Source organism: Epinephelus lanceolatus, chromosome 12, assembly GCF_041903045.1.
Source record: "Epinephelus lanceolatus isolate andai-2023 chromosome 12, ASM4190304v1, whole genome shotgun sequence".
NCBI lineage: Eukaryota > Metazoa > Chordata > Actinopteri > Perciformes > Serranidae > Epinephelus > Epinephelus lanceolatus.
The window spans coordinates 31,407,501-31,529,396 of NC_135745.1; the positions used below are offsets into that span (position 1 = coordinate 31,407,501).

Genomic DNA, 121,896 nt, shown 5'->3' on the forward strand with positions numbered 1-121,896 from the left:
GACATTGCCGTTTAGTTTTTTACATACAGTTTTTGGCACTTTGAGCACCACAAGTCAAGTGCCATCTAGTTCCATTATATTAGAGAGAAGGCAGACATCTCTACAGCAGATATCTCCAGCCCTCTGCAACTCACACCAAAACAATCTAGACTGATAAATATCGCTACAGGTGAGAGAAAAATATGGATTTTTGATTTTGAGGTGAACTGTCTCTTTAAGTCTTTCTTGTCTTGAAGTCACAATAAAATCAAACATACTTGATATTATTGTACGTTTTAGTGTTGACTCGTGCAAAAAGTGAGGTTCAATTACGTGAACACTGCTGACAGCCAGTAAGTGCGCTCTCTCCAGCACCAAACAGGAAGCAGCAAACTGGGCAGTCAAGAGTGTGAACTTGCTCAGTGGAGCTGGTGGCGTGTATTCACATCTGTACCACGACAAGGTGGAGAAGGAATGAAAGCAGACAGCAATTGCTGCAGCTCTGTCTTTGAAAAGACTTTTAAAAGACTAAAGTATGATGACTTAAAAGACTAAAGTCTGACACCCTCTCACATCTAAAGACAACGTGTCATAAACACTGTTGTTAGATGTGAGAGGGTGTCAGACTTTAGTCTTTTATAAGTCTTTTCAAAGTCTTCTAGTGTGTGGTGTTACTTGAACACCGTAGTCAATTACTCATTATTACAGCAGATGTAATTCCTTACATTAAGCTGAACTGTTTGCATCCTGTGATATCCTGCCCAGCTCTGCCTTTAAAGAACTTCAGAGTTTTGCCATGTTGTGTATTCTGTATTTCACACATCGAGAAATAGAAATTGCCACATTGTAATTTAAGAAGCAGCCAGCATACAGCTAGTTCAAGGTTAGACATCTGAATGTAGGCCTGCCAGTGCTGATGTTAACGTTTTACCTAAGATGCAACATGTAAAAACAAGACAAACCAGAGGACACATTCGTACTCCTCCGATGTGAGTTGCCTCTTCACATCTCCAGCTCCTGCATCAAGCTCAGGTATCCAAGACTCATCTGTCCACTGACCATATCTAATTCTGCTCTAGACCAATCATCCAGTTGTAATATCTGAGTTTATGCTGATAAAGTTTAATACTTTGGTTCATGAGCAGCAGGAATTACACTGTTATGTATATACTTTTTAACCACTGGGATCAGTTTTGCCTCACTGCCTTACACCCAGAAACAGAGAAATGGCGCGGTGTTACGACACAATCGGATTCCTGTCAATTAGAGGTGTGTTATCTACAGACGAATCCACTGCAGCGTCGTGACCGAGGCGGATTAAGGGTTGCTCTTATCTGATGACAGCAAGACCATTGTGCTTTAAATGAGTGGTGCACAGTGAGCAGGCTTCCTTGTGGTTGTCGCATGCCTCTCTGTTCAACATGTAGAGAAGTTTCAAAGTAAAACTTTTTACTTTCTCACCTGCAGATCTATTTTAATAAATTAGATGTTATGTTTTTATTTGTTCTTGAACAGATAAAAGAATAAGTCCCGCGAGAGCCTGAAGCATAATTTGCTGCAGTATTTGTTATCCAAGCCGTTTTGTTTATGTTTCAGATATTTCTTACATTATTGATGGTCCGCCATCTGACAGAAACATCAGAGGAGCAGGTGGTGTTTTTCCACTGCTGTGTACTTAATGAACAACCTTTCCACTGTACAAATGAGTAAACAGAGTGCTGAGAACAAACGAATTCAGTAAACCACGAGTATGATCTAGAAAAGGGCTCTCAGTAGCATGCAGATTTCTGCCAGATCAGCCACCTGGGCTGATCGCAGCCACTCTTCTTGCCATTCCAGCAAAGCAGCCAGCGCATTTCAGAATTGTCCGAGAAGCTAATATAAATACACACCTTGTCTATTTTTGACAGAGACACAGCAAGTGCACAGAGCAGATCGATTTCTCCTGCTGACAGGCACTGTATGTGAAATATAGATACAATGGCGCACAGATCATCTGAGGATAGAGTTTGTGTGTGATTTATGAAACATTCTTATCTTGTCAATCATTGCATAGGAATGATTGGATGTTGATAAATGTGGCAGCTGGTAAAAACAACGTCATTTACATATCCTGTCCCAATATATCCTTGGTGTAGAGGCGTTGCCCCTGAAGTTTATGGCATGGAAAGACATAATACAGCTAAAAAGAGAAACTCCTCTATGCTAAAAATGGAAATGCTGACGTCCCAGGTCCAATTTAATCAACTGGTTCTATTTGGCAGCTTATAAAGTGACGTAAAAACTCAGTATGTAAGGAAATCACTGGTGCGGTCAACAGCATCGCTATGCACAATTGTACTCCAGGTTGGTATATTTAATTTATACATACCTGATTTTTACCGACCTATGGCCTACATATAAAATATAAAAGTTTATAAGTGACCCATTTATTGACCCATACATTTTAAGGTGATTAATATCTGGCTGCAAATACTTCAATGTCGGTCAAAAAACGGTCCAAACAACAATCCTCCAACTCAGCCATATTTACTCTGCTGCACCGCTATTCCATGCTCACTCAAACTTGCGTACACAAGCTGAGACCTGACGTGCAGTGGACAGAAAAAATAGGGTTTGCTGGAACGTGACAAAGCTGCACCCAGTAGAATTGTCCCTCCTGGCCTACATTCAAGATGGCAGCCAAGGTAACAAAACTGGGGACGAATTAATCTCGTAACGTGCCTAACTTTAGTCAGTCATAGTGTATCAAGTGTGGGATCAGTCTACAGATGCTCAAGTTGAAAATAAGACCAAACTTTTCCATGAATTTCAGTTTTTGAGCCACAGTGAAGGTGAAATTTGGCCTGGAACAGACGGTAAGGTTTGTTGATTTTAGCTGAGTCGAGTTCTGGAAAACTTGCGGCTCTAAAGGCCCAGACACACCAAACCGACCTCAGAGACCTAACAGCTACAAAGCCCCTTGCTGCGTCGCCTCATGCCACCATGTCTCAGCCAAAAAAATTCCGTCTTGATGTTAATTAGCCAGTTAGCACATAAGCAACACAATCAAATGTTGAAAAAACAAAGCATATCTGACGTGCGCCAGCGAACAGTAACGCAAACCACCATGAAATGTTTCCGCTAAAGAGCTCTTGGCTAAAGAAAAATAATCTCACCTTATATAACAAGTTTGTTTTGGTCTCACTCCCTCTCTTGATTTTAGCTTTTTGTTTACTTTCCTCACTTCCGTTTCTCTTCTTATGCACTGAGCTGAACTGCCAATCAGAGTGATTTCATTCACTGACAGACTCCATCGCTGATTCAACATGCTGAAACAGCCCAAAAAAGCAAACTAGTGCAGCAAAGGTGCAGGACACACCGCACCGACGAGGGCGGCAGATGCTCACCAAAGACTCAACTTTGACAGACGGCCAACCGGTTGGTTAAGAGGAGTGAGGAGTCAGCAGTCAGTGACGCTTCAAACCTATCAGTTAAACAGCTTTTAAAACAGTTATGAATCACTGCAACCATGCCAGCCTACAGTCATACATGTGCGCACAAAATATTAGGCTTATTGGTCCAGTAGTTTGCTGGATTAGCTGGGGACAGACAGATACACACATAACCAAACACATGATCCACTCCAGGCTTACACCTGACAGAGATAATTAAGAAAAGTGTTACTGTAACCAGATAGTTTTGATAGTTTTATGAATATTATCAGTGTCTGAGTGTGTTTTTCTACCACAACTGCTGAAACAGGCAGGCAGACAGGCAGTGGTTTTCTGTAACCACTCCTTCTACTTCAAGGTCATAAAATAATTTCCACCTCCACTGACAGTTCTGGTATTTGTTTCGTGGCATCCACCTTGAACGATGGCAAAGATATCCTTGTGGGTGTGCAACGGCTGCATACGCAAGATGTCTTCACAGTGGGTGCAGAGCGTGAAGATTATGGCTGCAAATGTATGTAAGAATTTGATACCAGCGTGGGTCTTACACGGCAGCCAAGTGACAGTCTCCTTTCTCGAAGCCCCGCTTTTGGGAGGACTTTCATTTGCACTGACATTTAGGACAGAATAGGATGACATTTGAGTTGTGAGTGTATGTGGGACGTGGGTCGGACATAAATGTATCAGATGGCTTGGATGGAATATAACAGGAGCTAACTGGTACAAATCATGACTGTTTAAGAGAGCTGAATGTGAGGAAGGTATTTACGTGATAAATGGAGCTACTGAGTCTATTTTTCATTATCATCAAAGTGAAGTTTTAATTTCAGTCGTGGGAGTGATTCATGCTCACTTACCTTTCTTTGTCACCTTATGCTTACGTACTTGAAGATATGCAAATCAATTCCATAATAGGACCAACTTCTTGGTGATGAAACAGGAAATTTAATTTAAACGTGCATACATTATGGTTGTCTTTTTTTTTTTTTTTGTTCTGGCCTACACGCTCCCTATCAGCAGCTGTGTCATGAAACTAATCACAGCCTTGTTCATTACTGTTGCGTTTGGCAACTTCTCTGCATATCAGCCTGCTCAAAAGGCAGACAGTCAAGTGCCAAGTGGAATTACATCTCTGAGCATGGTCACAAAAATACCACACGCTTCTCATATTACCTGAGCTATTTCCCATCAAGTAACTCTATACCGAGGATGTGACGCCCTGAATCTCCAAAATAAAAACCTGCTATATGTTAAAGATGCATACATGTGATATTCAAGGGTTGCTCAAAAATTGAAGTAATTTTATCCTAAAAATCCAGATTCAGATTTTTCAAGTTTATCAAGAGTTATAATAATAAGGTAATATCTTCTGTTTAAACTACAGTGTAATGCCCTGCTCAAACTAGAAGCGATAAAGCGATCAAAATCATTCGCAAGGGCCCCTCACCCCACAGACCCCAGTACAACTGCCCTGCCTGCACTGTCTATATTAACGCCCCTAGGGCTCAGAGTTTAGAGTAGCTACAAGGAACTGCTGACTTGACACACACTTCCCTCAGCACCTGTCAGGAGGAGTACAAGAGAGAGATAGATAACTGAATGAATGAATTACATTTATAAATAAGGGGCGACACTGATAACTAATTACTATACTTAAAAAGGCTAATGCTAGCTGTAAAGCTAATATTTAGTAATATCTTAATCATGCGATCACAATTCTGAAATAATCATTGCTGATTGGATGACATTATATTACTGTATATTATATATTTAAACAATATCACACATAAGAGGGAGTGCTGTTGTACTGACTGCCGGCCAAACATGATCACGAGTGTGATATTGCTGTTGTAAAACAGTCCTACAAGCACCCTCCATTAGTTAACAATAAAAATGTGTCAACAGATTATGATTTGTTTGCTTATTTAATTATCTGTTTGGCTCGGCCAACACAAATAGTTCTTGCCAGCAGGATGATGCTTTTTAATATCATTTAGTTTTCATTTAATGTTAATTGGTGTTTGATGTAATTCATGTTTTAGAACACCTGTAAAGCAGACAAATACATGTACAGTTAAAAGTCCCAATGCTGTTTCTGCAAACCAAGATACATTACATTTTTACGTTATTATGCAACACTGTTGTTAACATGGTTAGGTTTAGGCACAAAAAAACACTTGGTTATGGTTAGAAAAGATCATGTTTTGATGCCACTATCCCAGCAGAAAATGCAGCAATGTTTTGATAAAAAACAACTGCTCTTTGCGACACAATCCTCACTGGAGACACAGCAATGATTCACAGAATTACAATCTGTTTCATTGTTTCTTGGTCTCGAACAGTGGTCTGCAGCTTCTTGACTCTATCCCCTCCACCTCCCAATAACAAAGTCAGCTTATACATCACGTCACTTTAAAATTGCTGATATGATACATACTATGACATGTGCAAATGTAATGTATTCGTAGTCTGCAGAAACATACAATGCAAACATTTTCTTCTGGTGACTGAGCTGGCATTAGACCTGCTCATACCTATATATCCTCCAACATCCTAAATAGAACCTTTTTCAGAATGTTAAAATCATAATTCAGTCTAACGAGGAGCCCTCATATTTACCCAAGTATATAAGCAGTTGGAAACAAAGTGAAAAACATATCTAGACTTGCATACTGCCTGGCCACTGTTTTTATTATGCTGTAAATCAAATGTCAACCTTTCACTTTAAAATTGCTGCTTGTTCACATTATGTTCCTGTCACTCTCCTCAGGAATCCCTCCGATGAGGTCAGATAAATGTGGCGTTAATTGAGACTTGTGTTTATTGGTGCTTGATTGGGAAAAGTCTCTGTTTATGTGGCTCAGACAGAAACACTTTATAATGAACTGATTGCCCTGTAGCTCAGCCTGCGGTCTCAGATAGAGCTGCTTATTCTCCACTCTCTTTACCTGAGCCGGCCATGACATGTCAGGTAATAAGTTTGTTTTCAGTGTGCAGCCCCAAACAAAATGGATTTAAAAGAAAGAACTTTTTGTCCTCTCTTGTTCACCTTCTCTCTCCCTCTCTCCGTCTTTTCTTTCTCATCTCCTCGCTGCTTCTATTTGACTCAGAGAAAGATCACTCGTGACACATTCATTAGCGATGATATTAGGGAAGAGAGGACTAGCAGTTAGCTGTGATGCTAACTATGTTGGCAATGCAACATCGTTATCTCCTCCTCGCGTGCGTGTGAGCGTGTGGGTGTTACAGGGAGTCTTATCAGTGGAAACAGACCTGGACGTGAGCAGGGTGGTGAGCAGGAGGAGGATGTGGAGGGGAGGGCTGGAGGTAGAAAAGCAACAGTGAAATTGAAGGATAAGAAAAGAAATGGGAGACTGGAAGCAGGCAGAGACGTGGAGATGGACGATAGACACATGGAGGATATCAGAAAGGGATAATGCGTTGTGAACGAGGAGAACGTGAGATAAAAGACAAAAAAGGAGGAGAGTGGGAGGGAAAATGGGGAGAAAATGGGACGTGATGCGAGTAAAAAGTGGGAGCAGAGGAAGGGACTGAGAGGAGGAGGACAGCAGAAGTTGGGTGAGGGAGAAGATGCCGAAAAGGTGATAAGGAGGACTGGACAGGTGAGGGGAGGCAGGCTTCAGAAATTAGGTTTCTGATGGTCTGATCTTCTCTGCAGTTGCCTCGAGGGTGGGCAAATGCCATTAATCTCTTGCTTGTGGCTCAGAGTATTGCCATGCTGGTTTAGATCTGGCCTGAAGGCTGCAATATACATAATGTATCAACATATATTCACATGGACGATAACAGTTTCTGAACTTTGGTATAAAAAGATGATGGATTCTTAAAACTGCATGAGGCAGTCTGAAGTAAAATCACTACTTTTAAATACCAAAAATTCCAAGTTTAACAAATGTCCTTTGACAGACTTTCACAATGGAACCAGAAATGTAGCCTCTGATGTAAAATTCACCTCTCAGGAAGACCTCGTTAACTCCCCCAGTGCAGTTTGTGTCCACAGCACTGGTACCTCATTTCCCACAAATAGGACTTTGGAAATGTTACACTTCTGTACAGCTAAACATGTGTGCAACATGTTTTTGTCTCTGCTAGACAGAAAATATTTGTGAGTTGTGTGTGTGTGGGTGTGTGTGTTGAAAACACATGCACATCTATCTTGTTCAGATGCTGCGCCTGAAAAACTGTGAGTGTGATTCATATCACCCTCTCGACTCCCAACACTCTCACCTGCTCCCTATAAAATGCATCCTCCATCACTTTAAGAACAGCATAATGTTTTGAGAACAAATTGGTGCCTTGACAAATGGATTCAGGTGTGTGTCCAGGAAATTATCTGAGTTCCACCCAACAATTTATTACAGCAACACATCTGGGCCTGACTTAAAGGAGCAAATAATTATTTTCTATGTAAAGATATAGTGGAGTAATGGCGTCCTGAGCAGAACATACAGTATAGTCACACTACCTCTGTGTGTGTTGTAATCTGAGCTTCTCTGTCTATTGTTGTGGTAGACTGTCCGGCCACATGTGTATGTGATACCTGTGTGTATGTCCCACTGGCTAGCTAATCACTGCCACTTTGCACAGTGCTCTATGACAATTACTGCTAGCATGGACAGGTTAACATCGTTAGCCCAGTCAACACACCTGCTGCTGTTAGCACTGTTTGGGCTGTTAGCACTATCAAATTCTAAGTGCTGCTTATAGCCACATCCATGTTGAAAACCATGTGCAGACAACCTCTGAATTATAATTACACTTTGAAGATACTTCTTTTTAAGATACAAGAAACTGAGCATAGCGTTAGTTCATGTAGGACATGATGTCAAGCTCAGCTCACATCCCAGCTACATCAGCTGATCTCAAGCAGCCCAATTAACTGATGGAGCAGCTGATTGATGGAAGGGAGTCAGCTGATTGCTTTCTATGCAACAAATTGACGGATCTCATTCAGGGCACCCTATTTAAACTGCTCTGGCCTGCCTACTGTTGCTGCTTCCTATGCAAGCCGCTTGGGCCTCCACCCAAGCTCCTCCTTTTCATGCTGTGTCTGACTTATCCATGTCATTTCTGTTTGTCACTAATGCTGCTCTCCCTGCTTAAGGCTTTCCATGTAGGCACATGGAAGGGCAGAGAGGCCCCAGAACAGAGCCATACTGCCAAATATAATACGACAAATGGAATTAAAGTTTTCTTTGACTACAATAGTCCTGACTGAACTACCAATAATACATCACAAATCAATGAACAAATGACTGCCAACGCAGTGGCGTGTTCTGCTATCATGTTAACTCAGTTCGATATTTGCCAAACATTCTATGTGATAAGACAGTCTCCACTCAGAGTTTACATGCTTACTTGTTCTGCAGTTTTTGACCATATCATCATTGTTTTCATTTTCATATTAAGGATTTGCTCCGTTGTCATTGAATTAATTATTTCTTCTTTTTATTTTGCATTTCTGTGCTAAGCACAAATAAATACATACAAAGCGCAGATGCTGCATTTCATAAATCAGAAATGCTATAGAAATAAAGTTCATCATGGTGTGTTGCTGTTTCCTAGCGCGGTGGTTTCTAACTGGTCCAGCCATGGGGTCCAGATTTCTCCCTGGTCATTAGTTCAAGGTCCACACAGTTAAATATATTCACTATCATACTTGCGTTTGGCTATGTCATTGAGCTAGTTTGCTGGCTCTAAGTAGCTATCCGTTAGTCACTGACTCTGTAGCAGGAAACGGCACTTCAAAATATAAGCTCTGTACCAGAAATTCCCTGTTCTTCAAAAAAAGTGTGTTTTTTACAAACTTGACACATTTGCGAGTCACTTGCGATCCATTCAGAATGGACCTGCGACCCACCCACCACTTGGGAACCACTGGCCTAGAGGTCTAAGACGTTTACCATGTTGATTCCGGCTTGGGTCCCTTGTTGTGTGTTGTCGCTATTGCTTTCTCCCTATTCCCAGGGGGTCTTTGCTGCTGCTCTCCCTACCTTAGGCTTTTCATGTAGGCACGTGGAAGGGCAGGGAGCTTTGCTCTATGTGCCTTAATGCTTTCCACGTGGGCGCGTGGAAGGGCAGAGACTTAGAGACTGTGTCTCAGTCAACCTCACTGTCATCTGTGAAAATAAAAGCAAAAGTGGATTTAAAAACTTTTATTACATGAAATAAAAGAATAAATTATGGCACAAGAAGTTGCTCTCAACCATGAAAAATAATAAGGTACCAATAAATCTCAAAAATGAAGAGTGAGCTATTTAATTTTTCATTCCAGTCACATGCTGGCTCATAACCTCTGTGCTACCTGCAGTCCCTCCCTGCTCAACCAAACAGCATTAGTTTGCCCTATATGGGGCTGAAGGTACATGTCGTGTAGTTCTATAGTCGAGATTTTGAAGAAAAGCAAAAACCTATTTCCTGTTGTATCTTTGCAGAAGCACATTTCAGCCTTCACACATAGGTTTCACACAGATCTTCAGTGCAGGCAGGACTGTGTGGATTCACTGCTATGCGACAGCTGTAAGGTGCCTCTCTTCTTTACCTCCACAACAACTGCTGTGCAGTAACAAGTAGTAAAAACTCTCTGGACTGGATGTAAATCTTCAGCATGGCACAGAAGCACAGTGTGTTTTCGCAGTGATACCATCAGAGAGAAAGGGCATTATCAGCATTTCATCCTACAAACGCTCTGCAGCTATGCAACGCCCTGGAGCCACCACAAACACACATTGCCTCGCTCAGAAGTCTGACAGAAATCACAACAAAAGTTTGGACATGAAAAGACAGGTGAGGAGAGGGGGAGATGAAAAGGAGTGTCAAGAGAATTTATAAAGTGAGTGGGACACAGCTAAGAGGGAGGGGATATTTTGGAGGAGATTGATAGAGGAGTAGAAAAAGAGATTAAGAATAATCATATCTGGAAGGTAAAGGCAGATAGAGTGTGTGCCGCACTGAGATAGCTGGAGATAGAAAAATGATAGAGACGGAGGGAGAGATTGTGTTTGTGTGTGAAAATGAAAACAACCCTGCAAGGTGGAGAGAGATGGAGTGAGTGTGGGAATTAAGAGATATGGAGATATGACAGGAGAGGCCTTGCGAAAATCAATACAGCTATGACTGGAGAGAGATAAAGTGGATTGAATGAGAAGTGGGGCAGGGGATGAGGGCGACAATACAGCTGAACGAAGGGTAAAGGAGGCAGGGGGGAAGGGACGAAAGAGGGAACGAGGGGGTGACAAGGAGAAAAAGAGAGACGGGGAGAGAGGGTGTGATGAATATAAGAGAGCGCAAGATGATGTGAGAGGAGCTGTTGTTTGTCCTCAGGCTGCTCTCTTCGAGGAAGGACAAGGATGTGGGGGTGGTTAGCAACATTTACTGACACAAACTGTGAGCGTGTGTGTGTGTGTGTGTGTGTGTGTGTGTTCATTTTTCACAGCAACCAGCCACCAATAACATTATATAAGAATGATCAAAACAGAAGAAACCATGGCAACTGTAATCCAACAGCCACTATCTTCACACACACGTAGAGGGAACACACAATATTAGGTGTGACAGTGCAATTACAGATGCTAAATATCTTCCAAATATCTTTATTATCCACGCCTGATGTTTTTTTTTTTTTCCAACCATAAGGAGAGAAGAGCTCGCAGCCTAACAGGGAAGAGATGTTTTTGTTATCGTACCACTGCAGACCACAGGGCTCTTAGTCAGAAAAATTCCCGACAGGAGCCCAGACAGTGACGAGCATAGCTTCTGGGAGATGAGCGTATTTCAGGCCTGAAACGGAGGCATGATGGACAGAAGATCAGGGCATATGGGTCACCAGCCCAAATGACTCCCTCACTTCCAAAAAACTCAGGCACGAGCCTCCAACGGCTGTCTGGATGCCCAGCTTAGGAGAGGATGAGGGGGATAAATGAGGTAGCTCCAGAGAATGCCGCATCAACTAGCTGCAGCTTAAAAGCTCATTTACATCTGTTTCACCCTCACACAGGCTAAACTGGGCCTCAGATGGCCTAAATACCAGTTAGCCCACCTGTCTTTACTCTTCGACCCGCAGACCACTGAGCGTGATCACTGATTGTCTTTGTCTGACCTGAGCAGAGCCTGCAGTGAGGAAGATTCACAGCAGCATGTCTGACGCTACGGATGGAGCTGCACACTGAAACTATGATTTTACACATTTCTACAGATGCAGCACCTTGAAATCTTTGTGTGGTGTTATTTACCTTTTCTTTCAAGTTCAGTCCGTGTCTGTAGTTTCCAGCAGTTGAGTGTCTCTGTTGAAAAAGTGTTTTGTTAGCATCCCTTCTGATTCAGCGTATTTCTAAAGACAACACTTGTGTGTTTGCAATCACTGAAGGACATTAGCACAAATCACTTTAGCTTAAGAGTGTAGACCTGGTATTAGCATGAGTTTGGGTGATCTGATCACAAGTCAACAGCTGAGACACATCACCGTTCACACCTGTGTCTATCATGCGTCTCCAGCGGATCACTTGTGTTCAGATTACGTTACTGTCCTGTGCACAGTTACATCCACAGTTTTGCTAGCCGCAATGTAGAATGCTTGCTCATCATGCACTGCAAAATATTTTCTACATTTACAGTAAATTACTGGTGACTACTTGCGTTACTTTTATCCTAAGTTACTGTTTATTTTTACAGTAAATTGTTGTGAAATGACAGCTGTATACTGTGATCTGCATATTACTGTGATTTAGCAGGTTACTTCTGTAAAATTACTATGTATTTTATTTTATTTATTTAACCTTTATTTAACCAAAAAAACCTCTTGACAATAAAAATCTCTTTTTCAAGAGTGTCCAGTGTACAGCTCTAAAACATGCAATATAAAACACAATATAAGAATACAAAGAAAAGACAAAGTATGTTAATATATATACCAGAAATGAACCATAAGAACACAAAAAAACATCAACTACACATGATTACAAAGATCAGCTAAGCCTCACCATGACACTGACATGTAGAAGATTGTGTACAAAAATCCTGCAACAGTGCTTTTGAAACGGCCGAGAGGAACCGAAGAGTGCAACTTTAACTCTTTCTGCAGAAGATTCCACATGCTGCATACATAAATGCTAGCTTGCCAAACTCTGTAAGTGCCCTTGCTCTTGTACAGACAAGAGAAACATGTTGAACGGACAGCATAGCCATTTTCAATTTTTTGCTTAATGTACACACATTAGTACATTAACTATAACCTCCCATTACATTACTGATATAACAGTAAATTACTGAATTTAACTGTAACTTCACAGTTCATGTACATTTGATGACTGTGATTTAGCAATATGCTCCCATAGAATTACTGTATTTCTGTATTTTCTGATGTTTACTATCATAGTTTTGTGTGTTAAAATGCTAACCACTAAACTCAAACTGCAGGGGGAAGTAAATGGTGTAGTGGAGGTTATGTATACAGGATATACCCATCTATTTTTCTGACCATTAACAGTATACCTAAAGCTGAAAAACTGGAATACATAGAGCTTTTTTCAAACCAGACACCACACTCAGGTGTTACTAATAACATTAACGATTGCTCTGTTCTACTAAAGTGTCCCAATAGGCCATGACAGTGAGCCAGCATGCACGATGCCAGGAGCCTGAAGCAGCTAATTGGAATTCAGCCATTATTAATTTTATTATATTCACCTGTGCTTTTTCAACTGTGACATGTCAAAATGTCCTCTGAGATAATAATATGAGACGTTTGTTACCAAAACGAAAAAACATTTGCATTTTCCTGGTGTTTAAAGCCCCTCACACCCACAGTACACACACAAGTGTTCTCACTGATTTGATATTCTTCAGGACTGTGTGGCTGACTACAGACTGACATCTGTCTCATTCTCCTGTTAGTTTTGTTGAACTCGTTAGGATTGAACCACTCACACCTTTATCATTCTTGTTGGTGACATCACGGCCTAATCAATCGTAGTTTACAACACCTGTGTGGGTGTGCGGGGCCTTTCAGGCTGCATTACTGTGAAATGATAAAATGTTCCTTAGCTTAAGTAAAATCAACACTGTTTCCCTGCCGTGTCTTCCTAACAGTTATTAGGGGAGAGATGAATGAATGAACATACTGCGTTAGATTACTGTCTGGGTCCATGAGGTCGTTTGCCTCCAACTCAGTGAGAGATTTAGAGGCTCTTTTAGTTTCAGACTAAAAGGAAAGGCTTGGCTGCGTCTTGATTTTCATATTGACTCTAATGGTCAGGAGTCCTGCGGGGACCTGTGGGCCGTCTCAATGAAAATAAGGAAATATCAGCTTGAAAATGGAGTCAGCCACAAGGTCTGGTGAGGCCCTTTATGCGATAATTAAAACTTTACTATCAAATCTGAAAATCACTAGAGGCCACTGCAGAGAGAGGAGCAGCAGAGTGCTGTCTGATGTGTGTTTAGATTTCATCAGCAGGACACATGTGGAGCCAAAGGAGAATTAATCTAGTGTTTTTTCTCAGTTTTCATGTCCCATTTTTTCAGCTTGAGGTACAAAATACCTCATCGACTCCGAAAATGTTGGGGTGCGTGCAGTGTGTGTCAGCGGGTCGATGGTGGAGTTGTGGCTGATTGCTTACCTCTTAACATCACCTGCTGGTTTAATATTGTCAAAAATGTGGTGGGCATAAACAGAAGGCAGAAGGCATCCTCCCTGTGAAGCAACAGTTCCCATTCAGAGCCAATAATAGGGCATCTGTCACAGTTGCTCATGCCATATTCCATCACATAGTTGCTCCATATGGGTTATAGGCAAATTGTAGGTATTCAACCAAGCATTTCATTACAGTATGTTGTCTTTCGGTGCTTTTATTGCAGCAGAAGTGATGATGAGGATGTGCTACAGCACTCCGTACAGACTAGAGTGAATTCACAGACATATTATCCAATACTTGTTTACTCTGTGCAGGGTCACAGCGGGCTGGAGCCAAGCCCAGCTCACATTGGGCGAGAGAAGAGTACACCCTGGACAGGTTGCTTTCTGTCACAACACATAAAGACAGATGGACATTCAATCTTAAACCCACAGCTACAAGCAAACACTGTGAGATGTAGCCAATCTAGCAGCATGGCTATATGTCTGTCGGTTGGTCGAAACTGAAATATGTAAACAGCCATATAGGTTGTCTGTGCAAGCAGCTTTTTACAACCTATATGTATGTTTATTGTTAGGTGGCAGCACAGGGTGGAGTGGTTAGCATTGTTGCCTCACAGCAAGAGGGAGCTAGTTCGAACCCCGGGTGGGGGGGCCCTTTCATGTGGAGTTTACATGTTCTCCCTGTGTCAGCGTGGGTTTTCTCTGGGTACTCCGACTTCCTCCCACAGTCCCACCGTCTGTCTCTGTCAGCCCTGTGATAGTCTGGAGACCTGTCCAGGGTGTATCCTGCCTCTCGCCCAAGGTCAGATAGGCTCCAGCCCCCCCCGTGACACCCAAACAGGATAAGATAAAATTGAATGAATGTTAGGTGGTGACTTCTAGTGGCCATAGTTATTATGACAGGAGCAAAAAAGGGAGTCGGGTATCATAGGAAAGAGTGACTAAGTCCATGTAGGGATGTTGAGGAGGGGGACAGTCAAACAACCCAGGACTTTTACACAGGAGACTGGTGATTGTGTCCTGTGTGTAACCAAAAGTCGACATAACAGACGTACTTATTATAACACAAACCATGATGTTTTATCTAAACCTAACCATGTAGTTTTGGTGCATAACTGGGACCTTTTCACAACCACGCACTGCAAACAAACTGACAGTCTAATAGTCATTCATTTCCGTAACCGCTTATTCTGTTAGGGGTCACGGAGTGGCTGGAGCCTATCCCAACTGACATTGGGTGAGAGGCAGGGTACACCCTGGACAGGTCACCAGACTATCACAGGGCTGACACATAGAGACAGACAACCATTCACACTCACATTCACACCTACAGACAATTTAGAGTCACCAATTAACCTGCATGTCTTTGGACTATTGGAGGAAGCTGGAGTACCTGGAGGAAACCCACGCTGACACGGGGAGAACATGCAAACTCCGCACAGAAGGTGGAGTTATTGGATGTGTTGAAAATATCTCAATAAATATTTGATAGATTGCCATGAAATTTGGTACAGATATTCATGCCCCCCCTCAGGACAAATTGTTTAATCTTAAGTGATCCTCTAATTTTTAATCTACCATTATCATCAGGTCAAAATTTTCATTTGTCCAGCAGTTTAGGACCAAATAATTGTAAAACTAACAATATTCCCATTAGCTGTACTTTGTGTTTAATAATAATTAGCAAATATTAGCATGCTCACATGCTTAACAAAGATGGTAACGCGGTTAAACATTGGTTAAACATGCTTATCATCAGCATGTTTGCATTGTCATTAGTCAGTTTCCATCCAAATTTAGAGCAACTTTAAACTGAATGTTCACAAAACTGGTAAAAGAAAATGTGAATTCATGCTCTTTTCCTTCCACTATTGTTAAACGAATAACAGGAGTTGGTTCACGGAGGTAAGCAGCAGGTGGCCCTTTTCCTCCAGTCAGATATCATTATACCACTGCAGAAGAATAGGGCACAATCAAGGAAAGCTACGGATGTAAAATAACGAAAAAGCACACTGGACGATGGACAGAGAGTGTTGAAGAACTAATATCACAGCTCTGTGCTCTTGGAAGAGCTCTGGTTACAGCTCTGTGTGTGTACATAAGTGTGTTAAAATCCATCATGAGATGACAAAGAGAACTTGCAGTGCCCTATACAGTGATTACATACATTACGTCATGACTGCAAATCATCGCTTAATCTGTTTACACTGCATGTAGTTGCATTTGCCTTGTATCGATACACCAACTTTTCCACCTACCTTAAGCATAAAAGGTGTTTTATGACATTTCAAGGTTTCTGCTCAGGATTTTTAGAGAGTATAGTCTCACAGAGCTGCTGCCATGGCTGTAGACTCTTGTTATTAAGAACTTTAATTCAAAATTATGAGTTTATAATGGGTTCACAGAGGGAGATTAACAATAAAAGTGATAGAACTTAAAGTATTCGTGTAATTTTTGCTTCTTTTTTTTGGAACCTGATACAAAGAAAGTGTATTTTAACTCATCCTGTGTCGTCTCAATCTGTCACACACTTGTGTTTCCTACTCTTTTCATAACAGGTTTGATTGCTGTGTGGGCACTCAGGTGTGCACTGCACCTTTTGTGTCTGGTGCTGAATTGAATTTATGAATATCATCATAACTGGAGAGACAATGGAGCAATTGTTGAACAGTCGCCCTCTCTCCTCAGTCCTAAGAGCTACTCTCATATTGCATGATACCGTTTTTACTCGATGAAAAAGCTGCTGGCACACAGAGCTAAACAGCGTTTTCCCCCCACACTTTAAACTTAATTTTTCTATTTATAGAAAGACAAACATAAGGCACAATCGTTTATGCATATATTCATCTTCATTGCTTCCCTTTTTCTGTTCATCATTATGTCCCGAGTAGACGGGAGCAGAGCCTGGAGATGAGTCCTTGTACACACTGGCTAGAGATGAAATGAAAGAATGATGAGTCAATTAATGGGGAGCAACACGAGTAATGTCTTCTGACATGTGGAATGAAGTGTGAGGATCACATATTGTCACTGCAGACGACAAACACAAATATGCAATCATTGTGGCTGTGCATCCCCGCAGTGTGTTACACGCTCTGCAGTGTCCGTGTGTATGTGTGTGTGTTTGTGCCTTGCATCTGATGATCTTTGAAAATGGTTTGTGACATGTGGAAGGCCAGAGGACACCACACTGAATCATACTGGTTGCTCCTCATATTAGATTCTCTTGTTTTCCTTCTGTCACGTGACACAAGACACATCTCATACCTGAGGCTGCTCTCACCTTCCTGTTATTGTGGAGTTTCATTTTCTCACAGCATCGATCTGATCTGGGCCGCGGAGAAAGGGGGAGAGGGAGAGTGAGGTAGAGTTGTTGATTTTCTTTGAATCTGAGTGTCGAAGCATTATCTGCTTTTTAGAGGGTGTTGTTGTTCAGAGGCAGCCGGCTGGAGAGCCCTGCCTGCTGTACCTAATCGGAACTGAGAGCGTGACGCCCTGATTAAAAACCCAATGAAAGAACTCTCTCTCACACACACAATCCATGCCTGCTTTGAAAACAACTCTCTCCAAACCTTTTCACACAATTCGACCAAAGCACATTACTTTGGAGGATCACGGAAAAAAGATATACCACAAAGAGATCTTAATCAATGATGAGTTCTGCTGGGTGAAAATAATGACTTTAATGTAGCAGGAAACATGTCTGGGGATATGTACTGTGAAAAATCAAGAGTACGGTATAATCTTCCACTGTGAAGGGTAACACAGACACACATTAGCACATGATGTGGCTGCGGCTTGAATCCTGGAGTGGCTGTGAAAATCTCTAACAGGTCAATTAGGCACAAGAAAATCCGTGTGAAATACTGTGTGTGGTTTGTTACGACTTTTTCCTTAACTGTCCAGGAGAACATGGGTATTAACAAAAATTGTACCAAAATAACAAGAAAAGGCGACTGAAACATTTTTAAGTGTAACTCTGAAGGTTATTTATTCACAGAATAATAATTAATAGATAAACCAACTAAGATTTTAGAAAAAATTAAGCAAATAACATGTCAGGGTCTTCAAGGACAATGTGATAAAAAACAACCCAAACTAATGACCAAATAATAATTCACTTTATTCACAGAACTAAACAAATACAGTACTAAGCACCCTGACCAGCCACAACACAGGAGATAAAGTGGAGCAAAAATAAAAGGCAGAAAATCCCTAAAAGGGTTCCTAAAATAAAGAGACAAAGGCTTGGTCAGATAGATTAAACTAGAGGTGGCCAAACTTTTTTGATTATGGAACTGACTCATTGTTAGTGTTATCACTTTCACCTGTGCTTTTCCTACTATGACAATCAAATATATCAAAATGTCTCCTGTGACAAAGGACTACTAGCAAAAACATGGTTGGTAATGGGACAATAAGTTCACACAGCAAATTGAACTGCCATACTTGTACCACCAACACTCGTCTTCAATGTGTCTGGCTGGGCCTCAACTAACATAAGTCTCAGATATTGTAGAATTCTGTTCGGTGCATAAAAATATGTGACACCACCTTTTTCTCTGATACAGCTCTCAACCCCTGTAGTCACCTTTGTCAGTGGCTACGGTTACATGATAGCTTCTCATTCGGAATGAAATAAATCTGAATGAAATCATTCGGAATTAAAGTCTTTCCAGGTAGTTTACATAAGAAATATTCATTCTGAATGAGGGTTTACATGGGAGATCAGTTCAATCGCCTTTATTCAGGTCTGCGCAAGGTTTGGGGCAGGGAAGGTTTCTGATTGGATAGGGGGCGGGGCAGATGTTACGTGTTTATGTTTACCGGAAGAAAACACTGTATAGTCCTCGCTCCGGATAACAAGATGCTTGACAACGCCGTTCTTAGTGCGTTTTTCGGGCTTGTTTTGCTTATATTCTTGAAGCAGCAGTACGACAACAACCTTGTTCTGCTAAGGCTTCATCTGTTGAGGAGGAGAAGGGAGGTAGAAGGTCGAAGAAGGGAGGTAGAAGACCGTGCTTTGGCGAATGGAAACCGGTGAGTGCAATAAGTCCGACTGCTCTATCTCAGCCTGTTGCTATGCAGCCCGTTGCTATGCACGCTATATACGTCATCGCACCAGAAGGGCAAGGAAACGAGCATGCGCAGAAAGACCGGAATCAATTTAAAGAGGAATGAGTGTATACATGCACACAAAATTCTTTCATTCGGAATGACAAACGGAATAAACCACCCCCTTTAATCGGATTTAATTTTCAATCGGAATGACCGTTTACATGACCACTTTTAATCGGAATGGCCTTTCATTACGATTAAAAGTGGAATGAAACTGTGCATGTAAACGTACTGAGTGAGACGAAACAGCACACAAATATCTCCTGTGTTAATTACAGTTGACTTTGGCAAAAAAGTGTTAAACCTCATTATTCATAAAAAGCTGAATGCTAAAACATGTTTTCGGGGGCTTTAAAATTAGAATTTAATTACTTTTTTTAAGGGAACTTTTATTATTAGTTAATGATACACCTGTAAAATAAAATGTTACCAAAACATTTTGCCTCCTTTTAAAAAAACTATAGTCAGTGTTCCCAAAACAAAGCCTGGAGGCTGAATGTAGATGTATTGGGCAGTTTCCAGGTGTAAAGATGAAGCAGATGTCATATCCAAGCCCTGTAAGCCTTCCCTGGATGAATAAAGGTTTAACAAATGCCAACACACACACACACACACACACACACACACACACACGGATGGCTGTGGATATAACTACATCTAGTACCCTGTTAGTGAAGGACAAGGTGGTTATTAATCTTTCACCTTCATCACTCTGCTACCTCTCTCAGCCTCGGTACATCCCTCTCTCCCCACTCTAACCTTTCATTCTCTGCCCTCCTCCTAGTTTTGCAGCTCTCAACCCTGTGGTCATGAGCATTGAGTAGTTATGTATATGCATAAAAATAGACAGGGGAGGAGAGGGAGAATTTTAATTAATTTCCATGTATATCCACCTGCTCTATAGTCCTAGCAGGCAGGATGTAACCTGGAGTCAAGCCCAAGCCTCCATGACGGGAGAATTGCAATTATTTCTTCAATGCCCTTATCACACCTCATAACCACATTCATCCGCCCAAGTTCTCTCTTTTAAAGCCTTCATCCAGAAATTCAGATACTCTTTTCCATCAGCGCTTCAGCTTAAACCTTCACAAGTAAATACGTTCATGCCTGAGTGTTACCCAATGTGCCAAAATTCTCCATTTACTACAGCTCAGCTCTGGTGGCTGGAGCGGTTGGGGATTGAAAGACCAGACGTGTTTTAGCCGATTAAGTTAACTACAAATTGAAAATGTTTTAAACTGCAGGCTACACTGCTTCTCTACATTGGTGTCCATTATTGAAAGTATGTGACACAATAAACACAGACTCTGCTTTATTTCAGTACGTATCTGTTTATAGAAGTTTTCTCTTGTATGTGAGAATGAGGTAAATTAAGTTTCTTTATAGCTGTCAGGTGTGGTTCAGGTAGAGTGAGTTGTCTGTTAATGGATGGTTGATGGTTCAGTTGTAGTTTTATTGGGTCGCTCCTGAGCTCCTCCTGTCCTGTCCTGCTAAGTGTCCTGAAGTATGGCAAAATTTGCTTTGGAGAAAAGCTATCTTTCCAATTGTCTCTAGAAATTGTGTCCACATTTTTGAGTTCTGCACCTTACGATTTGGAGTTCTCGTCCTATGACAAACATGTTCTCACTCCCATCCTGTTAAGCACAGTGGCTTGGTCAGTGGCCTTACACTTCAAACTATGACGCTCTAGATACCCCTCTAACATCACTTTTGGACGTGTCAGTTTCCGTGTTAATTTCTTCTCACTAAATGCTACAGTGTCCTTAAAGTGAAGTTCTGTCCTCACAGAGAACATGTATTTCACCACCAAAACTACTTCAGATTAAGGAGACAAAACTACTTGGTTAGGTTCAGAAACCAACGTACCGTCGTGGTGAAGAGGGAGCTGAGCAAGAAGGCGAAGCTTTCGATTTAATGGTCCATCTACGTCCCAATCCTCACCTGGTCATGGTCATGAACTCTGGATAGTGACCGAAAGAATGAGACTGCGGATACAAGCAGTTGAAATGAGTCTCCTCCATAGGGTGGCTGGGCTCAGTCTTAGAGATAGGGTAAGAAGCTTAAACATCGAGAGGGAGCTCGGAGTAGAGCCACTGCTCCTTCGCGTTGAAAGGGGTCAGTTGAGATGATTTAGACATCTGATCAGGAGGCCTGCTGGGTGCCTCCCATTAGAGGTGTTCTGGGCACATCCCACTGGTAGGAGGCCCCGGGGCAGACCCAGAACACACTGGAGGGATTATATATCTCATCTGGCCTGGGAACACCTCGGGGTCCCCCAAGAGGAGCTCGAAAGTGTTGCCGGGGAGAGGGATGTCTGGGGTGCTTTGCTTGGCCTGCTGCCCCTGCGACCTTACCCGGATAAGGGATTGAAAATGGATGGATGGTTCAGAAAAATGATCATGGTTTGAGTTAAATGACAGGAAAAATTGTTTTCCCCAGTTTTAACTCTGTGTCACTGGGTTAATTGATCATTTATCTCTTATTTGCCAAATATATGTAAAAACAAATTATTATAATTTTTTTTTACATCAAAATCCCTGTCTTTTCTTTTTCTGTAAAATTGTTTCACTTGTTTGATGACTCAGTGGCATGCAAAAGGTAACACGAATGAGCAGCGAGCTATCGGCAAGATTAACACACAAACAGGAGATATTATAAACAGAGAAATATGAACGTTTGAAACGAAGCAACGGCAGTTATGGATGTCTGTGGATGTAATAATGTGTTTGGATGAAATATTTTTGCTGGATTTAGACTGCCTGGACCTTTGGGAGTGTACAAGGACCGTTTTTGTTAGAATATTATTGATCTGTGGATTATCATAATGCTTCATAGGCGAGGAATAACTGTTTAATAACTGCGCAACCACCACAGCAAGTTCAATGTCTGACAGACTCATTCATTGAACTTGCCTGAGAGACTCATTCATTGAACTTGCTGTGGTGGTTGTATCTTGAAATGATCTGCATCAATTGAACCACGAGGAGCATAGTTTTCAAACAATAGAATGTACAAGTAAACCACTTGTTTACATATAATCATCAAATAAAACATTACAAGGACCCGCAGACCGGCCTTTGGATTGCCCCTTTTGTTACTGTACACCACTCAAATATTCAGTTTAACTGGGAACTACGTCAGAAGCTAAAGACACTCTAACCTCTGTTTCATGGGAACTTTATGTCACATGATGACTATGTCATGTTACATACGCCAGTAACTTCTTTAGGCCTGTGTGTTTAAAATAACTGAAGTTGGCTTTTGGTTTCACACAGGACACAAACATTGGTCTCCTCGGTCAAAGTCTGATGTGTGTTTGACCCATCCATGAATCCTTCCTCCCACCCTCCACCCTACTTGGACTTTCTTGCCCTTTGTACTATGTTATTGCTGCGGACATGATTACACTGGAGTTAGTTAAAAGCTGTGTGTTTCATACAGACGCTTTGAGGTGCCCTGTGCGTTGGTAACATAAGCTAAAGGCCACTGACCAGGCTGCTGTGTAACACCCTGGGAATGACAATGGGTTCCCTTTGACAGACCTGCCATTACTGTTTGTTTTTATATTGTGAATAACCACAATACTTGCCTGGCCTTAACCAAAGTGTTTTGCCTGACCACCTGATTTTCATGCTGTTGCTAAATGAGTGGAGACCAGCAGCTGTTTGGAAGGATGGAAAGATACTTGCAGTTTGTACTTGACAGACTAAAAACATGCAAAACAACTGGTTCTGACCTTTAAGAACTTTGCTCAAAGGCACTGTAATAGAAATTGCTGCAAGTTTTCTTTAGTCAACTTTGCCACCCACACTTTCCAGACAGTGCGAGGATTCTTTTCACCTTTTTTCACCTCTACACCTCCACTGCTACCCTGCATTAACTCTAAGAACATAAGGCGAATCTTTTCTGCAATGAAAAACCACATACTGAATGTTAATAGGTTGTGCTGTATCCAGCATGGACGTATCGGCACATTCCTCCACTAAAATAAGTGGAAACAATTTATTTCTTTAACTGACTTCCTCTTTCCTGCGGCCCCACTTCCTGTCCTTGTGCTGCCTTTCCCCTCCCAGGATGTCCGATCTGCATGAGGGGAGAAAAGACAGTGCATTAATCACCACTAGTACTACTCACAAGTCCCCTGACAGTCTCTGAAACACACACACACACACACACACACACACACGCACAGAAACATTAAAGATACTAAACCTCACACATACTTGAGCTCTTCAAGCCCTTAGAAAAGCTGTACAGTTTGTTTAAGCACTTGGGGCCTCTCGCATGGTTTAGAGGAGGAAGGCTTAGAGCCAGGTTGGAAAAGGTCAGGAAGAAGGGCACAGAGGAATGGAGCAGAGAAAGAGGAAAAGATCCTGGAAAGGAGGGAAGTGAAAGGTGGGGATTGGAGCAGCAGAGGGAGAGATTAACCATCCTGAAAGGGGGAGGTCTAAATGAAAATATATAAAGCGTGAAGTAGAGGAGGATTGACAAGTGAGTGGGTAGAAGTGAAGGGAAAATGGAGGCTTTGGCAGAAATACACTATGAAATTGGTTGCAGAATTAGATTGCGTTCGGAGACATGATGGCGGAGAGGCCAGAAACTGAAAGGATTGTGCAAAGAGGATAAGGGAGGAGGAAGGTGGGAGACTGTCGAAGCTTCTGGTGGTTACCTTCGTTCACCTCAGACTGAAAACTATATCCCCTGCTACTGGCAAAACAACACTCCCATGTGCACATGCGCTCACTTTTTCTCTTTCACACACACTTAGACACACACACGAGGTAGGATGCTGATCCCTGGACTCCTCACTCCAACGCTGAGCCTTTGCCACCACACCTTCTCTTTCTCTGTCTTCATTTCTCTGTCACTCTATGGCTGAAGTGAATTCAGGCCTGAAACACGGAGAGATTATTCCAGTACACTGAAGTTTATTACACCAGAACCACGCTCTGCTGCAGATGCATCCACTGAAGAGCTTGGGCAATACAACACACAGGCCCTCACCACCTTATTCACTGTTGTTTCCCTTTGAAATGATTTGATGTAAAGATTTAAGAGTAGAAGACTGGTCCGAGATGGGGCCTTCATCAAGTGAAGAGCCAGAGAGCCTACGGCCAGTAAACCATTCCTTAAAGAGAGACAGGTAGTAACAGCTGGCACTCTGTGCATTTGACTGCACTGTGAACTCTCTGATGTGATGTAACGTAGCTGCTACGTACTTTATAGACCCAGCTGCAGCCCTACAGTATACAGCTATACTATATAGCTTTAGTATGTACCATAAACAGGCACCCCAATAATTTGATGTGCTGACCTCTCGCATGTTCTAAAGGAGAATACCAACTTCTGCCCTCCAACAGGCCGTTCAGAGTCCCTCCATTTAAACACAACAGGCTAAAAAATTCATTTATACATCATTCAATAAGGTCTGAATCTGAGAATATTATGGGATGTTTTCCATGGTCATGACTGTTTTGTGTGTTTCATGGGTATGTGATGTTTGTGTGGCTGCATGTTTAATTTGTGGGTGAACTTCTTGAGCAAAGCTGTCTGAGGACGCAAAATGAATTTCAGTGTAATCGAAGGGTTGTCGGTTCAAGTCCCTGTACACACCAAGTATGGAATGTGGACTGGTAGCTGGAAAGGTACCAGTTCGTGTCCTGGGCACTGCCCCAACTGCTAGGGGCCCCTGTCCAAGGCAGCTCCCTTGCTCTAACACCTCTCCATTTAATGCACATACAGGTCCTGTCTGTGCATGCGTGTGTATTTCGGGCCTGTGTGTATATGACAACAGAGTGAAAAAAATTTAATTTCTCCTCGGGGATTAATAAAATATATTTTCTTCTTCTTTGTCTTCTTCTTCTATCGTATCATATCATATCGTACCACATCATATCGTATCTTATTGCATCGTATCACATCAAATTGTATCACATCAAATCGTACCACATCGTATCGTATGGTATCGTATCTCACGTATCATATCGTATCGTACATCTATATAACATAGCTGGGGACTCCGGGGTGATAGACTGATAAAGGAATAATAAAATGTGAAGCAGCAGAGTCCGCCATATCCTGACTTTTAATCATTTATATATGTTAAGATCCAAAACATTGAATCCTACACTTTCCATCATGCAGCTTGACATTTTTTGCCATGCCCTCCCTACCTCCCTGCTTTCAAAATACCAGTTTGTAATGTAGGCTGTTTGTTATATAGCCAAATATAAATCTGGATTCTCCAAGCCCAAGCCCAAGATAACCGTGATGACATCATTAGCTTACATGGATTACTGAACGGGCCTACTGAGCACAGGGCCAGGGGCCAAAAGTGTCAGGGGCCCTCCTGGCTATCACTTGCAAAATATCACTCAAATTAACATTTGCCCACCAGGAAAGGACTCAAAATGACCACAACATAACATAAAATGACTACAGAGAAGAGCAAAACAATCACAAAAAGAAACAAAATGGTGACAAAAACACGCAGAGCAACTACAAAGAGATTAAAAATGACTACAAAGAGAAACGCAGTACAGCTAAGAAGAGATGCAAAGCAAGAAGACTCAAAATGACAACTGAGAAACAAAAATGACTTCGAAGCCACGGCAAGCAACTTCAAAGAGACTTGAAATGACTTTTAAAAGGACATAACAACCACAGACACAAATGTGGCCTAACAACAGAGAGACACAAAACAGCATCAAGAAAAGCTGAACTATCAAATCTGTGTGTCCTGCTCCTGTGTTGGAGGGATGAGGGGGCCTTTGCATGTTTGTGCCCAGGGGCCTAGTGTGTCATTATCCACCCATGATCATCAGGATTATTTTTTAGGCTGACACAAAGCTCCATCCACTTTAATTTTGTTACCGCCTCCTCTCATTTGTGCTCTGGGGAGACATAGAAAAGTTTGTTTATAACAAGCATGGACATTCTGTATCAATTACACCTGAAGACATTATCACTAAATTGAAATGTAAAAATAAGCTTTTGAGTAACATAACAAATCTTATACTTGTGATTGGGAAATTTCACTTTCATAAGATAAGACTCTTTAAGTCCTTCACAAACTGTACCTTTTTTTGGTTGAATTTAATTTGTGGATAGATCAATTAACCCTTATGAACTTACAGTGTTATAATTTAAGGAATTCTTTTTTGTAGCCCCTGATTAAGGTATTGATATTATTACATTTAGACATGTATGTATTTACACACTGGAATGTCCATGTGTCCCCCTCAAAAAAAAGCTCCGTCCGAAGCCACAGAGGACATTATGAGATGGTACTGAAAGTACTCAAAGCACTTAGTAGTACTAACTGTCATAGATGTAGATTTCAGGAGGGGGGCATATTCCCCTCAATATTTAAATATTTAGAACATATGTAGAGCAGAGAACTTTTATTTTGACCAAAATAAGAACATTTACAACATAAACTGATGCAGAAAAGGCAGAAATTGGTACACGAAATTCACCAGAATGTGGACAATAAAGTGTTTGATGCTCAAAATTGTTTTTGGTTGCGGACACCCAAACCTCCTGTCTCATATGTGTCACCCTTCAGTGTTGAAAAAACCCTCCGCTCTTGCAAACCGTGAGTAGAAAACTGACTTTAAAATCAGCGGAATACCCCTTTAACACAATATTTACTGTCAAGGTAAATGGAATTGCACGTGTACAGCGCCTTTCTATTCTTCCAACCACTCAAAAGCGCATTTACACTACAAACTCACCCATTCACACACACATTCACACACTGATGGCTGAGGCTATGAAACAAGGTGCCACCTGCTACTCGGTTAGATATTCACGCACACACTTGCACACCCATGGCACAGCCATCAGAAGCAATCTGGGGTTCAGTGTCTTGCCCGGGGATACTTCAACATCAAACTGCCAATCTTCTGATTAGTGGACAACCCGCTCTACCTCCTGAGCCACAGCTGCCCCCAGTAACCTCTGTAACTGTAACGTCAAGTGGGTTTTTTGGTGCAGCATCAGAATAGGGATTGTTTCATTGTCTTCTGAGGTGCTTATGTCTTCTTCTCCCTTGGTGCCGACGAGGATGCGTTCACTTTCAAGTGTGCGTGTGTGTGTAATGCCTGCGTCCCATCAGGCTGTTATGACTGCCAAGACAAAAAATGTGTTATCCTTTTAGATTCTTGATGTGTATGTTTGTGTAGTCAGTGTGTGTGTGTGTGCAGGGGTTGGGATGTGTGCAGTGATGCATGGCCCTCTCTTCGTCTGTGCAGGACATCTGATAATAAGCCAATCACCGGGGCTGATGGAGAGGGGTGAGTGATGAGAGCTCTATCTCCCGGCATAAAATGAGACTGAGGGGGATAGATGATGTGCTCTGATGCAGGCTGGGCTGCTCTCTGCCTGGCATGACCACCTAACACCTGAGACCAGGGCCATGGAAAAACAGCAAGCCACAGCTGATACAGGCCTTATTGTTATAGAGAGCACATACACGGTGAATTATTGTCTCAGCTCAAGTCTCGCCAAAGTAACGGCTGGGAAAAAACAGTTTGTTTTATAATGCATCACATCTGCAGAAAGGTTGGCACAAGTTGTGCAAAGTCTGAGCACTGTTTACTTTCACAGTGGGCCCCAATTATCCTGTGATATATTAACAAATTAACAAACGCTTGGTCAAGCTTCATGACATTTCATGCATACAGAGGAGAAAACATTGATGAATGAGGCTCAGGTTTGCATTAATCACTGCACTCTAACTGCACCAAGAGAATAAATGGTAATCTTATTTTATTTTGGCACCTGGCGTGGGACTCCTACGCACAGCTGAAATGGAAACAGTCTTGGACTATTATTACGAGGCAAACATTGATCACCCTCTTATCACCAGCTGCAGGGCCACAGTAACAGAAAGACACACAGAAATGCACAATCAAGCAGACGTTTCATTATACATACACAGTGTACAAGCGGTTTGTCACCCATCTCCCACCTGTATTGATCCCATATTGATTGTTGTTTTGTGCTGCAGTTCTATGTTGAACTGGGCTGTATATCTGGCTCCCTGCTTTACTGTAAATGCCAAATAGGCACAGATAAAACACAACCCCAGAGCAGTAAAGAAAAGACATGAATAATCACCAAAATTTCTACATGATCCGTGATGGCACTACAGGGTCACAATCATGCAAATAGCCCAGTGGGGATGAATCAAAGGAAGCGGCAGCAAATGCCTCTCATCTATGCAACCATTCACACATGCAAAAGAATATACTCAGCTGGTCAGGGAGTGAAAATTTGGCTGAAAGCATCTTTTTAGCTTAAATGTACAAAAATTATTGCCATTTTTTTTTAAAGAATACTCATCACTGCAAGCAAATAAGCACAAGCATGTGCAATTTGCATACACACTCAACAAGCGGGCAATAAGAAATCTGCCATCAGGTGCCAGCAAACACTCAGTGGGCATAACAATCACATATGTGAGCCTGCATGGGAAATCAGAGTGCCTGCAGTGGCGAGATAAACAAAAAGCAAGGCTTGCCCTTTTTTCATTATGTGTGTGAGCTTGTGTGTGTGTGTGTGTGTGTGCCTCTCTGGATCTGTGCTCTACCTTTTAGGACAATGCAAGCCTGAAGGAGACCAGGGGCACAGTTCAGTTCAATAATCGTATACTTACTGCCATCTTTTCCCCTGTAGTTCTTCTATCTCCTGCTTGTCCTCTGGCCGCCTCATTTCACAGGAAATAAATACAAACTGAGACCAGTGATGAAGCAGCAAGAAGAAAAACATCCCATCAGGGCATGTACCAAGGCAACCTTATTCTGTTCTTGTTGGCCTGTCATAATGTGAGCTATGTTGCCTAAAAGGTAAGTTATGTATTTTTCAACCTGGACACTATTTTCCCATGTTCTGTGTCTGAGTGACTAATGGGAACAATAAGTTTTGAAACTGGTCCACTACTGAGAGACAGGGCTGCAGCTGGAAGCAACACAGCAGGCTGCAATGTAATCGTTCAGGGCAATTGTGCACCATCAATGTATGTCAACTAAAAATGCTTGTTTAGCCACTGACAGGCTCAGATTGTTATTATAGTTCATACAGAGACAGACCTTTTTGTTAAAGAGTAAGATCCATTTTCTTCAACCAGAAACAGCCATGAAATTGCTATTGCTAAACCCCAGACTCCGTTTAAATAAACGTTAATTTTAGAATGTATTGAGCCAGCATATTTTCCTATCTAGTTGCGTGAATCAGGGTTTACTTCAGCCAAACCAGAGTTGGTGATTACTGGAACAGTAAAAAAAAAAAAGACCAAAAAAATGACTTTTGTGAGTTTTATTTTGTTTCTGTCCTCTTCAAACAAAGTGTGTCTTAAGATGATAAAAATATAATTTATCTAAATGGAATCTGTTGGGTTTCTGTTTAAATCAAAATGATCTTACCTTCTAAGTACAAGGTCTATTTCTGTAGTGTTGTTTCAGTAATGTTGTCAGCACTTTTAGTCAACATAAATTAATGGTGCATATTGCCCCAAGTGGTTACATTGCAGCCTGTTTTGTGAGATTTTTTTTTGGTGACAGTGCTGTAGTTAACATGGTTACGGTTGAGCACGAAAACCACTTGGTTAGGGTTTTAAAAACATGCTAGTTTGGTTTAAAATACCCCATTTTGTCACCACAAAAATGGCTGGAAACTAGTCATTAAAAAATACCCAGTTTTGTTGCAACAAACACATCTGGAAATGGCCCAACATGTCGTTAAAACATACCCAGTTCTGTTGCAGCAAACGCAGGTGGAAATGTCCTGACATGACGTTAAAAAATACCCAATTTTGTTGCATCAAACACGTCTGGAAATGGCCCAACATATCATTAAAAAAATACATGGTTTTGTTGCAACAAACATGGCTGGAAATGTCCTACATTTTGTTAAAAAATTCCCAGTTTTGTTGCAGCTAAGTGGCTGGAACTAGCCCAATGTGTTGTTAAAAATACCCAGTTTTGTCTCAAACAACTGGAAATTTCCTGACTTTTTGTTTAAAAATACCCGGTTTTGTCACAGTTCAATGCAGCTGGAAATATCCTGACATGTCATTAAAACATACCCAGTTTTTTTTGCAACAAATACGTCTGGAAATGGCCCAACTTGTCGTTAAAACATACCCAGTTTTGTTGCAGCAAACGCAGCTGGAAATGTCCTGACATGTTGTTAAAAAATACCCAGTTTTGTTGCAACAAACATGGCTGAAAATGGCCCAATGTGTCGTTAAAAAATATATGGTTTATTGCAACAAACATTGCTGGAAATGTCTTGACATGTTATTAGAAAACTCCCAATTTTGTTGCAGCAAACAGGGCTGGAAATGGCCCAACATGTCATTAAAAAATACATGGTTTTGTTGCAACAAACATGGTTGGAAATGTCACACCATCCACCACCCCCATGATAACAAAACGTAGCTAATATGTAATAATTCTGATCAATGACATTTCACAAATGTTGATATGATAAGTATGACAGGTACAAATGTAACATATCTGTGGTTTGCAGAGAAGTATGATGTCAACATTTTGTGGTAATTATGACTGGTAATGCAGCCGTGGATTTGGTGTTTTAATTGTAATGGGATTGTGACCATCCACTTTGCATTTTGTTTTCTTTGAACTTTTACGTTTGTAGATAAGTTGGGGGGTCCTGTGAGTTCTTCCTCGAGTACCAACAGACATGTCCTCATCCCTGTTTTACTTCCAACTTCTGTCAACCCTGCATCTCCTTTCATCATGGGGACATTGTCTGGCAGAGTCTAATAAATCATTCACTGAATCTAATCATGAAACATAAAAAACAAGTTATTGCTTTGAACTTTTGGGTCCACTTTGAAAGTAATGTTCCTCGTGTCAAGTGAGAGTCAGGGAGAAGGAGTGTATGTGGGAGAGGGATACACAAAGATGGAGAGAGAGAAAGCGCATGTGTGCGTGTGTTATCTTTTTCTGCTTTGATCTCTCTTGCTATTATCCACTTTTGCCCGCGGTCAAGTGTGCAGCTGTCATGGCTCCCCATGAAACAAGGAGGCAGACAGAAGGGGGGTTCCTGGTGAGTGAGTGCTGTGATGGGTCCTCAAGTCTCCGCTGTCATTGCACACGGCGCAGCTTATGTAAGGAGGAGGCGACGGAGGAGGGAGGGAGGGAGATAGAGACGCAGTAGACAATGAGCGGAGAAAGGAGAAAGAAGGGGAAGAGGAAAAAGTGTCAGGCAGGCAGTGAGAGAAAGAGAGGGAGACAGAGAAAGAGAGGAGAGCTGTCATCATAAAGAGTCTGACTCATTCCTACTGTTCTGGATATAGCACTGAGCTGAGAGGCATGTAGCTAATGTACGACAGCTCGAGAACAATTACATTCCTTCAAACCAGGATTAGTCTCATAATATGTGAGGGAGCGGGCCAGTCTCCACAAAACTACGCAGAGAAGGAACTCAATTTCCACTGAAACTGCCACCAAATTATGTCAAGTTGTAAGTTATCTTATTCCTCAATACGAAATGGAGACATTTATTATTTTTTGTTACATTTCAAACACTTAAAATGCCATTTTCTAGCATCCCTGCTTGAGAAGTGCTCGAAAATAGGGGAAATATTTTCTAATTTTCTGCAGAACTAAACAGCAGCACTTAATCTTTACGAGGAAAATAATATTGCATCTTTGCTAATGCTGTTGTTTCAATATTGAGGTTTTGACAGACGGACAGTTTTATGCATGAATTCCTTGTAGCACCAGCATCAGTCAGATATATGATTCATTTTCCCGCTCCCATTGTGTCTGTAGTTATCCGCAGAGGCAGTTAAGGGCCTCCGCTTGGCATGTTCTCCCTCTGTAAGTGCCTCCAGAAAGGACTGGCTGTGAAAGCTGCAGTCAAATAGCTGTAATTATCTACAATCAGTTGACAACCAGGGGCCGGCTGAAAGGCTGCTCGCACACAAACACGGCGGAGGGAAAGAGGCATGGAGGGGGCACGGAGGGTAAAATATCTCTGGAAAAGAAAAGAAAATGGTGGCGATGTTAGTTTCAAAACCAGCCTGGCAAGGTTGCGAGTAAAACACGTTATAATTGAGATCACAGATGAAGCTGCAGCAGATGTGAATACTAATCAGAATAGAGAATGACAACAGGACTGGCTCGTCTCTCTAAAGCCTTCTGTCTCTGACAAAACCTCGTGCTCCTCTCTAAAAACACCATCTACACCAGAAGTTGTTGATTTAAATGAATATTACACAGTTGCATATACGTACATCTGTTGTTTTTGTCGCAGTCTGTGAGCTTTTGGTGTGTAACTGCAAAGTCAGATTTCATATCAAAGTGTGTGTTGTGTCAAGATTTCTGGGAATGGCCATGTGAAATTTAGCAGTAACTTTACTCCAACAAGCAGCAACCTCTGGGGCTGAAAAATAAGGCCAACGTGGAAGTGCCAAAAACTGGAGTTCCTCTAATGACCACTTACGACTGGCTCTAGGAGCGAGTCAATCCTCATAGGAGCCCATGTTAACATGACCAGCTTTGTGGCAGGAATAAACATGTTTACAGCCTGGTACAAAGAACAGTTTTGGTTCCTACAGCTAATTCCCCCCTTCAGTCAGTAATGTTGTAATATTGTTTGGCAAAGCTTTTATAATAAAACAGAAAGGCACACTGGATGATAGACGGATTAACCTCGAAAAGAAAACTACAGACCTTGAAATTCCTAAATGGATGGGAACAACTAAGCCTTGGGTCAAGGCAGGGTCCGTGTGTGTGTGTGTGGGTGTATTGTATATGTGTATGTTATGGTAAGTGTTTGGGGCAATCGGATAACATGCAAATGGCAAGTCTAAATTGGTGGCCAGAGGGAGGCTTAGCCATGACTACATGACCCCCAGATATGTATATGTGCACTGTGCTGCATGTCGCTATATGTTGTGTGTTATTTGACTTAATAAAAAGATAAAAAATATATATATATATATATATATATATATATATATATATATATATATATAAATAATAAAAATTCACCCTTTTTTTTAATATAACTCACCCATTTAAATGTTTTAAGGTTTAAAGTTATGCATAAATAATGGAGTGGCCACTTTGAGTTACGGGTGGGTGCCATAAGTGGACAAGTTGCTACCGCAGGGATCTCATTGGTATATATCTTTGGATTTTCCTTTACATGAATAAAGACATTTCCACTATAACTTGGTGCATAAAAATTTACCAAAATGCAGGAAATGAAGTGTTAGATGCTCAAAATTTCCAGGGGAAGGACTCCCAGACCCCCCACTTAATATATGTTCCCACTGCTTTTAAAATGAGCCCACATCCTAAGCACCATCATCTATATTTGGTGTAAATGGTAAAAAAAAAAAAAAAAAAAAAAAAGGTTATTTATGGTGGAGGGAGGGTAATGCATTTTTCACCAGGGAGGCTTAAGGAAAAATATTGTAGTTCTGTAACCCCAGGTACACAGAGTATAGGCCAGGCCCCCAAGAAAGCAGCTCAGCCAAGTGGCATTGTGCAGTATTGCAGCGCAAAAAAAAATCCTCTGTAGCCCCAAAAGCTTTTTCCCCACACTTTACTGCCCCCCTGCTGTGTCGCCTTATGTTGCTGTGTCTTGGCCAAAAAGTTGCACATGAACACACCGCAAAGACTACAGCCAACGGCCAACTAGCATGTGCGTTCTGCACCTGTGTGAGAGGAAATAACTCTTCACACCAGCAAATGGCGGTAATCTGTATTCATCATTCAAAAGGGGAAACAGGAAGCCAATCTTGACGCCATTTAGCCAGTTAGCACATTAACAACATAATTTAATGCTGAAAGAACAAAGCATATTTACCATGCAACAGTGAACAATGACAAAAACCATCACAAAATGTTTCTGCTTCTTATTTCCTCTCTTTCGGTTAACTTCTTGTGCGCTGAACTGATCAGCCAATCAGAGAGATTTCAATCACTGACAGGCTCCGCTGACGCCAATTAAACAAGCTGAATCGACCAACAAAAGTCAGTGGGGACTGACGAGGGGTAGCGGTGTGGGACACACTGCACCATCTAGGGCAACAGATGCTCACTGTTGACCTAACACTGATCGACAGCCGACTGTTGGCTCAGTTTAGACTGTTTAAAGGACACCTCAAACTGCAAACAAGGTCAATTTAGACTGTTTCTATTATGAATTTTTGATCCATGGAGGTTTTGTATTTGTAAAACTTCCCTTTCCTGGGGCCAGCAGGAGAAACACTACTGTGCATATTCAGTGGGCTGTATGCTGCAGAAGTAAAACCAGAAGCTAGAAACGTTCTTGGTGTATGAGCCAGGTGAGCAGCTCCATTGGAATGAATAGGCGCCGTCTTGGCATCCAGTATCTAGGTGTTATTACACATCTATAGTCAGTTCTCATCATTTATGGCTCCAAAAATCCAAGATGGCGATAGTCAAAATGCCATCACTGTGGTACATTATTTTTATGTCTGATTTCAAACAACCTGGTTTTGAAATTTCAGTCTTTTTAAAACTATAAACCGCATTTCAGTCATACTTCAGTAAAACAAGACTTTCACCTGCAGGGTATTTTGTCACACTTTCCTTTTTACCACTTAGAAAATTTTCCCCATAAAGCCTCAGAAGATAATGTGCTCCTAATGCACAGGTTGAGCACTGCCACTGATGGCTCAGACAGGCTGAGAGAAGCTAAGTGCATGTAGACTCCTTGATCAGGCAGAGAAGACGGCTGATGGATGAGTAAGAGGAGGGTTTAGGATGTTGTCATGCAGCAGTTATTCCTCTTAACAGCCATCATAGGAGAGCAAGATGGCAAAGGAGAGTGTTTTTAGTCAGATGAAACTGAGCTGGAATTCTGCAAGGGAGAGAATTAACTGTGCTGTGGTTGGTTGTCTAACTAAAGGTATGTGTCTCCTGGATATAGGAGAGGATGATAAACAGTAATCAGGGAAGCTTGGGATAGTCGGCTCCTGTGTGCATATGTGACAGAGGAGTGGTGTTAGTAGAGTGGACTGTCCTCTCTGCAGCTTCTTGTCTCGCTCTCACTGTGTGCAATTTAAAGCTCTATCTAAACGTGATTAGCAGATTCACAAATTCCCAATGAGTTTAAAAGACTGGAATGAGTTATTGATTACACAAGCCTGTGTGCACACAGCTAACATGCAAGAACAGGCACTGAGGGGGGGGGGCAGAGAAGTCAGTGAGCACAAAGAGCATCTCATAGGGTCATCTGTGATATCATGTGATCAAAGCTCAAAACTGCACACGTCCAGATTCATGCGGTCATCGCTGAGCAGCAGCAATATATCACACTCATCCTCGGCACATGAGGTTTCACATTACTCGTCTCCCACAGGCGCACACGCTTCTGCCGGAGCATTAGGGCTGTGACAGAAGCTATGAAGCACTGGCCTGGAACCACTGCTCTGGAGCACGCTGAAAGCCTGAACAGCCTCAGATGAATAGATGGTAATTAATACACATAGCACCCGGGAGACCACACTACAATCTCAGGGCAAATTACCCTATCAATAAAATGGCCTGCAGACACAATGAGAGGAGGACAGAGAGGGGGGAGAAAACTGAACATATTAGGGCCAAGCATCTCTCAGGTGTTTGACTGAGAAGATGAAGAGGTTCATTTTTTTAAATGACCATTTGTATGTGAAGTATTCACCCTGTGTTGTGCTGAATTTCTCTTGTGACTCCAGGCTTAACCAGATGCATTAATGTGGAAAATTCTTGATGAATTGAAGTCATAGGGGTTCGTGTTTAACAGCAGGAAAACAATATCAAAACATCTGCTTACAAACTCTCACAGAACACATGCAGTTTAATCCAAGTCTCATTTATCCAGTCATACGCTCAGTACTTCCCAAGCAGACAGGAACTGAACGTGAACTTATTACTACTCTCTTCAAAGCCAGACTCCGTTGTGTGTAATTTTACCTCACTGAACACAGGAGCTGCTGGTCTACCGCTGCCTTGATCATGTGGTTTGTATGTGTCATTGTGTGACTTTGGTGTTTTAAAGGGTTCGTCTTAGAGCCCAGAATGTCACACAGTTACACAAACTACTGAGGTGATGCAGTGGTATTCAAATTTTAAATTAAGTTTGAAGTCTCAAAAAATGAACATGTTTACGACAGCTTGTTCTGACTCCCAATTTGTCAAATCTCTGTCAGATGCCGACACACAGAGGCACTTTTTGCAGCAGTAGAGTGCAGAGTTTCTGACGCTGCTGTCAACAACCAAACACCTCAAATATCACCCCTTTCTAAGTGGATGTCTGCGTCAGATTTTTTTTTATTGTTTGGGCTTTTTCTGTATTCAACAGGACAGGACAGGACGCTGCAGTGAGGACATTGCCTTTGTACATAGGATGCCCTCTGTACCCACTGAGCTACTGGGTGCCCCATCAAAATATTAATTTAGAAACAAATGGTGCCGTATAACCCAAGTCTCATTTATCCAGTCGTATGCTCAGTACTTCCCAACACATGCATAAAACTGAACTGAAAGTGAGACTTAAGCCCCTTTCCCACTGGACAAAAAATCCATTTACACCCACTAACATCTGGCTTTTGTATTTAATGGGAAAGATTACAACTGGCATTCACTCCTGGGACAAATGCCTCTGCAGTAGTAATGGGTATATATTGGCTCCAGCTCCATTTGGCTTTGATCAGCAGTGATGGAAATACAACACCTGGGTGGACGTGTTAGTTTTAGCCCCTTAGCTGCAGTGATGCAAAACGGGCCACCACAAAATACAGTCCATCTCCATCCAATCAGTGCTCAAACATCATTCATAATTTAGTCTGTGGCGAGTTTTAGAGACTGAATGAGGGATAACAAAAGATAGAAACAAAGAAGTAACCATTTTAATATTTTCTACTGACCTTCATTCTGCTTTCTACTGTCTACAAACCTGTTTTCCAGCATGTCTTTGATGTCCAACATGGAACATCGGAAAAAAATAAAAACAGAATGGCAATGAGAAAGCAGTCCAGTCTATCACCTATTTTAAGAGGTGTTCCTGTATTTTTTATTTAATTTTTTTTAAAAACTGCATACAAATGAAAATTTGGGTGGAAAAATCTACTGTTCTCTTTTAAACTAGACTCCATTCACCAAAACGGTAATTTTGACTCACTGTACATGGGAGCTGCCTCTATCATTTAGTTTGTTTGTGTCATTGTGTGACTTTGGTGAATCTAAGGGGCCGTTTATACGACAACGATTTCAGTAAAAATGGAAAAGTCTGTCCTTTGCGTTTTAAAAAACTTCTGCGTTTATATGTTATTGAAACGATTTCCGTTCACACAGAGCCGAAAGATCTACTGGAAACGCTGTAGTATGCACACCAGGCCAATGGGTGGCAGTGTAAATTTGCAAAGCAACACCACGGCATGACGCCATGTGCCTGCGCCTAAGCACCTTCCTCTACAACGCGGTGATTACAAACCAAAACAAAGAAGACACAATGGCGAAAGCATGCACAGATAACTTTGTCTGGATGGACGACGAGGTGGAGTTGCTACAGTAACAGATCTACACTTCACTTCAAATCAACAGGGTGAGCAGCACAAACAGAGCTCTGCATTGTTGTTGTGACGGTCGGCATGCCTAGTGACTGGAACTGTAATGCGCATGTGCGAAAAGTCTCCGTTTTCAGAGGAGCTGCATATTGCAAGTTTACATGACAACAGAGACGCTGCTGTTTCCAAAACGTTGCACTCTGGAACCCGTTTTCAGGCACCCAAAACGCCGTTGTCGTGTAAACGATGGGCCTAAACGCAACTAAAGTTAACCGTTTTCAGCTGAAATTGTTGTCGTATAAATGGCCCCTGAAACAACCCTTTAAAACACCAAAGAAACACAATAACACAAACAAACCAACTGATATAGACCAACAGCTCCTGTATTCAGCAAAGTAAAATTACTGTTTTTGTCGAAGGAGTCTGGCTTTGAAGAGAGCACTTTCCATTCATCTTCCTTCACTTTCCATTCAGTTCTCTGTTGAAAAGGGCTGTCTGGTTTAGAAGTACTGAGCATACAGCTGGATAAATGAGACTTGGATTATAAAGCACGAGTTGTTTGAGAGTTTGTAAACAGATGCTTTGATATACTAGTTTTGCTGTTGGTAAAGGCGCTTCTCCATTACTTCAATTCATCAAGAGCTTTCGCCTTTATTGGACTCTTTGTTCACTGGAGGCATGTAAGAAAAGCAAAGTTTTCATCACAAATTCAACATAACACTGCGTAACTGATATAAAAATGGTCATGTGGGGTGAAGTATTCCTTTAATTAAAACACACTCAGTCAGTGATTTGTTATAAAGTTTAGAAGAAGACGACGACACCAGAGGGAAGTAAAGTTCATGTGTGGCAGGGTAATACAAAAGACAGCAGTATCATAACACCTTGGTATTAAAGTATCATCAAATAGACAAGAGGCTCTGCAGCAGGGAGATGATTAAGTTGAACTTAATGTTCACAATCAAGCACTATCAACTGGATTTCCCTTGCCTTTTAAGAAATCCAATATCTCTAACCAATTACTCTTCTCTTTGCTTCTCATCTTCCCTCGATCCTCTGCGCACTTGTCCCGTAATGATGAAACAAGGCTTCAAGATATTTGGAGAAAAAGATCAATGGGGGGGGGGGGGGCCTGCACATGATGAAAATCTAATCTTCTCAGATCATCCCCTCCCCTGTGCAGGAGTCATTCATCCAGCAATGTCCCAGCATTCCTCTGGGTCAGCTTCTCACTGCGGCTGATGTCTCTCAGACATCTCCCTGGATGTTACACCTCTGCTTCCCCCTCCAGCGATGGGGAGAATGAGGGACAGTTTATCACATTGTTTGGACATTTCGAACACTTATCTGCCTGAGGGCACGGTCCGGATAACAGCACGAGCGCACCCCCATTGAACTCAACAGGGCTTGCACTCCTGATCCGGTCAGTTACATGTTGTGGTCTCCGAGAGATCAAAGGCTGAGCAAGCTGCCTGAAGAGATACAGAGAAACACACGAGTCCCACAGTGACTCCACAAGAACATGAAGGCTTTGGTTTGAGATTCAAAGTGAAAGGCGAGCAGCACTGAGACGTATGACTGAATCCTTGTGGATCCAGTGTCATTCCTCTTCAAACACGGGTTTTACACTGTCAGCACATCTGAGACGGAGGATGTTTAACACACAGGCAGATATCTGTGCTGGAAGGCAGGCAGGTTGTCCTGTGGGGCTGTCTGGTAAATGAGGGTTTCTTGTTCAGTCCCACTGACTGCTGTTTGGGACCTATAATTTATATAAATATTATATAAAATGCCACACAGGGACAAAGTTAATGAGGCAATGAAAGTAGCAGAATAAATAAAAATGAGAGAAAACAGTTTAAAATCTGGCTTACAGGAGAAATAAAAGATATATATGGGATCACACATAAATTATAACATCTCTAAGGGGAGCCGTACTGCTTGGTCAGCAACATTGCGAGCACAAAAGCACTTGTCAGAGTGTAAACAGCATCATTTATGTTCAACACTTTTTTGCCAACATATATTATGCAGGCATACTGTAATGTAAATAAACTGTATCCCATATTCCTCATTTGTACTTACAGTCTATGCTTGTCCTATATACGAATAATTTGAATTAGAAGTGCTGACGATGCTCCGAAGAGGGTTGTTTCAATGAAGCAGAGTGCTCCAATCAGAGTTTGGCTGTATCATTAAAGAACGAGATTTCTGGAAATTCCAGAGAGGATAAATCATTTTCTATTCTACTTTCTAATTGTACTTTTCGCTCTACTGGTGTCCATCCACCATGCCAACCCAGTTCTAGTTCCTTCAACCTTAAAGGGACAGTTCCTGTAGTGCTGTTTATCAGTCTAGACTGTTTTTGTGTGAGTTGCCGAATGTTGGAGATAACGGTGAGGACACCTGATAGAGTGTGCACCCCATACAGCCTTTGCAGCGGCCTGAGTTTGATTCCAACCCATGGCCCTTTGCTGCGTGTCACTCCCCTCTCTCTCCCTCCTTACCTGTCAGTCTTCAACTGCACTACAATAAAGGCAAAAAGCCCTAACAAATCATCGTTTAAACTCAACAGCAATGTCTCTTTCCAGAAATAATGACCCAGTTACTCAAGATAATCCACAGACCTTGTTGTGAGCAGTTTCATGTAGGAACTATTTTCTTTCTACCAAACTACACCCACCAACCGTATGTTACCGGCTTACCCTTTTTCCCCTTTAAAGGCGGTGGCTAACCTGTGGGGGTGTGATGTATACTTCATGGTGTATGTGGAGGGAAGCAGCTCTCTCGGGGTGTCATGGTGAAGACACAGGCGGCAAAGAGTGATGATAGTCAGCAGAATAAAGTGTCAAGAAAAGCTCAGGGCTACTCTTTAACCTCATGAGAAGGCCATGTTTGTTGTCTTGTGGTGAAGACTGCAATAAAAGCCATTGTTAGCCTTACCTTCCTTCCTTCCTTCTGCAGAGTGGTCCAGACTGCTAGAAGCTGTTCGGAGCCGGTAAGCTGTCACTAGGAGAGGTAACACGAATCACTGCGCAGAAGTAAGCGTGCATCTCCTGCTTGTGACAGCACCAGATGTAAACATTAATGGCGTCCTTCTTAGCTGAGTTGTAACGTTAGCTAGCTCAGTGGTGCTAGGTGAGCTAGCAGTAGATGCACACTTCGATCTGTACGGTGATATTATGGGCCGGTATAGATCAGTGAAGAGAAAATAGTTCCTACATGAAACTGCTCACAACAAGATCTGTGGATTATCTTGAGTAACGAGGTCATTATTACTGGAAAGAGACATTGCTGTTGAGTTTTTCAAATGTATTTTTTGGCACTTTCAGCACCATAAGCTGTGTGCCATCTAGTTTCATTATACTGGAGAGAAGGCAGATATTTCAACAGCGGATATCTCCCACACTAAACCCATACCAAAACAATTTGAATCGATAAATAGCACTACAGGTAAGACGACAAATATGTATTTTTGATTTTGGGGCGAACTGTCCCTTTACATTCCACTGTTCATAATCATGTTTCAATTCTTGCACATTGTCCATCTCAATAAAGTGTCAAACACCCAGAGCTGTTTTTAAGATTCATGGCACAAATCTAGGTCAAGTCTTTGTCCGTCAGAACAAGTGTCATATCTTGAATATTGAGGACAAGTCCGAGTCAAATCAGAAGTCATTTATAATTGCACGTCAAGATGCTCTGAACTCTCTGAATGTTGATCATTAAAATGACGCAGGTTTTTAGCATTTTTCTTTCCAAGCTGTGTTCATACTTTTACACAACAACCTCAAATCAAGGCCCAGTTGCTCTTCCTGGAGCTTTGAAAGTTGCAGAAAATGTTTTGATAAACTGCTGTTTCCAAGATCAAGGATGTTTGAATATAAAGCCAACATGAATGAGAAGTGTCAAATAAATATGAATAAAGTCAAAACGGCAACTAAGCCTACATGTCAACAGAATCATCTGGATGACAAAAGAGAAAAAGTCAATTTGCTGATGAAGACCTTGTGATATGGCTGCGAGCCCCGGACAAGGCGTCTATGTAGACCTTGGGCTGTGATCTAACCTTGTAAGATGAAAAATAAACTCAAAGGTCTTATGGTTTATTGTCAATACTCCTTTTTGAAAGCCCTGTCAAGGCAATAGGCCCAGTACAAGGGCACTTGTACAATGGCACAATTCAAGTATAAAAATGCAACAAAAGGCCTGTTTGACTGTGTAATTTTTCTATTTTTTTTTACGATTACGCATCAAAATATGACACATGAATATGTTTCTTTAATAATCTCAAGTCAAGGTTTTTGGGGAGTGATGAAAATTCAAGCAAATTAAATCTGTAAAGGACACACTTTTGTGGCTCAAAGGTCTCAGTATGCTTCAAAAGAGCAAGTTCGTACAAAGTGTGAACATGTCTAGAGGCAAAAATTCAAAGTGACCTTGAGAGAGAGGTTCAAATCATAGATCGGGTCTGGCATCTGTACACGAGACCAACTGTTGCATGAAGTGGGCAAGACTGTCAAATTCAACAAGTGCTCCACTGAGGTTGCATTTTCATATCTCTGAAAATGACCCACAGTAGTGTTTCTGTATTTACCAGTGGATAGCTCATCTATGACTGGTTTCAGCTGCAACAAAACTTCTTGGTTAGGTTTAGAAAAAATATTATGGTAAGGCTTAAATTAAATACACTTGTTAATAAGGTAATACATCTCATGTGACATACAGTATGTGAAATCACTTTCATAAAAAATGTCACGTGACATCTGTCGACAAACTACGTTTTGCTGTTAAAATAACTCTACACTGACTTTTGGTTTCACACGGAGCAGAAACAACTTCTTGTTAGCGCTATAATCAGCCAATCACGTGGCAGCATCTCAACACATTTAGGCATGTAGACATGGTCAGAAGGACCTGCTGAAGTTCAGACTGAGCATCAGAATGGGGAAGAAAGGTGATTCAAGCGTCTTTGAACGTGGCATGGTTGTTGGCGCTAGACGGGCTGGTCTGAGTATTTACTGGGATTTTCACACACAACCATCTCTAGGGTTTACAGAGGATGGTCCGACAAAGAGAAAATATCCAGTGAGCAGCAGTTCTCTGGGTGAAAATGCCTTGTTGATGCCAGAGGTCAGAGGAGAATGGCCAGACTGGTTCAAGATGATAGAAAGGCAACAGTAACTCAAATAACCACTGGTTACAACCAAGGTCTGCAGAAGACCATCTCTGAACCAACAACACGTCCAACCTTGAAGCAGATGGGCTACAGCAGCAGAAGACCACACCAGGTGCCACTCCTGTCAGCTAACAACAGGAAACTGAGGCTACAGTTCACACAGGCTCACCAAAACTGGACAATAGAAGATTGGAAAAACGTTGCCTGGTCTGATGAGTCTGGATTTCTGCTGCCACATTCAGATGGTAGGGTCAGAATTTGGCGTAAACAACATGAAAGCATGGATCCATCCTGCCTTGTATCAACGGTTCAGGCTGGTGCTGGTGGTGTAATGGTGTGGGGGAGATTTTCTTAGTACCAACTGAGCATGGTTTAAACACCACAGCCTACCTGAGTATTGTTGCTGACCGTGTCCATCCCTTTATGACCACAGTGTACCCATCTTCTGATGGCTACTTCCAGCAGGATAATGCACCATGTCACAAAGCTCAGATCATCTCAAACTGGTTTCTTGAACATGACGATGAGTTCACTGTACTCCAATGGCCTCCACAGTCACCAGATCTCAGTCCAATAGAGCACCTTTGGGATGTGGTGGAACGGGAGATTCACATCATGGATGTGCAGCCGACAAATCTGCAGCAACTGTGTGATGTCATCATGTCAATATGGACCAATATCTCTGAGGAATGTTTCCAGCACCTTGTTGAATCTATGCCACAAAGAATTAAGACAGTTCTGAAGGCAAAAGGGGTCCAACCTGGTACTAGCAAGGTGTACCTAAAAAAGTTGCCAGTGGGTGTAAGTCTGGTGCTTGTTTGAAGAATTACTATAGCCACCACAGGCCGTCCCCTGACAAAAAAACGTAAATATGGGTCATCGTTTCTGCTTTAATAACACCCTGTGGGGTCATATTTTAGAAGAGAACAGTCTCGTCAGAGCATAAGTTTAGGAAAGATAGAAAAATTGTTGGACATCAGCCTCTGAAACTGACGTTGGGCAGGTGTAAAGGAAGAAGGATTTTGTCACTGTGATACAATCAGACAAGCATTTTGTTTAAAGCATACTGAGGCCACAAGTCTGACTCAAGGCAAAGTCTCCAGTCTCCAGCTCGGACACATCATCTGTCAGTGTTAGCTTTATAAAGACACATTAGTTCTTCCTTTACAACAACTGCAAACCAAAATAAAGCAATTAAATCCCACACTAATTAAAGTCCCTATAAGTCATTCAGGTCTGTGAGTAGGGACAGACTTCACAGTTAATGTTGTTTCACGCTCCACCATACTCGTCGGTGTACGAGGGCATAGAGCAGCTCCCACTGGGTGCTGGACGGTCAGTGTGTCCTCTGAGCACAGTCCCCATTATGTAAGGACAAAAAGGGGACAGAGAGCTTCACCGGGCTCGGATCCCTCCAGTGATTGAATTTGGAACGAAGATGTCCGCGAGCGGTGTTTGCTCACCTTATTGGGCACGACGTGTCCACACGGGGGTTGTGCTGCCCTTGAAACATTCTTAAAGACTTTGGCCCAAACTTGGGAGAGTTTCACTTTTTTCTTTTTTTAACCTTGACACACGCAGAGAATAAGATCGAAGGAACTCAGATTACTTATTGACATTTAGGAGGAAATCTTTCAACCTGAAGGCTCAGTTTAATGCTGGAATACTTAATTAATTTATCCAAATCAAATGCACTTTTCACTTAGAGCTGTTCCCTCAGATGATGCACTCTTAACTAGTGATGAAGCGGTATCCTTGAGACTACGGTGGAAACACTGACAAATCAGAGGGGTGAGAGTGTGCACTTGGTCAATTAAGTCTGCAGACAAGCTCATTATAAGCCCGAATAACACTAAATGAACACATAATGTCACTATATTATTCAGTGTGTGGTCTGTATAGAGAAAAATGAGAGCTAAAGCACAAACACATACATGCATAACATATTATACAAGAGAGCTTAAAACCTGTGAAGGGTTGGTTTAGATTTTAATGTAGAGCACATATACACAGCTCTTCATTAGACACTGGATTTTATTTTTACCCTATTACTTTTTTTTTTTAGAACAATATGAACTTAAGTTGAATGTGAGATGTATGGCAGCAACAAGGACATAACTGTCCATCTTTAAAAAATTAGAATATCATGGAAAAGTTATTTTTTCCCCTTTGATTTAATTCAAAAACTGAAACTTTCATATATTCTAGATTCATTAAACATAAAGTGAAATATTTCCAGCCGTTATTTGTTTTAATTTTGCTGATTATGATTTACAGCTCATGAAGATCAAAAATCTAGTATCTCAAAATATAAGAATCACATATAAGACAAATCAAAAAATGATGATTTATAATACAGAAAACTTGACCTTGAGGAAAGTATGTTCATTTATGCACTCAATACTTGGTCGGGGCACCTTTTGCGCAAATTACTGCATCAATGCAGCGTGGTGGCAAGAACCCTCCAGCCTCAGGTGTTATGGAAGCCCAGGTTGCTTTGATAGCAGACTTCAGCTCATCTGTATTGTTGGGTCTGGTGTTCAGGTAAGGCGAGCTGGCTGGCCAATCAAGCAAAGTAACACCATGGTTAGCACACCTGTTACTAGTAGTTTTGGCACTGTGAGCAGGTGCCAAGTCAGGCTGGAAAAGGAAATCAACATTTCCAAGCTTGTCAGCAGACAGAAGCATAAAGTGCTCTAAAATCTCCTGGTAGACGGCTGCATTGACTTTAGACTCGATAAAACACAGTGGTCCAACACCAGCAGAAGACATGACACCCCAAATCATCACCAACTGGGGAAACTTCACACTAGACTTCAAGCAACTTGGATTCTGTGCTTCTCCCCTGTTAAGCCAGACTCTGGGACCTTGGTTTCCAAATGAAATGCAAAATTAAATTTCATCTGAAAAGAGGACTTTGAACCACCAAGACCACTGCCAACAGACAGCCCTTTTAGCAATGACCTTCTGTTGGTTACTCTCCTTGCGGAAGATGTCAATGAGTGTCTTCTGAACTATTAAATCAGCAGTCTGTGGTTATGTGTACTGAACCAGACTGAGAGATTAAAGGTTCACAAAACCTTTGAGGGGGGTTTGTGTTAATTAGATGATTAGAGCTCTTCTAAGGTCTTTGTGAGTCCAGAATATATACAATTTTGATTTATTTTTTTCAACTTTTTCACAGTATTCTAATTTTTGAGATGCACCTGTATGTCTATACTGTGTTTTGAAAAATAAGATTAAAAAAAAAAAAATCAAATTTGCTATTTTGAGAAATTAAACATTTTCAACCTTGAAATTTGATTGTTAAGATGAAATTTTGTAAAGCTTATTTTGAATGGTTGGTTGTAATGTTGTGTTTTGTTTTTACTGTCATTCGACTCCACTGGTTGCAAAAGGAAGCCGGACTGACAACAAGTCTGTAAGAAAATGACCCAACTTCTCACCTCAGAAAACATCTTCCCAATGAGTTTATGGTTTCAGTCACTAGTTTCAAGTCTTTATCAATACAGCTTGATGTCCATTTTGCAAATATGGTCCCATTTAGAGTCAATTAATCAAAGCATTAGGGCATGCTTACCTTGTGATTGACAAGTCGCTACCATAGCGGTGTCCTCAGGTTCTCAGTCAGCTCCACCCTCTTGTCCAAATATGGTCACTTCTGGCTCGAAAACACCAAGATAGTGATGGACAAAATGTCACATTCGAAGCTTCAAAATGGTGGCTATGTTCACTTCTTTTATACAGTCTGTGGGCCCTATTTTGTACCCAATGCAAAGCGATGCACAGCCCAGCGCGACAGTCATTGCTCATTTCAGACTAACACATTTGTCATTATCATGACCAGCACCTAGTTGTGTAAGCAGCCAATACGTGCACACATCTGTGTGCCCATGGGTGTGTGGCTCTTAAAATGAGGTGTGGTCAGGCACATTGTTAGCGTACTGATATTCTGAGGCAGCAGATTAACCAACAAAAACCTGTGCTGTGTCTCAAATTGCGTACTTCTGTACTCACACTTAATATTTTGAGTGCATAAGTGCGTTCACACTGAGAAGTATGGAAAAATGCAGCGCACTATGAGTACCCAGATGGTACACTCAAAACGGTCAAGAAGTTGTGTGTGGAACTATGGACACTTCTCGCCCTCAGTGGTCGCCATCTTGGCTACATAGCGGAAGGGAAGGGGCCACTTTTCAAACTGGAAATAGCAGCCGAGGACTGTGCAACTGCGAACGTTGCTCCATTGTACAAATATACATGTGTTTTTTGCACTAAGCACCACTATACTGTTGTCGGGTATAAGCCAGCAAGTTTATTGGGTTAATTTAGCAGTCTGTAATGATTTGGTACCGTGAATGCTAATGCTAGTTTGCTAACTAGCTAATTTGTGGTTGTCATTTCCGGTGAGTGCACAACGGCCGTGTTTGGTTTGAGGCAACACTAGGATACCCTGTGGAAATTCGTGCACTACGCCAATGAGTACATAGTGCACATAGTATACTACATGGAAGTGTACTAATGGAAGTATGTGATTTGAGACACACACCTGGCATAAGTCAGAAAGGTGGAGTATTTTCCTGCTATATAAAGGGCGCATTATTCAGACAGTAAGACGTGCTTAAATAGTTGGGTTCCAAAGTGCGTACACTCTGCTTGTTACACACATAGGGACTGATGGATGGGTTGCAGGTGTTGAAACAATACATCATTAATGAGGACATTTGAATTACAGTGTGAACATAGCATGGAGCAGAGCCGAGCTGCTGTCTGACTGCCCTTTAAGAGGGACACTGCGCATTTACACACAAGGAGCAGCATAACTTCACTGTTTATTTCAGAAGCTAAAAGTTAACCTTTGTTTTCTCTGTCAAGTTTATAACTACAGTTTTTAGTTTTTCTGCTTTAATGTCTCATGATATTTGCTGCAGTGACATCACTGCTCTCACTGCACCACTCACTTCTCCAGTTTGCTGAATCCACCATGTATATTGCAGTGTGCCAGATGCAGGCACACAGGTGTTTTTTAAAGGGAATAGAAGATGACGTTGTGTTAGCAAAGTACCATTTACTAATCAGCACCAAACACAAAGTAGGTCATAAATCAGTATTTGACAAATTGAAATCTTGACCTGATAATGACAATGGATGAAAAATGAGAGACTCACTGGTTGTTAGACTCACCCTGAGGGGAACATAAATTTCTGAACCAAATTTCATGTCAATCTATCCAATAGCTGTTGAGGCATTTCAACTGACAGAGATCGGTTGTGTCAGTTTTCGTACATGACGTCATACGCTGCGGCTGTGGCTACTATCTGAGACCTGGGCCTTGTCAGTCTACCCACGGCAAAAGGTTACAGAGCTTATGTCCACTTCAAAGTGATTACTGATGGGTATAGCAATGTGTGATTCAGCTGGAATTGGGCAGAGTCCCAGCAAAGGTATGAGTCACCAACATCGCCACGAGTCTGTTTACCAACACTTCCTCTTCCCTCCCACATAAAGGTGGCCTGCAACCACCTCACCCTGATAGAACCCAATCATCTTTACATCTGTTTACACCGCTCCCTGTTAATGGCCCCCTCCATCACACACACATATACACCCACACATGCGTACACATCCACAGGCACACACACACACACACACACACACACACGGTATAAAAACATTCAGTTGCCTCGTTCAGTTGACAGGATTGCTGATGAAAGATGCACCAAGGTAACATCAGGATTGTAATTCGACTGAAAAAATGGCTGCATGTGTCTGAAGTGTTTGATACAGAGGATGCGGCCGATGGTCAGCTCAATAAAGAGAAAATGTGTCAGCCCTCCTGTTAATCTGCGTGACGGCTAGTCTGTCTGACAGACTACAGACTTCATTTGAGGAGCAGAGCAGCCTGAAACTCCATCTTTCAAGTACAGTGGCGCTCTCTGCTGGTGAGACATGAAAGAGTGTCCTTATAGTGTCTAAACTGTCAGGCTAAAAGTGAGAAACTCTGTTTGTTCTGTCTTTTAAAAGCCAGGTTTTACAAATTTATTTCAAGGAGTGTTGCCCTAGTTGCTTAAAATCTATGGGATTAATACATGGAAGGATTATAAGAGAATGGGCCCCTGGGCACGGATATGCTAAAGGCCCCACTGCTCTCTAACACAGGAGCAAGAGACACAGTGACTTTGTGATGATGTCTCTTTTTTGTTGTTGTTGATTTGTTTTTGTTTTTTCTTATGCTATTCTCATGCACCGATTTGTGGTTTTGTTTCTCTTTGCAGTCATTTTGTGTCTTTTTAGATCATTTTTTGTCACTTTTTTTCTGCTGTCATTTTTCTCTTAGATGTTTTGGTGTCTTTTTTGGTCGTTTTGTGTCTCCTTGTAGTCATTTTGTGTCTGTTTTAGATAATGTCGTGCTTTTTTTTTATTGTTTTGTGTCTCTCTGTCTTTTAGATCATTTTGTGTCTTTTTTGGTCGTTTTGTGTCTCTTAAATAATTTTGTGTCTTTTTTTTGGTCATTTTGTGTCTCTTTGTAATAATTTTGTGTCTCTTAGATAATTTTGTGTCTTTCTTGGTCATTTTGTGTCTCTTTTAGGAAATTTTGTATCTTTTTTGGTTGTTTTGTGTCTCTTTATAATCATTTTTTGTCTCTTTGCCCTTCTTCTGATTCTCTTTGTGGTCTTTTTGAGTCTCCTCCTGGTTAATACATGAAAATCTGGGATATATTTTGCAGATGAAGGCCAGGGGGGGCCCTGACACTTTGGGCCACTGGGCCTGTGACCAGTAGACCTGTTCAGTAATCCATCCATGGATGTATATGACAGATTTTAGTGTTATGACTCAGAGTTTTGCAAAACTTGGCTTAAGGTGCGACATTCCTCAAACCCTTTCGGCCCTCTCCTGAGATCTGACAGCTGTACGGCACATGTTAATGTCAACCCTAACCCTCAGTCAACGCCTCTGACTGACACTCAATTCTTTTTTTGTTTTTTCATTCTCCGGCACCTGTGCTTGGCTGTCAGACATTTCAGAGCGTGACTCGGCTGCCATCTCTGCAGAGGAACAACAGGCTCTGTGACAAAGGTTCCTCGACGCTGCCCACGGGGACCCCAGATGTTGAGGCAGGTAGGTCCTTGTTTTGATCAGGGTCAAAGGTTAGGCTTCATCACAGGGACAGGCTTGCCTGGGGTATAATCATACATCAGCCCTTTTCTTTTTTGTGTATTTATATGCAGCGTGTATCCATCTGTCTCTCCAGTGGCTTTGCTTCATCTATTTATAGGGCTGCTAGGACATTAGCTCAATGTCCGTGTAGAAATGTCATGTAAGACATAAGGGCCTCACAGCACTCATCTGTAAATGTGAAGGTCGAGAAACTGCTTCAATTTCATTCATAAACTAGAGAAGCTGACCTTTTACTTGTATCATTTCATGCAGCCAATATGGAACGCTGATGAGACAATGGGAATAACTTTTTCAACTAGTACAAAGAATACTGATGAGAACAGAAAGACATTTTGATCCATTGAATCATTTTGTTTCTGGAAGTAACAGCTGGAAAGAGAGAACACCATTTCCAAAGAAATACAAACAACTGGCCTCTGAGTTCAGCCTGTTTCGTTATGCAAAGCTTTGTGTAACATGTACATGTCTAAATCTGCTAAATCATTATCACACAAACTCAGTTTTGAGCCACGTCCATCTTCCTCCCTCTCTCTCTCTCTCTCTCAGGGAAGGAATGGACGAAAGCTATGAGACATTTGAAGAGGAGTTGTGGCCACCAAGAGCAGATCCTCCTCCACAGAAGCCTGTTCGACAGACCCGCAGACCAGGTGGTGACACACACACACACAGAATCTGTAATGCCTGCACATAAAAGCCTTCATCCATTGTACATATATTGTACAACGCTATAAATACTTGGGGGCAGCAGCACAGAGAGCCACTGAAATATGACTCCTGGTCAAAGGCAACACAGTGATAATACAGCTCGGCCGTGCTGAATGGATGGTGGGTGTAATAAGCCTCGCTCTCTACAAACACACACAAAGTCTTCTGAGGCAGAGCTCTTAAAGTCTGAAAAGACCATGAGGGAGAGTGTGTTTTTATTTGCCAGCACTTTGGCCCAGACTGAAATAATTTTGCTGAGTTTTTGAAGGTCCTCAGAGGACGAAGCTAAAAGACTTTTTAAAAGCACCACCATGAGATTGTGGTTTTAAGAGAAACGTCTCAACAACAATATGATTATTATGAAGCATGATACAGACACTTTGATGAACCCATGAATTTACAATTAGTGCTATTATCAGGTTAATTTGCCCAATATTTTAAAGGGTAACTTTGGTGTTTTTTCCCGGATACTATTTTCCTACATTTTTGTGTCTGAGTGACTAATGCGAACAACCATTTTTGAAAGGGGTCCAGTATTGACCCAGATTGCTGCAACCTGCAGCTGCGAAACATGCTCCAGTGTCACCACTTGGGGCAATTGAGCACTATCAACTTACGTCCAATAAAACTTCTTGTTTTTGCCACTGACTGGCTCAGATTGTACTCTGAGTGTCTGACAACAGTATGAAAAAGATTCTCACAAAGACAGACCTGTGTTTAAGAGAGTAAGATCCTGCTTGTTTAACCAGAAACAGCCCCAAAATCGCTATCGCCAAACCCACCAGAGTCCATTTAAATAAACAGCCATTTTAGCCTGAGTTAGAGCCAGCGTATTTACACATCTAACTGGGTGAATCAAGGGTTTATTTCAACCAAAGCAGAGTTGGTGATTTTTGAAACAGTGGAAAAGACACACTAAGATGGCTTTTGTAGTTTTATTTGTCTTATATCAGCTTTAAATGAAGCATATTTCACAATGATAAATTACAGTTTTTTAAATGGAATCTGGTCGGTTTGACAATAGCAATTTTTGGGCTGTTTTTGGTTAAACAAAAAGGATCTTAATCTGTAACAAAAAAATCTGTCTCTGTAGTGATCCTTTCCATAATGTTGTCAGACAATCAGCATAATATTTTGAGCCTGTTCGTGCCCAAACCAAGCACTTTCGGTGGATGTAAATTGATGGTGCACAAATGCCCCAGGTGACTACATTGCAGTCTGTTTCACTGCTGCTGTCTGCGGCAGTCTTGCTCAAAACTGGACCAGTTTCAAAACGTGTTGTTCCCATTAGTCACATAGACACAAAAACATGGGAAAATAGGGTCCAGGTTGAAACATACCGAAGATGCCCTTTAACTGTCCAGTGCTTACGCCTATTAAATAAACATATCCCAGCTGTACTTTGTGCTTAGTGCTAATTAGCAAATTTTAGCATGCTAACACGCTAAACAAAGATGTTGATCATGGTAAGCGTCATATTAGCATTGTCCCTGTGAGCATGTTTGTTTTGATGTTAGCATGTAGCTCAATGCACAGTCTCATGGAGCAGCTGAGATGGCTGCAGACTCTTAGTTAATCAGTTATGCCTGCCTGTAATAAAAATCTTTGGCACAGAAGACTTGTAGAAATGAAAGGTTAATAAAATGAAAGCACGTCAGCCAACAATAATGTCTGATTATACAGTACATTAAATGAATGTGGATAAATCAATTCCAGATTGAGACTGTTGCTTGTGCTTTATGATATCACCCCTCAGTAAATCTCCATCTGTCTGTTTCAGAAATGTACGCTACAAGGAAAGTCAGAGAGGTTAGTTGGAAAACAACAACAACATCCCTAATACATGCTTTCTACTAAACTACATGTTGTTCTAACAACAGGAAATGGTTCCATTTCCACAGCAGCCTAGAGCAGAACCCAAGACTTTAGCCAAGGAACCCAGTTTACCCAGAACAAGTGAGTCCTCTCTGTCCTTAAGCCTTATGAGCTCTCAGTGTTTACTCTGTAACTAAGCACATTTACTCATGTACTGTACATACGTGCAATTTGGAGGTAGCGTGCATATATTATTTACATTTCATGCAAATATATACTTGTACTCCACTACATTAGAAGGGTTGCCTTTCACTATCCATTAGGTGTAATTGCTCTATTTGTATGCTTTTATATAGTTATGGTGACAGACTCTCTCTCTCCACCTCCCTACATATGCATTTTGAGTGTAATTCATTTGCAAAAAAAGAGGCAAAATGCACAATAAACAGAGTTTAAGATGAATTTGACTGATAGCATTGTTCTTTTTCTTTTTTTTTATAAGGGCCCGAGCACCACGCGGTGCAAGGAATTCTTACTATTATAAATAAATTGCCTTTGACAGGGACTTAACATACTCAGAAACTCATGAAACTTTACAGACATATCAGAAGTGGTGAAAAATTACATTTTTGGGGGGGATATATGCTTGGTTGCAAAAAATGGCTCAGTTGCGCCCCCAGCAAATTTTCAAAAGACAGCCCCCGAAGGTGGTTTCACCTGCATGTATGAACCTTGGTAGGCACATGTAACACTACAACGTACAAAAAAGCCTCTTGGAGTCATGCTCTAAACCCAACAGGAAGTCCGCCATTTTGAATTTACTTGTGCCACTTTTGAGCATTTTTGCCCATATCCAGGGCTCGTAAATTAACTAACTAGTCCTAGAGATTTTATCCAATCGACTTCAAACCAAATGACCTTGAAGAAGGAAAGTTATTACAGGCTTCAGTTTTCCTCAAACTGTGTGACTGTGGCAAGGAGTTTAACTTCCATGTGCAGCCATGCAACAGGAAGTGGTTTGTAACTCCAGCATATGTGGTCCAATCTTCCCCAAACTTCACAGGATTGATGACAGTCCCGCCAGGAACACATCTATATCTCAATATTTAGTAACGAGTACAGCGCCACATATTGGCAACAGGAAATGACATGTTAGGATATGAGGGATATGCCAGCTAACTCCTGAGTGCAGTGTCTGACTTTCACAAAAATTAACTGTCGCGCCAGCCAGCTTCCTGCCGGCACCCTCGTGTTGCATAAAGGTGCAAGGGCCCGTACATTGCTGCTTGCAGCTTTAATTTTCTCTAGATATCGTGATATAATATGAATTTAGCCCTACTTTTACCAGCTGTAATATTAAAGTGATGTGCACACAAAACATCAATCATTATATGACAATCTAACAATGTTATGTAAATGGCAAACCCATTCACACACACATTCTCACACTAGTGGCTGAGGCTACCATACAAGGGACCACCTGCGTCTCAGTAACCATTCCCTCGCACTCACACACCGATGGCACAGGGGAGCACTTCGGGGTTCAGTATCTTGATCAAGGATATTTTAACATGCTGACTGGAGGAGCCAGGGATCAAACAGCTGATCTTCCAATTAGTGGACGACCAGGCTCTACCTCTGAGCCACAGCCGCATTATTCTCAAATGGTCCATTCTGCAAAATCAGTACTTTACTTTTGGTGCTTTAATTATATTTTGATGCTAATATCATTTTACTTCCACTTCAGTAAAAAATTAGAGTACTTCTACACTGTGGTATTTCTACTTTTAGGTAAAACATATCAGCACTTCTTTCACCACAGCTGAATTACAATAAAAGCTTCTCCTCCTCTGTCTTGCAGTTCCTTCAGCACCTGTGCTTAAAGCAGTGCCCGTCCAAAACATGACCCAGATTGAGACACCGTGGGAGAATGTCACCCTCAACCGCTGTCTGTTTGTGGCCATCACCATCCTGGTGCTCACCTCAGGTTTTCAGAGGCTTCATGGCAAGTAAAGTAAAAGTAGGACCACAGTTACAAATTGACATGCCCGCTGTGACTGAGTGGTGTCTTTTCAAAAACACAGAAACTCTGCGTGGTCAGGGGATGGCAGAGGAGGAGGAAGAAGTTGGACTGACAGTGAGGCGATCAGGCACATTACGACACAGAGGATTACCACCAGAGGTAAAAACAGATATATGTAACTCATGGATTCACCTGTTTGACTTTTATCATCCAGCTGTGCATGTACCATAGTTTGTATTGTCTCAACTATTGTGTTCACCTCTAGCCTGAGACATCTCTATGGGACGTCATGTTTTGGTGGCTGCCAGACCTTGATGATGATGATGATGAGGATGATGAGGAGGATGATGATGGAGAAGTCAAAAGAGGAAAGAGAGGAGTGAAGGCACAAGCATCAAGCCGACTCAGAAACAAGCCACTACTAGACAAAAAACTCTTGAAGCAAAGAAAAGGGAAATTAAAGGACAGGAGAGCCAATAAAGCCAGGGACGAAGAAACCAAAGAGAAGAGAGAGAGAGATAAAATGGAGGAACCTGAAGAAGCAGGAGATGGTGAAGATGAGGATGAAGGAACTGAGGAGGCAGTGCCTGAAAAAAATAAGAAGCTGGAGGAGAAAGAGAAGAAAAAGACTCATAAAGGATGAGTTGATTCTATCTTACGTGGCAGAGGCCGACTCATTTTCTTGACAATTTTCATTTGAATAGATTAGATAAGGTTTATTAAAGGAGGTGATATTGAATTCTTTTAAAAACAATGGAGACACAAAAATAAGGTTGGCTTCCAGTTGAACGACTGCACACAATCAGTGTCAGTGTGTTACAGCTTTTAGGTGCTTTGCTAGACAGATGTAATTTGCATAATGGAGCTCTGAGTTACCTGTTAAGACATTTTCACTTTATTTAATGTACTGACTGCATAGTTTTAATCTCCATCTGATCATCTGATTGCCTTTACTGCTGAAAGACTTAAATAAATTGTTTGTCAATCATGCCAGCTCAGGTAACTGTCAGTATTGTGTAGCTGATGGGGACTGAACATGGCAAACAGATCGACACTAGGGGTTATCAATAATTTGACCCACTTAGTCCGTTATGTCATCTGAGAACTGCTTCAGAGAGTCCACTTTAAAAGGTCTTCTACCCAGTAACAAAGAGCTTTCATCCTGATCAGCAACTTCAATCCTGAATATTTTAGGAACTTCTGCATTGTTTTTCTCTTCTGCCATGACCCATTCACATGGTCACAGGATACATGACAAGTTCAGTGTATGTGGGATTTAGAGGGATGTATTGGCAGAAATGAAATATAGAAAATACATTTTCTTTGGAGTTTAATAACCTGAAACTAAGAATCATCATGTTTTTGTATACTTAGAATGAGCTGTTTATATCTATATGGCGCTAAATCCTACACGCTGCTCCTTTCATTGTTCCTTCTGTGTGTGATGCTTCTGTAAAAACACAGACTTTGTGAGGCAGATGTTTTTCTCCAAAGAATTTAATTACAAAAACAGAATCTTAAAATATGAGCTATTCTCAGTCATAGCTCCATATCCATAAGCATTTATACAAAACAGTGTGGTCACATGGGCTGCCCTACACATTTACATAAACCAAACAAGTGTATAAAAATCTACCAGATGTAGACTTTAAACATCAATGAAAACACCATGAAAGAAAGCAATCATGACACGTTGATGGGGGATCAATTATTGGTTATAAGGCTCTCAGGAGGAGGCGGCCTCATTGGCATGGGGGGCAGGGGCATCTGCGGGGGCATATGGGGGGTACCTGGAGCACCTGGTGGGAGAGGGGGCATCCCTCCTGGAGGGGGAGGGGGCATGGAATCATTTGGTGGGCGAGGTCCAACTCCACTCATGAGAGGAGGAGGGCGCTTCACGCCTGCAGCAGGCGGGGGTCCGCTGGACTGGGGGACAGCTTTCTCCATTTTGAAGTGGAACTGTAGGAAGAACTGGGAGGAAAAAAACACAAGTGACAGGTTGAAACATATTTCAACACTTCTCAAATACAATAAGAAGGTCAGCTTTGTGGTGACAAATGTTAATCAGTTCAGCTGTACCTGTTTAGTTTCTCTGTTCCAGTGGGTCCAGAAGCGGTTTTCTGCTTTGTCAATTTCTCTACTGGGGACCTAAAAGAGCAAAGACACTGATGTCATGCCACAGCAAGAAGAACAAAACTAAAAGAGCTCACATTATCTCTTCATCTGACTATTATTTTCTTCATGAATCGTTTTTGTCTAAAACATATCAAATAATTGTTACAAAAGCCTGTAATAATTTCCCACAGCCCTTATTCAACCAACAGTCCAAAACCAAAAGATGTTGCATTGGAATACATGGCAAAGAAAAGCTTGAGATGTCTGACAAGCTGAAATCAGCAAATGTTGCTGCTTAAATTTCCCTTGACTGACTAATTGACTTATCACTGCAGCTTTTATAAGTGCACAACACAGGTGCAGCTCCCACTCACCTTAAAGGCAATAGTCTCGTATGGTTCAGCAGCCAAAAGCAGGTACTGCCAGCGACGATCGGGGGGCTCGATGCGCTGTTCGTAAGCAGACATGAAACGATGCCTGGGTCCAATTCCTTCAGCGATCTCTGGGTAGTCAATCTGATGAACAGAGAAAAAGTAACAAGTAGCTTAGGGATTTGTCTTTGACAGTCGGACCATAGCGTCTAAAAACAATAATATTCAGTCATTACTGCAGTAGGCAATTTGAGGTCGAAACACAGAGTGGTGCTTGTATCCGAGGCAATTTCTGTGTACAGCTGCTTACTTCATTTGGCCAGCAGGACACATATGTCACATCAACGTGAGGAAAATGACAGGTATATGACCAAAAATAAGTTTGGCATTTAGCCTTGGCTGTAGGTTCAGCACAAACTGTGAAGAAACAACATCTGCAACATCAGCTTGCAAGCTTGATCAGAAGAGATGCCAAAAAGCAAACACTGAGTACTGACTCTGGCACTGAGCACCGCATTCAACAGCTGTTTCAGCCAAAAGGTTAATTTCTTAAGAGTACGCAGCCAGCCTTGAGTGAGCTGAGATTGTGAAACTGAAGAATATCTGTTTACAGTTGTTTCAGCTCTCAGTGGTGAATCAAGACTGCACTCAGAAACCAAACAAAAGCAATCAACTGAGCAAACTGGATAACTTTATGGCATCTCTATAAAGTGGAGCTTTAACGTTTATTTCCTTTTTTGGGAAATCTTCTCCAAACAACAAGAAACCCTTTCAAATCATCAGAGTTTACACTGACATTCTCTCCATACACACTAACCTGGAAAAGTAAAGACTGCTGACCGGTCTCTGGGTCCCTCTGTTTGGTTACTATCAGGGAGAGAAAGACATTAAGACACTAAGATATTGAATGCAAAACATTTGCAATGAAACCACATTCAGCATAAGCTAAATAATGAGTGCAATGATACATAACATTGCAGCCAGCTCACCTTTGTATCCTGGTCGACCAATTTTGACAAACTTCTTGACCTCAACTTTCACTTTTGCTGGTGCTGGCTGAGCAGGAGCTTCTTTTGCCTCTTTGGCTGCTCGCCGCGCTCTGAAACACACAACATACACAGTTTTTTAAACCATTAATCAAAGCACTGGACACAGTGGATTGTAGCCCTGTCAATTCACAGCAAACATGAATCCACCACAAGATGAAGATTTGCAAGGTGGACCTGTGGTTTGATAAGTTTATCAGTTGTGGGAAGGTGAGGTAAAATGAATCAGTCACAGAAAACACAAGACAAACAAATAAAAACTAAACACTGCACTTACAAGTTGGTCTGATGTTTCTTTCCTTGTGTGTGAGCCAAGTAGCTGCCCTGTAATGCAGAGGAGAGCAGTGTCAAACAAGATACTCTGATAACAAAAAATAACACCAAGTTTATGTAACATAATCTAGTAAAGTGTCATCATGTGCCCCCTCACCTCATTGTTATGAAGCGTCAAGCAAAGTTTGCACTCATATGATCCTAAATGATTCTTCATAAAGTAGGGGTCTTTGTTGATATCAATGGTCTCCAGGGCCAACTGACGTAACCGCTCTCGCCTATCACGGTTACTCTCAGAGGCTGAAGCCACCCCACCGCTCCCCGTCTTCCCTCCAGCTCTATGTTGGAAATCCATCTTTGCAAAGTGATGGGCTTAATCACTCAGAAACCCACACGGGTTTGCCCAGTCAACACTGGACAGGTACTCAAAGTAGATCCTTTGTGATTATCTGAGGGAGAAGAAAACACACACTCTTACCAAGGATGTAGGTAACCAAATACTAGTTAATGTTATTACAGTACTAGGTATTACTAGATTTGGTGCAACAAACTACCATGTGTGCAGTTACACAAGCACATAGTAAACATGACAAGACTGCTGTCTCGACTCTGTATTTACTTTCACATGAGCATGTACATCGTTTAGGGGACAGATTAAGTAAAGTTAATGAACGTTAAAAAATTAAATATCCGAAATAAGGCTGATACATTTCTATAACTAGTCTGCGTTGCATTTCATACGAATTAGCAACAATACAATGACTTCTCAAACCTCTTGTAACTGAGGTACTTTATGCTAACTCCCCTTAACACGGATCTGTTTAACTACAGGAAAGTACATTTTGAAACATTACAGCGCCGTTTTTAGCAAAATATTTCTTAATTACCTGAGATGATAACGTTACCACTGTTAAGAGGAAGTCATTGAGTAATTTCTATAAACTCCAGTTAGCATAGTAGCATAGTTAGTATGTTAGCATAACGTAAAGCTAACGTTAATGAATGCACTGTGGCAATGCTAATGCTAGGCTAACGGTGTTACCGGCTTGTAATAAATGGATTTAACAAATACGAATGCTCAAACTACACGTAAAGCGCAGCTAATTCTGTATATGTGATAATACCGTGGTTGTGTACCTGAAGAAACGATAATTATACAGGACAAGATAATATAAACAGTTTCTTGGCCCAAAACACTCACCGACTCCACGACGTTAGGATCATGCCAATGTACTTTTTACTGCGCATGCCCAGGGTGCTTCTTCTTCGGCTTTTGGCGGTTTGCAAACAGTTTACGGCGCATTACCGCTACCTACTGGTCTGGAGCAAGGGCCGGACTGGCTTTCTTCACAAAATAAATAACTAATAATTATGTACCATATTTTTCGCAAGCAAAGTAAAAAAAAATGAATAAAAAAAACTCTAATCAAGAATGACTGAATAAAGCCACACAAGGGCTTACAGAGTAATTTTATTTGTACACAGATATCTGTTGCTGCATCTGTGGTTGACTTTTTTGATCCATCGACAGCATTTTTTATCATAAATTTATCTCTCAAACAAACTATTTAAGCTGAACCACAAAGAATAACTGATTACAGTCTTCTTTAAATACATATTTGCTCTTTCCTCTTTGACATCCTTTCTATCACCACTTTCTTGCATTTCCCACTAGTTCCTAAACAGGGTTATGCACAGATCGCCTGAACCTTTAATTAAACCACATACCTGACTATTTTTCATAAGCAAAGCAACACAATTCATTCGTTTCCACAAAATTCAAATAAATAAAGTTTAAAGTATTCATCTGACACTGTTGTTTATATTCACAGTTGGCAACCACCCATTTAACTGCTCAAACACCCATCCTGTCATTCTTTAGTCTTTTCCACATTTGCAAATAGTGAAACCCTTGCAGATCTATTTATCCGTGTTGTTTATTAAACTATGTTTATCATAATTCATAAGGATTGTCATTATTATTGTTGTTGAGTGATTGATTTTGATTATTTTACAAACAGTGTGAGCACAGATCAGAATCACAGACATACAAATGAAGCACTGAGAAAACAAAACTAAAAGCATTAACAAAGAGAAAAGGGCAATAAACTGTAAAACAAATCTAAAATAAAATATAAATAAAAACGCAGCGGCTTGTGACAAAAGGTTCATGTAAAGATTTTGAAGGTATACATAAATGGTTTTGATAGCTTTTTGCTTTATGAGGAAGAGAAATCATCGACCAGTGGGCCTACTGTTCCATTTCCTTTATAAATACAAATAATCTAGTTTTTGGAGGGTCTTTTTTGTTTGTTTGTTTCTTTGTTTTTGTAAGTTTGCATTTGTAAATGTGAAATTTGTCGAGAAGTAAAATTAGATTTAAAATACATCTTAACCTCCTGGGACTCTTTGTCCTCATATGCGGATATCACATTTTGGGTTTACTTGACCTTATACTTAATTCTACTTAAGTTAGGCCTCTTGTCCTCAGTCATGGACACTTTTTTGGCCATCTACTGGAATTAAGAGCACACTTATCCATATAAAAACAAGATGGCCAAATTAGTCTGCAGCCAATCCCGGCACAAAAGTAGACAAGGTCCAAAACCTGATCACATTTTATAGTTGAAACTTGTTTATTTGTATCAATAATGTTTGTTGTTTTGTATAGCAACAGTAACAAGCTAAGACACTGTTAATTAGTAAGTACTTGTTTGACATTGAGACTATATCTTCGTCTAATTTGAGGACATTGGGACTTAATTGTCATTGGCAATGTTTAGTTTTTTATACTTATCGAGTCCAACTGATCCCACATAGCGAGGAGAAACTAAAAATGCCTACCAGAGTAAAGTTCTTGTCTCAGGAGGCTATATATTACCTCGTCACTACATCAGGCTACATAGTGAAAGTATCACAGTTTGAGAACGCACTGTTCGCCTGTTTTGACCCTCGCCGAGCACCGTACTACCACCAGTGAGGAGTGTCTGCCAGTGTGTGTCCGTTGTGTACCATGAAGGAGAGGAGTGACTCCGCTGTGTTTGCCTGACCGCAGAAATGACCAAACACACTCCGCCACATCTCGGGAACACCAGATAACGACACAGGACGACGGTTAACCGACAGTTTCGACGTCACCGTCTCTATACACTATAGTTATCTGACTCCATTATTATGTTGTCGGTGGGAAAGGCTCGGTCGTAGCCTCACTGTCCCTCCAACCTGTGTTTTACTGCGTCAGTGACCGTGATGCGTTTCAACGAGAAGGAGCTGGTGTCTCTGAGCCGCCAGCCGTCAGAGATGGCAGCCGAGCTGGGGATGCGAGGACCCAAGAAAGGAGACGGTAACACGGTTTATCTCACACCGAGCTCTTATCACACCTACTTCCGTTTCGTGTAACATGGGCAGCAGCTAATGCTACAACAGCAGCCATCACACACTTAATGTCACCCACCATCTGTCTGCTGTCTGTGTAAAATCTGATCTCAGTTCCCTTTTGTTGTGACACAGTTGTAAAGAAGAGGCTGGTGAAACTCATCGTCAACTTCCTCTTTTATTTCCGGACTGATGAGGACGAGGTGAGTTGAATCAATATTTGAACACCTGCCTGTACTGTTACAGCATCTATTCCTCATGTGTTCACTGTCTGGCCTCATGAGAAAGTGAAACCATTGCTTGTAAAGGGCAACATCATTAAGTCATTATTTATTTGGCAGCCAATTGGAGCTCTGCTGTTGGAGCAGTGTCGGGTGGAGAGGGAGGACAGCCAGACCTTCTCTATTGGTGAGTACATTAACATGACTCACCTACACTTCCTCACAAGCTGACTGACACTGACTGAAGTCAGTGGAAATGAGTGGTCACTCAAGTTTGTGCTGATGGTATTCAAACTGTATTGTTTATATGTCACTGATCAGCACAAAAGAAATTTAATTACTTATGACTTTATATTACAGTTAGCGTTAGTGTGTTTGTGTGATGAATTTCTGATGTGTTTCTCTTTGTAGCGTTTCTGGATGAAGCAGAGAGGAAGTATCTGTTTGAGTGTGACTCAGAGGAGCAGTGTGGGGAGTGGGTAGACTCCATCATCAAGGCCAGGTAGGACCCTGTCTTTTTGACCGTATTACAACACAATGTGATACATATGTTTTGTGACCTGGCAGTAACTAACAGAACAATAACTGGTTGCAATTTTGGTAATCAGTCATTTCAGTCAATTATCAAGTCAAATGCTTCTATTACAAGCTGCATTCTTTGAGTTCTATGGCTGACGGTAGTGCAGTTTAAAGGAATACTTCACCACCCCAAATGATCATTTGTAAATCAATTTCTAACCCCATGTTGAGTTACATTCATAAAGAATCCAAAAAAAATGGAGGAAATTCTTCATGTATAACGGCCATGTATAACAACAGCAAAACTATTTTCAGAACATCCAATTACAAACTCTAACACAACTCACACTATATCGTCATGTTTACTGGAAGTGCGGGAGTGCTTAGGGCTCCAAATCCACAATTCACCCAGTCCACAAGGGGTCTCGAGGACTTCCTGCAAACCTCCAGATAATCTGCTTGGGGTGCAGACTGATTTAATAACCCATAATTCATTGCAATACGGATGTGAAGTTGTGGGTTTTTCAATCGCCGAAAAAGAAACTTATGAATGTGTAAAATAGTTATTGATGGATGGCCTGTTAAAATGTTACTTGAATTGTGTAGGCCAGAGATAATATTTAACCACATCGTGATACAGAGATAAGTATAAGTCTAGGATGAAGACTGAAAATGCATTTTATTATTGCAGCTTATCAGACTGCGCAGTGGAATAGGCAAAAAAAGGGTCTGAAAAACAACAAAGGAAGGTTAATAATGTCAGTAATGCACAAGTTATTAAGTTATAGTCCTGTCCTTATTTACAAACATTTCTGTTTTTGTACATGTGTAGCCTGTATGTTATATAGAGGTGTATTAATGCATTTTTGTTTGGTCACAGAAAAGGCTATACATGGGATTTATACTGTATCTTGTTATCTGTATGAACAGATGAGTTTAGCACTATTCATCAACTTATATGACATATATATGAATACGGTAGCAGCGATAATTAAACATTTCCACGGCAACAAGTAAAACAGTCTCGAGGGCTGCCCATCAGCCTCGCAGACTTTACATGATGACGGTAAATACATAACACATTGTACAACTGAAGTCTGCGAGGGCTCAGTCTACAAGTCCAGAGGATAGACATGTAGATTGATTCAGCCCAAGACTCATTTATCCAGTCATTAGCTAGGTACTTCCCAAACAGACAGACCTTTCTCCTGCTGCCTCCATCAGTAAGTTTGTGTCAGTTTGTGTCAGTCGTTTACATGGACAGTTTAATTCCACTTTCATTCGGAATGAAAGGCCATTCCGATTAAAAGTGGTCATGTAGGGGCGTCAGTAGCGTAGTGGCTAGTGCTGGCGCCTCATGTACAGAGGCGATGCCTCGACGCAGTGGTCACAGGTTCGAGTCCGGCTTGCAACCATTTACTGCATGTCACCCCCCGCTCTTTCTCTCACCCCATTTCACTCTGTCCTATACATTAAATGCAAAAAAGCCCGAAAAAATAATCTTAAAAAAATTCCAATTGAAAAAGACTCTTCTCCTCAACAGACGAAGCCTTAGCAGAACAAGGTTGTTGTCGTACTGCTGCTTCAAGAATATAAGCAAAACAAGCCCGAAAAAGGCACTAAGAACGGCGGCGTCAAGCATCTTGTTATCCAGAGCGAGGACTACAACAGTGTTTTCTTCTGCTAAATGTAAACACGTAACATCCGCCTCCAATCAGAAACCTTCCCTGCTCCAAACCTTGCGCAGACCCGAATAAAGGCGATTAAACTGATCTGAATATTTCTCATGTAAACTACCTGGAAAAACTTTAATTGATTGATTAATTGATTTCATTCAGATTTATTTCATTCTGAATGAGAAGCCATCATGTAACTGTAAGCCACTGTTTGACTTTGGTGTTTTTAAGAGGTAGTTTGAATTCATTAAAGACTAACTGATCAAGATAGTGGTCAACCAACAACTCTACTGTTCAGGGAGTTAAAATTACTGTTTTTGTCAATGGAGTGTAGTGTGGCCTTTTTTTAGAAGGCATAGCTAAGTGTCACTTTCAGTTCAGTTCCCCGTTGGAAAGGACTGTGTGTAGGAAGTACTGAACATACGACTGAGATTAATGAAAATTGGATTATACCAATCAATCAATCAATTTTATTTATAAAGCCCAATATCACAAATCACAATTTGCCTCACAGGGCTTTACAGCATACGACATCCCTCTGTCCTTATGACCCTCGCAGCGGATAAGGAAAAACTCCCCAAAAAAACCCCTTTAACGGGGAAAAAAACCGGTAGAAACCTCAGGAAGAGCAACTGAGGAGGGATCCCTCTTCCAGGACGGACAGACGTGCAATAGATGTCGTACAGAACAGATCAGCATAATAAATTAACAGTAATCCGCATGACACAATGAGACAGAGAGAGAGAGAGAGAGAGAGAGAGACAGAGAGAGAGATGCAGGTAATAACAGTAGCTTACAACAACATTATTGAAAGTAATAATATTATAGTTATAGTTCTGGCTACTGTGGTACAATATGTTGAAAGTATGTATTAATATCTGGCAGTATACATGTGTGACAATAGTCATATGTGTATAATAACAGTAGAAGTATGACTAATGACTAATGATGGCAGCAGCAGCAGGAGGCATCTGGCAGGACCACGGCAGCAGCACAACCACACAGGTACAGGGCAAGCCTGAGCCAGCCCTAACTATAAGCTTTATCAAAGAGGAAAGTCTTAAGTCTAGTCTTAAATGTGGAGATGGTGTCTGCCTCCCGGACCGTAACAGGAAGATGATTCCACAGGAGAGGAGCCTGATAGCTGAAGGCTCTAGCTCCTGATCTACTTTTGGAGACTTTAGGGACCACGAGTAACCCTGCGTTCTCAGAGCGCAGTGTTCTGGTGGGATAATATGGCACTATGAGCTCTCTAAGATATGACGGAGCTTGACCATTTAGAGCTTTATAAGTTAACAGTAGGATTTTAAATTCAATTCTGGATTTTACAGGGAGCCAGTGCAGAGAAGCTAAAACAGGAGAAATATGATCACGTTTCTTAGTTCCTGTTAGTACACGTGCTGCTGCATTCTGAATTAGCTGAAGAGTTTTTAAGGACTTACTAGAGCTACCTGATAATAGAGAGTTACAGTAATCCAGCCTAGAGGTAACAAAAGCGTGGACCAATTTTTCTGCATCTTTTCGGGTCAGGATAGGCCTAATTATACTGCTCAAGTTGTGTTAGAGTTTGTAAACAGATGTTTTCATCTAGTTTTGCTGTTGTTAAATATGGTCGCGTATGACTTCAGTTCATCAAGAATTTCCTCTTTTTTGGATTCTTCCTTCACTGTGGAGATGTGTGAAAAAAACATTTTCCTCAAGAATTCAAAGTAACACCGTGTGAGCAATTTAGAGACAAATGGTCATTTGAGGGGTGAAATATTCCTTTAAAACATCACTTCAGGCTCTGATAAGTTGTAATTTTGTCATCATTTTTGACATTTTAAAGAAAAGAAGAAGATTATATTAAAATGATGATGAAAATAGTCACTAGCTGCACCTTGGGGTGTTACGGTACATAAAATGTAAAACAATTTTGAGATCACACTTTTGGTTTAGTTAGTCAGATAAAAACAAAAGAATACGTTTCTGTCCATATGTTTTTAAAAATATTAACACTTAACAATACAGGATTATTTTTGCTCTATGTATTTTTTTCCCATATGGTTAATAAGTAATATAAAATACAAAAAGGCAGTATGTCTGTATTTTTCCAACCTAACTACAAAACTATGATCATGTGAATGCACATTATAGACACTGTGTTCCCTACAGCTGAATGTGTCTCAGTGTGCAGTGAGATGTTATTTGAGTGACTGCGCAGAACAACTTGGACGTCATTGTGTCTTAGCCTCCAGTCACACACTCACATGGTGAAACCGTCCCAAATGAATGATGTTGCTGTTTCCAGTGTCAACAATGTGACTTGTGTTGAACAGATTTCAACTCAATCATCACTGCTTGACCTTGTGTTTATGTCCACTGACAAAACCATACTGCTCCTATTGTGACTTCCAGTAAGTCCAAAACAGCCACCCACAGATGGCATAATGGGAGATATGGTCAACTCACTGTCTTTTGTTTGTTTGTACTCACTGTTTGATGATCCAGGGTGCTTCAGGTGGTTAAAGAGTTGATTGAGTTGCAGGATGAAGCTATAAACTGATTGTGTAGACTGTCGCATCAAAACAAAATCAAAATCAGGATTAACCAAACACTCGTTGGTTGAAGACTGTAACTGTGGCATCTTCTACCTCCACATTCACTTCAGCACACCTGCCTTTAATTAAAGGTTCCTGAGATGCCAGGTCAGGTGATGCATTCAAGTGACTCAAAAAAAAAAGGAAACTAGAAGTGCTTGCTAGAAACGTCTCTAACAGTTCACAAACAGGATGATCTCCTCCTTCGAATGTCAAATTAACGTGTGATGTCGTTATCTTTTGCAGTTACGAGTTCATGAGGAAGAACCTGATATTCTATCGAACTGAGATCCACAGGCTTACTGGCAAGGTGAGACCAGTCACAGCAGCACCTTAGTGCACTGAATGCCACACAGATGGTCCTTCTGCCCAACAGTGTCATAGGATTTAAGTGTGAATTGTATTTGTGCCATGCTTGACTCACTGACATGCTCAGTATCATCACTATCAACACGGGATAGATGGGTAGATCAGTGCAGGAACATGAAGATTCAGTAGTTTAGTTTTTTGATTTATGCAACAATCCCAAAAACAATTGTATTTGTTGAAGGTTGTTTTTTTTTTTTATCACAGACTTTAGACTTGTTCGCACAAATAATACTGAGACAAATCTAGATCATATATGAGCACAGTGCAACATGGCACCAATGAGCTAGGCAGCGGGATACACACATGGATGTGTAAAGAAACTGGGGTCCCGTTCATTCCAAGGAAAGCTGCTCAGTAGCGCATGAAGCCAAACATCTTTGGTATGAATTCCCCGGATCGTCCACATCATTGGGTCCATAGAGCAGGCGCACCAGGGACTTCCCGACCAAGCCGTCTACTTCTAGTTTAGCGCTCCACTAACTTGAATGGAGATAAAATGATTTAATCATGTGGCTCTTCTAGACTTTCAAAATGTTTGCGGACCGAATATATTCTGATCGAGTCATTTCCCAGGGGTTGTGATGCTCAAAAACTGTATATACTGATTTACAGACAGATAGTCCATTTGTGTCCAATGGCATCATGTAATGGACCTCAAATTGGCTTTAAAGTCTGGCACACCTCCTGGGGGCCTGAATTACACACGCAGGAATTCACAAGCATGAACTTGCACCCACTGCCTGACCGTCCTTCACAACATCGGACAAAGAAGCTTGGATTACAACACACTGACACCCCTTTCCACCAACATGAAACTGGTTTCGTTCTGATTCCTGCACCTAATTTTGAACCGTTCAGAGCATTTCATTCTCTGCTCAGGATGCCATTACTCCACTACATCTTTCCATAGCAAACAGTGGTCTGCTCTGAATGTCATATAGAGCTCCTTTAAGTTCCACACACCTTCACTGTATTTTGTTGGAGGCTGAACTCTCAAAGGTCTCACAACCCGAGGTAACCATTTAATATAAACTTTGATTCTGCTTCAATAACAGGGCTCTGTGCAGTCTGAGCATTTGTTGTCTCACAGTCTTTACTCATCTTGTCCTTCCTCCACAGGACCCCTTGGAGCAGTACGGTATATCAGATGAAACTCGCTTCCAGGTCAACAATGGTCTGCAACTTAAGCCTAGAGATACCTCCTCCCTGTAGACCGGCGCCCTGTGTCCACATGTACTTTATTTTTCATTTTAGTTCACCCTGCCATTCCATCACTCACTCCTCACTGGTTTAAAAGCCGTGGCATTATCATAAGCACACATGCTCTGAGTATCTGAGGCCGTGCAGAGTAACTGATCATGCTGATTATTTCTTTTACGTCGATCATTACAGGTTACACGAGGCTGTGGAAAAAGTCGACACTGTCTTATTTTTGGTTTATGGGATTTTACAAGCCATTTTCTGTATCATGTATCATTTTCAGATTTGCCTTGGTTAATTGGTTGTCTGTATAAAACATGTTTTATACTTTGTTTTCTACTGGACATACTGTACTTTTAGACAATGTGATTTTGAGGGAGCCTAATTGTATTCGTGCTGTAGAGCTGCGGCTGTGACTTTCTTTCAGGACTATTCATAATACGAGCACAACTGGGCTTAACAAGAATAAAATACATATTCATAATGTTAATCAAATAAATATATGCTGTGTAAAGAAGCTTTTATGATTATTAGATACAGTGCCCAGTTTAGAATATTTTTGGCAGTATTTACTGTCCAGATTTGAACTGCATGGGCGCTTTGATCTGCTGAGTTGAGCCACCCATTGAGAAAGACTTTTTATTTAGCTTCCCTATATGTATTTATCATATAGTGCATTTAGACTCTTTAGTTTTAAAAACTATACTTTTGCACATATTACTTTACTGGGTGTTGAGGGCTTTTTAAAATTAGAATTTCAATAACTTACTTGAACCTACTGTACCTTTTCTGTGGCACTTTGAATCAGATTCCTTTAGATAAGCTGTGGGACAAGACTCCTGACAGGATTTTTGAATACAACTTGTTTTGTCAGTGTAACTGAAATTTCAGTCTCTTGTGAAATTGTCAGAATGTTGATTTCAGCAGTCAGGAGTCTGTACCACAACCATGTTATGTCATTGAATGTGTCTTTATTTCAAACCTTTTGCACATGAAATGTGTTTAGTCTGTTTTTACTTCATGTCAGATTATATTTGTTTCACTTGCATCTCTTTTTTTACTAATAAAGCCATTTGAAAGATACTGTAAATCGATGCAGTGTGTCATCTGTTTGCTAGAAATGATTTGTCAACACCTAAAATCTTCATTTGTAATTTGTGTATCTAAAGGGAAACATTTGTGTGTTTCAACCTGGATTGTATTTCCATGTTTTGTGTCTCAGTGACTAAATCCAGACAACAAGTTTTGAAATCCGTCTAGTATTGAGTGAGAGTGCTGTAGCTGAAAACAGCCTGCAATGTAACCACTCAGGGCATCTGTGCACCATCAATATACATCCTAAAAGAAATAGTCCTTTATGTTAAGGAGAAAATTTGTTCTTTTTAACTAGAAACAGCCCTGAAATCTCTAACAGCAAATGCACCAGACTCCATTTAAAGACACAGTAATTTAAGCGTGTATAGAGCCAGCATATTTTTACATCTAACTGGGTGAATAACAATTTATTTCCACCAAACAAGAGTCGGTGACTGTTGGAACAGTGGAAAAACAAACCAAGAAGTTTTTTCTGAGCTTTGTTTTGTTTCTGTCGACTAATAATCTAGCGTGTTTTATAATGTTAAAATAATTGTATTGAGAGTTTGGCAATAGTGACTCTGGTGCTGTTTCTAGGCACATAAAGGATCTTACTCTTTGACTTACTCTGTGACTTTAAAGCCCAGTTCAGACCAAAGATTCGCAACGGGACAAGTTGAAACAGGCAGCAACTTGCAATGCACTGTTCTGCAACGTTCTAAAAACCTACTGGTTCACACCAATGCAACTAGATGAGATGGTGTATCATCTCTATGCAACAACTCTCTGTGCTTCCGTTCTGATTTCCAGATTTTCAGGCTTATGTTGTGGCTGAATTAATATTATTTATAGCTTCTTAAAATACAGACAGAGCACGTGCCACAGCAAGCCAACAACCGGTCTGCGGCCATTTTGACTTGACCAGCAGACTTCACTACAAGCAGACTGGCTGTCGAAACAGACGACGTGCCTCACGTTCGAAAGCCAGCCACCGGTGATATGACCAGAGTTGCAGGTGACACCATCAGCCAGCTTGATTCAAACGCAGACGGCCAGATCACACTGCTGCAAATTTTCTCTGCAAGGTTCTAAAACGGTTTTGTCTCGTCACGAGTCTTTGGTCTGAACTGGACTTTACAAAAGGTCTGTCTCTGTAGGGTCCTTTCCATACTGGTGTCAGACACTAAATAACAATCTGAACCTGTCAGAGATCCCCCCAATGTATATTATAATTACTGCCTAACGATGTACAATTTACCATTAGCATTACATTACAGCCTATTTTGCCGCTGTCAGCTGAGCGCTCTCACTCAATACTGGACCAGTTTCAAAAATGGTTGTTCCTATTTTTCATTCTGACACAAAAACATGGGAAAATAGAGTCCAGGTTGAAAAATACTGATGTTACCCTTTAATCATGGTTGGTTCAATATTGTTTGACAGCAGGCAGTGACGGTGCAATGTGTGTCCACTGCATAGATACCTTCAACAATTGCTGTCCACTGTATAGTTATTCATGAAAAGCACAGGCTTTATCACCCATTTGTGCTGGTTCAGTTGATCATTTGGTTTAAACAATGACTAGTCTACATTTATCACCATTTACATTAAAAAAATAACACAAGAAAAAGAAAAGTGACATTTGAACATGTTCATACTGTCATAACGAAGTGACTGATGAAAGCTACATGTTTAATTCGTCAAATGTTTCTTGTTTCCCGTGATTTCTCTTCAGTCTGCTGAAGATGTGGGAGGCAGTCTTCTGTGACTGTGACACGTTTCCTTAGCAACGCAGAATGTGTGATTCAAAAAACAGCGACGTCACATCCTTCCCGTGGTGCTTTGCGAGCCCAAATTGAACGTTCGGCAAAAGAAAACAATTGTATCTTACATGCTCTGTTTTAAAGAGTAAAACGCAGAAAATAAGACGTTTCAACTGGAATTGACACCACTGGGAATAGCAAGTCAACGACACGCAACGGGAGTAGTTTATCCGGGCCCGGTAGGTGTTAAAATAACAGTAGATTGTGAACAAACAATGTTGCTAATGCATTAGCCGGATAGCTAGCATAGCTTACGTTCGGTCAGCCAGCTGAGCTAGCATTAGCATATAGCTCTGTATGCTGGATGATTGCATTATTGGGTTTTTAAATCGTTTCAGCGTCACGATTACACCCTAGCAATAACCACCACAACTGTGTTTTTGTTTCATGGAGCCAGCAAGCAAATACCAGCAGTTAGGCTGGTTTTACATAGGATAAGCTGCTAACGTTAGTGGTTATAAAGATAATGTATGTGTTGTAAGCTCTCTCGTAGATGATCACATGCACTAAAACTAATGTCACTGTCATTTATTAACAGATTTGCCCACAGTTAGTTCGTTTAACTGCGGTTTGAATCAAGGCACTGGCGTTAGAGTACAACAGCTGTTTGGTTTGTCTATGTCATCTTATCGAGGGATCTGTTCATGCCATGCCATACTATTATTTACAGGAGTATTACCTGAGGGTGACTGTAACGTTTGTCTTCTGATAAGTGTGGTACTCTTTTGTCCTGTGATGAATTTACACAGCTTATCAGTTAGCCGTCATTATTAACTTTGCAAATGTGGATCACTCAGTATTCAGTATTCAGTATTTCTGAAACAATTAGTCAAATAATCAATTAGTTCATCGACAGAAAACTCATAATAAAATGGTGATGATCCGTTCAAGGTTTGTCAGAATAGAATAGAAAGAACTTTATTCATCCACGAAGGGAAATTCAGATGTCCAGCAGCTCATAAAAGACAAAAAACATCACCCACACTTTCCCCCATTGACAACAACACAGTGATATTAAAATAGACGTAAAATAAAATAAGCGCATAAGTAGAAATTAAATTAACTGCAATGTTTGTTTACAAGTTATTAATTGAATTTAAATGCCAAACATTTGCAGGTTCCACCTTTTTAAATATGAACAGTTGCTTCTTTTCTCTGTTTTACATAGTGAATAATGGTATATGTATAGTTTTGGATGTCCTCACCATGGGTAATAGATTCACTGATTGATTGACCCATTGCAAATAGTCATTCATTTAAAAATCCCACACGATGATGTTGTATTTGAGTTTGCTTAACAGTTATTTATGAGCTAAATACGCTCAGCTGTCAGAGATGGTCAAAGAGACTGACCAGAAGTCAGCAAGTCATAACGATCAGAGCATCAGTGTCTGTTTACTTTGACGTGTACATTGAGGAAACTGTTGCATGATTTTATAGTTGTGTTGATCAATCTCCTGTTTTCAGGCATCATGGATCAGGACTATGAGTGCAGGCTGCTCAGGCAGATCAACATTCAAAATGAGAACGCAAGCCCCATAGTAAGTATACACTTCTACATTCAGGAGCTTCATGTTCAGCTCTTGAACAAATAGTTCCTAAAAATGAACAGAACCTGCGTCACATAGCCAAGACTTACATTTTAAACTAGCATCACTAATGTGATTAGGTCTTTATCTTTACTAAAGCACGATGATAGCCCCTCGCAAAGAGGATTGTTCACCAGCAGAGGACTTAAGATGCACAATGATGGTGTTACTGTCCATGTGTTGGAGGAAAGTACGCTTTAACAGGCCAGTCTCTTCCTTTTGACAATGTCACGAGTGTTGAGTGAAAACAAGACCTCACCGGCCAAATGACTGGGTTTTGTGAATGATGCCTCCTGTTGTTAACACCTCAGACAAATGCACCATCTGCCACTTAAATGATCTTCATTACCACGTTTTCACTTTTCACTGTCCAAGGCCTGTGGCCTGCAGCCAGTAAACGCTCTCTCCTCTCTCCACTTGTGTAGAAAGCGGTAGGAGCGGTGCGAGCTCTGACACCCACCAGCTCCCCCCTGTCCTCCCCGAGCAAGCATGGCGATCGCTTTATTCCCTCCCGGGCTGGAGCCAACTGGAGTGTCAACTTCCACCGCATCAATGTGAGTTTGCTGTATTACACCCAGGACTTCACTGTCTTCCCTACCAAATGAACAGTGTTCTCAAGATCACAGTGTTGAAGAAAAAAAACCTCACCCCTCACCATTCTTCTTTTGCTCGTCTGTAACTGCTTTCAGTGATTGTTTATTCATTCGATTTTCTGATGCAGGAAATTGAAAAGTCGCACAATCAAAACAGAAAAACCAAAGATGGCACAACAGACAGCAACAAAGGTAATTAATCCAACTTTGTATCCAGAGACTAGACATGGAACAAGTTAACAGAACATGATAAAGTGTCTTACAATGCTGCAGATATTTGAACTGTTCTTCTATCTGCTTGTTTGGCAGATGTGTTACCAAGACTCTGACATAAAGTGCTTCATTATGCAGTTATTACATACACTATGTGGTTGATTTCTGAAAGAAAACATGCTTCATCGTTTTCAGGATGTGTTTTTCTCATCAGATCAGAGCTACTGTGATGTATTGAAGATGGCTAGGGCTGAAACTAACATTCATTTTCATAATCGTATAACCTACTGATTGTCCATTGCTTGTTTGGTTTATAAAATGCCCGCAAATTGCAAAAAAAAAAAATATTATCAAATGTCTTAAATGTATTGTTTCGTGCTACTACCAGTCTAAAACCCCAATATATTAAATTTGCTACTGTAGAAAGGTATAAGGATAAGGAATCTAGAAAATATTCTAATTTGAGAGGCTGCAACCAACCTCAAAACTTTCATTTCTAAATGCAGAAACGCCCTCTGTAAATCTTGACTGGAAAAGAGGCAGAAATGAGGCACAGAGAAAACAGAAAACCTAAATATGACACCTTGTCATCAAGATTCCTATTTGCTCCGGTCTAATATTATCACACAACCTCTGTGTTTGGCAAAATATGGTAGTTAATTTGCCGTGGAATTTTTATTAGAAAAATTACGGGCATAGTGGATTTGCACGGGATTAAGATCACAGATGACCTCAGCAGTCATTACAGATGATCAGAGGTCTCCAGGTTATTCTAGTCCCATGTGAATAGGGCTTAAAATGACCAGGTGATTATCAAAATTGTTGCAGATGATGGTTGCAGCTCTAGAGATGGCCGCCTTTCTTGTGTATTACAGAATTACCTTTTACTAGGCATCTTAGTTATTATAGAACAACTATCATGATGGTAATGTAACCCTGAGTTATCCTACTGTGATGTGTATCTGTGTCTGGTGTGAGTATTACGCCTTTCCCAGCTCATTTCTACAGGTATCTCTGTCTGCTCCAGTCAAAGTTGATAATTTGACCTTCTGTTGTTTACTAAGCCTCGGCAGGCCCGTGGAAACTGGAGATAAGGACTAAACAAAGCTTTGTGAAAAATTCTCCCTGATCTTTAGAGATGTGAGAGAGAGCTATAAAATTGCAGAGGGAGTGCAGTGTTTGAACTTAATCATTCCGACAGCCCGGTTTGATTTCCCCTCTGTCTCCTCCTCTGCCTTCAGCGGACGGTCTGGCTTACTCGGCCCTGCTGAAGAACGAGCTGCTAGGAGCGGGCATCGAGAAAGTCCAGGACCCCCAGTCAGAGGACCGCCGTCTGCAGCCATCTACTCCTGCCAAGAGAAGCCTTTTTAGCGTAAAACAGTTAACATTTCTTTCAAAATATTTTTTAATTTATTACTTTCATGGGGAGTTTGTGCTGCATCAGTAATCTTCTGTTCGTGTTTTGTAGTATTCTGTTAGTACTAAGAGGGCTCTGCCAGAAGAGGATGGAAACACAGTCTCTCCATATTCTCTATCACCTGTCAGTAGTAACAGGTAATATGTTTTCCATGTCATCTGCCATCCATCTCCTCCATTTTGGAGAAGAAGCATCATAGTCCTTACTAAACTGTGTTGTGCATTGCAGCCAGAAACTGCTGCGGTCGCCAAGGAAACCTACACGCAAAATATCCAAAATTCCTTTCAAAGTCCTGGATGCTCCAGAGCTTCAGGACGACTTCTACCTCAACCTAGTGGACTGGTCCTCTCTGAATGTGCTCAGTGTTGGACTGGGTACCTGCGTCTACCTGTGGAGCGCCTGCACCAGCCAGGTGTGTGTGTGTGTGTGTGATCTGTTAACACAAAACAGTGCATCGAGCAAAGCAGTGAGACAGAGAGGCATCCAGCAGATGTCTTCACTGTGGTTGAAAAAGATCAGAGAGTATATATTTCTCTCTCAAATACTGTTTCTTATCACATTGGATCTCTCGTTAAAGGTTTCACTGGTTGTGTATCAAACGTTTAATAAAAGAGTCTTAAGGTGTAATTGAACTTCCTCCTTATCTTTTCAGGTGACACGTTTATGTGACCTTTCTGTAGAAGGAGATTCTGTAACATCAGTGGGCTGGTCAGAAAGGGTGAGTCTCTGTTATCTTTATAAATTGTTGTTAAGTTACATTTAAAGGTACACTAAGCAGGATTGTCGGCTACTGCTCACCAGCGAAACTGAAAGTAAGAGCCATCCCCAGGTTCACTCTCGTTTGACGTATCCCCTCGCTATATTTGCATTTTTTTTCCTTTCACACATGTAGCACACAACAGGTCAGAAGCGTCCTCACCTACTGGAAATACTCTGTACTGTTTGGTTTTGGTGAGGGGTGGCACTTAGGTAGAGCGTGCAGGAGGCAGGAAATGATGCAGATTACACTGTGGTCATGTGAACAAGAGTCTCTTACCAGTCCTTGAATCTGTCTGGCAATTTCAGCCTCAGCCTTTGCCAACAGAAGTTCTTGAATCTGGCTGTCTCTCCAGTTAGACGTTGTTGCCATCTTCATGATAATGACCCTCTTCTTCACCCTCGGATGTTTGTTTTCTTCTGGTTTTGCACGAGCCACATGATAGAAATGTCATCAACACGCCCACTCACTCACTCACTCGCTCACTGTAAATCCTCCACACGATTACCTGCACTATTCACACATGGGCTCAGAGGGACAACACACGGACTTTGTACTCATGGGCTGGCAGGGTGACGTCTGTTTAATGTCAGATCCGTCTAATGGCTGAAGTTACACAGATGGACCTGACAAAGATCCATCATGAAAAATGGTTGTTATTTGACATTTAGTGAAGATGCAAATTGAGCTTTGGTGTGCAGATGCTATTTAAAACTCCTGTCCTTGTTTTGGTTCTTTTTTTTTTTTTTTTTTTTGTGGATGCTTTTTTGAAGTCATTACAGACTCTACGTACGTCAATGTGATACTCAAAGTGTACTGTCTTATGTTTAGGGTAACCTGGTGGCGGTGGGGACTCATAAAGGCTATGTGCAGATCTGGGATGCAGCAGCAGGGAAAAAGCTCTCCGTACTAGAAGGACACACGGCCAGAGTGGGTGAGTTGGGTCGCTGGAGAGATGAAGGCGGAGACTGTCGCAGGAGTTAAATATCACAACCTTCATTAATTTTCACACAGTTGTTCAGCAGCATCTCTCATTCATGGCCGATGAATCACCATCCCTTTGATTTCTTTCTTTTGCTGCCAGGTGCGTTGGCATGGAATGCGGACCAGCTGTCGTCTGGGAGCCGCGATCGGGTGATCCTGCAGCGTGACATCAGAGCCCCACCTCTCCAGTCGGAGCGCCGTCTCCAAGGGCACAGACAGGAAGTTTGTGGGCTCAAGTGGAGCACAGACCACCAGCTGCTAGCCTCAGGTGGAAATGACAACAAGGTATGTAGATGGAGAATCTCACCTGTGTGAGCTACACGTCACTATCACGACCACTTTTTAAACATTTTCCCCCTCCTCGTTTCAACCTGCCGCCTGCAGTTACTTGTATGGAACCACTCGAGCGTCCTCCCGGTGCAGCAGTACACAGAGCACCTGGCTGCAGTGAAGGCCATCGCCTGGTCTCCCCACCAGCACGGCCTGCTGGCTTCCGGAGGCGGCACCGCAGACCGCTGCATCCGCTTCTGGAACACTCTGACCGGCCAGCCTCTACAGTGCACAGACACCGGCTCTCAGGTCTGCAACCTGGCCTGGTCCAAGCACACCAATGAACTGGTGAGTCACGTGAAGGTTTTCATTTGGACAATGCTGTTGAAAAGTTGACTGAAGAAAACTGTTCACCATTGCTCCCAGTCTCTGTACTATAAGCATTGTGATTGAATTGTGTTTGACAGTATACATGAACATTTATCAAACTAACAATGCTTTCTTAACATACGGAGTAAATATGTAAAAACACTTTAAAAAAATATAAAAAAATAGTAAATCCGCGTTTCGCTTGTTGCGTCATCAGATTTGAGCGAATCTGATGACGCAACAAGCGAAACGCGTTGTTCGCTCCTTTTGTTGTTAAACATTTTTGAATAAACTTTGTGTCAATCCTGATATTCTAGTGTGCGCTGGAAGTTTTTGAACTCTTGAATGTAAAAACACTTGTTTGTTTTCTGCAGGTCAGCACACACGGTTATTCTCAGAACCAGATCCTGGTGTGGAAGTATCCCTCTCTGACTCAAGTGGCCAAACTTACTGGACATTCCTACAGAGTACTCTACCTGGTCAGTATACGCTTTGTGTATTTATACGTGTCAGTCGGCAGATATTGTCCCAAGTTAATCTAGTTTAAGGGGAAAAATGTGCTTAATAAAACAATTAAAAGAAAGAAATGGTACTGAAAAAGAATTTAAACTCTCCCTTTTCTGTGCAAATCAAGGGAAGAGAATTAAATATGACCATAAAATGTCTGAATAAAGCATCCTGCACAAGAAGGGATCTAAAATGAAACAATGAGACAATGGGCCAGATCTATTCATTTCAAACGACACTTTGTTAAGTCCCGTCCCTAAACGGAGACTGGCCAATCATAACCTAGCATTGGGCCTGCTCAGACACAGCTGTGCTCCATTGACTCTAATGCAGTCGTTTCAGATTTCCTTCATTTTCAGGCTGGTTTTGTGGATTTGGAGCTAAATGTTGTGCCTGGGGCACGTTGTGTATTAATGATACTCGTTACCTGGAGAGGTTGGAAAAGGATATATGTTTCTTCCCTGTTCCAAAACCAAAATCAGACCCTGAAAAGTGTAGGGTTAGCTAGCTAGCTACTGAAGATATAGCCTACTGAATGTATACACATGCTGCTTTTGCTTTTTAATGATTATAACAGTGAAACAAAGACCGATCCTGCTGTACAGGAACGAGTGAAGGGAAGCAGGGAAACTTTACTGATATTCAACCAGCTGTGTGTCATAGCATTGTGTGCAGATGAACGTTGTTTGACGTCCCCTGGAGATCCCTGCCCGTCCGGCGGCGGAGGCCCAGGTGCTGGCAGCGAAGCCAAACACCGTTCATCTGCACACACTGCGATGCCACACAGCTGGCTCAATATCAGCAAAGTTTCCCTTTATATTCATTGTCTTCTGTGGCGATCAGCAGTGATGTGGTGGTTCACTTTTACACTGTGATCTGTAGCCTATAGTTCAGCTTTAGCTTCTAACTGTCTTTGTCTTTTTAACCTGTTGTTGCTGCTGAGTCAGACTGTAGACCCCTCTGTCTGCTTCTCTCTGAATCACTGTTTCATTTTTCCAAAAACATGATCATATTTCTTCAGGGAGTGCAGTTAGTTACAGTGTGGACTCCATGCTTACTCCGACAGCTTGACTGACCATCACAAAGGGGCGGGGCTTAGTGAAAGGTCAATTCTATATTTACATCTCATTACACGTAGCATACTACGTCATGCGTCAGCACAGCATTGGTAGACTGCATCACTGAGGGAGCTAACAACTGATAGTCAAAGCCCAGGTATCAGTACCAAGTCTGAACAGTGCAGCCTTTGTAATAATACCGTAAATACAGTGTTTAACAATGAGTTAAATTTCAGGCCATGTCCCCTGACGGAGAAGCCATTGTGACAGGAGCTGGAGATGAAACACTTCGGTTCTGGAACGTCTTTAGCAAGATGAGATCCACTAAGGTATTTATTAACTTCATTTCTCACTTTACGTCTAAGATTTCTTCTTCTGTTCCTCATCTGTCTGTTACTTTTTACTCCCAGTAGTCTTTTTTTCTTACCTCTTTGCTCTGCCTCCCTCCGTCTTTTAGGAATCTGTGTCGGTGCTGAACCTCTTCACCAGAATCCGGTAGTAAGCACGCCTCTGTACCACGAGGGAATTGAGCCGAGAAGGGAATTTATCTTTGCATGTATCGAGCTGTAAATGGGCCCCTTCTTTGAGTATTCACCTCAGTCGTCTACAGAGGCCCCCCTCGATTGCCCTTTGTTATTTAGCCAAGTTGTAGCTGGAGGTGTGAGGGAGGTGGAGAGACACACAGCCTGCTTGTGGAGGGCGGAGGAGACGTGTATGTACAGTATTCCACTTGGCCCTGACTGATGGAGCCACTGCCTCCTCCAACAGACCAGTGATCTCTGACGACAAGGAGAGTTTGGGGGGCGTTTGTCTCCCCGTGTGATTATGTTTTTGTTTACAGACTGACGTTGTGCTTACTTGCCAAATATTGAGTTTGTCCCTTTGATTGTCTTATTTATTTTGTTTTTTTAAAACATTTTTAACACATATTGTTTGTTTTGAAGGCTGTTAGATTTCCTTTTCTTTGTGTACCTGCAGTTTTTGGTCTGATCTGTGGAGTATGGTTGGCTTTGTTCAGGTTCGCTTGTCTTTTGTATTTTACCGAGGGACGATAATGTTTGATGTACACTGATAACCGATTACATAACCCTGTGCCAGAGCTGTTAATGTTTAACAAGAGTCAGAGGAATGGGCCTGATCTCCTTTTTTAAATCTTACATTAAGTTAATTTTTAGTCTAACGATAATAAGCAGTATTGGCTCATGGTTTCATAATGTCCAGAAACATCTTAGAAGGAACTAATTAATAATTTGGTAACGTTGTACATAAGAACAGTTGCTTATGACAGTAATTCATGTGAAAATTCGATTTTAAAGTGACTTGTGTGGAAAGCTTTTCACTGATCTTGTTTCCCCTCTTTCTTAAATGGAAAATGTGGAGAGGAAAGTTCAAATGAAAACACTTTGGCTTATCAGTGTAGTTTGTAACAGCAACTAAAAGCACACAGAAAAAAACATCTGGGATTAAATCAGAGTGAAATGCAGAGTTTCTGCTCTCCGCTGCGTCTGCTAAGATATTCAAGCTCCGGGCACTTGTCTTTTGCTACTTCAGACCATTTCTGTGTCGAGCAGTCATGCAAAGCTACTTTGTTTTTTTTTTTTTTTTATCAAGCTCTCATATCATCTGCACCATTTTCTCCCAATTTTGATTATTTCCCTGTTTGAATGTTCGAGTCTGCTAGCGTGTCACATTTAAACGAATGCTATTTATTTGTGTTGTGAAGAAAGGTTCTTGTACAGAAATGGCATGTTTGTGTACTAATGTTACCTGAGGGAAGATGATGGGCAGTTTCACTGCTAGGCTTTATGGAAATTTCTTTTAATGCCACTTCAAAATCAAGACAATGCTGCCAACTTGAATTACAGAAAGAATGTTAAAAAGAAAAATATTTCTGTACTGAGAGATAATCAACAATTAAATGATCATATCTTGTACCTTAGGTCGTCGGTTTTATTGTTCAATAACTGGAGAGTCTGTAAAATCAGTGTGTATCACTGCTGTGAAAGAAGAGGGGCGATATTGTTGTATTTTTCGTTCCAGCCCAGGCGAGATTCACAGATCAATGAATTGGTCCTATTTGCTGTGAAGCCAACGCCTTATATAACTTATTCCTCTGAGCTATAGGGCACCAAAATTATTAAAAACACATGAATGAGCCCAGCTGTTCATGATAAGTGTTCATCTTTTATAACATTTAATATGTGACCTGTCTCTAAACATTCACATCATCATCAGGAACCAATGAGTTCAGGGCTAAATGCCACAAACGAGACAGGAAAGTTCAAAAAAGTGCTCAGAAACTACCACGTGTTGGTTTATTGACAATAATAACAGAATATCACCTCATTTTTTTTTCTTGATTCATATTTAGATCCCAAAAGAGGTTCATCTAATTTATGCCGCACTTCTTCCTGTGTTCAGCACGGCCTTGTGATTACTAACAGGTCTAAATGAGCATTTCATCAATATGTTTTTACTCTGCAGTGGGCTATATATGATTTTTGGTGCCTGAACTATCCAGTGTTGGCTGTGAAAGTAAACAAATCTGTCCTGGCACAATTAAATTCTCTGTTTTCCTCAAAGACAATTACTCTTTTTGGTTTGGATAGGCAGCATAGGCAGCCTAGCTGGGAGACGAAGGACTAGTCAACACTATTGAGGGTCAGCAAAATATAGAGGAAAAGGTGCCAGGATGCACATGAATGAAGCACATTTTAGTTGATGAAATGTTAAAAGACTTTCTTCAGGCCAACAACAAAGATAAATGAAAATTAAAATCTTAAAAAAAAAATAATGAAATGACCACTGGGAGCCATTTGAGAGTTGCTAAAGAGCTGCATGTTGCCTACCCCTGATTTAGGGTCACATCAAGTGAAACAGCATGTTTAAAGGGTATTTTTCAGACATTTTTCATCATTTTCAGACCTGGACCCTGTTTTGTCTTTTTGTGTGTGTCTACGTGACTGATGAAGACCGCTTTTAAAAATTGCTCCAGTACTGAGAGACAGCAAAGCGAAACAGGCTGCAATGTAATCTCTGTGGGCAGTTGTGCACCGTCAATTTACATCTCTTTAAAGTGCTCGTTTTTGCCACTGACAGGCTCGCATTATTATTATTATTATAAGTCTCTGACAACATCATTGAAATGATCCCCACAGGGATAGACTAGACCTCATTGTTTAAAGGGAAATTTCGGTTTATTTCAACCCGTCTCCTATCGTCCTAAATTTGTTTCAAGTGACTAGTGAGATAGAAATAATAGTTAGCATGTTAGCCGTTAGCCTAGATACAGCCGTAGCGTCAGACCTGTTAAAACTTAATTGAACGGGCATCCTTTCCAGTGCAAAGTTAGTCCACTAAACAAGCTTTTTCTCCACAAAGACCGCCTCATATCATTAGGATAAATGTCAGAGAACATATAGAAAACAACATGTAAACGTGTTGTCTTACCTTACCGGTGTGCTGCCACGTTTGTTGTTTACCATTTAGCTAAGGCTGCAACCGGTCCCATTCCTTTCAACAGAGGCATTCCTCTTCTGTGGGCATTGGGATACAGCATTCACAGGTAATGTTACACCACCGATCTCCAGAGCTAAATCCTTCCAGCAGCCATTCCTCCTCTGTCGTCCTCTAATGTTACCTGTTGTGCCTCTCTCTCTCTCCTCCTCCATTCTTTAGTTTCACAAAGCTCTTGGTCAGTGTATTCTGGCTCAAATAAATAAGGGCGGCCATCGCCTCTCGATGTGGAAAGCCTATATACTAACATTCCACATTTAGGTGGTCTTCAGAGTTGTTGTCTTACCTTGCGGTGTGTTTACCGTTTACCTCTGCTTCCAAAGCGCGGCCAAAATCTCGCGAGAACAAGCCGCAGCAGCTGCAAGGCAGAACCGGACAGTAGCCTGAAAGATTCATTCATTTATTTTATTAAAGATTTATAGAATAATGGCTGACTTTTTGCCAGACTTTGACTTTGTGGAGGAGGAATTTGATTTTGCAGAGTTTGATGGCCGCCTTTATTTATTTGAGCCAGAATACGCTGACCAAGAGCTTCGTGAAATTGAAGAGCGGAGGAGGAGAGAGAGAGAGAGAGGCACAACAGGTAACATTAGAGGACAACAGAGGAGGAATGGCTGCTGGAAGGATTTAGCTCTGGAGATTGGTGGTGTACCTGTGAATGCTGTGCCCCAGTGCCCACAGAAGAGGAATGCCTCTGTTGCAAGGAATGGGACCGGTTGCAGCCTTAGCTAAATGGTAAACAACAAACATGGCAGCACACCGGTAAGGTAAGACAACACGTTTACATGTCATTTTCTATATGTTCTCTGATATTTATCCTAACGATATGAGGCGGTCTTTGTGGAGAAAAAGCTTGTTTAGTGGACTAACTTTGCACTTGAAAGGATGCCCGTTCAATTAAGTTTTAACAGGTCTGACGCTACGGCTGTATCTAGGCTAACGGCTAACATGCTAACTATTATTTCTATGTCACTAGTGACTTGAAACAAATTTAAGACGATAGGAGACGGGTTGAAATAAACCGAAATTTCCCTTTAAGAGTAAAATTTATTTCTTTTTTTAAACCAGAAACAAATTCAGTATCACCACACCCACCAGACTCCATTTAAAAAAAACTGTATTTTTAGCATGTATAGAGCCAGCATATTTTCACATCAAAGTGGACGAATTAAGGGTTTATTTTAAAGTTACAATGTGTAATTTACGTGGTTGTTTATTAGCAAATATCAACTATTGCTTTCATAAATATATATTTACTAAAGTGTAATGCAATTCACATACAAATGGAAGCTTTCTCATAGGCTTAGAATGATTTCTCTATATATACACACAGGCAGGGCGCGGTCTGCTGGAGGCTGCCCTCTTGCGTCGCCATATTTGAATACAGTGGCTGAAAGGGATATACGCGTTTCGCCTTTCGCATTTACCTAGAACTTGCCATCACTGGAGATGGTTAAGGTGAAGATCAATCCGGGGCGCTTATGCGTGAACCTGCTTTGTACTTTTATGATTCTGTCGCACTTTAAATGGGGGACCACACATATGTTTTGCCCCGTAACAGGGAAACCACGCCACCAAATAAAAGAAAACCGTGACTATCACATAAAATGTGTTATTTTAGCATTACTGTGCTAATGCTCGTGTTACCAAAACAATTACAAATAAAACACTCCTAACATATATCTCACAGGTAAGCTATAACATATCGTAACATAGTTTAGATTCCCAAATAAATATTCACCTCGTCGCTAGATACTCCTGAAAAACTCGAAAAACTCTGCTGTCTGCGCAAGACTTTTTGTCCTATGAGGCCACCGTCACTTACCCGACGGGAGGGGTGAGTGAGTGAGCACGAGTGAGTGCTGCAATCTAGAATTTGACCGCTGATGTCACTGTTACTCACCATTTCTACACACTGAGGCTTTAACCAAGTCAGAGTTGGTGATTGTTTGAACAGTGGAAAGACAAACCAAGACTGCTTTTGTCAGTTTTATTTAGTTTCTGTCAGCTTTGAATGAAGTGTGTTTTTCAATGGTAAAATTAGCATTTATTTAAATGGAGTCTGGTGGGTTTGGCGATGGCAATTTGGGGGCTGTTTCTGGTTAAACAAAAAGGACCTTACTCTTCAACAAAAAGGTTTATCTCTGTAGGGATCCTTTACATAATGTTGTCAGACACTTATAATAACAATCTGAGCCGGTCAGTTGCAAAAACAAGCACTTTTAGTCGAGGTAAATTGACAGTGCACAGTTGCCCTGAGTGCTTACATTGCAGCCTGTTTCACCACCGCCATTTGCAGCGCTGTCATTCGAAACTGAACCAATTTCAAAATTTGTTGCTCCGATTAATCACTTAGACACAAAAACATGGGAACATGGGGCCCAGGTTGAAACACACTGAAGTTACCCTTTAAAGCAGAAATATGGAAGTCAGTCAGATGTTTAAGCTTCTGGTGTTCTCATACTTCATGCTCGTTCTGAGCAACATAGAATTTGGTTACTATTAAAAGTACAATCAACAAATATTAAAAGGAAAAAGCCTTATGTTTCTTGTCAAGTCACTATGAGTCCACAAAACAGCCATAGACGTTCCCTCGTTTGCTTAATTGATGATGGTGATGGAGAGTAATGTGAATTTATTGTATGTGGTATAATCTATATTCATTAGGTCTTCTACACTTAATTATCCTGCTTTTACCTTTTCATTTGTCACCTGTCTAAAGAAGTCTCAGTATAGATGTGGTTTCCAGTGAACACCAGGGGGAGCCATCCTATGAGCAGCCACTACACTGCTGCCACCACACCCACCATACAGTCGCCACGTTACCTTGAAGGTGAGGGTCAGATTGGAGTATCTTGCCAGTAAGGTTCACTGGCTTCACAGGCCACAAGGAGGGTTAAACATCCAAACAGAGGTTGTATTTGGTTTCATTTTATCCTCAGTTACATATTTTTTGTTTGAATGAGAGTTTTTTAACTGCCGCAAAACATCCTGTGGCCTCACATTGTTCCCTGGAAGTCTGCACATTTTCACCATACTACCATTCCAGCCCACACAAGCAGAGTTTTCACCCAGAGCATGAAAAATAATGAATGCTCACCGCCTCCCAAAGCTCCTACACCTCTGCTCGTGCCCTGTGGCCTCTCTAAACTCACTGTTACACATTTAAACAGCAAATGGATTTTTATAACTATGAAAAAAAAACAGCTGAAGGGTCTACATACATGAAGAAATGGGGGGGGGGGGGGGGGGGGGGGGGGTTGGTTTAAATTATTCTGCTCCTGTGGTTCTGCTACAGATAGAAATTGGAAAATGGCTAATATTGAATACTGGCTGATAAGATGGACTGAAAAACACCGCTGCTAATTTAGTGACTTCAAAAAGGAAAGGTCTTTTTTTTGTAAAGTCTCTCTCCGTGTGATGAAGATCAGGTGCTGTAGGCCTCCGTGACTCAGCTTCCCTCAACGCCATGGAGCTTTTCTCCCCTTCAGACTCCATTATAATGTCATCTAAATAACATGTATGGTCCATTATAGTGATCAGATAAATCATCTGAATGGAAGACATTCACTACGAGCTTCCAGCTCATCTGTGGCTCTCGGTGGGCAGATGTTAACATTAAGCCCTGAAAGCAGACGAGAGAACAGAGGGGGATCGCTAATATGCATAATCCTACCTCCTGATTTTTCTATCAAGAGGCGCAGAGTGAGATGTTCGTTATACAACTAAAGCCTCACAACACAGAGAGCAGGATCTTCCCCCAGGTTCCTCCCTAAGCCCGACTCTTGAGTTGTATTGATAAGCGGCCTACGGGGTATCAAAGGAACAAGGCTTTTGTGAGAGCTAATGGCTGCAGCCACCCAGGCTTCTTTTTGGTCATTTCATGAGAGCACACAGAGGGTCACTCGTGTGCCTTATTCACAAGCCGACATTCACCCCTGCAGCACCTTTGCATTCATAAGATGGGGGGTCGGTGTGTTCTTCAACAGCCTGTAAACTGTGACGAGCTGTCAGATAGCAGGTGTCAGAGAAGATGCTGATTTAAATAGCTCACTGGGAAAGAAGACAACAGGCTAACATAAAGGCAGGTTGGGCCTGCATTGTCTTGAGGCTTTTGAAGGTTTTAGTCAAATGTCACAAAGGGCCCTGAAAGCAGCAGGAAGACATCCTCGTCACGGTGTCCTTGTTATGGGGAATGAAAGGTAGACCATCCTGAAATTGAGCCCTGCTGCGATGACTGCTCAATTAATCGATTCATGTAAAACCAGCATGATCCAGTTTTAATCCTAGAAAATAAAAATGCTCAACACAGCTTTCCTTTCTCTGCGTGTCACTATAATACTGACAATTTTAAAACATCCCAGAGGGTTTTGGTAGCTTGTGAAGAGAATTCAAGCTGCATGGGGACCGTTTTTCGTTTTCTTGTAACACTGTATATGGTAAGAAAAGATACTACTCTCATAAGGCAGATGTGATCCAAGTGTCTCGTTGCTGACAAAGCGTTTTAATACACCATGCTTTGCTGACAGTTGTAATAGTGAATTTAAGACACACAAGGAGGTAAAATCCAATCCTTACATCCTACCTAAAGTGTCTGAATTTCATTTGTAATTATTTGTAAAGGGAAAATACTTCTGTACAGGTCATTTTTGGGTGTTTTCCTCTGGTTCAGATAGGATGAATGAGGAGTGGGCAGAGCAGCTTAGGTGCCAGAAGGAAATGTTGGCATTGTACGTTTCTGCAAACCACAAATCTGTAACATTTACCACTTTCATGCAAATCATGTCAGCAAAAAGTGACATAGTGTATGAGCTAATTTTGTCATGAGGTGGAAGAGATGACAATAACAGGGACGTAGAGGACCTGACCCACTGGTGACCCTGACCCGCTGCTCCTGAACGTCAGCAAGATAAAGGAGATGATAGTGGACTTTGGGAGTAAACAGCAAAGGTACTATGCCCCCTGATAATATCAATGGTTTCATGGTGGAGAGGATGGGTCCCTCCAAGTACCTTGATGTTCACATCACTGAGGGTCTGAGCTGGGTGCTGCATATTGACTCAGTGGTGAGAACAACAAAGCAGCTTAGGCGCCTGAGGGAATTCCAGATATCCCCTCAGATACTGAGGAATTTCTACTCCTGCATCATTGAGAGCAACCTGACAGGGAACATCACGGCAGGAAACAGCACCAAACAGGACCTCAAGGCCCTGCAAAGAGTGGTTCGTTCAGCTGAACATGCTATAGCTGCTGCTCTTCCCTGCTTAAAGGATGTTTACACCTGCAAATAAAACCAGGAGAATCATTGAAGATCCTAGCCACATTTCAGTGAATTGCACTCTTATGATTTCATGTGACAAATAAATTGATTGACTGACACTTGGGCAAAATGCCTGCCAAGTTGCAGACCACTCTTTGAGACCAACAAACAACAAAAACAGTTGTGATTCAGCAAATCGTTGCTCTGTGTCCAGTGACTTTTAGGCACCAGACGTGGGTGTTTTGTAGCAACCTGTCTGTTAAGACTGACGGTAGTTTGGACTCAAAGCAGGACTCAACACAGCAGATGTTCAAATCAATAATCCTTGTAATGCAGAAATGAGTTCGGTACATGAGTGGGCAGTCAGATAAGGCAGAAGGTATCCACATCGTTGGGGCAGAAATCAGGGTCGAAAAACAGAACTAGATCGAAAACCACTATAAACTGACACTAGGAAAAAGGCTGGGATGCTTACAGACAACTGAAAAGATGAACTGGCAGAGAACAAAGGGAAGCACACTGACTAAATAGACAAGGGAAGATGGGATGATGGGACACAGGTGACACTAATCAGGGCGGGGCAGGTAATCACACAAGGCGGGAAACACAGGAGGACAGGAAGTGAATATCTGAAATGAGAGGCAGAGGTAAGTACAAAATAAAACAGGAAGTAACCAAAAATTCACAAAGACAGAAAAGCATAACTAAACTCAGGGACTAGGTGTTACACTGTCACTGTCTTTCCAGCATTTAAGGTACTAAAAGTAATTGTTTTTTACCAAGATATTGCTGCTTTTCATGCCAGGATCCAGATCAGGTATTTTAAGCCAAACATGATCTTCCTAACCATAACCAAAAGGTTTTTTTGCCAAAACCTAATCACACATTAACCACAGCTTTGTTAAAATAGAAAGTTTAAATGTATCCGCCACATAATAACATGCAAATGTAACATATCCGTGGTTTGCTGAAACTTACAATGCCAACATTTATTTCAGTGATTGGGTTGGGCAGAGTCACCAAGCACAGAATGAACACAGACACCTCTGCTGAGTGCATTTTACAGTCAGTGCTGCACTGGAAGAGAGAAATCCAATATTATTATACCAATGATACTAAACCCAAACTCTTAAAAGTACAAGTGCACATTTAAATTGCTCTCCTGCACCCTGCCAGCCTACAACTACAACTCAGCTGTCAAGGAGGTCAAAAACAATGAGTAACGGTATAATTTGACTATTATGTCATTTGATGATTGCATTAATGCAGGAGTGACTTGTGATTATCATCTCCCAACACACCGTCTAGGTCTGTTAACCTGTTTTAGAGAGCCAGTCATTTGAGCTGTGATTGACAGATGACTTTAAATTCAGGAACATTAGTTTGTAGCAGCCGTCCTCTGCTGAATTTACACCAGTTGCCTGCAAAATAAAGTGATGCAGACTCCCAAGGGCTTCTCTCACAGCACCAAACATCTTTTTCACTGCCTCCCTTCATTTAAAAAAGCTATGAGAACTAGGACAAGTGTGTTGTTACTGTCCACAGGAGACTGTAGTGGTAGGTATACAATCATTGTTGCTTTGTGGTGCTGATAGTATCCCCATGGGGATGCTTGTTTAATTCATTATAGTATTATTCTTTTAAACATAAACTAAGGTCAATGTATGTTTTTGCTTCTTGTTTTATGTCTCAGTCAATGGTGGTTCTAAGGGCCCTGATTGTGACCAATATTTTCATCCATCTTTCAGCCTCTAGCCCAGTACCTGCTGATTTCTGCTCACCTTTTTCCTCTGATAACTTAAGATCCACATGTTCAGGAGGTTTTTACTGGTAGCCGAATTATCAGCAGAGGTCTCTTCCTCTCCAAAACAAACGGACAAAGTAAAGCTTTACAATTCAGTGTTTCTCCTACCCTGTTCAGCACGTCACAGACGGCCTGCTTGCCTAGCACTTGCAAATGTGTGCTCAGCTATTGTCTCCTGCTCTACAAAACAACAGAACCCGGTGATTTAACCAGTAACAACAGTAAATAAAGCAGTTTCATGTTACAAATTAGTGTTTCTCTGATGCAGTTTGACACACTGGGGACAGGGCACTAGTCCAGCACCTGCTAATGTGTGCTGACCTTACTTAAGAAGGTCAGGTGTTTTTTTTCTGGGTGCCGAATTATTCGCAGAGGTCTCCTCCTCTCCACAACAAATGGACCTGGTGATTCAAACCAGTAAAAGCTGATGTTTTTCCAACACTCTCATCATGAAGGAACTTCTCACTACGGTCGCTGACTCGAAAACACGCACGACCCTATGTAGAGCAGTGGTTCTGAAATGGTATGCCGTGATGCCAAACCAGGTGTGCCGTGGGATTTTGTGATAACTACTCATTATTATTGCAATATTCATCTGGGGATATACAAAATGTCAGGAATGAATTTTTAATTGACTGTATCAGTATGTTGTGTGCACCCATTTCCTAACGAAGCTAGCTAAAAAATTCAATTTAATTTTATTTAATTTAGTTAAAATAGCCCTCACTGGAAACCTATTTGTCACCGTTCACGTGTGGGAATTATAAGTGTGTGAGCCGTGAGTGGGACAATGGATCACTTTATTGTACGGAGCAAACTACAACAAAGCACCGGCAAAAACGACCTACCACCAAAAGAAAAGAGAGCAAAAAAACTGTCAGTAGACACTATCACAAAAGCTGTCTTGTTTTATCTTATTTTTCTTGTCTTGAGAGTTTGGGCTTGCCCTTTGGTGCACAAAAAGTTTGAAAAGCACTGGTCTAGAGTCAGTGTTTGGTTTGTCCGTTCTGGGCTACTGTAGAAAGATGGCAGTCTCCACAGATGAGAACCCGCTCCGTATGTAGATGTAAACGGCTCATTCAAAGGTAACAAAAACACAACAGTCCTTATTTTCAGGGGGATTAATTACACGCCACTTATTATATTCCACTTCTGCCTCCTTAATCCTGCACACTGGACCTTTAAAGTGGCACCAAAGTACTGACTCTTGAAGGGGATCAAGTGAGCTTTTAGTTCAACTGAACCAGAAAGTGTATAACTCCAGGTGTATAAATGTATTTGCATAGGATTATAAATTAAATTGTTTTCAGCCCATTTGGTTTTTTTCTCCAAAGCAATTAATTTTTACAATCTACAATTTCCACAGCCCTTTAGGTATGTAATATTTTCACTCTTGTTGTTTCCCTCACCAATTAATTTGATGCATAATCTTGATCTGCACAGCTCAGGTTTAATTCAATTACATCTGAGCGCCTCACCACAGGTGCTCAGTCTTTTGCACTCTTGGGACACATGATTTCAATTTAGCTTTTTGTGCATGTGTGAATGTGTGTGATGTGTCTCCTCCATCAGATTAAAATCACGCGCTGACACGAGGTTAGAAAACTATTGATTTAACCCTACAGTAATGAAACCTTAAACAGAAACCCAGGTATTATCCATCGACACACACCCCCAGCCCCAATGTGTTTTATTTATATGCATCCTTAACCTTCATATAATGTAATTTGGCTGCTGGTTTGGGCCGCACCCTTAACAAGGTCTGGAGGAAAGGAGAAAAAAACAAATCCACGTCAATTGGCCTCCCCGCGCAGTCGTCACTCCACCTCGTCCCGCCTCCTCCTTGTCTTCTCCGGGCAGCAGACGTATATAAACACGCTGATCCATCTTCCTCCAGCCTACCCAGTAACATCATGATAACCATTACGTGGAGGCTCAGATGGGAGGGCGCAACAGCCTCCGATCGTGGCTGGTTTCAGCAGAGAAAGCCAGCGGTGACAGAGACGCAGCCTCTCCAGCTACTCACCCAGCACACGCTGCATAACATTATGTCGGCATCACCTGTTGTTTCCCGTCGATACACGGTGAGTCCATCCTTTTGTCCATCACGCGCATGCAGGGTGTTAATGTGTTTTATTTCATTGCACTCCAGGGTTGAGAAACAAACAGGCCTATGATGAAGCAAAAAAAGAGAGAGGCATAAAAGGAATAGCTGCGTCTGAAGGAAATTAAATGACAACCCCTTCCTCCTCTTCCTGCCTCGCCTGGAGGGGGTGAATGTTTATCATGTCGTCATGTTGCCGTGATTTGACAGAGAAGAGGGGGGAAAAGATATCTAAGCTGACTTTAGATCAGGAGCAGGGTCGCTGTGTGGTATATGTGTCAGATATTAGAGGTCTTTCGGCTTTATAACCTCCAGAGAGAAAACTTCGGTGCAGCAACAGGTGGCATGTTTTTTTTTTTTTTCCCGGGCCGGAATCGAGGCGAGATGCTGAGCTGAGAGGAGGAGATGGACGTGGAGGAAAAGTAGGGCGTCATTCAGCACCGAGACACTGGACAGCTCCCACGTCGAGGGCTACTCATTTCTCTTGAGCTGCGATCTGGACGCAATCACAGGTTCATTTGTCCCTTTCTGAGCTCGTGTTTGAAGTCAGTGTTGACATGTCTGGTGGATATTAACATGCTCAGCATTCAGATGTCCCTACTGGATGGCTTTTTTTGGCTGATGCTTGAATGTGAGCCTGCAAGAGCAACAAATGAATTTGTTTTCAGTCAATACTATATTAAAATGACTCCAGTGGACATTATTGATTCTCTCCTCTGGGGTCTCCTCTTGGTCTAAATGGAGTGCTGTCTTCGCTCAGCACTCCTCTTTTCTCTAGTTTACACTTCCCCTCTTTCCCTCCTTCCTTGCTTCCTTCCACCCTTCTCCTTCTTCTCACTAAACTGTCCCCATCTTCCCATCCCCCTCTTCCACTGACTCCCAGTCTTGTTGCATAGCTACCAGCTCAGAAACATACTGGAGATGCAGGACAATCTGTCTGTCTCTGTTCTCTCTCAGTCCAAATGTGACTTATTGGAGAGAGAGCACATATCGGCGAGTTGTTTCCATTTTCCCTCAATCTAAATGGGGTGTAATTGCAAATTGTGCACAGCTTGGAGGGTTTTCTGTTCATTGCATATGGTGAGCAGCGTTTATTCTAAGTGCTGTGCTGTGATCCTCTCTGTTCCTCCCCTCCTCCTCCTCCTCCTCCTCCTGTCTCCCTCTTTTGAGAGGAGCTGAAAGGTTGGCATTACAACAACAAAGGAAAGATGGAATGTCAACAGGCTTCAGAGAGAAATTGGTTGAGGGAAACACAGAGATGGGAATTGCATGTAGTGTCTCCATCTCCGACATCTGAAGTTCACAACCTGTCAACACACACCACTCGCCGCTGGTCGGGTGCTCCTCAGCACCTGTGACACATGCATATCCTGAAACGCTCTGTAACTCTGTAAGGCAAAATCAATATGCTTAGCATTGGAGGAAGAGTGAAGTGCCTCTGTGGTGTTACAACTCTTTCTTTTATTGCAGGTTGAAGCCGTGGACGTGGAGCTCCGAACAACAATGAGAGGACGCTTTGGCAAAGTGTTGAGTGGAAGACTAGTGATTTTGTTGTGACGCTGATCAAAGAACAACAAGTCCCAGTCTACCTCTCAGCACGAGCAGTGCTCTTCAGTGTGCGTCAGCTTTCACCTGCACGGCTCTTCAGTTCAGAACGTGCTCACTCTTCAGCGTCGGCATTGAGTTTTCCTGTTTATTCAACAATATGTAACCTGCCCTTGGAAGAAGAAAAAATGCACTTAAAATGTTCTGATTCATCCCTGCATGCACGCCCTGGTGTGACTGGGTCTTAATGTTCAGCAGTATTACTTACTGGCAAAATTGCAATCAGCAGCACCATTTAAGCAGGGACACTCATGAAACTGAATCACACACTATGAAAACTGCTGCTAAACCTCAGGGAAATGCTGTAATAATGGCACACAGCAGCACAATTTGTACAAAACAGACTGAAATAACCCAGTGTTACTCATTTCACTTCCTTTCCTGTCTTTAGTCTACACCTCACTTCTTTCCAGTGGTGCTACATAAATGTAATCACTCACCTAAATGTTCATTGTTCATTCATTAATCTGCACTGGACCTCATTCCTGGCTTTTTATAGGTGAAATAAAATGCAGATGTAAATCTTTTAAGTGTATTTCAGCATTTCCTCACATCAGCACTAACATGACGGCACTGAATACACGCATACCACACGTTGTTAATCAGATTTCAGCTAATGAATTGAATCAAATCTTCAAAATGTGTTATTCAAAAGGAAAAAAAAAAAGATTCTGGATTGGATCATGTAATCCTGGCTTTGTTCTTATCTGGTTTAAACCTTCAGCATGTAACTTTTAGCAGCATCAGGACACCTTTGATCCAAAAAGGGGGGATTCAGGAAGGATTTCAGGAACACAATGTGATAAAAGTTTTAAATTTGTCAAACATATTCACATTTATCTACATTTGGCACTTGGTTTGTTTAAGTGTGACAGTGATAAAGAAGACATTCAACCACTTATTTTGCCTCTCAGTACAGTAAAGTAAAAAATAAATAAATAAAAAGATGTTGTCCCCATAAAATAATCCCCCAAACCACCATCAACAACAAACAAAAATACCCAATTTTCACTTCCATTTATCACTTTATATTAAATACAATGACACAGTCGGAAGTAGTTTCTAACAATTGCATCCCCCATGCTGTTTTCTGTCCCTTCAGATAAAGACACTTAAAGTGACCCCACGCTGACTCTTCTACCTGTTGTTCTTCACATAGCTAGTAGCCTACATTGTGGTATGTCGTCCTATTTAGAGCACTGGGTGTGTGGATTTTGTAATCTTGAAAATGTTTTGATCAGGGTGATGCAATCCAATGTTGCCTCGGATTTCCAAATCCAGATTATTACAATCGAATTTCAGTTTTTTGAGTAACTGGGCCCAGGTGCTGAGGATGTTTAAAAAAGCATGACGGTCTCTCCAGTTCTTTTGTCCTGCTAGTTACACTCCATTCTTCACTCAGACGCCTCTTATACGAAATGGCCTGCTGCCAGAAAGCTTTACTTAACGCTGTACTACGTGCAACACTTTGAGTGCTTAGAGGACAAAATGCATGTCAACCATAAATAAGAGCAGTAAGTGGAGTCTAAATCCCTCTGTGGATGTCAGTGGCTGCCTCGGTCACTGTAATGGACAGCAGATAGCACTTGCTTTCCGTAGTGCCACTGACAAGGGTGTGAGGGAGGGGACACATGAAACAGGGAACATTTTGACATCAAAACACTTAATTTCCTGAATTTTGGGCACCAATTTGTGCATTTTCTGCATCTGTTTATGTTGTCAAAATAAAAGCCTTTGTGAGGGACAAATGCACGTTTGAAATATTGACAGGGATGTGTTCTCTGCATCCCTCCTGAAAGCTACACCTGTAGTAGCTTCTTCAGTATGTGTCAGAGATTGGAGTGACCACGTAAAACCAGCAGGAGAGATCATAGCAGTGGTGTGAGACTTCAAGAATGCATGCAATTAAAGTCTAACACACCAAATGATGAAGATATCACAGAACTAACTATGCACTAATTGTCCTAATGATTAAAAGAAGAGACGCTGACCTGACTTTCTGCAACATGGCTAACAAGTTGCGATGAAGAAAGGATTCAGTGTAAACTCTGTTAGTGCTCGGGGCCTATTAGCATCAGAATTAATTGGTAAATGAGTCTCTTACACACAGTATCCATCCCTTTTTTTATGTTTTTCGCTTTTTATTACACTCCACTGCCAGTATTTGGTCTGTGTATGGGGTGGATGCAGAGCCGGGCCTAATATTAGCAAGCAAACTTGAGCAAATATAAGATACCTGCACTCACTAAGAAGTCTGAGAGGCACAATAGATCCTGCGCCTCCAGCTCTGGTGTAACAGATGATTTTGTATTCACACAGATGAGGGAACAGATGACACAGGAGGACAGACAACAATTAAAAGATTCAAAATCACGATGCTTCAGCGTTACGTCAAATACCAGCTGTGCCTAAATATATTAGAAGCAGTGAAGGTGAACACAGTTATTTAGAAAAGGGAAAGAAGGACTGGATTGAAATGATGGAAAAGGCTTCAGACGTTAAAAATGTGAAAACACACCACATATATTCCACCTGCCTCCCCCTCCTCCAGGATACCTGCATGAGTGACCTGACAGGATCCCCATTTTTGTTACGCATGGCAGACAGGGTGCTTAGAACAGAGAGTCAAGCCCACCTCAGAAGAAATAAAGCACATCCTTTATATAAAAAAGGCACTATATATATTTCTATTAAATGTTATCAGATAAATGCAGTAAAGATTGTTTGAAATACAAACACTAAAATCCAAAGCTGACATGATGTTAGAGACACTTGAGTGACGAATCATCTTCATCTCTGCTGACACAGAACGTAAAAATCAATCATGTCACCGTCTCTTGTTAATAACACACAATGCTTCCACTCAGAGAAGCTCTCAACGTTTTAATTTAATATGCACCGTGGCTGATCGTGGCTGGTCTCATTCACACTGCTCCCTGTAAGTCTCCAGATTGGCGGCATGCTGGTTTTTCATATATAAAAACCAGGGACTGGCACGGGTTGCTAAGCAACACAAAAGAGTCAAGTGCATTTGTTTATCGGCCAATAGGAATGCAGACAAAGTTTCAAGGTTTTTCGACGAAGGTCCTGTAATAATGTAACTCGCAGAAAAAAAATAGAGCGAAGGATTCTCTCATGACCTCTCAGATATTTGTGCAAGTTTATAAATAGTGTTATGTATCAAGATGTTTCCTTCATTCACAGAGTTCAGAACAGCTGTCTGCCTGTTTGATAAAGGTAAAAGAGTTAATTTCTAAAAATGCTGAAACAATTCCTTTAAAGGATCCGTTTGGTTCAATACTGCTGCAGCCCATACAGCTACAGATTCTCTAGCAAGGACAACGCCACAACAATATGTTGTTTAAATGTTTAATTGTAATTCAGGAGGCATTGGTTGTTGAGGAGTGGTGAATGGATGTAAGTGGGGGTGAGGGTGGAAGAGGAATGTCTTATACAAGGTTGATCTGGGAGGACGTACTGGAGATCAGGCAGAGGGAGACTCAGTGTGGGGTTCTGTTCCAGGCATTTTTCTACCTGAGCTGATTACAGACCCCCCAGATGGTATTCAGAATGAGGCATGAGAGAGGTATGCACCAGTCTTCAAGAAAAGATGAGGGTAGAAGGGAGGAGAGGATGAAGGAATGTTGGTGGGTATAATGTAGGGAGGACGTTATGTTTCAGTTCAGAGAAGGGGACCCAAAATGCAGATCGACAGACAGGTTGAAGTGTTTGAAAACATCCAGAACCGGGAGGCAACTCAAAGTCCAAAGAAAAACAAACAAAAAACCAAACTGAAGCAGGGAAAAATACGATGAACAGGAAGGGATGCCGGATGAACGCAGGAGAAACACAGACAAACAGAACCCAAAATGAACAACAGGCTCAGCACAGGCAGAACTGGACCCAGGATGACAAAACACGATCACTACAGACAAACTGACAAAGGGAAACACACAGGTATATATGCACAGAAAACTAATCACAAGGACGAGACACAGCTGGAGTAGGAGGACACGGGCAAAAGGAGGGAAATGGAGACTGGCTAACAACACGGGTGGAGCAGATAAGACTAAATACAAAACAGGTGTGAAGGGAAGAGGAACAGGGAAGGACTAACGAGACAGGTGTGACAGAAAACAGGCGGGAAAACACACAAAGACAGGAAGTAAAACCAGACATGACACATGAGGAGATAATTTACAAAATAAAACAGGAAGCAGATTAAACATGAACGGATAACATGAAACAAGGAACACAAAACTCCAAAACAAAGTCCAGAAGAAAATAGAATATGAGCAAAAACCCAGGATCACAACAGAGGATGATGGATGAAGGGCTGACATCCTGGGTGATTCCCTTTCCCACATGGCCTTCACTATGATTGTTTTGTGTTAGTTAGTTTTACTCCTACCACACTCACTTTATTCATCATACACACTTTACACTACTGATGCATAACATGGTCACCTTTAATCAGTGTGTGGACTCTAAGTTGTTGCAATCCTGAGGCCTGGTTTTTATCAGTGTGTATTTCAAAGAAAAACAATGTACTGTTACATCTACCTGACGGAGACATGTTACTGGTGACGTGGCAGATTCAGATTTTACAAACAAAATACAGCCTGACATTCAAAATTAAGTGTGTTTAGATTTAGGGAGATTCAGTGGCATCTAGTGGTGAGGATTGCAGATTGCAACCAGCTGAAACTTCTCCCTGTTAGAACTCCTTCAGTGTTCATTGTTTGGTTGGTTTTTATCAAGAGGCTGTATCATCCACAGAGGTCTCCCACTCTCTGAAACAAACGGACCCAGTGACTTAACCAGTTATAACACTGTGTAAAGCAGCTTAACGTTACAAATGAGTGTTTCTCTAATGCTATTTGGCATGTTGGGGACGGGCTGCTTGCATCCCCACATGCTAACCTATGTTCAACTTTTTTCTCTGACAACTTAAGGTCCAGACGTTCACGAGGCTTTCACTGGGAGCTGAATTATCTGCAGAGGTTTTGTCCTCTCTGAAAGAAATGGACTCGGTAATTTAAAGCGATAAAAACACTGCAGGTAGGCTTCTAACTACCTCAAAAACACGAGTGGCCCTATCTAGAGCCAGTGTTTGGTTTGTCCGTTCTGGGCTACTGTAGAAACAAGGTGATAGACGAGGACCCGCTCCCTATGTAGATATAAACAGGTCATTCTAAGGTAATGAAAACACGATTGTCATTTTCAGGTAATTACACACTAAAGAAAATATACTTATTATATTATATTCCATTTCTGGCAATATGCAGATAGGCAACCTGCGGCTCCTTAGCCCTTCTCCAGTGGCTCTACGTGGCTTTGACAAAATGTATATGGAAATGAATAACAAGTATATGTAACATTTTAATTTTTATTTATCAGTGTTGTAGGTTGAAAGCGATTCTTACATGTTCCACCTGTAATATGTGTTGCCTATACACTCAAAAATGTCCCCCTAGCTAGGCTGGTTATGGATTCCGAATCCGAAAATGAAAAAGTCTCTGAGGAAAATCAAGAATTAAATAGTGCTTGGACCGATTTGTTTGCTTTCATAGCTCACACGGCAACGTTAAAAAAATTGCAAATAATCATAAATAGCCCACTGGAGGGTAACAACGTTGTGGTAAAACATATTAATGAATGCTCATTTAGAACTGTTAGCAATGATGACAGGCTAATTTAGACTCATTAGGCTGTGTCACCTTTGTTATAGGGCACAAATATGTATTGCGGCTCCAGACAGATAGGAAAATGGCCCTTTTGATATTAAAGGTTGCCCTAAATCCTGCACACTGGACCTTGACAGTATGACACACCATCATTCATAAACAATCAAGCATTATATTAGCACTGAAAGCTCCATTCTGAACAGACGGAACAGAGAAAGGGTGAAAAGTAAAGTAGGATGGTGTTTGCCTGGGGCCCCCAGACTGCTAAATCCACCCCTGAAAAACACACTCAAGTCGTGGCTACCTCTGGTCAGAAACAAGACATGGTCGACTCAGTCCGCAGAGCCCTGAAGCCCCGCCCCCGCTGCTGCACAGAATGCTGTTGGCTTGTTTATTCAAAGTTTATTAATATCGAACATGTCACATGTCCCAGTCGCACCAGAGTCAACAATGCATGTCCTTGGGTCCCTGGCTTCACACTCGCCAAGTGTGAAGGAGATTGGATGAAAGGTTCTCAAGATGTGCGAAGGACACACACACACACACACACACACACACACACACACACACATACAGTACAGGCCAAAAGTTTGGACACACCTTCTCATTCAATGCGTTTTCTTTATTTTCATGACTATTTACATTGTAGATTCTCACTGAAGGCATCAAAACTATGAATGAACACATGTGGAGTTATGTACTTAACAAAAAAAGGTGAAATAACTGAAAACATGTTTTATATTCTAGTTTCTTCAAAATAGCCACCCTTTGCTCTGATTACTGCTTTGCACACTCTTGGCATCTCTCCATGAGCTTCAAGAGGTAGTCACCTGAAATGGTTTTCCAACAGTCTTGAAGGAGTTCCCAGAGGTGTTTAGCACTTGTTGGCCCCTTTGCCTTCACTCTGCGGTCCAGCTCACCCCAAACCATCTCGATTGGGTTCAGGTCCGGTGACTGTGGAGGCCAGGTCATCTGCCGCAGCACTCCATCACTCTCCTTCTTGGTCAAATAGCCCTTACACAGCCTGGAGGTGTGTTTGGGGTCATTGTCCTGTTGAAAAATAAATGATCGTCCAACTAAACGCAAACCGGATGGGATGGCATGTCGCTGCAGGATGCTGTGGTAGCCATGCTGGTTCAGTGTGCCTTCAATTTTGAATAAATCCCCAACAGTGTCACCAGCAAAACACCCCCACACCATCACACCTCCTCCTCCATGCTTCACAGTGGGAACCAGGCATGTGGAATCCATCCGTTCACCTTTTCTGCGTCTCACAAAGACACGGCAGTTGGAACCAAAGATCTCAAATTTGGACTCATCAGACCAAAGCACAGATTTCCACTGGTCTAATGTCCATTCCTTGTGTTTCTTGGCCCAAACAAATCTCTTCTGCTTGTTGCCTCTCCTTAGCAGTGGTTTCCTAGCAGCTATTTGACCATGAAGGCCTGATTGGCGCAGTCTCCTCTTAACAGTTGTTCTAGAGATGGGTCTGCTGCTAGAACTCTGTGTGGCATTCATCTGGTCTCTGATCTGAGCTGCTGTTAACTTGCGATTTCTGAGGCTGGTGACTCGGATGAACTTATCCTCAGAAGCAGAGGTGACTCTTGGTCTTCCTTTCCTGGGTCGGTCCTCATGTGTGCCAGTTTCGTTGTAGCGCTTGATGGTTTTTGCGACTCCACTTGGGGATACATTTAAAGTTTTTGCAATTTTCCGGACTGACTGACCTTCATTTCTTAAAGTAATGATGGCCACTGGTTTTTCTTTAGTTAGCTGATTGGTTCTTGCCATAATATGAATTTTAACAGTTGTCCAATAGGGCTGTCGGCTGTGTATTAACCTGACTTCTGCACAACACAACTGATGGTCCCAACCCCATTGATAAAGCAAGAAATTCCACTAATTAACCCTGATAAGGCACACTTGTGAAGTGGAAACCATTTCAGGTGACTACCTCTTGAAGCTCATGGAGAGAATGCCAAGAGTGTGCAAAGCAGTAATCAGAGCAAAGGGTGGCTATTTTGAAGAAACTAGAATATAAAACATGTTTTCAGTTATTTCACCTTTTTTTGTTAAGTACATAACTCCACATGTGTTCATTCATAGTTTTGATGCCTTCAGTGAGAATCTACAATGTAAATAGTCATGAAAATAAAGACAACGCATTGAATGAGAAGGTGTGTCCAAACTTTTGGCCTGTACTGTATATATATATATATATATGTGCGTATTCATACAGATATACAAACAGAGATTCCTCACCTTGTAGTTAGATGATTAAAGGGATCAAAGGGAACAAACATGTTGCTGTCCAGTCTTTTGGACCCCAGCACTTCTGCCATCTGCAGGACGGGAACAAAATCACACATTGCAGCCATAACAAGTCACATATGGTGTTTTATTCATCCTGTTTTGCCTGAATTACTGACCTTGTGAGACGAGATGGATTCACAGTCAAAGATACATGAGTTTATGTTTATTGAGTCTGAACAATGAAAGCAGTTGCCAAGAGTCCAGACAGATGGTTTCATGAAAGAAAGAGAAAAGCTAGAAAAATAGTGATGGATGTGTAAAAGGAAGTGCACAACAGGTGACAAATTGCATCAGACACGTTCTCAAGAGCATAGACCTTGTGTAATGCATGTACTCCCTCCTCGTTGTTATTACTATCTGGGCACCCAGCCTGGTGTGATGGTATGCCAACTGTTCCCCCGCTGTCTGTACTGGCACCCATCACCAGCACCCTGGCACCTCGGAGGGACTCTGGGGGAGGGAGAGGCAGTCAGCAGTCAGCATGTGGCTATATGTGTGGTCAGGAGGAGCAGGAATCAGGAGAGAACGTGTCTGCATCATCAAAGCAGGGCTGACATTTGATGAGCTGTCACTGATCAACCCTGTTATCAGACATAAGCTCCACCTCATGGCAGATTGTGCTTGGCAATAAATAATTACAAATACCAAAGCAGGGTCACCTCTAATATCTTTTTGTTGATGATAAATGATTTACAATACCACAGGACAAATTAACTGCTGTTTGCAGAAAATAGGGGGAAGATATTCACAATGAAACGGAGGGCTTTTCCATGGTCAGTGTGTGCAGCATCTTGACTGTGACACACATCGCTCATTTATATATGTATTGTAATCAAATAACGTTAAGTGTGCCTTTTTAAAGGTTTAATGTGTTGTTGTCCGTTGTTAACGGATAACAATACATAAAAATGCGGGCCTACAGGTTCAGAGGCCCAAAGTATCAGGGGTCCCACCTGGCCTTTACCTACAAAATATCACTTAAGTTCAAAGTTAAAAGAGACTGAAAATGACAAAGACATACAAAGAAACTGTAAGGAGACACAAAATAACCAGAAGAAAGACACAAAATTACCTCACAGAGACACAAAACAACCACAAGGACACTTAAAAGGACCACAAAGACACACAAATTACTAAAATTGACACATTACCTCATAGTGTACACAAAAATACTACAAAAAAGACAAAAAATGACTACATAGAGACACTAAACAACCAAAAAGGGCACAAAATTACCTAAAAGAAACACAAAATTGCCTTAAATTGACACACAGTGGTGCGGTGGTCAGCATTGTCACCTCACAGTAGAATGGCTCCTGGGTCGAACCTGGGGTGGAGAGTTCATCTCTAGCGTGGGGGAACCCTTCTTAGAGGAGTTTGCATGTTATCCCCGTGTCAGCGTGAGTTTCCTCCAGGTACTCCGGCTTCCTCCCACAGTCCAAACACATGCAGGTTAATTGGTGACTCTAAACTGTCCATAGGTGTGAATGTGAGTGTGAATGATTGTCTGTCTCTATGTGTCAGCCCTGTGATAGACTGGCGACCTGTCCAGGGTGTACCCCACCTGTTGCCCAGTGTCAGCTGGGATAGGCTCCAGCCCCCCCACGACCCAGAAAATGAATGAAGGAATGAATAACACAAAACACCCACAAGGTCAAGCACAACCACAAGGAGACATAAAATGATTACATAGAGACACAAAACACCCACAAGGGCAAATAAAATGACTACCAGGACACACTGAACAACCAAAAAGTCACAAAATTCCCTAAAAGAAACACAAAACTGCCTTAAATTGACACAAAACAACCACAAGGAGACATAAAATGACTGCAAAGACAGACTCAACAACCACAAAAGTAACAAAATTACCTAAAAGAAACACAAAACTCCCCAAATAGACTAAATTACTTTGAAGAGAGACAAAATGACCTCAAAAAGCCACAAAACGAATACAAAGAGACACAAAACCTGTCTGTCTTGCAGCTATGTAGGAAAGGTGGTGGGGCCTTTTGCATATCTGTGCCCAGGAGTTCAATGTCTCTTAATCCGTCCATGCTGTTTCTGTTTTAATGCATTTCATAACTGTCATTACACCTGCCCAGGTGCTGCAGGTGGAAATTAGCCAAGATGGCTAAACTAAAACATGTACAGAAATGTCTATTAATGTGCACTATCACTGTAACTTTAAACTGTATGAATAAATAAATATGGGGCAGGAGCAAGAATTATGAAGTAATCAGTACTGATTATGACCATGTTTAGCTTATATAGTGTGTCTGCTGCTGTGTAACTAAACAGACATTTAGATGATTCTGACACTAAATTATCAGCTGTGTAAGTTAATAGTTTCTGCTCCCCTGATTTCATTGGCCTTTAAATACAGAAGCTAATCAGACATCTCATTAAAATAGGCTGCAAAAAAAGTGAAGTACCAGAACAAGAGGGGAAGTGTTGAGTCAAACTTTCATCCCAAACTTAAAAAGCATGGCACATATCACTAATAAACTGTGTTTTCCTTCTGTTAGGCTTTTTGTTTCGTGTGTCATTGTCTGTGTTTGAATAATATTATCTTGGTTATATTGTTGCTGAGCCCCTAAAAACAAATTTAACAGATTTTCCCAAATGCTAAAGTGTAAAATTCAGAAACTGGAAATTTAGTAAGCTAAATAAGACCTTCTGAGTAAGTTTCTGACGTGGTCAAAGTAATCCATCCACCACAACCAGGCCACCAGCATGAAAAGAAATAACAAACCTCTCATACAATAAACAAGCTCTTGTCCAGTGTCTTTTCTTATTCTGTAGGTGCAAACATTAAGCTGCACTGCATGCTGGAGCCTGGCATGTGTCTTGAGGGAAGGTTGATTGAACTATTCCTCAGCAGATGAAGGTGCTTTTTACACTCAGAAACAGACACACCTAAGCTTCAGGAGTAATCTGATTTATGCCAGTGAGATTTTTCTGGCAACAACAAAAGTAGGCTGTAAAATATGCCTCATATTGTGCTTTGAGATTTTTGTACTGTGATGTTTTTATTGTTTATAATATAAGTTGACTTAAAGGGAAGGCTCAGCCCGAAATCAAAATGTTTCCTCTTACCTGTAGTGCTGTTTATCAGTCTAGGTTTTTTTGGTGTGAGCTGCTGAATATTGGAGATATCGACCGTAAAGATGTCTACCTTCTCTCCAGTATAATGGAACTAGATGGCACTTGGCTTGTGGTGCTCAAAGCGCCAAAAAATACATTTTAAAAAACTCAACAGCAGTGTCTCTTTCCAGAAATCATGACCCAGTTCCTCAAGATAATCCACAGACCTTGTTGTGAGCAGTTTCATGTAGGAACTATTTTCTTTCTACCAAACTACAACCACCAACTGTATCATTCCACAGAATGAAGCATGCATCCACAGGAAGCCAGTAATGTTTACACTAGCACTGTCATGACCACAAGTCTCTCGTCCATGAGTTGATGGCGATTTCTGCTGTTGGCAGGTGTGGTTTGGCCTGCATTCTCTCCAATATAATGGAACTAGATGGCTCTAGTTCATCATTAATGGTGCCCCCCTCAGCTCAGCTGAGGGGGGCACCATTAATGGTTATATCTTGTGCTGTCATGAGTACGAGCCTTTCATCCATGAGTAGATGCACTCTTCCTTCCTTCAATACAGTTGGCAGGTGTAGTTTGGTAAAGAGAAAATAGTTCCTACATGAAACTGCTCACAACAAGGTCTGTGGATTATCTTGAGGAACAACATCATGATTTCTGTAGAGACATTGCTGTTGAGTTTTTCACATGTATATTTTCGCACTTTGAGTACCATCTAGTTCCATTATACTGGAGAGAAGGCAGACATCTCTACGGCCGATATCTTCAGCACTCTGCAGCTCACAGCAAAACAATCTGGACGGATAAATATCACTACAGGTAAGAGGAAAAATATGTATATTTGAACTGGGGGTGAACTGTCTCTTTAAATATGTGTTAATCTATCTGACTGTTGCATGTGAAAGATGAAGATGGGTGCTTTGGATAAAATAGCTCTGAATTCAAGCAACGCTCCTGACGAAACGTGCGTAGAGTATCCATTCATTGTTCTCAAGTGTTCACTGTATTCAGAGAGTTCGAGGACACACGTCTCTCCGCTCAAATAATTGTATGAAGAGGGGAGTTTTACATTCAGTTACATGGCCAATATGCACATAGGGCTTACATTTAATTCTATTATTCACATTCTATTCAATTGTGCCACTATATCACTAATATATACAGTAGATACAATACACAGATAGGAATACTGAAGGTCGTACGAGCAGAGCCTTGGATTATGAATTATATCTGAAAGTGCAGAATGCCATGAAGTAAGTAGGCACTATGGGATCATCTCAGACTGAACAACCACGGTGGAAAAATATATAAATTCACACAAACGACCCAAATATCAACCGCAACACCAAGAAAATAATTTTCAAGCAGCTTTGTTTTACGTTCATAAAAATGTCTCCGATTATATTTACAGAACAAAACATATGTAGGGTCACAATGAACAATATTTTGAGGCCTGAATATGTCATATCACATCATTCATTTTTTTTTAGCAAATAATAAAGACTTCATCCCAAAATACTAAACAATGTTGGTAGCCAATTTTGAACTACATAAATAGTGTGTAGCACAAACACCGCTGAAAAAACTTGACATCAACATCAGAAATTTTCATATATTATCATAATGTAGAAAACTTGCAGTTTACATTTTGAAACAGAAATATGATACATGACTTCTATTTTTTTTTTAAAAGAATGATCTGTGATTTATACCCATGATGTGAGACGGTCAGATCTCGTCGATGCCTAAACACTTCAACTGAAATGGTGGTTCACTGTGATGGTAAAATGAGAACACTGGTCAAATGAATATCACTTCTATATTCAACAGACACATATAAAACACAGAAGACAAGTTTTGCCAAAATGTTACCAGCAACACAGCCAGATATTCCAGATGAAATAAATAGCACAGGCATATAAAAGTGAAATGAAATACAAGTAAAACACAGAGGTATAGGTAAGAAAGCTGAATTAGTGTCAGTTTGATGTGTTGCTTACAAAAAGTATGAATTTGGAGTTTGAAAGTTGCACTATACAATTGTGATTCGACCGAAACAAATGTCTAGCTCCATTTCATCTGCTGGGCTATACACATGGTCTCAGACCTGCTTTATGTACACAGAAGAGGACCCAATAGTCATACATTAAGGTCAACTGAAAAATTAAGAATCAAAAACCAAGATGTCTCATGAGGTGAGAATGAAAGAAGCCAAGAGGCCCAAAAAATTCAAACAAACAAAAAAAAAAGACAGGGCTTTTGATCTTCGGCACATCACCTCCTGCTGGAGGAAAACTGAAATCCCTAACACTTTCACAGGTAACGACTGGTCGGGTCAGAGATGAGCCGTCAGCTGAAGATGAGACCAAACAGTCAGTACTAGGTGGTCTTCACCAGATCATAGACGTGGATGTGGACGTCATCGTCATATTTGATGTAGTATACCGTGGGCTTAGCCGGGACCTGATAAATGACCAAGCCCGTCCTCTTCAGGCCATTATCTGTGACGTACTCCACCTGTTTACCCACGAGGCTCTCTGGCTCCTCACCTGGCTTCCTGTCCGCTGGCAGCAGGTGTTTGTTCTCTGGATGACGGACAGATAAACAACAGCCACATAAGTTAGTTGTTCATAATATAAGTTGGAATTTATAAAATAAGAACAGTATAACAGGAGCAAGCAATTTATTCTTTTATTATTTTTAAAGGAATATTAACACCCTGTGTTACGGTGAATTCATAAAGAAAAATGTTCTTCTCGCATGCCTCCATGTTGCACAAAGAATCCACTTACAGAGAAAATTCTTGATGAATTAAAGTAAAGGGGGGACTGCGTTTAACAACAGCAAAACTATATTAAAACATCTGTATATGAACTCCCACACAACTTGTGTGGTATAATCCAAGTCTCATTTATCCAGTCATATGCTCAGTACTTTCCAAAGACATGCATTTTCACTAAAACCTTACATTCCAAAACATTTTGGCATGACGTCTTGTGCGCCTGGGCAAGCGAGTGGGTTTTAACTCTGTTCAGTGGAATGCACAAGCTTAAATGCATGCACCTGTGTGGGCACGCTACTTGTACGTGCAAGTGTTTTAAACAGTAAAGTTTTTGCAAAAATGTTTGGAGTTTGGAAAGTACTGATCTTCCAACTGGATAAATGAGACTTGGATTATACAACACAAGTTATGTGAGTTTCTAAACAGATGTTTTGATATAGTTTTGCTGTTGTTTAACGCGGCACCCTTTTGTTCCAATTCATCATGAAATTTCTCTGTTTTGGGATTCTTCGTTGAACATGGAGGCACGAGAGAAAGAAAGAAAGTTTTCTTCAAAAGTTCAGTACCAGGTACTAAAGAACACCTACTTGTGTTCTAGTCTGCTGTTAAATGCCAAAGGAAGAACGCTTTCCAGGATGGAAGAAGAACAAGTGGAAGACAGCCAATTTTTTAACTCTTTGCAACAGAGGTGCCACATATTTTTACTGTGCTACAAATACCAGCAGTGTGACGAGGCGCTGAGCGCTGCACTTTTGGCTTTTTTTTTCCTGGTCACTGAGAGTTTAAAAATGTTCAATCTTGGATAAAACGTTGCACTTGTCACTGTCTCTGCCACATTTTTCCCAGTTGTCCAAACACAGTGGAGGAGGGGCGACAAATAGCCTACTACAAAAAAACAAAACAAAACAACCGTCACATCTTACAGGCACAAGTACCGAATAGGGATGGGCAATATGGCCCTAAAATAATATCCCAATAATTCAGGGTATTTTTGTGATAACGATATTCTTGACGATATGAAAAATTAGTTAAAAAAAAAAAAAGTTAAAAAAAAAAAAATCTAATCATTAATATAAGAATAGAACTGCAGCAAAATTAGTGATATAGTTTCAGTTTGCCTTCAAATATTCAGTAAAAACTGAACTAAAATGATCTCATTTCTTCAGTTTGTGAACAACAACTAACTCAGATTCAGATTCTGTATACAATATTAATAGTTCAACAAAATAAAATCTACCACAAATTACACATTTAAACAGTTCCCAAGTAGAAAAAATGTCCCCTGGGATCTATATATATATATATACATATATATATATATATATATATATATATATATATATATATATATATATATATGTATATATGTATATAAATTTCGATTTCATTCTCTTTTAATAAAATCCTAAATGACTGAGTTGTTTTTTTTGCTCTGCCATTTCTCCTCTTATCATCACGCTGTAACCTGTGACGGGCTGTTATGCTATGATAATTGCACATTAACATATATGTAGCTTTTTGTTGAGCCACAAGGTTTACGACCAAATCACTTGACGACACTGACACCAACTCCTGTGTGCGCACGGCGAGAGAGGAGAGGGAGAGACACTGTGCTGCTTCCAGAGGAGCCGCTGAATGAGTTCCCTCTGCAGGGAGGGTAACTCACTGTAACTCATTAAAAGAGTCTGAGAAGTCTGGGGCTGTTCATAAAACATTCAGGACTCCACACTACTGAAGCTGCTCCACTTTTTGGAACCACTGGTCTGTGATAATTTCACTTTCAGCCATGTTTGTTGTTGTCATGGGTAACAGTGTGATGTCAATATGTTAACAAATCGATTTTTTTTTCATATCATTTCATTAAAAATCATACCAGTATCATCGTCAACGCTATGATATGGCACACCCTGAACAACAACAATGGAGGAGAAATATGTTAATATACTGTAGGTTATATTTACCAAAATCATGACGCACATAGACTACTTTGCTTTCAAGGGAGATCATCAGGGGTTAGAAGAGTATATTGAAGCACTAATTTATTGTTAGTTTTGTCCCCCTATGGCATCAAATTGGGTATCGACTACTAAATTTCTGGTATCCCGACATGCACAATTTAATGTAACACAGGGTGAATAATTAATATACAAAGATCATTTCCTCTAAGTGTTCCTCTAAGCAGCCAAAGTTTAAACATTTGCCAAAAACCCTGCAAGGTTAAGACAGTAAATCATCAACAATTTGAAGCTGAACTTTGTCTCCTACTAAACATGTTTGCAACAGTTTATTTATTTACTTCTCCTTGTCTCCTTTAATTAGTTACAGATAACATTGTCTCTTCATGGTAAGACATGAGTGTCCACAACAGGACAGACTCTCTTACTATTAAATCAAGCAAAAACTCTGCACAAAATGTTCAGAAAAAAAAAAGAAGGCGGAATAGAGATTGGAGTGTTTTATAATTCTGAGTATGTAAATTTGTCCTGCTCTCTTCCTCCCACCTTTCCAGGAGCATCTGAAATATGAAACACTGACAGTTTTATGCACACAAACAGTAAAGCTCTCTTTACTGTACCTGATTCAGGCAGGACACGTAGATCTCCGTCCTTATAGTCGTCCCATAGCTGGTACATGTACAGCACCGGGTCCTTCTCGTAGGTGATATAGTACCAGTGGGTCATGATGGGGGCTCGGGACAGCACCATGCCCCGCCACTCGTTCTTCTCACCATCCTCCTTCTCAAACAGATGCTCCACAGCCCGGCCCACCAGATCCTCCGCCCCGGGAGGCACCTTGATTTTATTGTTTACTGCGGGAAGAAGACACTTTGATAAGTTAACTTGTAAACTTTATAGATCCCAAAGTAGGACATTAAAATATTATTATATTATGAAATGTTTTAGATTGACCAGAACAAAAATGATTGACAATCAGACACTCGCTTCGAATGTTATCAGCCCATGAAACGGCTGTTATCTGTTGTCATCCGGAGCACACATTTAAGGTGGTACGGCTGTATTTTACTTTCTATATTTACGTTTATGTCAGCTGGCAAACTCTAGTCCCTGTAGTGATTTTAATGGGAGCAAAGGAGGACGACAGGTGACGTAGTGTAAAGAGGAACAAAGTCTGCATAGGGAGGAGGTCAGGGTGGATGAATGAGTCAAACAAACACAGGATTTTCACCCAGGAGACCGCTGTTCACGCCCCATGTGAAACCAATAACACAGACAGTGTGCCAAAATGGATAAAACAAAACACAAGGGAGGTGCGGGAGAAATTGCACGTCAGAAAAATACTGTTATCTGGGATTTTTCACACTCGTTTTGTAACTTGCTGGCTGCTCAGAGTAACTCAGTCGCTTTCTCTCTTCTCTGGTCGTGAGCAGGCAGGCAGGCAGGAGAGAGTTACTATGGTTACACAAATCGGCGTATGTAAAGTCAGACAACAAATGTGATAGTCTTTGTAATATGGATGTTGTCATGCCTGTTAAAATAAATGCAGGTCTGTGTTTGTGCTGGGGGGCTGAGGAGCGACACAAGTTAGAGCAGGATGAGTAGAGTCTAGTGTTATATATAAGACACACACACACAAACACACACACACACACACACACACACATATATATATGGCTTTCCACCATAAATAGATGCAGAAAAGGCCCAAATTGGTGCAGCAAAATCCACCAGACTGCCAGAAATTAAGTGCTCAATGCTCAAAAAGAGCCCCAGAACCCCTCTTTAATATGTGTCCTCTCAAATGTTGAAAGAAACCTATACCTTTGTATCATTTTATATAAATATAAAATTTAAGTCATATAAATATGACTTAAATTTGTGTGATCGATTGTTGTGGGTCTGGGCCAAATGCAAGGGCAAACATTTTGCTCCAGTCCACCCATTGTTGCTATTTAATTAAAGTTGATTTGATCCAATTTTTTATTCATAAACTTTTCATTTCACAAACAGAACAAACGGCAGTCTTCCTGTAAATGAATACTTTTTTGCTGCTCTAAAACAGCAGCCTACACAGCAAGCTGCACTGTGCCGCCACTGGCATCTACTGTTTTAGGGGCTGTACTCATGCTGCGTCTTTAACTGCCTGGAAAATGCAAGGTCGGGTGCTGGGTGCTACTCTTGTGCCTATTCTTTGCCAACATTAAAGGGCGCAGAGGCAGGTTACGTCTGAGGTTGCTGAGCGACCATAACCAGCTCTGTATCATAACCTTCTTGCCAGAAATCCTGAGTGCGTAGCTGATCTGCTTCCAGGCATTGTTTTCCAAGTGTGTATTAGGCCAAAAATATTGTCCGTGGGACAGATGTAAAGCTCTAGTTAACTCTGCACTCAAATAAACTTCTCGTTCATATTTACCACAGACTGATATTTTTTGGAAGAAGGGAAGAATAACTGCCGGCTGTGATTGGTTGTTCCCCCTCACATGGCATGTGGTGCGCGCTGCTTATGTCAGGGCGCAGCCATCGCACTCTGAAAAACAGGTGCTTGGGAACACATGCACCCCACAACAGTGTCTCTCCAGTATTTGAGCACACCTGATGCACCTTTATATTGAAAACAATTCATTTGAGGGCACAAAACACGCAGTACGTGTACAACTTCTTAGAGCAGCAAAGAAGAGGAATTAATTAATAGTAAATTCAGTAACGTTAGCCATTAGCAAATATTGTCATATTAAATAATTTTAAAATTCTATACCATTCATGTCCTGTATGTATTTAGTTATGTTAGTCGTATACAGGTGTTAACTTTTCTTAACGCAATGTTATCGGATCGATACTTATAGTATTGGCCAATGCGCAAGTTCAGGAATGGTAATCAGTATTAGGATGTGAAAAAATGCATCAGAACATCTGAACCCTAAACCTAAGAAAACCACAACTGTGCCACAGCATTGGATATGCACCTTCTGGTCTGGTTTGCCCTGTCTAAAGCATTGTAATGACAGTGATAACACCTGATGACAGCCATTTAATTGGCTGATAACATTCAAAAGGGGTGGTATCAGATTTAACTTCTTCTTCTCACTAAACAAACTCCAGTATCAACTGGACTGAAGTGTTCACACTGTTAATGCTTTCATTCCAAGAGTTAACCCCTCCAATTCTTAGATTATGATTGTTTATTTGCCTGTTTTCTACAAGCCATTCATTCATACCTAGGCACTAAATCACTGATAAGTTTCATTATTCTGTCAGCCACAAACAAAAGAACAGGACAGTTAGCATTAGCAACCATAGTCACCACACTGGAAGAGAATGAGGAAAACATCAACTCAAGCTTGACACAGAAAATCCTGAGAAAAGGCAAAGTGATCCCTGGGGTACTGAGAATAAATGACCTGAGTAGTTACCATACATGAGGCGACGTAGACGACGGAACAGTTGGCTTTCGTCGCCGCTAGTTCTTTGATGTTGGTTTGGTGTGTTCGCACCTTAAACTTCACTGCTGACAATACGCAGACCCAAGTAAACCAAAAAGACGTTGTCACACTCACCAACTTTCTCTGTCAACACCTGTAGGTTCGACACCCGGCTGTCTTTGAAGAGCTCGATGCCGTACACACAGTCAAAGCCGTCGTATTTGACCATGTAGAGGGAGCTGTTCACAGTTAGGCGCTCCAGAACGGTGCCTTTCCACTTGGTCACGTTGCCCTTCTCCCTCCAGGTGTGCTGAATCCTGCGGCCAAGCAGGTTGTCAGGGTCTGGGCTCAGGGTTGACGCTGAGCTCTCACTCAGCTCTCCACTGCTACGCTTCCTGTTATCATGAAGTGAATAAGATTCACATTAGTGTTAATATATCAGTTGTAAATCTGAAGTGTGATGAGCATTTTGGGTGCTTTATGAGCTATTTGTTCAATATTAGTGTTGGATTTCGTTTTGACAGAGGAGGTATATTAGTTATGAAATGAACTGGTGCTACGCCTTTATCAAACATCCTGCTGTCACAAACAGTGAGGACTCAAGTCTATTGAAATGTTACACATGCACACAAGGGCGTAACCCTGTTATTTATTAATACTACCAAGTGTTACACTATCAGGGGACAGGTTCCTCTTCTTCAAAAGTGCTACATCTTGAGCAATGTCTGTCGTGTTTAGTCATTTTCACACTGATGAAAGCCTACTGCCTCTAAACATGCCATTGCTAACATGACATAGCAGGGTAACTTCACCAAGTGTTTGCAAATATGGTGCAGGGGGGAGCTTTATGAAGCTGTGAAGCTTTATCTGAGCCAACAGCACTGTAATATGACAGCAAAAATACATTCATTAATCCATTAGTCAGCTCAGACTCATTTGACTTATATATAGTATTTGTAGTGCTTATGACGTGGCAATGCCTTAAACCCCACAGATGTTTGGCAGATTCTAGCTAGCATTACAGCTCAGCCGATGAGGACGCCATTAATGTGTACAACTCACGCTGAGTAGATTAGGGCTGTAAATTTAACCAAAATATTATCATAACTGCAATACAATATTCAAATGCAGGAGCTGCAATTTTTTGATAAAAGTAAAATGTGTCATAACATACCATTATAAATGAGGCACTGTGGTGCTAAAGAGATGCTCCGGCCTACAAATTATATTCCAAATAAAGGGAACATGCCTGTTCGGTACCAGGGTTGGGGGGAAAAAAAGTCGGTATAGCATAGTATAGCAATATTTTTCTGTGGCAATATTGTAGTATTGTTTTTTTTAATTATATAAATTATTAATATTACAAATACAAATGAAACTTTAATAAAATAATCAATTACTTTTCAGGCCACCAGATACATTTTACTGCTGCAAAAAAAATGGCTGAAGTGACATGAACAAACTGAAAACTTTACTTATTCGATAAAACAGATGTTGAAGTTTTCCTTTAGGGACATACTTTGCAGGTGAAAAAGGTAATATATATAGCAATATACTGTATCGTAACACTTAGCATATCACAACTTATTTAAACGCACAATAATATTGTATCGTGACTTAAGTATAATGATAATATCGTATCGTGGATCCTCTGCTGATTCCCATCCCTATTTGGCACGGACGGCAAAAGTCACATTTTTGGGGTGAAAATGAAACGCAAAAATTATCGCTATCGCAATAGCTATTATGATAATCGAAGAATAACTTTTTTTTTTTACTCTACTAGAGTAGATGCACGCTTCCTTCTGTGTGGTGGAAAGAAAATAGTTCCTACATGAATTGGCTCACAACAAGGTCTGTGGATTATTTTGAGTAACCGGGTCATGATTTCTGGAAAGAGACACTGCAGCTGAGTTGTTCAAATGTATTTTTTCAGCACTTTGAGCACCACAAGCTGAAATCTCTACGGCCAATATCTCCCAACACCTCGGCAACTCACAGCAGAACAATCTTAAATGACAAATAGCACCACAAGTAAAAGGAAAAATATGTTTTTATTTTTATATGTATATTTGGGGATGAACTGTCCCTTTAAAGCCACTTGGCTGCAGTTGAGTGTATTGGGAATACTGGAAACACTGGGATTGAAGTTGTCAATAAAAGTTACAAGGCTTAAAGGGTGTTGCTGTGCTATTTTTGGTGCATAGAGCAGAGCATGTCATACACTGTGATATATCAGAGTCAGAGGAGTTTCACAAGAGTTTCCTACCTGCCCCGTTTCTTTGACATGTTTCCATAAATTCACACAACCCTGTGAGACACAAGACAGTTCAGTTAGTGACGCTTACATTCTTCATTACCCTAATATCTTAAACTTATGTCAATTTAAAGTGTTTTTGAGAGTTAATGTGCGGCAGGCGACTTGTTCTAGAGGTCTACTAACCCGAGCTCAGTCAACCACAGCCAAGCAAATGAGCCCACAGACCCCGCATTACCGGATGTAAACAACGTAACCGCGACCAGCTAATGCTAATGCTAACTAACGTAGCTCAGCGCTAACAGGCACTACAGGTTATATATTTATACAGCTAACCTGACAGCTAATAAATGTGTAACTTCACCGACACTCGCTGGTTAAATATCGAAGTGTCGAGTGCCGTCAGGAACATTTATCTACGGTGTGTCTAAATTAGGAAACAGCTAGGTAGCCTTAACCTTAGTGAATCCTCTCAGTCACTGTTTATCTCTAAATAAGTAACATTACTGAGAATTTGGCTTCTGCATTTCTACACATAGGCGAGCTGAACAAAAGGAAATGCATCGCCATGTAAGCGCTGATTTTGCACACTGCTTGTAGCTACAGGACTAACAGACAAAACAAGGACTGACTGGAGGAAATTAACTGACATTTTTAATCCCGTCGACGAGTTCAAGAGGCGCGAGCCGGCAAAATAAGCTGTTTGCCCTACCTGATCAATAATTTCACATGTGTTTGTCTTTGCAGAGCAGATTCCACCACCTAACTAACGTAGGCAAGACACACGGAAACGACCCTAATTTGTGGACTACAACTACCAGTAAAAACGGGCAGCTCGCAAAGCTTTCTGGGACTTGAAGTCAGACTCAATTACTTCCTTTTGATCGAGTACAACTGCGTATAACGTCGGAACTGAGTGAAATTAGCGATTAACATTACAGCTAGCTAACATTATAGTTAGCCAGTTAGATATTCATATTGTTAATATTTTATTCTCCTTTAGATGTTTAGGATATGAACATGCTAAAAATGTCCCGAGACTACATTTCCCATCATTCACCAGAGATCAAGCCCACATTTTTCTTCCTCTCGTTGACTGCTGCACATTTTCAAGACATCGCTTTCCTCCACATTAAGTAAGTATTAATTACATTCATAAACTGAGCTCGATTTAATAATCATTTTTAGACTTTATTTGTCATTTTTTAGGAAGGCTAATAAAACAGAGAACAGGTAAACATGATACAAAAAATGCAAATTACAAAACGTTTGTAGACCTAAATATGACCCCTGCTCCCCCATCCAAAAGATTTTTATTTTTTATTTTTTTTTAAAAAAAGCAAATAAAAATATGACAATGCAAAAGCGAAACACAGATAAAAACAGACAGATATATTCCATTTCAATTCACCAGAGTTCTGACCTTGCAATTTGAGGATGGGACTCCAGAGATGATGACATGGAAATCAGGGGTTATGGTTTCTTTTTAGAAATATTTTAAAAATACTTTGAATATAGAATAGAACACTCTTTCAAAAGCACTTTATTGAAAGGCATAAAATATGGTCCACAAAGACAGTGTTTCCCAAGTGATACCATTTTAGGTTTAAATTCTAGGTTGTCCTCAGTCTGAGATTTCCATTTTGGAAAAATAGCCAAGAAAATCCCAAATGTACACGACACCTATATATAAAATATGTATATATAATGTATGAATGTACGTAACATGGAAAATATGATTACTTATTTCTTAACTTATTTTTATTTTATTTTTATTTTTTTCATGAAGGGCTTTGGCAATAACATATCTTCATTAATTCCAAGAAAGCTATTTTGAGTTGGATTAAACTGAATTGGATTGAGTTTAATTGAATTGTGTAGCCTTGGTTTAATTAGGGGGAAAGTGCACTTAACTTTCTGCATTCTGGTAAATTTTTATCTACCAATTTGAGCCTGTCTTTCATTAATTACTGCACACAGTCTGAATATTGAGGTAGCGTGTCCCCTGTGTCCCCCCTGAAATCTACACCTTTGTTTTAAATTGCATTTTCTATATACATATTCTTCACGTGCACTTCAATTTTCTACTCCCAATGCATGTATTTGATCATTTTACTGGGAAAACATGAAAGAAATGTAAATATCTTCTAAAATATTTTTAGTTTAAAAAAACACAATTGGTCTGGGTTTTGTCCTAGCCCATAAATATGGTTTTAATCACTAAATTGGATAATGAGTGGGCTTTATAATACAAAGAGAAAGGCAAACAGAAATGAATGGGGTTTTTTGTAATTGACAATTTAACTGTTACGTTCCTTAAAAAAAACAACTTAATGTGTTATTTGACTGACCAATAATCAACCATAAGGTAGGCTAACATTATACACACACATTATAAAATACACAACAAAACCTGCTGTAACACTTGAACTCTCACTGGGGGAAGAAGTGGCCTCTTCTTGCAGCTGAAGTGCTAATCTTCACCACAAGATGTCACACCAAACACAACATCTCTGCCACCGGCTCTGTTAACAGACTTCAGATGATGGACTGACCAGTGTGGAGAGTGAATGATGCAGTACCCTTGGGTGCCTGTCTGACAGCTTTTTCAGGGTGAAAGCTTTTGGTTTTATCTTGTGCCAAAGCACCTGCATGTGTGTGTGTGTGTATGACTCACCTGTGATGTTGAGGTGAATAAAAACACACTGCATAAACCTCAAACCTTCTGCTGCTGGTAATCACAAAGTAATCAGTGGTAATTATACACATGAATTCATGATGGTGGCTCCATTTCTTAAACTCACTTGGACTATTCTTCATTCATTTTTTCATACATTTATATTTATTGTAAATTGCCAAATACTTTGACACATATTTACCCATTTTATGACCAAACAGGACATTAAGAAGACAAAAGGTTCTTGGCCTTTATTGAAAACCTTTCTAACCCCTTTAGATCACAGTCTCTGCCATTTTGTGCACCTATTAATTAACAATATATGCCAAAACAAAATCAATTTCTTTGCATTCTTGAATGAAAATCCAATCATGTTTTCTTCAAATGAAACATGATGTGTACTTTCGTAAGTTAATGCCAAGTAATTTCAACCAATAATATCATGACCTCCAAACAATCTGCATCTTTAAGCCGCACAGAGCTAAGGTTGAGTTAGCTAGCTAGTAACTCATATTACGTCGGTTTGTCTTTGTTTCCCCAAAATACCATGGTTACGAGCCTGCAGGCTTGTTCACTTTGAGGAAAGTGGTATCTGTGATAGCTCCAGCTTATGCACAAGGCATTTACAGTGGACTGCCTCAGCTGCTAATGTTACATGGAGCATGGTGGACTTTGTCTGTCTTTCCTTGTTGAATACTACCATCCAGTCACCATCAGGGCCTCACTTTTCCTTGATCAAGTGAAATTCCTCTAAACGTTATGTCCCACCTGCCTATCCTGTTCCACTTAGAAGTATGTCACAATATGGGGAGCCAACTAGCTCACCTGGTAGAACAGGCACCCCACGTACAAAGGCTGTGTCCTTACTGGAATGGCCATGGGTTCAGGTCCAACCGACAGTCCTTTGCTGCATATCATCCCCCCTTTCATGCTGTATGTCTGAAAAATAAAAGCAAAAAGCACCAAAAATATATTTAAAAAAATATATATGTTGTAACTGATGCTGGGTCCTCTCAAAAGGCTCCTTCATCTGGACTTTAACGCAAAAGACACAATGACATTTCGGGCTCGCACACCCTTGCGTCAAGCGATTTTCTAAAACAATCAGGATGGCTTGAGCTGGGGATAGGCAACATATTGATATTATATCCATATCGTGTCACAAGATTCAGGGTAGCAGCTCGGTCTTGGAACAAATTGTTCCAGTGGCCACTCACGGTATTGCAGCAAAAAGCATTTTCCCCGTAGACCAACATTGTAAAGGCCACGTCTGAGGCTCTTGACTCCTCAAACTGCAAACAAGGTCAATTATGACTCTTTAAATTGTGATTTTTTTAGCTATGGAGGTTTTATATTTGTAAAGCTTTCCTCGAGCCAACAATTGCTCTGATTGGTTGTAGGTCTATCCAGTTGCATCCAGAGGCATTTTGATGTACAGCTGTTGATTCGGCCCTTTTGGGTGAACCTCTTTCCAAAAATAGACAGGTAAATGTAGGCTGTTTTTGTTGAGGTCAACCTCACCTAAATATACCACTAAGGGTCTAAAGCCCACTGTGGCATTTCAGAAACTGTTTGCTCTCACCCAGCTGTATTAATTAGATCATTTTACCCACAGAGAGAAATTTGCTGCCTGCCATTAGCAGCCATAGCGGTCTGAGTGGTTACAGCCGGAGTTCACTCTCTCTAATGATTAAATTCTGGATGAAAACAGTTTGACCACAGATATGTCAGATCAGTTCACTACAGACGGAATTGCTGTGAGGTGTGAGTCAGTGTTGGTGCTCTGTAAAGCTGACAGCCTTCGGGAGAAAAGCCAGTGTTGTATCGACACAAAGCTGTCCGGCGTCCAAGGTTGCCTCCTCTTGTCCTTGTTGTTGTCACAGCAACAGAAAAGGCCTGGATGTTGGAGAAATGGGCTGCTCCTTTGTTTTTTTGTAACATTTAGTCCCATGATGCTCTACAGCAGGCGTTCAGTAAATCAGTGGAGGTCATTTAGTTTTCAGGGCAAAGGGAAGTATGAAGTGAGTCTGCAACTCAGCACATTCCCAAACCCAGTTGTCTCTGCCACTTGAATGTGTGGACTTATTCTGACTGTAGTGCCGTCTCAAGGCCCCAAAATATAAATCCTTACTCGTTTGTGACTGACATCTTCTGCTGCTCGTCTCTTGCAGGTTTCTCCTGAGCTGCCATCTGAGGAGGGGAGCCCACAGCGGCCTTCTCCCCTGGGATACCATGAGAATACCGTCTCCAAAAATAGAGGTCCCCTCCTCTCCCTTCAACTCTTCTGCTCTTCCAGGTATCTGTTGCTTACATTCGTATTACTGGTGAGAGGACACACACTCACTCCTGCACTGTAATGATTTGCGCCCATCTGAGAAATACTGTTGATGGTTTTTGTCAAGTATTGCAGGGAGATTGCATAGCCGACTTGTAAAGTCAACCCAAGGTTAGTGTTTGTGTGTGTGTGTGTGTGTGTGTGTGTGTGTGTGTGTGTGTGCATTGATTAGATATCTCTATTATTAGCAACATGCCTATGCAACCTGAACTATGGTAGCTTTAAAGGGATGTCATTTCATGGCTGTATCATACAAGTCTGGGGTTCAATTGAACTTGACAGTGGTGTGTGTGTGTGTGTGTGTGTGTGTGTGTGTGTGTGTGTGTTTGTGTGAATGAAGCAGGGTGTCGGAGCTAAAAAATAAGCGTGCTGCTGATGACTGTTTTCAACCACGTTAATTAGCAGGGTTCTGTTTCTGTCTGGATCACAGCTCACCTCTCCTCTCTGAAGAAAAACTGGAAACAATGAATGCATTCGACAAAACCCTGTGAGCCAAATCGAGACCAGACATGTAAGAAACAGTATCTCGAGTGTTGTGATTCGGGTTATGAAGAGTTTCCAGAGGCTGTGAGGACAGTAGATACAGAACAACACATGAGCATGTGTACTCGGCTGACTGTCGGCTATTCCTGTGTGTTCTTTCATGTGTAGATGAAAGCTAATTCTGCTGAGACTGTTTCACATGTTTGATTTTTGAAATTAGTTTTCTAACAGATATATATATCCTTGGAGAAATGTTATCCATACAGAAGTGTGGAAAGATATTTTCTAGAGTTTTCACAAAGAGGTTTCACACCTGCCTTTGGCTTCTGATAGCAACCCAGTTGCCAGAATAAATGTTTGCATTGTATATTTCTGCAATCCACAGATTTGTTACACCTGTACTTTAATATGTAGTGGATACGTTGAAACTTCATATTTTAACAACGGTTAGGTTTAGGCACAAAACCCACATGATTATGGTTACAAAGGATCGTGTTTTGGCTTTAAATACCCATTTTTCTGTGGCACTATCCCAGCTGGAAACGCATTAATGTCTCCGTAAGAAACAACAATTTTTCATGGCATTATTTCGGCTGGAAACAGGTAAAAATTAGCCTCCTTCGGTGGCACTATCCCCAATGGAAACACAGCAATGTCTTGGTAGAAACCAGCCACTTTCTATGGCACTATCCCTACTGGAAACACAGTGATGTCTCAGTAAAAATGGCTGCTCACTGTGGCATTATCCTGGCTGGAAACTCAGTGATGTTTTGGTAAAAATCAACTACTTTTCCCTGGCACTATTTTGGCTGGAAACACAATGATGTCTCAGTAAAAGCAAATGCTTTCTGTGTGATTATCCCAGCTTGAAAAGCAGTGATGTCTTGGTAAAAAGCAACCACTTTTTGTGGCACTGTCTCTGCTGGAAACTCAATGATGTCTCTGTAAAAAATTAACCTCTTTCCATGGCACTATCCCCACTGGAAACGCAATGATGTCTCAGTAAAAACAGCTGCTTTCCATGGCATTATCCTGGCTGGGAACACAATGATGTCTCGGTAAAAGCAATCACTTTCTGCGTCATTATCCCAGCTGGAAAAGCGATGTCTGTAAAAAAAAAAAAAAAACATCAGCTTTCCGTGGCACTATCCCTGTGGAAACAAAGCAATTTGATGATGAAGTTCTGTTTTGTCAGGTTGACTGTTTAGATGGTTTGCTCATCTATTCTTCAACTCAGTAATGTGTAAACACATGAGATTAAACGAGCCTCGTACATCTAGGACAGTGTGGTGTTTGGTGTTTCCATGCTGTACCACCTTCTGTTTACACATGCTCTAGGATTTATCTGGTCTGATTGCCATCTGGTCGTAATGCTCCGTCAGCAATTTTGGAATTCCTGCGGGGAGTCGATATCTGTAAAAGACTGGCGTAAGAGTACATCTGTCTGTCTGTCCAGTATGTAGAGTATTTCAGAAACCCAGTGGGCTGTCTTAAATAACAATGGCAAAGTACAAAGTGCCACAGAAATAACTCCACGATTAACAATGGTCCTCT

General features: G+C 41.2%; 5 protein-coding genes and 1 long non-coding RNA gene across 9 annotated transcripts; 3 read left to right on the plus strand and 3 right to left on the minus strand.

Moving 5' to 3' along the window:
- Positions 1-49,919: 49,919 nt before the first annotated feature.
- On the plus strand, positions 49,920-55,630 carry LOC117272202 (uncharacterized). 3 transcript variants are annotated; one of them, XM_033650991.2, is made up of 7 exons: positions 49,920-50,039; positions 50,646-50,746; positions 52,585-52,613; positions 52,685-52,760; positions 54,481-54,624; positions 54,704-54,801; positions 54,908-55,630. In XM_033650991.2, exons 2-7 carry the CDS (start codon positions 50,653-50,655, stop codon positions 55,283-55,285), a joined length of 819 nt encoding a protein of 272 aa, XP_033506882.1. In that variant the 5' UTR covers positions 49,920-50,039; positions 50,646-50,652; the 3' UTR covers positions 55,286-55,630. The 3 variants fall into 3 exon arrangements, with proteins under 3 accessions (XP_033506882.1, XP_078029377.1, XP_078029378.1); XM_078173251.1 differs by having other exon boundaries at positions 52,706-52,760; XM_078173252.1 differs by lacking the exons at positions 52,585-52,613; positions 52,685-52,760.
- Positions 55,631-56,121: 491 nt separating this feature from the next.
- Positions 56,122-59,793, minus strand: sf3a2 (splicing factor 3a, subunit 2). Its single transcript, XM_033650987.2, has 8 exons — positions 59,649-59,793; positions 58,605-58,896; positions 58,452-58,498; positions 58,118-58,227; positions 57,946-57,995; positions 57,132-57,272; positions 56,722-56,790; positions 56,122-56,613 (listed from the first exon to the last, which is right to left on the minus strand). Exons 2-8 carry the CDS (start codon positions 58,800-58,802, stop codon positions 56,347-56,349), a joined length of 882 nt encoding a protein of 293 aa, XP_033506878.1. The 5' UTR covers positions 58,803-58,896; positions 59,649-59,793; the 3' UTR covers positions 56,122-56,346.
- Positions 59,794-61,413: 1,620 nt separating this feature from the next.
- Positions 61,414-69,476, plus strand: plekhj1 (pleckstrin homology domain containing, family J member 1). Its single transcript, XM_033650994.2, has 6 exons — positions 61,414-61,790; positions 61,958-62,025; positions 62,164-62,230; positions 62,455-62,545; positions 67,064-67,127; positions 68,306-69,476. The coding sequence occupies exons 1-6, from the start codon at positions 61,697-61,699 to the stop codon at positions 68,396-68,398; spliced, it is 477 nt and encodes a 158-aa protein (XP_033506885.1). The 5' UTR covers positions 61,414-61,696; the 3' UTR covers positions 68,399-69,476.
- Positions 69,477-71,285: 1,809 nt separating this feature from the next.
- LOC117272538 (fizzy-related protein homolog) lies at positions 71,286-80,976 on the plus strand. Its single transcript, XM_033651514.2, has 14 exons — positions 71,286-71,462; positions 72,751-72,824; positions 73,298-73,426; positions 73,594-73,657; positions 74,920-75,050; positions 75,147-75,232; positions 75,324-75,507; positions 75,748-75,813; positions 76,684-76,786; positions 76,937-77,121; positions 77,221-77,454; positions 77,850-77,954; positions 79,277-79,369; positions 79,498-80,976. Exons 2-14 carry the CDS (start codon positions 72,756-72,758, stop codon positions 79,537-79,539), a joined length of 1,491 nt encoding a protein of 496 aa, XP_033507405.1. The 5' UTR covers positions 71,286-71,462; positions 72,751-72,755; the 3' UTR covers positions 79,540-80,976.
- Positions 80,977-101,275: 20,299 nt separating this feature from the next.
- Positions 101,276-104,382, minus strand: LOC144465004 (uncharacterized). The gene is made up of 3 exons (XR_013492403.1): positions 102,625-104,382; positions 101,643-101,776; positions 101,276-101,355 (listed from the first exon to the last, which is right to left on the minus strand). It is a non-coding gene; the product is annotated as an uncharacterized LOC144465004 (long non-coding RNA).
- A 1,406-nt stretch (positions 104,383-105,788) lies between these two features.
- On the minus strand, positions 105,789-115,678 carry LOC117271477 (spindlin-Z-like). Of its 2 annotated transcripts, none has more exons than XM_033649643.2 (5): positions 115,560-115,678; positions 114,860-114,901; positions 112,726-112,985; positions 109,789-110,022; positions 105,789-107,016 (listed from the first exon to the last, which is right to left on the minus strand). In XM_033649643.2, the coding sequence occupies exons 2-5, from the start codon at positions 114,877-114,879 to the stop codon at positions 106,811-106,813; spliced, it is 720 nt and encodes a 239-aa protein (XP_033505534.1). In that variant the 5' UTR covers positions 114,880-114,901; positions 115,560-115,678; the 3' UTR covers positions 105,789-106,810. The 2 variants fall into 2 exon arrangements, with proteins under 2 accessions (XP_033505534.1, XP_033505535.1); XM_033649644.2 differs by lacking the exon at positions 115,560-115,678 and adding an exon at positions 115,034-115,125.
- Between the last annotated feature and the right edge of the window lie 6,218 nt (positions 115,679-121,896).

What these genes read in the sequence shown, in the direction of transcription:
- LOC117272538 (XM_033651514.2), top strand. Translation starts at nt 72,756, where the DNA reads ATGGATCAGGACTATGAGTGCAGGCTGCTCAGGCAGATCAACATTCAA. An exon ending in GGAGCGCCTGCACCAGCCAG is followed by an intron (nt 75,508 to 75,747) that starts GTGTGTGTGTGT and finishes TTATCTTTTCAG; the next exon opens with GTGACACGTTTATGTGACCT. An exon ending in CCAAGCACACCAATGAACTG is followed by an intron (nt 77,455 to 77,849) that starts GTGAGTCACGTG and finishes TGTTTTCTGCAG; the next exon opens with GTCAGCACACACGGTTATTC.
- sf3a2 (XM_033650987.2), bottom strand. Translation starts at nt 58,802, where the DNA reads ATGGATTTCCAACATAGAGCTGGAGGGAAGACGGGGAGCGGTGGGGTG. An exon ending in AAGAAACATCAGACCAACTT is followed by an intron (nt 58,228 to 58,451) that starts GTAAGTGCAGTG and finishes TGTGTGTTTCAG; the next exon opens with AGCGCGGCGAGCAGCCAAAG. An exon ending in GGAACAGAGAAACTAAACAG is followed by an intron (nt 56,614 to 56,721) that starts GTACAGCTGAAC and finishes TTTTCCTCCCAG; the next exon opens with TTCTTCCTACAGTTCCACTT.
- LOC117272202 (XM_033650991.2), top strand. Translation starts at nt 50,653, where the DNA reads ATGGACGAAAGCTATGAGACATTTGAAGAGGAGTTGTGGCCACCAAGA. An exon ending in TCGACAGACCCGCAGACCAG is followed by an intron (nt 50,747 to 52,584) that starts GTGGTGACACAC and finishes TGTCTGTTTCAG; the next exon opens with AAATGTACGCTACAAGGAAA. An exon ending in AGGTTTTCAGAGGCTTCATG is followed by an intron (nt 54,625 to 54,703) that starts GCAAGTAAAGTA and finishes TCAAAAACACAG; the next exon opens with AAACTCTGCGTGGTCAGGGG.
- LOC117271477 (XM_033649643.2), bottom strand. Translation starts at nt 114,879, where the DNA reads ATGTCAAAGAAACGGGGCAG. An exon ending in ATGTCAAAGAAACGGGGCAG is followed by an intron (nt 112,986 to 114,859) that starts GTAGGAAACTCT and finishes TCATGATAACAG; the next exon opens with GAAGCGTAGCAGTGGAGAGC. An exon ending in ACGTGTCCTGCCTGAATCAG is followed by an intron (nt 107,017 to 109,788) that starts GTACAGTAAAGA and finishes TCCGTCATCCAG; the next exon opens with AGAACAAACACCTGCTGCCA.
- plekhj1 (XM_033650994.2), top strand. Translation starts at nt 61,697, where the DNA reads ATGCGTTTCAACGAGAAGGAGCTGGTGTCTCTGAGCCGCCAGCCGTCA. An exon ending in AGGACCCAAGAAAGGAGACG is followed by an intron (nt 61,791 to 61,957) that starts GTAACACGGTTT and finishes GTTGTGACACAG; the next exon opens with TTGTAAAGAAGAGGCTGGTG. An exon ending in TCCACAGGCTTACTGGCAAG is followed by an intron (nt 67,128 to 68,305) that starts GTGAGACCAGTC and finishes CTTCCTCCACAG; the next exon opens with GACCCCTTGGAGCAGTACGG.